The 144,179-nt window shown below is 41.9% G+C and overlaps 2 protein-coding genes across 5 annotated transcripts in view; both read left to right on the top strand.

The window, feature by feature from the left end:
• Positions 1 to 35,402: 35,402 nt before the first annotated feature.
• puf60a (poly-U binding splicing factor a) lies at positions 35,403 to 110,088 on the top strand. Of its 2 annotated transcripts, XM_041870741.2 has the most exons (12): positions 35,446 to 35,488; positions 38,728 to 38,799; positions 52,855 to 52,950; positions 61,452 to 61,541; positions 77,471 to 77,521; positions 77,827 to 77,988; positions 83,692 to 83,784; positions 83,873 to 84,086; positions 86,987 to 87,177; positions 88,603 to 88,717; positions 95,053 to 95,306; positions 108,847 to 110,088. In XM_041870741.2, exons 3-12 carry the CDS (start codon positions 52,870 to 52,872, stop codon positions 109,144 to 109,146), a joined length of 1,551 nt encoding a protein of 516 aa, XP_041726675.1. In that variant the 5' UTR covers positions 35,446 to 35,488; positions 38,728 to 38,799; positions 52,855 to 52,869; the 3' UTR covers positions 109,147 to 110,088. The 2 variants fall into 2 exon arrangements, with proteins under 2 accessions (XP_041726674.1, XP_041726675.1); XM_041870740.2 differs by lacking the exon at positions 38,728 to 38,799 and having other exon boundaries at positions 35,403 to 35,488.
• Positions 110,089 to 133,076: 22,988 nt separating this feature from the next.
• The window catches only part of klhl18 (kelch-like family member 18), a 57,741-nt gene continuing 46,638 nt past the window's right edge, over positions 133,077 to 144,179 (top strand). For all 3 annotated transcript variants that reach the window (XM_045226712.1, XM_045226711.1, XM_045226713.1), the window contains exons 1-3: positions 133,077 to 133,283; positions 134,848 to 134,978; positions 143,570 to 143,710. In XM_045226712.1, coding sequence (XP_045082647.1) covers positions 133,149 to 133,283; positions 134,848 to 134,978; positions 143,570 to 143,710 — 407 coding nt within the window. In that variant the 5' untranslated portion in view covers positions 133,077 to 133,148. The remainder of the gene's footprint in view (positions 133,284 to 134,847; positions 134,979 to 143,569; positions 143,711 to 144,179) is intronic.

Below are 144,179 nucleotides of genomic sequence, written 5' to 3'. Positions count from 1 at the left end.
GAAGAGAGAGAGAGCTTTCCCTGAATGAGGGATACCTGTTGCTAGTAAATTGTACTAATCTTGGATTACTTTTACGGGATAGAAGTAAGTTGAGGTATTATCAAATGTTGTCAGCAGGGTTAAAACACTTCTCTGGTCCCAGTCAGCTGTCAAAAGAGGAAGTTTCTATATATAAAGATCTACTTATAGAGAGCTACAGTAGGGCCCCAATTAAGGAAGTTCACAGATGGGGGAAGCAAGGCACAGTAAATAAGGAAGGAATATGGGTCAAAGACAGCTTACCAATTCTCCCGAAATTACTGTTTAGATATGCTGCAATATTGACACACGGGCAGGGCCATGTGTCAATGGGAGGGATGGATGGTAGAGCAGATTAGACAACACTTTGTTGCATATGGGATTACTAATTATATATATTTTTTAAATAATAATTTTGTTCAAGATGTGTTATCTGTGCTCAAAATAATCACCAGGGCAGACAAAGGGCACCTCAGGGTGAGTATCCTCCGGCTAAGTACCCCTTCCAGCAATTGGAAATTGATTTTATAGCGTTATCACGGAGTGAAGGGAAGAAATGTAGAGTAACCCCAGATAAAGATGGGTTATCCCCCTTTGAGAAAGTGTTTGGAAGACCTTACAGAATGCCACAGTTGGCAGGACCAGAACAGGCAGACATAGAACTAGAGAATACACTAGCAGAACACATGAGAAAATTGTTTGTTAACCATACCCGTATGTCTAAGAATTTGTGTCCTACAGGAGAATTAAAGGAGAAGGTGATTCATAGCATATAACCTGGAGACTGGGTGTGGATCCAATCGTTGAGGAAAAAGGATTGAAGCAGTCATGCTGGGAGGCACCATACCAAGTCCTATTGGTAACTGCCTTCGCTATAAGAATAGCTGAGAGAGCCACTTGGGTCCACGTTACCCACTGCAAAAAGGTAGGCCCACATACCAACACTGTTGAACACACAGAGTTAAAGAGAAGAACTGAATCCACTAGGGTTCGGGGGTAAACTCTGTTTACGAAGAAACCCTACCCCGACCTTTCATCACTGTGGGGTGTTTGTAGAGGTGTGGGTATGGGGAAGTACCAGGCAGGTGGGTCAGGGACAGGATTGGGATGTCGGTTTTGGGGATTTTGGGGGACTCTGAGCTGCATCATCATGTTAACCATATTATGGATTAATCCAGGTCAACCTAAACAGGGAAATGATGCACTGATTCGATCTCATAGAAATACTGAAACCAAGAAAGACTATTGGTGGAATGATTATTTTAATAGTTAAAGTCAGTTTAGGACAAGATGGGGGATTCAAGATACCATTCGACTTCTCCCATGAAGAGATAGGAGGTTTTGGGGGCTTTGGTAAGAAGGGGGCGTGTCAAGAAAGTTAGGTCCTAGAAGGTATGGTAAATACATTTGCACTGGGGAACGCTCATGTCCTTGGGCAAGGGTGTTTAAACATACCTGGGGAACATACTATGAGAATGGAGTGGACGCAGTACACCGATGGGGAATTAAACAAACCCATGATAAATGTAAAACGGAACTGGTGATAACGGTAAAGTCAATTATGCAAGATGACATAGCAAGGAACTATTGGGTGCCTGTGTTGATGAGTTCGGGGCAGATATATGTTTGAGGTTCATTTTTCAGGAAAGAAATGAATCTTCCACCCCCGAGACAGAACAGCAGGTAGATCTAATGTTATCACCAGAGGTACCAAAAAACGAGTCTAATACCCCTTGGAAGGCCCTCAGAAGGAATCCTAAATAGCACTAAACCACCAAGGGTAGAATATTTCCTCTTGCAGGAAATGAAACAAGGAGAAGTAGAAGGAATTTCAAATGAGAACTTCTGGGTAAGGTGGATGAACTACACAGCTAGGGCGTTGGGTCAAACTAATTGTTATGCCTGTTCAACAGGTAGGCCAACCCTTTTAACTGCACCTATGCCTCAGACCATGTTCTCTTGTGTGATAGATTTGGGATCAAACCAAACCCCACCTAATTGTTCTGATATTAAAATAACCACTCTTAAAAAGGATAATAATAAGGCACCCCAATTCACCATGAACCCCGGAGATTATCAATGTTATAGACACCAAAGTAATGCGAATCACAGATCAAATTGGAGAAGGGTTTACAACAACGTTTTTCTGGTGGGTTACAATTGATAAAAATGTTGACTGGATTAATTACATCTACAAAGGTTTGTTAATTAGACAAGGGATGCAGTGAAGAGAATCTCAGGCCAACTATCCGCCACCTCACTCATGACCTGCAGAATAGTTTGGTTCTCGAAATGATTTTAGCAGAGAAGGGCGGATTTGCAAGATGGTGGGAGGTCATTGTTGTATGTTTATCCCCAACAATACAGCCCCAGATGGTACAGTAACTAGAGCACTGGCAGGTCTCACTGCATTAAGTAAAGAATGGGCTGAAAACTGGGGGGTGAATACATCAATGACTGGTTGGTTTGATAACATGTTTGGTAAATGGAAAACTATTGTTGTAACTATTCTGGGTGCAGCTATAGCTTCTATGGGTATACTTGTTATTTGTGGATGTTGTCTTATTCCCTGTGTCCGAGGGTTGGTGAGCAAGGCGTTGGAGCATGCAGTATCATAGCAGATGGTGAGATACGGCCCAATCCTGGACTCCGACCAACCGAATGAAGAATATGACCCACCAGGCTTGGTGGAGGACGACGACGATTCAGATAGTTTGAGACTGGATGTTTTCCTAGAACTATAAATCTCTAGTTTAAAAGTTATTGTAATGATCTTTTGTGTATTAAAGTCTTGTTTTAAGTATGATGTACTAGTTAACCGATGTTGCAGGATGTGATGAAGCAAATGTTCTTCACTATAGGCTTAGACTGTTATTTCCAGATAGTGGGTAAACAGGTTAGGTACCATTGCTAAAGTGTAACGTTACGCTTTTAATCATGGGGTAACCCTGATGAACCTGTATTGAATGAGACAATTTTTTATGTTTTTATATGCAAATCAACTTATATGCTTCAATGTGTGTGATTCATTTCTATAACAACATATATTTTGTGAGTATGTATGTAATATTTAGTCAATGATAGAATAATTATTAATGACTAATTATTACACCCTGAAACTGTGTGAAATGTGTTAGAATGTGTGAGTGTAGGACCAGTAAAGACTAGGACATTGAGCTACTATTTAGCAATGTGAGTAAGGGTTAGACCAGACAACAAAGGACAAGGAGAACTGTCTACAGGCAACTGAGAAACCAAGATAACTGAGGAATTTAGGGAGGAGAGAAACTGTTAGGCTTGGAAGAGAGAGTGTGTGTGTGTGTACTGATAGTCAGGAGAGCAGTTTTAAAGTGGAAAACTACAGCCCGCCTACAGAGAGGAGGGATTTGTGTATGACGTGTGAGTATAAAAGATGGACTCTGAAATTGTGATGGCAGAATTCTCAATGAATAAACATCTTTGACTATGCAGACCGGGACTCTGACCGTTTCTTGATTTTAGGAGATGCACAGTGTGGACACTGAAATAGTTTGTTAAATAATTCACATAACATCCACTACCCTTTGACATCCCCCAGAGGTTGCTCACCAGCAAGACCTCCACGGGATAGACTGCCGTGATCAATGTTCATACAAAGGATGAGGCAAAGTTGGCATTTACAGCAGGATGCAGGACTGGAGAGGGCGGAGGTGGGTTGTTCAGGGCCAGACACAGCACTGGAGAGGGCAGAGATGGGTTGTGCTGGTGAAGATGCAGGGCTGGAGAGGGCGGAGCTAGGTAGTGCAGGAGAAGCCATTTTCACCAGTTTCCTCACATCTATGAGGAGCCCAGGCACATCTATTAAACATTGATTAGATTGAAAATAAGTGTAGTAGTGAAATAACATATTTCAGAGGTGTGCTACAGCAGATGTGAAAACCTTATAGTTTCTGTGAATATAAGATGTAACAGCCAACTTGGGTCAGCTCATTTACCGACACAGGCAAACATGCCTCATTTAACACCAGGGACAATTTTGTATCAGTAATAAAACCTAAATGAGTAAATCAACCTTACCTTTGGCTGCAAGGGGGCCAGGTTATCTATACTGAACAAAGTTACCTCACATGTAATGCTTGCTATTTCCTCATAGAAGATGATGTCATCCTTCTGAGGAGGATGAGCTGGCCAATCAGCGGTCTACTTTCGTGAATATTTTTTATTCACCATTCTGTTGTTGGGATACACCGCAACCTTTCAACACAGAAAAGCTGCTTTTTAACTTATTTAATTACAATTTTGGGGGGGAACTAAAACTATTTAACTCATAATATCATTAATTATAGGTCATATTTCATATCAATCTGGAAACACTGGACGGTTACTGAAAACATGGAATCCATACATGCAACAATTTCAAAGATTTTACTGAGTTACAGTTCATATAAGGATATCAGTCAATTGAAATAAATTCCTTAGGCCCGAATCTATTTATTTCACTTGACTGGGCAGGGGCGCAGCCATGGTTGGGCCTGGGAGGGCATAGGCCCACCCACTGTGGAGCCAGGCCCAGCCAGTCAGAATGAGTTTTTCCCCACAAAAAGGCTTTATTACATGCAGAAATACACTCCTCTGATGATCCCGCAGGTGAAGAAGCCAGATGTGGAGGTCCTGGGCTGGCGTGATTACATGTGGTCTGCGGTTGTGAGGCTGGTTGGACGTACTGTCAAATTCTCTAAAATGACATTGGAGGTGGCTTATGGTAGAGAAATGAAAATGTAATTATTTGGCAACAGCTCTGGGGGACATTCCTGCAGTCAGCATGCCAATTGCACGCTCCCTCAAAATGTTGTGGCATTGTGTTGTGTGACAACACTGCACATTTTAGAGTGGCCTTTTATTGTCCCCAGCACAAGGGGCACCTGTGTAATGATCATGCTGTTTAATCAGTTTGTTGATATGCCAAAAATATCAGGTGGATGGATTATCTTGGCAAAAGAGAAATGGTCAGTAACAGGGATGTAAACACATTTGTGGAAAACATTTGAGAGAAATAAGCTTTTTGTGTGTTGTACAATTTCTGGGATCTTTTATTTCAGCTCAAGAAACATGGGGCCAACACTTTACATGTTGCATTTATATTTTTGTTCAGTGTTTGTCAGTTGAGTCGTCTGACTCTTCTCCACATTTTTGGGGTGGAACAGATGCCCACTTGCTCTGCTAGGGATCCTGGGGTAGGACATCGTTGTCACTGGCGAGTTATTTAATCTTGCCTGTTGTGTGGAATCGGTTGTCTGAAACAAATACAAGGTAAAATAAGACATTTACCAGAGTTAGGGTCATTGGTTAGGCTTAAGAGAACCTCTTTCCCAGTCTAGCCTGGCATAACTTTACTGGTCCAATGCTCCAACCCGCTAGGACAACAGTTGCAAAAAATCTACAGACCAACACCCATGCAATGGAACTTCTATTTTTGTGCCTGACCAAATACAATGTGGGTATGGGTGTTGGTTCACATCATGCTATTACCTAACCTGTTACCATTTTAATGTTCTATACTTATTAACTTGGAAAAGTGAAATCTTCAACCTGACATTTTGCAGAGTGAACTTTTTTCTCCTGATGTTCCTGTGTGGACTTTTTTCTCCTGTCTCATTACTTTAGCCAACTATATTCTCATAAAAGCGACGATAAGTGAAGTCAGTGTGCACCAAGCTTTCTGGGTCAACGGAAATTTCCCTTGGGTGCTGACGTAGGGATCTTTTTTTACTTCCTCCACTAATGGTTAGAGTTAGGATTTGGGGAGGGGAGGCTGATCTCAACGGCATTTACCGTCGCGCTCTCATTGAAAACAATTACATCCGATTTGCCATCTACCGTCTACCTCGGACCATCTAAATGCATCATTAGCTATAGGGCTGGGGGAAAAGTGTAACACCAATCAGGCCCTGGAGCACTGGAGTTGCCCATCCCTGGTTTAGGGGAAGCTTTGCCCTGGAAACGGGTGTCACTGTTGTTCCACTCTGTGAACGACATAAAGACTACAAGAACAGTGTCATACATTATAACTTATAATGGCATGTCGGGTTTAAATAAAAATAATGCTTATCTGAAGCAGAAGATTTCTACTTACTGCTGACAAAAATGACGTTGCCAATATAATGGGGCCACCCTCCCACTTCTTAGAAAAATTAGCTGGCTAGCTAGCTAACATTAAATTGTGCAACATTGCTGGACCAGTCTTCATATCTTATCTTTCCACTTCATGTGAATTTCATGTGAAATCGTGGGAATACATTTTTATTGTTAACTTACTGTCACGCCCTGGCTCTGGGGACTCTTTAATGTTGAGCCAGGGTGTGTAGTGTCTATGTTGTATTTTCTATGTTGTTGATCTAGTTCGTGTATTTCTATGTTGGCCAGGGTGGTTCCCAATCAGAGGTAGCTGTAGCTTGTTGTCTCTGATTGGGGACCATACTTAGGCAGCCTCTTTAGCACTGTTTATGGTGGGATCTTGTTCCGGTAGGTTTGTGTTCAACCCAGGACTTCACGTATCGTTTGTTTTGTTGTTTTTGTTCGTGTGTGTACTAGAAATAAAGAATGTACGCATATTACGCTGCGCCTTGGTCCGCTGTTTACAACGATCGTGACACTTACCTATCTTCATCTCCTTGTACTTTCAACTTAATAATATAATAATAGCCATTTAGCAGACGCTTTTTTCCAAAGCGACTTATAGTCATGTGTGCATACATTTTTACGTATGGGTGGTCTCGGGGATCGAACCCACTACCCTGGCGTTACAAGCGCCATGCTCTACCAATTCAGCTACAGAGGACCTTTTCGTCATGGTGACTCTTTGACTGACTTTAGAAATTACAATTATTTGACCTAGCTAGCTATGTCTCTCTCCTACTTTTTGCTTTTCTTTGTGGTGACTCGTTGACTGCAGAATTTCAAATTTTTCTAGCTACATCAATACGGCACCCTTACATTTCTACATAAAGGAACCCGCGCAAAATATAGGCAAATATAGGCGAAGTTGGTTACAATCTAAAGCTAAGGGAGTGATTGTCGTTACGAATTAGACTATGCCGAAAAGAAAGTATTCCACTACCACAGAAGAACAACTGAGAGATGGAGTTCACAAAAATACTTGGACAAGATTGAAATTACGGTGACTGTTAAAGTTTGCTAACAACCTAATTTAGCTAGCTCATAACGTTTCCACGGCGCTAGCGCCAAAGTTCATATAGCTAGCTAGCTACCGTTAAGAAGTTATTCATTATCTTGTCATTTGGAGGTAATGTTAGTTTAAGTCAAGTTAATTCACTAGCGAGCTGGCTTGAGGATTTAGCTAGCTAGTAGATCATCTTAGCTAGCTACTGTCACCCAGTTAGCCCAGAACACTGAAAAGATCACAGATTGTGGCGTTCTCTGGGACGGACATGCTCACAATCCTAATCTGCCAAATGTATTTTTTCCATAGACAAACTTCCAGAACCTTGACAGACCTCGGATGTTGTAGAGAAAGAAACACAGACTTCACTGTGCCACAAAATGTGAGTACTCATCTTTTGATAGGACTGACACAGTTGTTAGTGCTTTGCAAAGTTGATATGATGTTCATAAATATATTTATATCGTTTTTATTATGTGTATTTTACACGTTGTCATTTACAGGACTTGCAAGAGATGCAAAATGAATCAGAGGAGCAGAGACAAGCAGCTGTCTTCCCAGTGGCTGAGGTGAGTGGGACCTACAGTATACAGAGCATTCGGATAGTATTCAGACCCCTTGACTTTTTCCACATTTCGTTACGTTACAGCCTTATTCTAAAATTGATTAAATCGTTTTTTCCCCCTCATCAATCTACACACAATACCCCTAATGACAAAGCAAAAACAGGTTTGTAGAAACGGAAATATCACATTTACATAACTATTCAGACCCTTTACTCAGTACTTTGTTGAAGCACCTTTGGCAGCGATTACAGCCTTGAGTCTTCTTGGGTATGACGCTACAAGCTTGGCACACCTGTATTTGTGGAGTTTGTCCCATTCTTCTCCGCAGATCCTCTCAAGCTCTATCAGGTTGAATGGGGAGCGTCGCTGCACAGCTATTTTCAGGTCTCTCCAGAGATGTTCGATCGGGTTCAAGTCCAGGCTCTGGCTGGGCCACTCAAGGACATTCAGAGACTTGTTCCGAAGCCACTCCTGCATTGTCTTGGCTGTGTGCTTAGGGTAGTTATCCTGTTGGAAGGTATACGTTCGCCCCAGTCTGAAGTCCTGAGTGCTCTGGAGCAGGTTTTCAACAAGAATTGCTCTGTACTTTGCTTCGTTCATCTTTGCCTCGATCCTGACTAGTCTCCCAGTCCCTGCCGCTGAAAAACATCCCCACAGCATGATGAACGTTCAGCATTACAGGCAATGGCTTGTTGAACTACAAATCTGTGTTTATTTATTGAGGGTAACAGACAGCCCTTTTCACATTTAGATTAGGTAATAATTAATTTGAACAACAAATTCCATATGCAAGCTTCATAAGTAAATTATAAATTTCAAGACATTTTGACATACCAAAAGACCAGTAGGCCCATGCCAGTAATTGTTGCTTGATGTCCCATTGCTGGTGATCTTTCAAAGTAAACTGTCATGTATGTACATGTACATATCTGGAGTTTCTGAGGGTGGTGCTATTATTAATTACTACATGTGATCATGTACTTGTACTTGCACTTGACCCATGACATCTGATAAACGTTGTTCTTCTACCCACATCCCTGCCTCAGTGTGCTAATATATTACATGGTGTCAGAAGTTAAACATTTATACAAAGGAAAGCTCAACATTACAAAACATGGAACAAATGAGACCACCAACTACTCTGAACTTAGAGGGAAATCTAGCCGAAAATTGGAGAGTTTGGATACAGAAATTCAACCTTTATATAATCGCCAGTGGCATCTCAGAGAAATCCGAAAAAGTGAAATGTGCAACATTCCTGCACGTAGCCGGAGAGTATGCAATCAAGGTATTCAATACTTTGGATCTTGACGATGATGTTGATGATGAATGTATTAAAATAGCTTTTCCGAACATACTGTGAGCCAACAAAAATCTGACGTACCTGAGGCATATCTTTTTTACGAGAGTGCAAGGACAAACCAAGTCAATTGATGCTTATGTGACTGATCTAAAAAAATTAAGCAAAAGACTGTGAGTTTCAACAACTTACCGAGTCACTGATACGGGATAGAATTGTGTGTGGAATCAAGTGAATCATGACCTAGTGCGAGGCAGATTACTCAGAGAACCAGATCTCCTGCTAGCTAGAGCAATAGACATTTGCCGTGCTAGTGAAGTGAGCCAGAGCCAGCTGAAAATGCTTCATGATGAACTTGAGGTTCACAAGGTGCGTAAGCAAAAGAAAACATAGAAATGGCAAAAAGACACAGACAGCGCCCAGCTAGTAAAAGACAGATCTCAGGGAGAATGCTCACGTTGTGGGTACAAACATGAACCAAAAAAGTGTCCAGCATACAGTCAGATATGTAAAGTGTGTCACAGAAAAAAACGTTACGCCAAAATGTGCTCCTCACGTACACGGACAGAAAACCGGAGGATTCACGGCATTGACAGGGAGATGACAGCAGGAAATGAGGACATGTTCATTGGGACAATTGAAGTGAAACAGAGTGAAGTACAGTGTGTAGCTCAGCTAGTGAATGTCAATGAGAAAAATACTGAGAACGAGCAGTGGACAGAAACACTTAAAATAAACAACCAGAAACGTACTGTTAAGCTGGATACTGTCGTGCAATCACACTTGTCTGTACGTGAGTAAAATAACTACTAAAGGTATATCTTTATGAAGGCACATTTATTGCTAACTTGATTTTTCTTCACATTACAAGTCACATGAGAGAGAGATGCTTTCGTCATGAACCCCGACATTCCCACACACCCTCAATAGCATATGGCCAATCAGGATGCAATATATCAAATAACACCACATCTCCCCTTTTCAGAGAACAAAGGGTAGACTGCCTTTGTCTCAACAGACCTCATAAGGGATTATTCTGCCCTTATGTCGGTAGGTCTGTCCCTGCCTAGTTCTTCTGGAACATTTCAACATAGTCATGAATTGTCACGCCCTGACTCAGAGGACGCTTATATGTTGAGTCAGGGTGTGTATATTCCTTGTTGTGATTTTCTATGTTGTATTTTCTATGTTTAGATCTAGTATGTCTAGATCTATGTTGGCCGGTGTGGTTCCCAATCAGAGGCAGCTGTCGCTCGTTGTCTCTGATTGGAGACCATACTTAGGCAGCCTATTGGCACTAGTGGGTTGTGGGAGCTTGTTCCGTGTTAGGTATGTTGTTTGTGTACCTTGGACGTCATGTTTTGTCGTTGTGTTTATAAGTCAAATAAACATGTATGCATATCATGCTGCGCCTTGGTCTGACCCATTCATGAACGAACGTGACATGAATGTAAAATATTTTCTGTAAACTTTAACCCAAAATGCATCTCTAATTTATTTTAACACAAATCTACCCCACATGTAAGTTAGAACTGTAACAACTTGACAGCTTTTGTTTTGTCTTTTTTTGTTTTTTTGTTCTTGTTACTCTGACTTATAAGTCCAGACTTTGAGGTTTAACTATTGCTCGCCCAGACCTTGTTCTGGGTGTAGCAGGTACATCAATGATGACCCTTGGTGTTGGTGGCTCTGGCAATGCGGTGTGTAGGAGTGGTGAAGACACTAGAATCTTCTCCTGCGTAGCGTTGTTGTTCTCAGGTCCATCCATAGGGATGAGGTGATGTCTGTTCCTGCTGACAGACCCGTGGGGAACTTCCACCATGTAGGATTGTGGTGCTGCTAGGGCTGTGGCGGTCACAACATTTCATCAAGCAAATAACTGTCGTTCTCACGGTAATTGACCGTTAATTAACATAAACACATTTAGCATCTCCTGGCCTCCACTCATAGCCTACAAGGTACTTATGCAGACCTTTGGAACATCTACATTTTATAAAGTCTAATAAATCCATGTGTTACGGATACAGGTATCCTGTGTCTTTTTGTGTTTTTCCTCTCCTTCTGCCCTAATCACAGGTGTCATGTATGTTCCTGATTGGTGGTCGTTGGGGTGTCTGCTGATTGCTAAGGTGGACCAATCAGTGAACATTCCTCTGCATTGCACCACCTGTTTCTGGTTTTTCAATCACACATCCCATTGTTTAAAAGCCGGTCAGTTGTGTTTGTTAGTAGAGACTATTTCCGTATGTGAGTATGGATACTGTGGTGTCCTGTGTTTTGTGTACTCATTCATTTGCTGGTTACTCTGTTTTGTAACTTTGTGTGTTTCTGGGAAAAGGGGAGTTTAAGCAAGTTGCCCTTGGGCGTACATTACCCGTAGGAAGAAAACTGTCTAAAAACACTAGTTAGACCTGAGCGGACCACCCACTGTAATTTTTGTATGCTTAGCGGTTCTTGAGGCAGGCAAGATCAGTTTAGGGGTGTTTTACACTATTGTTTCATTTCTTGGGTCCTGCTCAGCCCTTTTTCCCAAACCTTTACCGTGTGTTCAAAAATAAACCTTTTATGTTTGACGGTAGTTTATGGTTGTCGTGTAGTTTTTGTACTCACTGTTCCATGTCACGCTTATAATTTGCATGAATTATGTTACGGGTCTCATGTCCATCCACCCTAGACGTTTAAAGCCACGGGGTTCGTAACACCATGTAATATAGCCTACACCTTCACAATAAATCCATTATTTATTTTAGACAGGTCTAAAAGAAAATGTAGTTTATTTCAGAAGAACAGAATAGCATACTCTGAGTTGTCCTGATCTGGCTATGCCAAATGGCTGTGGGCTACACTAGTTCATTTAGCAGACAAGATTTGCTTAGAATTCCGTGGCATTATTTTAGAGTATGAAGAATACAATTGAACAAAGCTGAATAGAATAGAAAGGATATTTTCTCCAAACGATTTGAGGGAGTGTGCACATGCGGCTATTCTGTGTTGAGCGGTTCTCAAAGAAATAGGTACTCCTATATGCTTAATTTAGAGTTATTAATGTAACTTTAGTTGTTCTACAAACAATGGGCTATACAGTCTGTTTAGATTTTTAATACATTGTAAGGCTGCATGATGCAACTCTAATGAGTATTTGAAAAAAGTCGCTTGAAAGGCATGAGCTCTGCTTTGTTTTTTTGCGCAGGCTGTACACACTTCATCAGTCTGTCATTCACAATTTCACAAGCAGTTTGTTTGGCCGTAATGCACCCAAAATAAATCCATGCCTTTTGCGGCCAGTGGCCATTGTGCCCTTGGCCCGGAGTGCTGCGTTGTGCCCTTTTCCCTGAGTGCTGCATGCTCCGAAGCACCTCTCACTCACATGGCTCTCCATCACGTGATCGGGTCTTTCTCATAGGCTACAAGTGAAGGCAGACATCGGGGACGCAACTGTGCGCGTCCTTATCCAATTCCGAGATGCATATTGAAGATATTGGAAGAACTGTCCACATTTACTTTTCATCAGCCAACAAGATGAGTAGGCCTAACGAACAGCAAATGCACTAGCCTACACTACCAGTCAAAAGTTTGGGTTTTTCTTTATTAGTGCTATTTTTTACATTGTAAAATACAACAAAATTATGAAATAACACATATGGAATCATGTAGTAACCAAAACAGTGCCTTGATATAATAAATAAATAATAATGACAGCTTTGCACACTCTTGGCATTCTCTCAACCAACTTCATGAGGTAGTCACCTGGAATGCATTTCAATTAACAGGTGTGCCTTCTTAAAAGTTAATTTGTGGAATTTCTTAATGTGTTTGAGTCAATCAGTTGTGTTGTGACAAGGTAGTGGGGGTTTACAGAAGATAGCCTTATTCGGTAAAAGACCAAGTCCATATTGTGGCAAGAACAGCTCAAATAAGCAAAGAGAAAGGACAGTCCATTACTTTAAGATATGAAGGTCAGTCAATACGGAACATTTCAAGAACTTTGAACGTTTCTTAAAGTGCAGTCGCAAAAACCATCAAGCGCTATGATGAAACTGGCTCTCATGAGGACCACCACAGGAATGGAAGACGCAGAGTTACCTATGCTGCAGAGGATAAGTTCATTAGAGTTACCAGCCTCAGAAATTGCAGCCCAAATAAATGCTTCATGGAGTTCAAGTCACAGACGCATCTCAACATCAACTGTTCACAGGGGACTGTGTGAATCAGGCCTTCATGGTCGAATTGCTGCAAACAAACCACCCATAAAGGACACCAATAAGAAGAAGAGAACTGCTTTGGCCAAGAAACACGAGCAATGGACATTAGACCATTGGAAATGTGTCCTTTGGTCTGGAGTCCAAATTGAAGATGTTTGGTTCAAACCGCTGTGTCTTTGTGAGACGCGGTGTGGGTGAACGGATGATCTCCGCATGTGTGGTTCCCACCGTAAAGCATGGAGGTGGGGCTGCTTTGCTGGTGACACTGTCTGTGATTTATTTAGAATTCAAGGCACACTTAACCAGCATGGCTACCACAGCATTCTGGGACAGTTGTGGGATGCGAAAGATCCCAAAATAATACGACCACTAGCATCAAAAACCTTTTTTACGCAATGTGGCTGAAGCAACAGAGCAGAACATTTAGCTGAAAATGTTGATAAACTATTAGGCTATTTCTTCACATTATATGCGCAGCAATGCGCACACGGCAGTAAGCTATAAGCGTGAATGTTCCATTAGCAGGAAAATACCATTATCAGAAGTGACCGCAAATGCGATTATGCATGTAAGTTGAAGTCAGAAGTTTACATACACTTAGGTTGGAGTCATTAAAACTCGTTTTTCAACCACTCCACAAATCTCTTGTTAACAAACTATAGTTTTGGCAAGTCGGTTAGGACATCTACTTTGTGCATGACACAAGTAATTTTTCCAACAATTGTTTACAGACAGATTATTTCACTTATAATTCATTGTATCACAATTCCAGCGGGTCAGAAGTTTACGTACACTAAGTTGGCATACACTAAGTTGACTGTGCCTTTAAACAGCTTTGAACATTCCAGAAAATGATGTCATGGCTTTAGAAGCTTCTGATAGACTAATTGACATCATTTGAGTCAATTGGAGGTGTACCTGTGGATTAATTTCAAGGCCTACCTTCAAACTCAGTGCCTCTTTGCTTGACATCATGGGAAAATCAAAAGACCTCCACAAGTCTGGTTCATCCTTGAGAGCAATTTCCAAACGCCTGAAGGTACCACGTTCATCTGTACAAACAATAGTATGCAAGTATAAAACCATGGGACCACGCAGCCGTCATACCGCTCAGGAAGGAGACGCGTTCTGTCTCCTAGAGATGAACGTACTTTGGTGCGAAAAGTGCAAATCAATCCCAGAACAACAGCAAAGGACCTTTTAAAGAGGCTGGAGGAAACAGGTACAAAAGTATCTATATCCACAATAAAACGAGTCCTGTATCGACAACCTGAAAGGCCGCTCAGCAAGGAAGAAGCTACTGCTCCAAAATCTCCATAAAAATCCAGATTACGGTTTACAACTGCACATGGGGACAAAGATCGTACTTTTTGGAGAAATGTCCTCTGGTCTGATGAAACAAAAACAGAACTGTTTGGCCATAATGACCATCGTTATGTTTGGAGGAAAAAGGGGGTCGCTTGCAAGCCGAAAACACCATCCCAACCGTGAAGCATGGGGGTGGCAGCATCATGCTGTGGGGGTGCTTTGCTGCAGGAGGGACTGTTGCACTTCACAAAATAGATGGCATCATGAGGAAGGAAAATTATGTGGATATATTGAAGCAACATCTCAAGACATCAGTCAGGAAGTTAAAGCTTAGTCGCAAATGGGTCTTAGAAATGGACAATGACCCCAAGCATACTTCCAAAGTTGTGGTAAAATGGCTTAAGGACAACAAAGTCAAGGTATTGGAGTGGCCATCAGAAAGCCCTGACCTCAATCCTATAGAAAATGTGTGGGCAGAACTGAAAAGGCGTGTGCAAGCAAGGAGGCCTACAAACCTGACTCAGTTACACCAGCACTGTCAGGAGGAATGGCCAAAATTCACCCAACTTATTGTGGGAAGCTTGTGGAAGGCTACTCAAAATGTTTGACCCAAATTAAACAATTTAAAGGCAATGCTACCAAATACTAATTGAGTGTATGTAAACTTCTGACCCACTGGGAATGTAATGAAATAAATAAAAGCTGAAATAAATAATTCTCTCTACTATTATTCTGACATTTCACATTCTTAAATAAAAAATGGTGATCCTAACTGACCTAAGACAGGGAATTTTTACTAGGATTACATGTCAGGAATTGTGAAAAACTGAGTTTAAATGTATTTGGCTAAGGTGTATGTAAACTTCCGACTTCAACTGTAATGCTTTTATTTTTATGTTGAAAATGATCTTCCCCAAACTTGAAACTCACGCGCTGCTTATGTATGCCAGTTAAGCTCTACACCCCTTGTAAAGCGGATTAATGGGATTTATATGCCCACTTTAGTTGTGATACAAACCTTATCAAAGCATATAGGCCTATGGGCTAGGCCACATGAGGTGTGCAACTGTGATTCGAAAAGTCGCAAAAGAAAGGCAATGTTTCTTGCCTTACGCTGGGCATCATTACAAGTGATAATATATAATTCACAAGTGATAGGCTAATATTGTCACCTATCAGACTATTCTTTATTTAATCTTATCTTTACATATACTAAATCATTTATGTGTGAAATTAGTTTTGATTTAGAATGGACCATTATCATGCACCTGTCTCGAAACAGGGGCAGGGGGAAAAAATACATGTAATCTATTAACTTAAATAGCAAATTGAGGACGCCTTTCCCCTGGTTCATTTTCATGCCAGCCAGGCAGGCTATCCTCCTGTTGTAAAGATAAGTAATTTGCTTAATATTTGGAAAGTTGGACTTCCAGCAATGGCGAAGCTCTAACAAGACGCGTCTGCGTAGTGTCCTCGAACATTTGAAAATGTTTAAGACATTTTGACACGGTTTACCTGTTCGTTAATAGTGAGTTGGAAGCTAAAACATATTTTCTATCGCCGAAACAAAAGATGCCCAATCTTGCAAAGCGTCAGATGAGGCATGGAAAAGTGCCCCCCACTGACAGCCCTTCTTCGGCCTCAGTGGATGCTACCTCGGAAGAAGTACAAGCATGGTTCAGAATGGAGATGGACAAGGGTATAACAATAATCCAAGAGACACTTTCTGAACACCTCATCAAAATTGATGTGCTGGTCGATAAACTCCATGAAGACCAGAAAGTCACAAAGGGACAAGTGACAAAGTTACAAAAAGACCATGTTGACCACCAGCCTGCCATCCTGGACATCCGCGAGGATGTGGATCAAAAGTACAAGAAGTTGGAAGACGCCATCTCTAAACTCAAGGAGAAATTTGATTCTTACAAAAATGTCCAAAAGCGCTCGAATTTGAGATTTCAAGGTTTCCTTGAGGCCGTGGAGTGAAGAGACGCCATCTCCTTTCTACAGGAATGGATTCCCAAAATTCTTGATCTACCCCCTTCCGCGCACCCACTGGATATCGAGAGGGCCCATCGCACACTACGGAGGCTGCTGCCTGGCCAGGTTGCACCCAAGGCATTTGTCATTACATTTCTACGGTACCAGGACACTGTTCGCATCCTCTCTGCTGTCCAAGTAAGGGAGAGCTCAAGTACTCTGTGAAAACGGCTGAAACAAACATGAGGAAAGAACTCCCTGACTTGTTCACGCCTACTACATCATGAGGAACTGTCTTTTGAACTTGGATCCAGTGGATAGTGAACTGTTAGAACATGAGGATACAACGAAATGACTCATAGGATCGACTGGCTGGCACGGCTGGCTGGCTAGCGCGGTAATGACAGGCGCGGTAACGTTGCATCATAGCTACGTTTACAAGGGTGTGACTATAGCTACAGCCACACTATACCAGGTAGTTAAATTTTTTCTGTATACTTGTATTTTACGCATAGAGGTCCAGTCAGGTTTGGTTAAATAGTTATGTGGCTTTAGACTGGGTTTCAAGCCTAATTATGTTGTTTATATTACTTCAGGGAATTTGAGGTACTATTTAGTTTGATGGCTTGTTTATGTTTTCATTCATTCATCATAGCTTGATGTCTTTTTTCCTGTGCTGCTTGGGTGCGTTTGTGGTCATTGCTTTTGTTGCCGCGCGGCACAGGTTTCAGGGCGCCTTGGGGAATGCCGATTGGTTGACATTTGGGTGTGCGGGTAGACGCTGTTGGTGACCATGAACAATTTTTTTTTTTTTACATGCTCAAGTGGGGCTAAATAGTCCGGTCTTCATTGTTGCCAATGTTTGTCGCTTTGATTGAAAAAAAAATTCAAATGAGAATGGCCAAGAGGGATGGCCATTCTCATTAATAAGCATTGCCCCTTTCAGCCACAATCTCAGATTAAAGACAAAGGGGGTAGGTTTGTGATCATTCAAGGTTTCATTAACACTGAGCCATTACCATTGTGAATGTGTATGGGCCTAACCATGATGATCATACATTTTACCAAGACATCCTTTTGAAGTTAACGTGCCCCTCATCAGAGATAATAATGGCAGGGGATTTTAACTTGGTACTGGACCCTTCCAGTGATACATCTTCCTCTAACAGTATCAACCTCACACAGGCAGCTAAAATGTTAAAAGTAGAAATGAAAGATTTTGGACTTGTAGACATATGGACATTTCGCAACCAAAAGGTTAAAGAATACTAATTTATACTAATTTATACTAATACTACTAGGTGTAAGTATTTACCAAGATGTATATCAGATCATTCTGCCCTGCTGGCTTCATTTCCAGTCAGTAAAACACAACCACCCTTAAGAGGTAGAGGTTTGGCACATACTTAGTAAATAATCCCACATTTGTAACTTTTCTGAACACTCATATCGACATATTTTTTAGCACCAATAACAACTCTGCCTCCCCCCCTAATTTTATGGGAAGCTCTCCTTGCATATCTGAGGGGGTAAATCATTTTGTTTAGTTCAGGTGCTCGTGAGATGTACAAGGCTCAAATAGATTTGTTGGAGAAAGACATTTGAGATCTGGAAAATGAACATAGTATAACATTTGACGACTCAACTCTACAAAAATTAGACTAAACGCGATTGGATTATAACACCCTGACAACCCACAAGGCAGAAAAAGCACTTTGGAGAACAAAACATAACTACTATGAACATGGGGATAAAGCAGGAAAGTTGCTTGCTTGGCAGATAAGGAGAGAGGAAGCTAGTAGAGTTATTAGCTCTATTAAACTGCTCAGTAACACAGTTGTTCAGGGTCCTGAGGAAATTAATCTAGTCTTTAGGGAGGAGTATGAAACATTGTACAAGTCTGAAGGGGATGCCCCTGACACAATGCATGAGTTTTTGAACGAACTCAATTTACAAGCTTTAACTGATGAGGATAGAGAGTAGTTGGAGAAAGAGATTACATCTGAGGAAATTAGGGAATCCATTTTCAACATTGCTGGGGGAAAATCACCAGGGTTAGACGGATTCCCTATTGAATTCTATAGATCCTTTTTACCCAAACTAATTGAGCCTCTTTGCAATATGTTTAATTATGCCATAGAGACAGAAAAGCTCCCAGTGTCATGAATGTCTGTGGAATGCGGTAGGCCAGAGTCAAGCGCAGGACACAGAATGAAATGAAAATCTACTTTACTGAATAGTAAAGAAACAAGCAAAGCCTCCAACCCAGGGAGGAGCAACCCGCTCACAAACGACACTCGTAACAAGTAACAAACACGCACAACACACAGTGGGAGCGAACAGGTTAAATAGGGAAGGACATAATACCATAATGGGAAACAGGTGTGCAACACTAGACAACAAACAGATGAACATAGAAACATAAAACATAGATCGGCAGCAGCTAGTACCCCGGTGACGACGAACGCCGAAAGCCTGTACACCCCCCCAGCCTCGGGGACGGCCAGGGGGACGCGGTGCGGGGCGAGTCAGATGATTACGATGAAATTCTCTCAACAAGGAGGGATCGAGGATATCCCTCCTAGGAACCCAGCACCGCTCCTCCGGACCGTACCCCTCCCACTCCACGAGATACTGCAGGTCCCACATCCGACGCCTCAAATCCAGGATGGAACGGACCGAGTACGCCGGTGCCCCCTCGATGTCTAGTGGGGGCGGAGGAACCTCCCGTATCTCAGATTCCTGGAGTGGACCAGCTACTACCCACTAAGACAGTTCACTGTTCGACCGATACCAGGATGACGTGTGAGCCCAATAGATCAAACGATCGCGGACCTCCAGCGGTACGTACATACGACCCTCTGGACACTGGGGTGGAGTGGGTTTGTTTCTTCGAAAAGAAAGCACAGGGGCGGAGCTTGGGTGGCGTGCCCGAGCACTGAGAAAGTACAGCGCCTATCCCAGCCTTGGACGCATCCACCTCAACCGTGAAGGCCAAGGAGGGATCTGGATGAGCCAGCACTGGAGCCGAGGTAAACAGGTCCTTCAGGTGACCAAAAGCCCTGTCCGCCTCAGCTGACCACCGCAGACGCACCGGTCCCCCCTTCAACAACGAGGTAATGGGAGCCGCTACCTGAACAAAGCCCCGGATAAACCTCCGGTAGTAGTTGGCAAACCCCAATAATCGCTGCACCTCCTTCACCGTGGTTGGAGTCCAATTACGCACGACCGAAATGCGGTCACTCTCCATCCTCACCCCAGACGCGGACATGTGGTACCCTAGGAAGGAAATGGACTCCTGAAAGAACAGGCATTTCTCTGCCTTAGCATACAGGTCATGCTCCAACAGTCTTCCAAGCACTTTACGCACCAGGGACACATGCTCTACCCTTGTAGTGGAGTATATAAGGATGTCATCAATATACACCACTACCCCTTGTCCGTGCAGGTCCCTGAAAATCTCATCCACAAATGATTGCAAAACTGATGGAGCATTCATTAACCCGTATGGCATGACAAGATACTCATGATGCCCAGAGGTGGTACTAAAGGCCGTCTTCCACTCATCTCCCTCCCGGATACGCACTAGGTTGTACGCGCTCCTGAGATCCAATTTTGTGATGAAGTGTGCCCCGTGCAATGATTCCGACATACTAGCTATCAGGGGTAATGGATAGCTGTACTAGATGGTAATCTGATTTAAGCCACGGTAATCAATGCACAGGCGAAACCCACCATCTTTCTTCTTCACAAAAAATTAACTAGAGGAGACAGGTGAAGCCGAATGTATCCCTGTCTCAGAGATTCGGTGACATATGTCTCCATAGCCGCCCTCTCCTCCTGAGACAAAGCATACACGTGAATCCGGGGAAGTGCTGCTCCTACCTGGAGATTTATCGCGCAATCCCCCGGACGATCGGGTGGTAATCTAGTCGCCCTCTTTTTACTGAAGGCGATAGCCAAATCGGCATACTCGGCAGGAATGTGCATAGTGGAAACTTGGTTTGGACTTTCTACCGTAGTTGCCCCCAAGGAAACCCCTACACACCTCCCTGAACACTGACCGGACCATCCCTTGAGAGCCCTCTGTTGCCATGAAATCGTGGGGTCATGAATGGTTAACCAGGGAAGTCCCAACACCACAGGATACGCAGGAGAATCAATCAGATAGAGGCTAATCCTCTCCTCATGACCCCCCTGCGTCCTCATCAGAAGTGGGGTGGTGACCTCCCTGATTATACCTGACCCTAACGGGCGACTATCTGATGCATGCACAGGGAAAGGTTTATCAACAGACACAGTAGGGATCCCTAAACTACGAGCATACTGGCGATCAATAAAATTCCCAGCCGTGCCTGAATCTACTAGAGCCTTATGCTGGGAAAACTCTGGAAAAACAATATCAATACACAGATTAGCAACAGAGGACTCTGGGGGAGTCAGGTGCCTACTCACCTGAGACGGTCAACCAGTGCCCTGCCTGCTGCCTCGACCTCCTGAGGACCCCCCCGAGCACCGACCAGCAGTGTGTCCTCTGCGGCCACAGTTGGTGCAGGGGACGGTCCCTCTCCCCGTCTCCCTAACCACAGCACTTCCGAGCTCCATGGGGGTAGGCTCGGAGGTGCTGGGGGATGGAATGGACGGCCCCCGATCAGAACGTCCGCCGGCTGCCAACAGGTTATCCAACCTGATGGACATGTCCACCAGTTGGTCCAGGTTGAGATCGGTGTCCCTGCAGGCCAGCTCCCGACGGACGTCCTCCCTTAAGCTGCAACGATAATGGTAGATCAGGGCCCTCTCATTCCATCCCGTGCTGGCTGCTAAAGTTCTAAACTCCAGCGCAAACTCCTGCGCGCTCCTCATCTCCTGTCGTAGGTGGAACCAACGTTCACCCGCTGCTCTCCCCTCTGGTGGATGATCGAAATACCGCCTGGAAATGGCGTGTGAAATCCTCGTAGCGGACAGTTCTCGAGTCTATTCCTCCCCACTCAACGTTGGCCCATTCATGCACCTTCCCCGATGGACAGGAGATGAAAGCGGACACACTCTCGTATCCCGAGGGCACCGGGTGAATGGTGGCCAGGTAGAGCTCTACCTTGAGGAAAAATCCCTGGCACCTGGCAGGTGTACCGTCATATGACCCCGGGAGCGAGAGCCGAATCCCACTGGACCCAGGTGGCGGAGTGGTGACCAGTGTTATAGGTGGTTGATTGGTTGGAGATGGTGATGGGATACCACCTCTCTCCCATCGTTCCATCGTCTGGAACACTCGTTCCATGGTGACGCCGAGAGTCTGAATCATCATCTCTTGCCGTTGGACTCGTTCATCCATCGTCTCGGTAAATCCGGCTGTTCCTGCTGACTCCATAGTGGTGCGTGTTTCTGTCATGAATGTCTGTGGAATGTGGTAGGCCAGAGTCAAGCGCAGGACACAGAATGAAATGAAAATCTACTTTACTGAATAGTAAAGAAACAAGCAAAGCCTCCAACACAGGGAGGAGCAACCCGCTCACAAACGACACTCGTAACAAGTAACAAACACGCACAACACACAGTGGGAGCGAACAGGTTAAATAGGGAAGGACATAATACCATAATGGGAAACAGGTGAGCAACACTAGACAACAACCAGATGAACATAGAAACATAAAACATAGATCGGCAGCAGCTAGTACTCCGGTGACGACAAACGCCGAAGCCTGCTTGAGCCAGAAGTAAGGGCAGTCTCGGCAGAATCCGTGACAGTACTCCCCCCCTTGAACAAGCACTGATCACAGTTTTGTTCAAACCTGGGAAAGATCCTCTGCTTTGTGGGTCGTATAGACAAATATCTTTATTGAACACTTCATATAAGATTCTTGCAAAACTCATAGCTCTTAGACTAGATAAGGTTCTTCCTGACTTAATTTACAGTGATGGAAAAAAGTATTTGATCCCCTGCTGATTTTGTACGTTTGCCCACTGACAAAGACATGATCAGTCTATAATTTTAATGGTAGGTTTATTTGAACAGTGAGAGACAGAATAACAACAACAAAATCCAGAAAAACGCATGTCAAAATTGTTATAAATTGATTTGCATTTTAATGAGGGAAATAAGTATTTGACCCCTCTGCAAAACATGACTTAGTACTTGGTGGAAAAACCCTTGTTGGCAATCACAGAGGTCAGACGTTTCTTGTAGTTGGCCACCAGGTTTGCACACATCTCAGGAGGTATTTTGTCCCACTCCTCTTTGCAGATCTTCTCCAAGTCATTAAGGTTTCGAGGCTGACGTTTGGCAACTCGAACCATCAACTCCCTCCACAGATTTTCTATGGGATTAAGGTCTGGAGACTGGCTAGGCCACTCCAGGACCTTAATGTGCTCTTCTTGAGCCACTCCTTTGTTGACTTGGCCGTGTGTTTTGGATCATTGTCATGCTGGAATACCCATCCACGACCCATTTTCAATGCCCTGGCTGAGGGAAGGAGGTTCTCACCCAAGATTTGACGGTACATGGCCCCGTCCATCGTCCCTTTGATGCGGTGAAGTTGTCCTGTCCCCTTAGCAGAAAAACACCCCCAAAGCACAATGTTTCCACCTCCATGTTTGATGGTGGGGATGGTGTTCTTGGTGTCATAGGCAGCATTCCTCCTCCAAACACGGCGAGTTGAGTTGATACCAAAGAGCTCAATTTTGGTCTCATCTGACCACAACACTTTCACCCAGTTTTCCTCTGAATCATTCAGATGTTAATTGGCAAACTTCAGACGGGCATGTATATGTGCTTTCTTGAGCAGGGGGACCTTGTGGGCGCTGCAGGATTTCCGTCCTTCACGGCGTAGTGTGTTAGCAATTGTTTTCTTGGTGACTATGGTCACAGCTGCCTTGAGATCATTGACAAGATCCTCCCGTGTAGTTCTGGGCTGATTCCTCACCGTTCTCATGATCATTGCAACTCCACGAGGTGAGATCTTGCATGGAGCCCCAGGCAGAGGGAGACTGACAGTTCTTTTGTGTTTCTTCCATTTGCGAATAATCGCACCAACTGTTGTCACCTTCTCACCAAGCTGCTTGGCGATGGTCTTGTAGCCCATTCCAGCCTTGTGTAGGTCTACAATCTTGTCCCTGACATCCTTGGAGAGCTCTTTGGTCTTGGCCATGGTGGAGAGTTTGGAATCTGATTGATTGATTGCTTCTGTGGACAGGTGTCTTTTATACAAGTAACAAGATGAGATTAGGAGCACTCCCTTTAAGAGTGTGCTCCTAATCTCAGCTCATTACCTGTATAAAAGACACCTGGGAGCCAGAAATCTTTCTGATTGAGAGGGGGTCAAATAGTTATTTCCCTCATTAAAATGCAAATCAATTTATAACATTTTTTACATTCGTTTTTATTTTATTTTTTGTTGTTGTTATTCTGTCTCTTACTGTTCAAATAAACCTACCATTAAAATTATAGACTGATCATTTCTTTGTCAGTGGGCAAACGTAAAAAATCAGAAGGGGATCAAATACTTTTTTGTTGCATTACAACATGTAATTTAAATGGATTTTTATTTGGATTTCATGTAATGGACATAAATAAAATAGTCAAAATTGGTGAAGTGAAATAAAAAAAATTACTTGTTTCAAAAAATTATCAAAAATAAATAACGGAAAAGTGGTGCGTGCATATGTATTCACCGCCTTTGCTATGAAGCCCCTAAATAGATCTGGTGCAACTAATTACCTTCAGAAGTCACATAGTTAGTTAAATAAAGTCCACCTGTGTGCAATCTAAGTGTCACATGATCTGTCACATGATTTCAGTATACAGTGGGGAGAACAAGTATTTGATACACTGCCGATTTTGCAGGTTTTCCTACTTACAAAGCATGTAGAGGTCTGTAATTTTTATCATAGGTACACTTCAACTGTGAGAGACGGAATCTAAAACAAAAATCCAGAAAATCACATTGCATGATTTTTAAGTAATTAATTTGCATTTTATTGCATGACATAAGTATTTGATACATCAGAAAAGCAGAACTTAATATTTGGTACAGAAACCTTTGTTTGCAATTACAGAGATCATACGTTTCCTGACCAGGTTTGCACACACTGCAGCAGGGATTTTGGCCCACTCCTCCATACAGACCTTCTCCAGATCCTTCAGGTTTCGGGGCTGTCGCTGGGCAATACAGACTTTCAGCTCCCTCCAAAGATTTTCTATTGGGTTCAGGTCTGGAGACTGGCTAGGCCACTCCAGGACCTTGAGATGCTTCTTACGGAGCCACTCCTTAATTGCCCTGGCTGTGTGTTTCGGGTCGTTGTCATGCTGGAAGACCCAGCCACGACCCATCTTCAATGCTCTTACTCGCGATACATGGCCCCATCCATCCTCCCCTCAATACGGTGCAGTTGTCCTGTCCCCTTTGCAGAAAAGCATCCCCAAAGAATGATGTTTCCACCTCCATGTTTCACGGTTGGGATGGTGTTCTTGGGGTTGTACTCATCCTTCTTCTTCCTCCAAACACGGCGAGTGGAATTTAGACCAAAAAGCTCTATTTTAGTCTCATCAGACCACATGACCTTCTCCCATTCCTCCTCTGGATCATCCAGATGGTCATTGGCAAACTTCAGACGGGCCTGGACATGCGCTGGCTTGAGCAGGGGGACCTTGCGTGCGCTGCAGGATTTTAATCCATGACAGCGTAGTGTGTTACTAATGGTTTTCTTTGAGACTGTGGTCCCAGCTCTCTTCAGGTCATTGACCAGGTCCTGCCGTGTAGTTCTGGGCTGATCCCTCACCTTCCTCATGATCATTGATGCCCCACGAGGTGAGATCTTGCATGGAGCCCCAGACCTAGGGTGATTGACCGTCATCTTGAACTTCTTCCATTTTCTAATAATTGCGCCAACAGTTGTTGCCTTCTCACCAAGCTGCTTGCCTATTGTCCTGTAGCCCATCCCAGCCTTGTGCAGGTCTTCAATTTTATCCCTGATGTCCTTACACAGCTCTCTGGTCTTGGCCATTGTGGAGAGGCTGGAGTCTGTTTGATTGAGTGTGTGGACAGGTGTCTTTTATACAGGTAACGAGTTCAAACAGGTGCAGATAATAAAGGCAATGAGTGGAGAACAGGAGGGCTTCTTAAAGAAAAACGAACAGGTCCGTGAGAGCCGGAATTCTTACTGGTTGGTAGGTGATCAAATACTTATGTCATGCAATAAAATGCAAATAAATTACTTAAAAATCATACAATGTGATTTTCTGGATTTTTGTTTTAGATTCCGTCTCTCACAGTTGAAGTATACCTATGATAAAAATTACAGACCTCTACATGCTTTGTAAGTAGGAAAACCTGCAAAATCGGCAGTGTATCAAATACTTGTTCTCCCCACTGTATATACACATGTTTTGAAAGGCCCCAGAGTCTGCAACACCACTAAGCAAGGGGCACCACCAAGAAAGCGGCACCATGAAGACCAAGGAGCTCTCCAAACAGGTCAGGGACAAAGTTGTGGAGAAGTAAAGATCAGGGTTGGGTTATAAAAAAATATCAGAAACTTTGAACATCCCACAGAGCACCATTAAATCCATTATTAAGAAATTGAAAGAATGTGGCACCACAACAAACCTGCCAAGAGAGGGCCGCCCACCAAAACTCACGGACCAGGCAAGGAGGGCATTAATCAGAGAGGCAACAAAGAGACCAAAGATAACCCTGAAGGAGCTGCAAAGCTCTACAGCGAAGATTGGAGTATCTGTCCATAGGACCACTTAAGATGTACAATCCATAGAGCTGGGATTAACAGAAGAGTGGCCAGAAAATAAGCCATTGCTTAAAGTTGCACACGTTTGGTGTTCACCAAAAGCCATGTGGGAGACTCCCCAAACATATGGAAGAAAGTACTCTGGTCAGATGAGACAAAAATTGAGCTTTTTGGCCATCAAGGAAAACGCTATACAGTGGGGAAAAAAAGTATTTAGTCAGCCACCAATTGTGCAAGTTCTCCCACTTAAAAAGATGAGAGAGGCCTGTAATTTTCATCATAGGTACACGTCAACTATGACAGACAAAATGAGAAAAAAAATCCAGAAAATCACATCGTAGGATTTTTTATGAATTTATTTGCAAATTATGGTGGAAAATAAGTATTTGGTCAATAACAAAAGTTTCTCAATACTTTGTTATATACCCTTTGTTGGCAATGACACAGGTCAAAAATTTTCTGTAAGTCTTCACAAGGTTTTCACACACTGTTGCTGGTATTTTGGCCCATTCCTCCATGCAGATCTCCTCTAGAGCAGTGATGTTTTGGGGCTGTCGCTGGGCAACACGGACTTTCAACTCCCTCCAAAGATTTTCTATGGGGTTGAGATCTGGAGACTGGCTAGGCCACTCCAGGACCTTGAAATGCTTCTTACGAAGCCACTCCTTCGTTGCCGAGCGGTGTGTTTGGGATCATTGTCATGCTGAAAGACCCAGCCACGTTTCATCTTCAATGCCCTTGCTGATGGAAGGAGGTTTTCACTCAAAATCTCACGATACATGGCCCCATTCATTCTTTCCTTTACACGGATCAGTCGTCCTGGTCCCTTTGCAGAAAAACAGCCCCAAAGCATGATGTTTCCACCCCCATGCTTCACAGTAGGTATGGTGTTCTATGGATGCAACTCAGCATTCTTTGTCCTCCAAACACGACGAGTTGAGTTTTTACCAAAAAGTTCTATTTTGGTTTCATCTGACCATATGACATTCTCCCAATCCTCTTCTGGATCATCCAAATGACCTCTAGCAAACTTCAGATGGGCCTGGACATGTACTGGCTTAAGCAGAGGGACACGTCTCGCACTGCAGGATTTGAGTCCCTGGCGGCGTAGTGTGTTACTGATGGTAGGCTTTGTTACTTTGGTCCCAGCTCTCTGCAGGTCATTCACTAGGTCCCCCTGTGTGGTTCTGGGATTTTTGCTCACCGTTCTTGTGATCATTTTGACCCCACGGGGTGAGATCTTGCGTGGAGCCCCAGATCGAGGGAGATTATCAGTGGTCTTGTATGTCTTCCATTTCCTAATAATTGCTCCCACAGTTGATTTCTTCAAACCAAGCTGCTTACCTATTGCATATTCAGTCTTCCCAGCCTGGTGCAGGTCTACAATTTTGTTTCTGGTGTCCTTTGACAGCTCTTTGGTCTTGGCCATAGTGGAGTTTGGAGTGTGACTGTTTGAGGTTGTGGACAGGTGTCTTTTATACTGATAACAAGTTCAACCAGGTGCCATTAATACAGGTAACGAGTGGAGGACAGAGGAGCCTCTTAAAGAAGAAGTTACAGGTCTGTGGGAGCCAGAAATCTTGCTTGTTTGTAGGTGACCAAATACTTATTTTCCACCATAATTTGCAAATAAATTCATTAAAAATCCTACAATGTGATTTTCAGGATTTTTTTTTCTCAATTTGTCTGGAATAGTTGACACGTACCTATGATGAAAATTACAGGCCTCTCTCATCTTTTTAAGTGGGAGAACTTGCACAATTGGTGGCTGACTAAATACTTTTTTTCCCCACTGTATCTGGTGCAAAAACACCTCTCATCTCCCCGAGAACACCACCATGGCAGCATCATGCTGTGGGGATGTTTTTCATCTGCAGGGACTGGGAAACTGGTCAGAATTGAAGGAATGATGGATGGCGGTAAATACAGGGAAATTCTTGAGGGAAACCTGTTTCAGTCTTCCAGAGATTTGAGACTGGGACGGAGGTTCACCTTCCAGCAAGACAATGACCCTAAACATACTGCTAAAGCAACACTTGAGTGGTTTAAGGGGAAACATTTAAATGTCTTGGAATTGCCTAGTCAAAGCCCAGACCTCAATCCAATTGAGAATCTGTGGTATGACTTAAAGATTGCTGTACACCAGCGGAACCCATACAACTTGAAGGAGCTGGAGCAGTTTTGCCTTGAAGAATGTGCAAAAATACCAGTGGCTAGATGTGCCAAGCTTATAGATAGAGTGGGGAAAAAAGTATTTAGTCAGCCACCAATTGTGCAAGTTCTCCCACTTAAAAAGATGAGAGATGCCTGTAATTTCCATCATAGGTACACGTCAACTATGACAGACAAATTGAGAAAAATAATCCAGAAAATCACATTGTAGGATTTTTAATGAATTTATTTGCAAATTATGGTGGAAAATAAGTATTTGGTCACCTACAAACAAGCAAGATTTCTGGCTCTCACAGACCTGTAACTTCTTCTTTAAGAGGCTCCTCTGTCCTCCACTCGTTACCTGTATTAATGGCACCTGTTTGAACTTGTTATCAGTATAAAAGACACCTGTCCACAACCTCAAACAGTCACACTCCAAACTCCACTATGGTCAAGACCAAAGAGCTGTCAAAGGACACCAGAAACAAAATTGTAGACCTGCACCAGGCTGGGAAGACTGAATCTGCAATAGGTAAGCAGCTTGGTTTGAATAAATCAACTGTGGGAGCAATTATTAGGAAATGGAAGACATACAAGACCACTGATAATCTCCCTCGATCCGGGGCTCCACGCAAGATCTCACCCCGTGGGGTCAAAATGATCTCAAGAACGGTGAGCAAAAATCCCAGAACCACACGGGGGGACCTAGTGAATGACCTGCAGAGAGCTGGGACCAAAGTAACAAAGCCTACCATCAGTAACACACTACGCCGCCAGGGACTCAAATCCCTGTCGTGTTTGGAGGACAACGAATGCTGAGTTGCATCCAAAGAACACCATACCTACTGTGAAGCATGGGGGTGGAAACATCATGCTTTGGGGCTGTTTTTCTGCAAAGGGACCAGGACGACTGATCCGTGTAAAGGAAAGAATGAATGGGGCCATGTATCGTGAGATTTTGAGTGAAAACCTCCTTCCATCAGCAAGGTCATTGAAGATGAAACGTGGCTGGGTCTTTCAGCATGACAATGATCCCAAACACACCGCCCGGGCAACGAAGGAGTGGCTTCGTAAGAAGCATTTCAAGGTCCTGGAGTGGCCTAGCCAGTCTCCAGATCTCAACCCCATAGAAAATCTTTGGAGGGAGTTGAAAGTCTGTGTTGCCCAGCGACAGCCCCAAAACATTACTGCTCTGGAGGAGATCTGCATGGAGGAATGGGCCAAAATACCAGCAACAGTGTGTGAAAACCTTGTGAAGACTTACAGAAAACGTTTGACCTGTGTCATTGCCAACAAAGGGTATATTACAAAGTATTGAGAAACTTTTGTTATTGACCAAATATTTATTTTCCACCATAATTTGCAAATAAATTCATTAAAAATCCTACAATGTGATTTTCTGGAATTTCTTTTCTCATTTTGTCTGTCATAGTTGACGTGTACCTATGATGAAAATTACAGGCCTCTCTCATCTTTTTAAGTGGAAGAACTTGCACAATTGGTGGCTGACTAAATACTTTTTCCCCCCACTGTATGTGGGCAACCGCGGCATTGAAACGAGGCTGCAATGAAAACTAATGGGACTGTATCAACTGTGTTGGCATCAAAATCCGGGGTGTGAACTAAGTTTCGATTCAGCGTTGATTGACATGGTAAATGACCAATAGTATTGGAGAAAAGTTGAAAAAACTGACCCCGCTGACGCTGTACGTTAAAGTGGCACGCATTATTCAGTCATTCTGTGCCGTATAGCCTCTTTCCACCAGGTGTAGCGCTTCTCTCGAAGATTAAAAACAAGAAATGATCAATGGTGAGTGTAATGGGGAGTGTAAAGTTCATTACTTGTGAGTTCATCAATAGTTAATTCAATCAATTGTTAATTTTTCGCGTAATCACTGCGAGCCATCATAACTCTCAAAAACTGTGACACCCACAGATAAATTTAGCACTGCCCTAAAAACCCTACACAAATTCGACACAAACCTTCAAATAGGTATGTAATGATACATTACATAAACTCTTTATAGTGTTATTTACATTTTAGAGGTGATAAGTTGGACAAATCGGGTGAAAAAAGCCGGTTCACCACCCTAAATATCTCCCCCTTTCACTATGACGCAGTAACTTTCCCTTCCCCACCCGCCATTTTTAAAAATACCCTGCGGAGCTCCATTGATTTCTTCAATCATGCAGACGGTCAGCATGAAAGTCTCATCATTGATTTTGCCGGAAAGGGGAGAAATTGTGCTTTACCATGGTATTAATATTACAGTTGACCTGGAAGTATATCTCACTGGTCATCCCCAAAGCCAACACCTCCTTTGGCCGCCATTCCTTCCAGTTCTCTGCTGCCAATGACTGGAACGAACTGCAAAAATCTCTGAAGCTGGAGACTCTTATCTCCCTCACTAACTTTAAGCGTCAGTTGTCAGAGCAGCTTACCGATCACTGCACCTGTACACAGCCATTCTGAAATTAGCCCACCCAACTACCTCATCCCCATATTGTTATTTATTTTGCTAATTTGCACCCCAGTATCTCTATTTGCACATAATCTTTTGCACATCTATCATTCCAGTGTTAATACGAAATTGTAACTATTTTGCACTATGGCCTATTTATTGCCTTACCTCCATAACTTACTACATTCGCACACAATGTACATATTGTTGTTTTTATCGCACTGCTTTACTTTATCTTGGCCAGGTCGCTGTTGTAAATGAGAACTTGTTCTCAACTGGCTTACCTGGTTAACTAAAGGTGAAATAAAATAAAATAAATACAAATTACGTTTTGGGGGCGCTAAAATAAGGTCAAATGTACGGAACAGCGCGATGTACAAAAGTGCGTTAGCTATCGTTAGCCCCAAGTCGTTTAATTTTTTTATTCTGCTTTATGCTATTTGCCCCATGACTCCTGCATGCTTTGTTGACTATGAACTTACTCGTTTACCCGACCGTGGGACAGACAATGTTTGTTCCCACACTCGCGACCCTGACTCTCTATTAGTTACACAGACTGGCCTCCCATCCTATTCTAACCACCTCTCACTGGCTTTTTGTATTCATGTTACCTGATGAAATTGCTGTACAATATGATCTTGTTACCATCTGATGCATATTCAAATGTCATAAAAAATCAACACTGCAGAGCTCTCCCTGTCCTCTGCCGTGCCCTGATCGTATTACTGCTGATGATATCTGGAAATGTGCATGTACATCCTGGCCCATCCACTGTTGCTATCCCCAATTCTGACTTGTGCTCTGATTTCTGCTTCACTGATTTCTGCTCTTGTAAAAGCCTGGGTTTTCTGCATGTTAACACTAGAAGCTTATTAACTAATTGATCAATTGAAAGTGTGGGTTCACAGCTCCAATCCAGATGTTGGTCATTACTGAGACGTGTAATGACCACGTCTCAGTGGTTATAACCTTTCTGGTTATAACCTTTTTCGGCAAGACAGATCTTCCAAAGGTGGTGGAGTGGCAATTTTTACCAAGGAACTTCAGTGCTCGGTTGTCTCTACCAAGTCTGTCCCGAAACAATTTGATTTGCTGGTTTTAAGCATTAAGCTTTCAAATTTGTTGACTGTTGCTGGGTGTTGTCGTCCACCATCAGCACCGGCCTGAACCCTACCTGCCCTGAGCTCTCTCCTGGCCCCTTACACTAAGTCTGAATTTGTCCTGCTAGGTGACCTAAACTGGGACATGCTTAAACCAACTGACCAAGTCCTAAAGCAATGGGACTCCCTAAATCTTTCTCAGATTATTACCAATCCCACAAGGTATGACTCCAAACACCCAGAAAAGGTTACTCTCCTTGATGTTATCCTCACAAATAATCCTGATAGGTATCAGTCTGGTGTTCTGTAATGACCTTAGTGATCACTGTTTTACAGCCTGTATTCGTAATGGCTGCTCAGTTAAACAACCTGTCCTGATTTCTCATAGACGCTTGCTAAAAAACTTTAATGAGCAAGCCTTCTTTCATGACTTGGCCTCTGTAAATTGATATAGAATCAGCTTGATCCCCTCTGTTGCTGTATTGTTAACAAACACACCCCCATAGAGAAAACTCAGGCTATACGGAAGGCTAAAGTTAGTTACTTTAAGGAGCAGTTCTCTCTCTGTGGGTCTAGCCCCAAGAAGTTCTGGAAAACGGTGAAAGACCTGGAGAATAAACCTCCTCCTCACAGCTGCCCATGTCCCTTAATGTTGATGATGTGGTTGTTACTGACAAGGAGCGCATGGCTGAGCTCTTTAATCACCACTTCATTAAGTCAGGATTCCTATTTGACTCAGCCATGCCTCCTTACCCATCCAACATTTCCTCATCTCCCAGCCCTTCTAATGCCACTAGCCCGATGCTCCTCCCTCTTTTTCCCCTGCCCTGCTACAAAGTTTCTCCCTGCAGGCGGTCACGGAGTCCGAGGTGCTAAAGGAGCTCCTTAAACTTGACCCCAAAAAACCATCTGGGTCAGATGGTTTAGATCCTTTCTTCTTTAAGGTTGCAGCCCCTATCATCGCCGAGCCTGTCTCTGACCTTTTTAACCTTCTCTCCTCTCTGGGGAGGTTCCCATTGCTTGGAAGGCAGCCACAGTGTGTCCTTTATTTAAAGAGGGAGATCAAGCTGATCCTAACTGTTATAGGCCAATTTCTATTTTGCCCTGCTTATCAAAAGTGTTGGAAAAACTTGTCAATAATTAACTGACTGGCTTTCTTGATGTCTATAGTATTCTCTCTGGTATGCAATCTGGTTTCCGTTCAGGTTATGGATGTGTCACTGCAACCTTAAAAGGTCCTAAATGATGTAACCATTGCCCTTGATTCTAAGCAATGTTGTGCTGCTATTTTTGTTGACTTTGCCAAAGCTTTTGATACGGTAGACCATTCCATTCTTGTGGGCCAGCTAAGGAGTATTGGTGTCTCTGAGGGGTCTTTGGCCTGGTTTGCTAACTACCTCTTTCAAAGAGTGTAGTCTATAAAGTCAGAACATCTGCTGTCTCAGCCACTGCCTGTCACCAAGGGAGTACCCCAAGGCTCGATCCTAGGTGCCACGCTCTTCGCAATTTACATCAACAACATGGCTCAGGCGGTAGTAAGCCCTCTCATCCATTTATATGCAGATGATACAGTCTTATACTCAGCTGGCCCCTCCCCGGATTTTGTGTTAAACGCTCTACAACAAAGCTTTCTTAGTGTCCAACAAGCTTTCTCAGCTCTTAATTTTGTTCTGAACACCTCCAAAACAAAAGGTCATGTGGTTTGGTAAGAAGAATGCCCCTCTCCCCACCGGTGAGATTACTACCTCTGAGGGTTTAGAGCTTGAGGTTGTCACCTCATACAAGTACAGTGAGGGAAAAAAGTATTTGATCCCCTGCTGATTTTGTACGTTTGCCCACTGACAAAGACATGATCAGTCTATACTTTTAATGGTAGGTTTATTTGAACAGTGAGAGACAGAATAACAACAACAAAATCCAGAAAAACGCATGTCAAAATTGTTATAAATTGATTTGCATTTTAATGAGGGAAATAAGTATTTGACCCCTCTGCAAAACATGACTTAGTACTTGGTGGCAAAACCCTTGTTGGCAATCACAGAGGTCAGAAGTCATTAAGGTTTTGAGGCTGACGTTTGGCAACTCGAACCTTCAGCTCCCTCCACAGATTTTCTATGGGATTAAGGTCTGGAGACTGGATAGGCCACTCCAGGACCTTAATGTGCTTCTTCTTGAGCAACTCCTTTGTTGCCTTGGCCGTGTGTTTTGGGTCATTGTCATGCTGGAATACCCATCCACGACCCATTTTCAATGCCCTGGCTGAGGGAAGGAGGTTCTCACCTAAGATTTGACGGTACATGGCCCCGTCCATCGTCCCTTTGATGCGATGAAGTTGTCCTGTCCCCTTAGCAGAAAAACACCCCCAAAGCATAATGTTTCCACCTCCATGTTTGACGGTGGGGATGGTGTTCTTGGGGTCATAGACAGCATTCCTCCTCCTCCAAACACGGCGAGTTTAGTTGATGCCAAAGAGCTCCATTATGGTCTCATCTGACCCCAACACGTTCACCCAGTTCTCCTCTAAATCATTCAGATGTTCATTGGCAAACTTCACATGGGCATGTATTTGTGCTTTCTTGAGCAGGGGGACCTTGCGTGCGCTGCAGGATTTCAGTCCTTCACGGCGTAGTGTGTTACCAATTGTTTTCTAGGTGACTATGGTCCCAGCTGCCTTGAGATCATTGACAAGATCCTCCCGTGTAGTTCTGGGCTGATTCCTCACCGTTCTCATGATCATTGCAACTCCACGAGGTGAGATCTTGCATGGAGCCCCAGGCTGAGGGAGATTGACAGTTATTTTGTGTTTCTTCCATTTGCGAATAATCGTACCAACTGTTGTCACCTTCTCACCAAGCTGCTTGGCGATAGTCTTGTAGCCCATTCCAGCCTTGTGTAGGTCTACAATCTTGTCCCTGACATCATTGGAGAGCTCTTTGGTCTTGGCCATGGTGGAGAGTTTGGAATCTGATTGATTGATTGCTTCTGTGGACAGATGTCTTTTATACAGGTAACAAACTGAGATTAGGAGCACTCCCTTTAAGAGTGTTCTCCTAATCTCAGCTCGTTACCTGTATAAAAGACACCTGGGAGCCAGAAATCTTTCTGATTGAGAGGGGGTCAAATACTTATTTCCCTCATTAAAATGCAAATCAATGTAGAACATTTGTTATATTTCTTTTTTAATCCCAGCCCCCGTCCCTGCAGGAGGCCTTTTGCCTTTTGGTAGGCCGTCATTATAAATAGGAATTTGTTCTTAACTGACTTGCCTAGTTAAATAAATGTTTAAAAAAATAAAAATACGTTATTGTTTCGGATGGGAGAATGAGGACACCTTTACACATAGCTGATGCAACCGGTCCCTGATCCATCCAGTCCAATAGGTGGCGGTACTGAACCGTTGAAGTTGGTTGCCAGGATCCAATAAACATCATAGAAGAAGAAGTCCTCATTGGCGTCGCCCTGTGCTGAAAGGTGTGCTTCATGGCGGTGGCAGTTTCTGCGGTAAATAAATCGAATAGCATTGTTTTTCGATTATATTTTACACCAATGGTTAAAAGGGATTACTGACCATATTTTGCACAGCTCATCGTTGATTGCGTACAGTACAAGCTTGTCCTGCACTCATCCTGTTCCCTTATTCAGTCGGCTAACGTTAGCTTGCTAACTAGTTAGCTAGTTTGCTTACTAACCCAGCCTGACACAGCTCGTTATTTAGCATAGCCAGCACTAACACTACAAACCCAACCGCTAGTTAGGAACGTAAACAAGCTATCTAGTGAAATGTGAATTGAGTAACGTTATTTAGCTAGATCGCAAAGAGAGCGGGATTTATGTACCTAGCTAGCTATGAAGCGAACGTTCGCTAGGTACAGACCGACGACTTACATCTTTCGATAATAGTAGTTAATTAGATAGCTACTAGTATTAGCGTCACTCATGAAACTGATTAGGCGCTAACTAGCTAGCTATCCAAGTCTGCTGGATGTAGTTAACTACCTAACTAGTGAGCCAGTTAACGTTAGTCAGGTAGCCAAGCCCCGACGACAGCCTGTCATAGCTAGCTAGTAGTAGCTAGGGACGTCGTTCAGCCTGCTGCACAGACCCTATTGACGCTATAATCTGGAGCGCCTGGTTAAATTGTGTTTAGGAGCCTTTTTAAACTCTCCATGGTTAAAGTAGGAAGAAAGATGTATTGAATTACTTTGACATATGTAATTGTTATATTACGCTAATATCCCTATGGTGGACAGAAAGTGTTACTACATTACAGACTGACGTTTTCACCACACAAGAATGACAGGAAATACATTTTTACCTCCGATTGGTGATGTTAGTATTACAATTTATAGTCATCACGAACTCAAAATCAATTGCTTTAAACAGATAAATAACTTTGGTTTAGTACCAGTGTTTTTGTCATATGCGCCAGTCTGTCATTTTTAGATCACGGTGGCTAGAAAAAAGATCGGGCGCTCCGCCCATAAATCTCTGGCCTCACATGGATTTGAGGGTTAAACTATCATTCAAATGAAAGCCAACCCCGTTCGCTATTTAGAAACTGATGTAAGGTGGTGATTGGTTGAAATTATCCTGTGAAAACTGTTTCCTTTTCTGTATTGGCCATCTACCTAAATTATTTTCTCACAGAGATGTAAATTGATAAATGGCTATGACAGATTGTCATCTATTGACACATGTAGTATACCCAAGTTCATTGAGGTTTGTCTGTTAGAACATAGTTTACCAAACTTGGTCCTGGCGGCCCCTCCCCCACGATCGAGATTGGTAAACCCTGTGTTAGAAGAGCGCAAATGGTACATGTCACTGCGGTTGTTGTTCCATTGATTTCAATACAATATCGATGAGTGATTCATTTGCAAGCACTATTGATTATAGTAGAACAGGGCATAAAATAAAGTTTTTGGTCCACCAGCCACTCTGGCAGGTAGATTTTAAATCTACCAGCCACTCAGATTTTTTTACCAGCCAAAATATATATTTTTCCGGTTCAAATTACACCAACAAAACACAAAGAAATGGATGAGCTTGCGTTGTAATGTTTCTAAAACAATAAATGTATTACTAGTAAGAAGTAATGTGGTATATTGTTTAAGGGCGGGATGTTATGGACTCATCATGTTTGTGCCTGTGAGATTGAGTTTGACTGTGTTCTCTTCGCTAGCAGTTGAAACTCAAACATAGAACAATGACCTTGCTTATGAACGAAACAAGGTAAATAGCCAAGAAACACAAGGACAAAGTCTCACTTCAGTAGACTTTCGTTTGAAGTAAATCAGACCAACTTTTATGCCGGTGCGCAGCGCTTCTAAAAATGAAACTTTCACTCTGCGCTTCACATGCACACAGCCCCCAGCCAGGCAGTGTTGCAGCGTGAGGTGGAATAGGCTGTATCGGATTCGTAGTTCTTTGACTTTGTGCGATTTATTTACCAGCTATGAAACAAAATGGCAGAAATACTTAGAAAACAGCTACTGCAGCATTTATTTGACTACAAATGTGGTCATACTTTACTATTTTTATTCACAAATGTGAGTGAAATGGTGCCTTGAACACCCGCCAACGTGGCTGGTGAAATGGACATCTTACCCGCCAATGCCAACATCTACCCGCATTTGGCTGGTGGCAGGTGTTAATTTTAGGCCCTTCAGTAGAACAAGCTAATCAATCTCGCTTGGTAAATATGGTGTGTGCAGTTTAGAAGGTACTAATTTAGTGTGACACGTTTGTAGGGAGTAACATTTGTGTATTGGTCTTCAAAATATCACAACTTATTTCCGCATATTGATTATTATCTAAAACTGGTGTTTTGACACTTGGCCATGAAATCAAAAAACCATGACAACAGGAAGCAGCAACAGTATCATTTTCAGTGTATGTTTTAGGAATATAAATATAAGTGGTACTTTTAATTTTTCTACAGGATTCTACATTATTTGGTAAAAGCTACCGATTGAACTGCAAAACGTGCTATGATTGATTGATTTCAATGATATTAGTGAAATTGTGACAATATGTTTGTCCTAGCTACTCGTAGGGCAAACCCGTTTAGGTGATATATGGTATATCATCAAAAATCAATCGCAGCAAGTTTTTGGACTCATTCAGGTGTTTTTACCTGATTAAGTGCAATACCATTTGAAATTAATGTTGAAAGTTACATTTATATTCCTAAAACTTATGTTTAAAATTATGCATTTTGATAAATATCCCAACGTCAAATTCCTGGTTTAACGTGTCCAATCAATAACCAATATGCAGAAACCATTTGTGATATGTTGAATACATAAAATGTACTATCTACACATACATACGTAATAATAGTAATCATAGTACTTGTATTTTTTTCAAACAAGCACCTTATTAACTTCACACATACCAAAAACCCTGTTGATTTGACAAGTGGCAATAAATCACTATCAATTAGGGGGGAAATCAGGTTGTATGCGTAAAAAAAGAAATACAAAAAGAAATTTTTTACATCTCTGGTTAGAGGACAACCTGCAGAAGACCGTCAGCTACATTTTGGAGTGATGCATTTTAATTTTGGTGTTGCCAAAACGGAAAGAGAAATTCAACACTAATTTGTCAATCACACATATCGATATAATGTTTAAATCAATAGAACGAGAGGGGGGGAGTCAGGTTGCACATCCTGTTCAAAGTTACACTACTGAAAAACCACAGGGAATCTGGGAATAATATGTATATCATTGATTTAGGACCTGTAGAAGACCGCCAGCTACATTTTGGATTGTTGCATTTTGTTTCAAGGGGGTCACCAACGCGGAAAGGTAAACGCAACACAATTTTCTTAATCACTCATATTGATATCACGTTGGTGCTGCCAAAATGTTTTATTCATGAAGGCTACACTGTCCCGCAAAATCATCCCTTTGTCCTCTATTTGGGTATTTTAAATGTGGTCACCTTAGTTGTATGCGCTGTTTAAATGAACATTATACTAAGACAGCACGGAAACTTGGAATAATCAATATATGGTTGGTTAGATGAGGGTTTGTGTAAGGCTGCAATCTATATTTTGGAATGTCGGATGTTGATTTCGGGAAGCTGCCAATAAGGAAATGGGAACAAACCAGTTTTTCAGTTTTTGGACTTAAACGAATCGCGACCTGGCGTAGGATATCAACACTGACAAGGGTTGGCTGTTATTCGAGTGATAGTTTGACTCTCAAATCCGTGTATTGGTGTGCGGTCAGCGACTTTTATAGAGAGACCACCCTGAATTATCTGTGCCATTTTGAGAAAGAAAATGATTACTGCGTTCCCCAGCGTGTATGACAAAATCAACAGTACAAAACAAAAGATATTGATCTGTTTTAAGCGTTTGATCTTGTCATTGTGTTGACTATAAACTTATATACTAACATCACCGATCTGAGGTTAAAAGGATGTGTAATTCCCCCCAATTCGATGTGTTCAAAATGTCAGCATGTGTAATGTAGTAACACATACTGTCCACATCATGGAAAGTAGCGTAATATACAGTGCCTTCAGAAAGTATTCATACCCTTGATTTATTCTAAATTTTGTTGTTACAGCCAGAATTTAAAATGGAATACATTTTTTTCTCACTCATCTACGTGCAATACCCCATAATGACAAAGTGAAAACATGTTTTTAGAATTAAATACAGAAATATATAATTTACATAAGTATTAACACCCCTGAGTCAATACTTTCTAGAAGCACCTTTGGCAGCGATTACAGCTGTGAGTCTTTCTGGGTAAGTCTCTAAGCGTTTCCAAACCTGGATTGTGCAACATTTGCCCAATATTCAAGCTCTGTCAAATTGGTTGTTGATCATTGCTAGACAACCATTTTCAGGTCTTGCCATAGATTTTCATGTAGATTTAAGTCAAAACTGTAACTCCGCCACTCAGGAACATTAACTGTCTTCTTGGTAAGCAACTCCAGTGTAGATTTGGCCATGTGTTTTAGGTTATTGTCCTGCTGAATTTGAATTTATCTCCCAGTGTCTCGTAGAAAGCAGACTGAACAAGGTTTTTCTTTAGGATTTTGCCTGTGCTTAGCTCCATTCCGTTTCTTATTCATCCTGAAAAACTCCCCAGTCCTTAACGATTACAAGCATACTCAACACATGAGGCCGCCACCACTATGCTTGAAAATATTGATAGTGGTACTCAGGAATGTGTTGTATTGGATTTGCCCCAAACAAAACACTTTGTATTCAGGACAAAAAGTGAATTGCTTAGCAAAATTTTTTGCAGTATTACTTTAGTGCCTTGTTGCAAACAGGATGCATGTTTAGGAATATATTTATTATGTACAGGCTTCCTTTTCACTGTCAATTAGGTTAGTACTGTGGAGAAACTACGATGTTGTTGATTCATCCTCAGTTTTCTACCACAGCCATTAAACTCGCTAACTTTTAAAGTCACCATTGGCCTTCCTCTCCGGCAACTGAGTTAGGAAGGACACCTGTATCTTTGTAGTGACTGGATGTATTGATACATCATCCAAAGTGTAATGAATAACTTCACCATGCTCAAAGGGATATTCAATGTCTGCTTTTTTTTTTTTTTTACCCATCTACCAATAGGTGCCCTTTTTTGCAAGGCATTGGAAAACCTCCCTGGTCTTTGTGGTTGAATCTATATTTCTCACTAGTTTCACCATTTAGAGATTTAAAAAAATGCTCTTATGCACAATTTAACCGGGCGCTCTATAAATTGCTCTCATAGTGACTGTGCAGCAGCCCATTCATTCGACTTCCCTATAACTAGTTAACAAAAAAACTCAACGATTAACGCTAGCTAGCTAGAAGAAGGCATTGCCCACTTCAAAGCTAGCTAGCCAACGTTATAGTAAACATAATAGTAATTTCAGTTGCGCTTGTCTGATTGTCCATGGACCTAATCTGTCCCATCAAATCTTAGTTATATATAATAATTAAGGTCGCTAGCTACCTAGCGTAGTGCCCTTGTTAACTAACTAGGTGTAGATATTCTTAGCTAGCTAGCCAATAATCTTCCCTGTCGGTGTCACAACTTTTACTAGCTAGCCAACTTGTCTAGCTAGCTAACTAACTTAGCTTGAAATTGGACTTTCATTTTTTCCTTATTTAAAACTCTTGTCTTACAAGTACACTACCGTTCAAAAGTTTGGGGTCACTTAGACATTTCCTTGTTTTCGAAAGAAATTAAAACAAAATTGTACATTAAAATAACATCAAATTGATCATAAATACAGTGTAGACATTGTTAATGTTGTAAATGGCTATTGTAGCTGGAAACGGCTGATTTTTAATGGAATATCTACATAGGCGTACAGAGGCCCATTATCAGCAACCATCAGTCCTGTGTTCCAATGGCACATTGTGTTTGCTAATCCAAGTTGATCATTTTAATAGGCTAATTGATCATTACAAAACCCTTTTGCAATTATGTTAGCACAGCTGAAAACTGTTGTGCTGATTGAAGAAGCAATAAAACTGTCCTTCTTGAGACTAGTTGAGTATCTGGAGCATCAGCAATTGTGGGTTCGATTACAGGCTCAAAATGGCCAGAAAAAAATAACTTTCTTCTGAAACTCGTCAGTCTATTTTTCTGAGAAATTCCATGCGAGAAATTGCCAGGAAACTGAAGATCTCGTACAACGCTGTATTCTACTCCCTTCACAGAACAGCACAAACTGGCTTTAACCAGAATAGAAAGAGGAGTGGGAGGCCCTCGTGCACAACTGAGCAAGAGGACAAATACATTAGAGTTTCTAGTTTGAGAAACAGATGCCTCACAGGTTCTCAACTGGCAGCTTCATTAAATATTATCCGCAAAACACCAGTCTCAACGTCAACAGTGAAGAGGCGACTCCGGGATGCTGAAAAAGCCATATCTCAGACTGGCCAATAAAAAGAAAAGATTAAGATGGGCGGTCTGAGATATGGCTTTTTCTTTGCAACTCTGCCTAGAAGGTCAGCATCCCAGAGTCGCTTCTTCACTGTTGATGTTGAGACTGGTGTTTTGCCAGTTGAGGACCTGTGAGGCGTCTGTTCCACAAACTAGACACTCTAATGTATTTGTCCTCTTGCTCAGTTGTGCACCGGGGCCTCCCACTCCTCTTTCTATTCTGGTTAGAGCCAGTTTGCGCTGTTCTGTGAAGGGAGTAGTACACAGCTTTGTACGAGATCTTCAGTTTCTTGGCAATTTCTTGGTGGGACGGAGTTTTTGCCTTCCATGGTGACATCCAGGGTCGGAAATTAACTTTTTGTCCACCAGCCACTGTGGCAGGTAGACTAAAAAAATCTTTAAAAAATATTATTTGCTCCATAATTACACCAAAAATCACCATGCATGCTTTCAAATTTTTCTAAAATAAGAAATGTATTACTAGTGCTTACTTTAATTTGTGACCTGCGTCTTTTAACCAGTGTATGTTAAAATAAATAATTTAGATCCAATAATAAAAACAGATAAACAGTTCTACAACATCAAGAACATCAAGAATCGACAAAGTGCCTGCTCTGCCACAAAATGCTGAGTGATACGGCTTATTTATTATTATAGTTCAGGGCTCTACGCTGACATTTTTTACAAGGAGTACATGATGTGCTCCTTAGTAGAAATTTAGGACCACACAAATACAACTAGGAGAACAATGACTAAAAGTTCATGAATAAAAGTTTTTGGGAGTGATTAATGCTCAATCAAGCAAATCAAAAGGTGTGACAAAAATGTTCAGCTGGCCCTTTAATGGATGGGTTGTTATCATGGTAACTTGGGCGCTCATTTGTCTGTGATGAAAAAAATCTCTGCGATGGCTTCCTAGCAGCAGACAATTGCAGCAAACTCAAACTAACATTGAAAAACAACCTAGCATGTGAACAAAACAATATAACTGGCCAAGAAACACGAGGACAAAGTCACACATTAGTAACCTTTCTTGTCAGTTCGACCAATTCGACTAACCCTAACCCTGCGCCACCTTGTGGACGGGCAGCGCTACTATATATATTTTTTTTCTCCCCCCTTTTTCTTCTTTATTTGTTGTCATTTAAGGCTAGGCAACACAACCTAATAAGGTATTTTTTGCTGTAAATTGCAGGAAATGGCACTTACAGGTGTTAAAAAATGCTAAACTCTCTGAGCACTTTAAGTCTAAAACGTTGGTGGAGGGGGGGTGTTGCTAAGCTGACATATGGAATTGTTTTAAGGTGGTCATACTATGAATCAATTAGTTATTTGATTTTGAATTTTATTTGATAAAATGTTGATTTAGGCTTTTACTACTAAAACCCATAGAAACGCGTTGAATAACATTCATAAATGGCAAAAAGGACAGTAAAAAAAAATATATAATAAGAAACAAGGTTTTGAAGTGTCTGTCCTAAATCTTGGAGAAAAAAACTCAGGAAATATACTACATGACCAAAAGTATGTGGACACCAGCTCGTCGAACATCTCATTCCAATCCAAGTACTGGAATACCTTGAAAATCTAAAATTTTCTCAAGTTGGTACTTGAAAACTACTTGAATTAAAATGAGAGGAGAACAGAAAATGATCAAATATGAAAAATATTAGAAAAATGTATTGGTCTTGTGAATAAATGTTCATGCAGACTACAGAGTTTTATTTCCTCATGTGTTTGGCGCTCTGGTTGCCGGGCGAGCTCGCTCATTCCACCCACAATGCCACTCAGCCAGGCAGGTACAGAACTGTTTGATTAGGCGCCGCCAAATGGATAGCTAAAATGCAGAGCAAATCTAGATTAAATCCTGCCTGGCAGGATATTGATGTTTATGAATGGGTTTTGCCAGACCCAACCAGGGATGTAGTGAAGGGTAAATGCACTTAAATGCCGTTTGCGCACCTTTTTATTTGTGAAATTGCGTTGACTCACCGTTTTATTTTGTTAATGATCGTTTACCCACTTATTATTGCGTTCCCAGCGTTGATCAACGCTCAGAAGGCTTGTTGATCTGAGTTCTAATCGCGCCTACCTCTGCAAATGAGTGGAATCATGAATGATTCATGTATGCTTGTTATGTTCGCCTGTTCCCCCGGATTTGCCGTGTTAGCAGCGCATTCATTCACCAACGGGAAACTTCGTCCACGACATAGGCCTTGAGGTGAAACAAACTACCTCAGCTCAGACCTACAGTGTCAAGTAGCAGAGACGCCGCTGACAGTGGGAATTATTTTAACATCCCATGTCAACAGACATCCCCCAATCAAACCCTGACTCTCAGAGAATGAGTTGATATTTCAGTCAGATGTATAGCTAGCTAGGTAGCTCAAGGGCTCTGTGTATTAGCCAGGTAGCTAGCTATAACTAGCTGGCTAGAAGGATGATGACCTCAGCAGGAGTAGTTGACTGAAATTAAGCTAGCTATGATCAAAAGATGGCCTACTATAAGTTCTCATAACAAAATACAATTTATTTATAGAGAGTAGTGAGACAGACAGTGGTGAGTCAGGCTGCAATGAAGGAGGCAAAGGAGATACACAGAGAGAGGAAGCATTGAAGCAAGCAGGGAGAGAGGTTAGTAGTACAGTGGTTCCCAAACTGGGGTCCGGGACCCATGTGAGGTCCCCTGAAATGTTAAAAGGGTCCCCTGAGAGAGTCTTTAATCTTATCAAACACATTAATAACTTGTTTCTCTTCAAATGGGTATAGAATACAACAATTTAGTCAACTAAGGGTATTTTACACTGTCAGAATTCACTTCCATGTCATTGTGTTGGGACAGCCAGTGGGCTGAACAATTTTGTGAAATACAGTATAAAGACAATTTAAATATAAAGACAATTTAATATTATGTACACTGAACAAAAATATAAACGCAACATACAACAATTTCAAAGATTTTACTGAGTTACAGTTCATATAACGAAATCAGTCAACATCATCAGTCCTGACTTGCCACTCATGCTTGTAGTAAATAAGTAATGAAACACGTATTATTGAGGAGAACTTGTAAGGTAGTGATGAATAGTAAGTCAGTTAGTTTTTTTCATGAAGTTGTGGCGATATACTGCCATCTGTTGGTGGCTAGAAACAATTGCATAATAGGAACTATAACAAATTGATGGTCCTTGAAAATAAATATTAGTGCTTGAAAAGTCCTTGAATTTAACTTGCCACTGTCTTTACGAACCCTGTATGGAGTTGGTCACCCCCTTTGCTGCTATAACATCCTCCACTCTTCTGGGAAGGCTTTCCACAAGATGTTGGATCATTGCTGCAAGGATTTTCTTTCATTCAGCTACAAGATATTAGTGAGGTCAGGCACTGATGTTGGGCGATTAGGCCTGGCTCGCAGTCGGCGTTCCAATTCATCCCAAAGGTGTTCGATGGGGTTGAGGTCAGGGCTCTGTGCAGGCCAGTCAAGTACTTCCACACCGATCTCGACAAACCATTTCTGTATGGACCTCGCTTTGTGCACGGAGGCATTGTCATGCTGAAACTTCCCTAAACTGTTGCCACAAAGTTCGAAGCACAGAATAATCTAGAATGTCATTGTAGTCTGTAGCGTAAAGATTACCTTCACTGGAACTAAGGGGCCTAGCCCGAACTATGAACAACAGCCCCAGACCATTATATCTCCTCCACCAAACTTTACAGTTGCCACTATGGATTGGGGCAAGTAGCGTTCTCCTGGAATCCGCCAAAACCCAGATTAGTCCGTTGGACTGCCATATGGTGAAGCGTGATTCATCACTCCAGAGAACGTGTTTCCACTGCTCCAAAGTCCAGCCGACGCTTGGCATTGCGCATGGTGATCTTGGACTGCGGCTGCTCGGCCATCAAAACCCATTTCATGAAGCTCCTGACTAATAGTTATTGTGCTAACGCTGCTTCCAGAGGCAATTTGGAACTCGGTAGTGATTGTTGCAACCGAGGACAGACTATTTTTACGCGCTTCAGCACTCGGTGGTCCCGTTCTGTTTGCTTGTGTGGCCTACCACTTCGCGGCTGAGCCACTGTTGCTCCTAGACGTTTCCACTTCACAATAACAGCACTTACAGCTGACCGGAGCAGCTCTAGCATGGTAGAAATTATTAATTATTTGCAACGGATATAAAGAGCTCCGTACGTCATTGTCGTTTAGTTGGAAAAATTCCAGAGAAATGCAAGCGACAGCAGCGAACAGCCTGCTCTGCCCCTATCGAGTCTGCTGCTGTGCTTTTAGCTCAGTGCTCCCATCCTTTTTCGTTTGCTGTACCACCAAGTAAATTTTTGCTCTGCCCTGAGTCCCCCAGGATGTACTACATAATTTGCATTTTACCAGTAGGCCTATGGTCTCATGAGTCTTCTCAAGTACCCCCAGTGGATAGGCCAAGTACCCCCAGGGGTCATAGTACCCCTGGTTGGGAACCATTGTTTTAGTGGACCCAATATTAAGAAGTAACGATTGGTGCTTTGGAAACATGTTGAAGAATGGACTGACTGCTGGGAACATGTCTACAACTTCATCAGCAAGCTGTCAAACTATCCAGGGCTCTATTAACTTTTTTACAAGGACCACGTGTGCGCCTAAGTTGAAAAATGTAGGCGCACACAAAGAAATATAGGAGCACAATGAAAAATATTTGAGGTATTAAAGCTATAATCCCCAAAAATTATTGGCGCACTGGTGCTCCTAAATAAAACTTCCAGGTTGCACAGCTAAATATTTAGGCGCATATGCAAGTAAAATGGTCACAGACTGTGGAGCCCTGCTGTCGTAAATAAGTTACACGCTGTTTCAGTGCAGTGCCCAACCTACTTGGCTAGCTAGCTAACATTACGTCCCTGAAGGTCTGATTTCACTATTACTGAAACAGGATACAAGTGGGAAATATAAAGAGCCAGTCCATTAAAAAAAATGGAATCCCCTTACACTTCAGTGTTGTGATGCAAAATATATAGCGCATAGAATTAAAAAGGTATTGTCGGACATTATTCATTCAAATCAGACAGGTTTTTACATGGACGATACATTGGAGATAATATAAGGCAAGTACTCGAAACAATAGAACACTGAAAAATCTGGGAAACCAGGCCTGGTATTCATAGCAGACTTTGAAAAGGCATTTGATAAAGTACGACTGGGGTTTATATATAAATGCCTGGAGCATTTCAATTTTGGACAATCTCTTATAAAATGGGTTAAAATCATGTATAGTAACCCTAGGTGTAAAATAGTAAATGGCTATTTCTCAGAAAGTTTTAAACTGTCGAGGAGTGAAACAAGGTTGTCCACTATCGGCATATCTATTTATTATTGCCATCAAAATGTTAGCTATTAAAATCAGATCCAACAATAATATCAAGGGATTAGAAATCCAGGGCTTAAAAACAAAGGTGTCACTGTACGCTGATGATTCATGTTTTCTTTTAAATCCACAACTTGAATCCTCCACAGCCTCATAGAGGATCTAGATACATTTTATAACCTCTCTGGATTACAGCCAAATTATGAAAAATGTACTATATTACGTATTAGATCACTAAAAAATAAAACTTTTACATTACCATGTAGTTTACCAATAAAATGGTCTGATGTGGATATACTCGGAATACATATCCCAAATGAAATAAATGATCTCACTCAAATAAATGTTAATAGAAAGTTAGCAAAAATAGATAAGATCTTGCTACCATGGAAAGGTACATTTGTGGAAAAATCACCCTAATTTAACTCTTTAGTATTATCCCAGTTTACCTATTTGCTTATGGTCTTGCGAACAAGTTTTTTAAATTATATGAGAAAAAAAGATTCCATTTTATTTGTAACGGCAAGCCAGACAAAATAAAACAGACCTATTTATATAATGAATATGAATTCGGAGGACAGAAATGATTCAATATTAAAGCATTAGACCTATTGTCATGCTGGAGGGTCATGTCAGGATGAGCCTGCAGGAAGGGTACCAAATGAGGGAGGAGGATGTCTTCCCTGTAACACACAGCGTTTTGATTGCCTGCAATGACAACAAGCTCAGTCCGATGATGCTGTGACACACCGCCCCAGACCATGACGGACCATCCACCTCCAAGTCGATCCCGCTCCAGAGTACAGGCCTCAGTGTAACGCGCATTCCTTCGACGATAAACGCGAATCCGACCATCACCCCTGGTGAGACAAAACCGCGACTCGTCAGTGAAGAGCGCTTTTTGCCAGTCCTGTCTGGTCCAGCGACTGTGGGTTTGTGCCCATAGGCGACGTTGTTGCCGGTGATGTCTGGTGAGGACCTGCCTTACAACAGGCCTACAAGCCCTCAGTCCAGCCTCTCTTAGCCTATTGCGGACAGTCTGAACACTGATGGAGGGATTGTGCGTTCCTGGTGTAACTCGGGCAGTTGTTGTTGCCAACCTGTACCTGTCCCGCAGGTGTGATGTTCGGATGTACCGATCCTGTGCAGGTGTTGTTACGCGGGGTCTGCCACTGCGAGGATGATCAGCTGTCCGTCCTGTCTCTCTGTAGCGCTGTCTTAGGCGTCTCACAGTACGGACATTGCAATTTATTGCCCTGGCCACATCTGCAGTCCTCATGCCTCCTTGCAGCATGGCAAAGGCACTTTCACGTAGATGAGCAGGGACCCTGGGCATCTTTCTTTTGATATTTTTCAGAGTCAGTAGAAAGGCCTCTTTAGTGTCCTAAGTTTTCATAACTGTGACCTTAATTGCCTACCTTCTGTAAGCTGTTAGTGTCTTAACGACCGTTCCACAGGTGCATGTTCATTAATTGTTTATGGTTCATTGAACAAGCATGTGAAGTTATTTGTAATTTTACAAATTATCTTTTGAAAGACAGGGTCCTGAAAAAGGGATGTTTCTTTTTTTTGCTGAGTTTATATGTATGTATATGTATTTATATCTATCTACACACAATACCACATAATGACAAAGCAAAAACAGGTTTTTAGAAATGTTTGCAAATGTATATATTAAAACCCCCCATAAATATCACATTTACATAAGTATTCAGACCCTTTACTCAGTACTTTGTTGAAGCACCTTTGGCAGCGATTACAGCCTCGAGTCTTCTTGTGTATGACGCTACAAGCAAGCTTGGCACACCTGTATTTGGAGAGTTTCTCCCATTCTTCTCTGAAGATCCTCTTAAGCTCGATCAGGTTGGATAGGGAGCGTCGCTGCACATCTATTTTCAGGTGTCTCCAGAGATGTTCGATTGGGTTCAAGTCCGGGCTCTGTCTGGGTCACTCAAGGACATTCAGAGACTTGTCCTGAAGCCACTCCTGCGTTGTCTTGGCTGTATGCTTAGTCTGAGGTCCTGAGAGCTCTGGAGCAGGTTTTCATCAAGGATCTCTCTGTGCTTTGCTCTGTTCATCTTTCCCTCGATCCTGACTAGTCTCCCAGTCCCTGCCGCTGAAAAACATCCCCCCAGTATGATGCTGCCACCACCATGCTTCACCGTAGGGATGTGCCAGCTTTCCTCCAGACGTGGCGCTTGGCATTCATGCCAAAGAGTTCAATCTTGTTTCTCATGGTCTGAAAGTCTTTTGGTTCCTTTTGGCAAACTCCAAGCGGGCTGTCATGTGCCTTTTACTGAGTAGTGACTTCCTTCTGGTCACTCTACCATAAAGGCCTTCTTAGTGAAGTGCTGCAGAGTTGGTTTTCCTTCTGGAAGGTTCTCCCATCCCCACAGATGAACTCTGGAGCTCTGTCAGAGTGACCATCGAGATCTTGGTCAGCTCCATGACCAAGACCCTCCTCCCCCGATTGCGCAGTTTGGCCGGGCGGACAGATCTAGGAAGAGTCTTGATGGTTCCAAACTTCTTCCATTTAAGAATGGCCATGGTGTTCTTGGGGACCTTGAATGCTGCAGAAATGTTTTGGAACCCTTTCCCAGATATGTGCCTCGACACAATCCTGTCTCGGAGCACTACGGACAATTCATTCGACCTCATGTCTTGGTTTTTGCTCTGACATGCACTGTCAACTGTGGGACCTTGTATAGACAGGTGTGTGCCTTTCCAAATCATGTCCAATCAATTGAATTTGGTGGACTCCAATCAAGTTGTAGAAACATCTCAAGGATGAGCAATGGAAACAGGATGCACCTGAGCTCAATTTTGAGTCTCATAGCAAAGGGTCTGAATACTTATGTAAATAAGGTATTTCTATTTTTTATTTGTAATACATTTGCAAAAATGTCTTAATCTTCCTTGATGTTTCTACAACTTGATTTGAGTGCACCTGTGGTAAATTCAGTTGATTAAACATGATTTGGAAAGGCACACACCTGTCTATGTGTGGTCCCACAGTTGACAGTGCATGTTAAAGCAAAAACCAAGCCATGAGGTCGAAGGAATTGTCCGTAGACAATTCATTAGAAGGCATTGTGTGTAGATTGTTAATTTAAAAAAAAATCAATTTTAGAATAAGGCCGTAACGTAACAAAGTGTGGAAAAATCAAGGGGTCTGAATACTTTCCGAATGCACTGTACTTGCACATATTTTGTGCAGAAGTAGAGAGATGTTGTTTTGTTTTTACACCTTGCTCTGTCTATCAGATTATGCGTCTGTCTCTGCCCCAGTGCCTGTGTTTTATAGCAAGTGAGTCACTGTAGAATTAGGCACACTTACAGTGCCTTTTCCTATTTTGTTGCGTTACAACCTGTAATTTAAATAGATTTTTATACAATACAAAATAGTCAAAATTGGTGAAGTGAAATGAAAAAAATAACTTATTTCAAAGAATTCTAAAAAATTTATAACGGAAAAGTGGTGCGTGCATATGTATTCACCCCCTTTGCTATGAAGCCCCTAAATAGATCTGGTGCAACTATTTACCTTCAGAAGTCACATAATTATTTTAATAAAGTCCACCTGTGTGCAATCTAAGTGTCACATGATCTCAGTATATATAGACCTGTTCTGAAAGGCCTCAGAGTCTGCAACACCACTAGCAAGGGGGCACAACCAAGCAAGCGGCACTATGAAGACCAAGCAGCTCTCCAAACAGGTCAGGGTTGGGTTATAAAAAATTATCCAACATTTTGAACATCCCACGGAGCACCATTAAATCCATTATTAAAAAATGGAAAGAATATGGCACCACAACAAACCTGCCAAGAGAGGTCCGCCCACCAAAACTCACGGACCAGGCAAGGAGGGCATTAATCAAAGAGGCAACAAAGAGACCAAAGATAACCCTGAAGGAGCTGCAAAGCTCCACAGCGGAGATTGGAGTATCTGTCCATAGGACCACTTTAAGCCGTACACTCCACAGAGCTGGGCTTTACGGAAGAGTGGCCAGATAAAAGCCATTGCTTGAAGAAAAAAATAAGCAAACATGTTTGGTGTTCGCAAAAAGGCATGTGGGAGACTCCCCAAACATATGGATGAAGGTACTCTGGTCACATGAGACTAAAACTGAGATTCTTGGCCATCAAGGAAAACGCTATGGTCTGGTGCAAACCCAACACCTCTCATCACCCCGAGAACACCATCCCCACAGTGAAGCATGGTGATGGCAGCATCATGCTGTGGGGATGTTTTTCATCGGCATGGACTGGGAAACTGGTCAGAATTGAAGGAATGATGGATGGCGCTAGTACAGGGAAATTATTGAGGGAAACCTGTTTCAGTCTTCCAGAGATTTGAGACTGGGACGGAGGTTCACCTTCCAGCAGGACAATAACTGTAAGCATACCGCTAAAGCAACACTCAAGTGGTTTAAGGGGAAACATTTAAGTGTCTTGGAATGGCCTAGTCAAAGCCCAGACCTAAATCCAATTGCGAATAGTGGTATGACTTAAAGATTGCTGTACACCAGCGGAACCCATCCAACTTGAAGGTGCTGGAGCAGTTTTGCCTTGAAGAATGGGCAAAAATCCCAGTGGCTAGATGTGCCATGCTTATAGAGACATACCCCAAGAGACTTGCAGCTGTAATTGCTGCAGAAGGTGGCTCTACAAAGTATTGACTTTGGGGGGGTGAATAGTTATGCACTCTCAAGTTTTCTGTTTGTTTGTCTTATTTGTTGTTTGTTTCACAATAAAAAATATTTTGCATCTTCAAAGTGGTAGGCATGTTGTGTAAATCAAATGATACAATCCCCCTAGAACCCATTTAAATTCCAGGTTGTAAGGCAACAAAATAGGAAAATGCCAAAGGGGGTGAATACTTTCGTAAGCCACTGTATTGGGGAGATGGGACTTAGTCCCACACATAGGCTATTGAAAGAAGTGGCCACGCTTCTTCTTTTGGAAGACATTGTTCTATTTTGTTAACATCATGTTTTATTTAATCCTGTAATTGTAATACTACACTAAATGTCTTAACCAACAACAAGAGCAACATTTTAGTCTGAATTTTCTATAATCTAAATTGTCTATATTCTTGTATATTAAAGGTATATCAAAGATGTTACTTTTCCCTTGTCATTTTACCACCACAGTGTAATGATAAACACGGTTTATTTCAGAGCAAGCTCAAAATAGGCGCATCTTCTCAATTTGACCTGCATATTTGAGAAACGGCTACTTAAAGTAATTTTTTGGTTATACTATTGTCTCTCAAACCTAGGTAATGTAGGCTAAATGGTGCAATAGGCTTAATATTATTTCTGTTACAAAACCAGCACAGTATGAGATAGTGGATAGAATTAGAACATGTAAGTTAACTGCCTTCATTATTTTGAGCCTTCTACTTGGAGTCTCTGAATATATTTGAGATTGCTCTGAAATTGCAAGGGGTTGGGGGTGGTTAGACATAGTTAGGTCTATGTATTGGAAAGCTTGTTTGTACATGTTAATTCAACCATCTTGGTCTTGTCTTTTTTGAGTCACTGGCAGGGATTTGTAGTGGGTGTTTCCTCCCTCTCACCATAACCATACACTTGTGTGCCTGCAGGGAGGCGAGGCTCTGATGATGGAGAATGGACAGAGCTCCGCCTCAAAGCTCGGCCTGCCGCCTCTCACCCCTGAGCAGCAGGAGGCACTGCAGAAGGTAAGGCCCCCTAGAACGGTGACATTCCTCAGATTTTCACAAAAGTGATAGGCTATCAGTGTAGAAATGTGTAGTCACAGGCTTCAGTATTATTTTTAATTGGATTGGACAGAAATGGAAAAGAAAGATAGCGAGAGTGTGCTGAAATGACAGTGTGCCCTAGAAAAATGCAGGAAATTAGCTTTAAAATAGGTACAAGTCTGTAGTTTAACATGACAACATCTTTTGGATGGTAGACTATTTCATGATAACAATGATGGAAAAATTCAGTCTAACCTTGACTTTACATTATTTCCCTTACAAATATGTTAAATTACCCATCAATTATACATCTTATTTAGGACACCTCGGGCTATCACTACAAAAAGTCATGCTTAATGCATTTGTGCAGTTTTCAAGTGAATAGGTTAAGTGAATAGTTCAATTGATGGCGATCAGTGTCACACATTGTATGACATTACTTATCACTTCTGTTCAGAGCAAAGTAAAACAAAAAAAATATTTTACTCACTGACTTCTTAACGTCTTAGCCCAGCCTATCAATGTCATAGAGACAAACCAAAGATATCCACATCAGGGTTTCCGTTAGCAAAATCTGGTGCCGGACAACGTGACCGGCAAGATTTTAATTTACCGGTCATCCAAATGCATTAGCGCGTCCACCCACGATGCTCAAAATCACATTTAGATTATTGTAATTAATCTTATCAGAATAGAAATTAGCCTGTAAAGTTCTAATAAAATATAGTAGAACGATGTTCTTATACCAACATGACAGGTTTTATTGAAAAGCAAAACATTGCCCGTTACGTCTTCATCCCTGCTATGAATCATGAATGAATATCATCTAAAAAAAGAAATAAACTTTTAGCCTAGAAGAGCAAGTCGCCTACACAGTAATAAAACAATTTCAAAATATAATATTTGTATAATATAATTTGCGAACAACCTGTCCTATAGACTATTTGTATGAAATGTGTTATTAATAAATAACAAAACACAGCTGGTTTTCAAATACAACCTAGGCCCCTATAATGTAATTTAGCCTAGGCATGAACATTTTAATTAGGTCAATAAACAACAAAACATGGCTGTCTGAACACCAGCTTTTGTCAAATTGGGCTTTTCATAGTAGGTTAGGAGAATTAGGTTAAGGTTAGGAAAAGAGTTATGGTTAGCAAAAATGCAAAAAAATGCAACTTTTGTTGTTAGTTTGACAAAAGCTGGATCAAAGATTATGGACATACTGACAATATACATGTCTCTACGCCCTAACAATGGGAGTCATTGTCCACAAAGCGGCACAGCGGGCTGTCTAGCTCCCGCCTTTCCTTTCTTTGGATTGGTGGATACATCTCATTATTGAAATCCTTTTTTTAATATTCGGTGAGGGTTGTTGACTTCAACCGCCTGTATTCAATGGAGAGAGAGGCTATGCTATGCAATGAATATGCATAGCCATCACGAGACAACTCCGATATGAAGTGTTTTTTCTCTAAGTTGCCGGGATGTCATGTGTCCTACTTATATCAGTACACTCATAACAACTTAAGCATTACGAAACTTATATTAGATCAAATAAACCTCACATAGCAAATAAGCCATTCATTTTTTGTTGTTGACCAAATTCGACACTCATTGACCTCCATGCAAAAACTCCATGTTTGGTGGGCCTCTCGCTTCCTCTCTGGCTGGATCCCTTCTAGCCATGACCGGGCCAGCCGGCCCCACTCCCCATTTCCGTTGTGATTCAGCACCACAGTAGTGGAAAGAGGACACTCAAGGTGGCCACAAAATGAAGAAATTATAGAACTGATGTTGGACAATCAAATTCGATATGTAAATAAACAAAATTTGTTACGGCTGGTTCATTGAGAGAAAGCTTATTTTACAATGCTCCTGTGAAATGAGGCCCGCTTCATTAATTTATGAAAGCACTTGTTTCCAAAGCTCAAGTGATATCTAACTCTTTTTACAGTTCTACTGAATGATGTTAATAAATGTTATGTTTATTGTAATTTGAACTATCGTTGGGTCGTGACTCGTGTCATGTGTGATATAGGTGGCTTATTGAGAACTGTTTCCTACTATAGGCAGTTGGCTGCCTAGTGATTGCAACATTGTAACTCACCGATGTGAATAGTTGGCAACAATGTTTTGTTTCCAAGTGCACCTGAATAACAACTGATATGCACCAATTGCTCATGATACACATAATTACTCTAGTCTATCAATCCATTCCAAATCTTTATACTATACACTACCGGTCAAAAGTTTTAGAACACCTACTCATTCAAGGGTTTTTCTTTATTAGTACTATTTTGTACATTGTAGAATAATAGTTAAGGCATCAAAACTATGAAATAACACATATGGAATCATGTAGTAAACAAAAGTGTTAAACAAATCAAAGTATATTTTATATTTGAGACTCTTGAAATAGCCACTCTTTGCCTTGATGACAGCTTTGCACACTCGTGGCATTCTCTCAACCAGCTTCATGAGGTAGTCACCTGGAATGCATTTCAATTAACAGGTGTGCCTTCTTAAAAGTTAATTTGTGGAATTTCTTTCCTTCTTAATGTGTTTGAGCCAATCAGTTGTGTTGTGACAAGGTGGGGGGGGTATAGAGAAGATGGCCCTATTTGGTAAAAGACTGGAGGTGAGGGTTGTTGACTTCAATTGACAAGTCCATATTATGTTAAGAACAGCTCAAATAAGCAAAGAGAAACGACAGTCCGTTATTACTTTAAGACATGAAGGTCAATATGGAAAATATCAAGAAGTTTGAACGTTTCTTCAAGTGCAGTCGCAAAAACCATCAAGCGCTATGATGAAACTGGCTCTCATGAGGACCACCACAGGAATGGAAGACCCAGAGTTACCTCTGCTGCAGAGGATATGTTCATTAGAGTTACCAGCCTCAGAAATTGCTGCCCAAATAAATGCGTTACAGAGTTCAAGTGACAGACACATCTCAACATCAACTGTAAAGAGGAGACTGTGCGAATCAGGCCTTCATGGTCGAATTGCTGCAAAGAAACCACTACTAAAGGACACCAATAAGAAGAAGAGACTTGTTTGGGCCAAGAAACACGAGCAATGGACATTAGACCGGTGGAAAGTCGTCCTTTGGTCTGGAGTCCAAATTTGAGATTTTTGGTTCCAACCGCAGCGTCTTTCTGAGACGCGGTGTGGGTGAACGGATGACATCCACGTGTATTTCCCACCCTAAAGCATGGAGGAGGTGTTATGGTGTGGGGGTGCTTTGCTGGTGACACTGTCTGTGATTTAGTTAGAATTCAAGGCACACTTAACCAGCATGGCTACCACAGCATTCTGCAGCGATACGCCATCCCATCTGGTTTGGGCTTAGAGGGACTATCATTTCTTTTTAAACAGGACTATGACCTAACATACCTCCAGGCTGTGTAAGGGCTACTTTACCAAGAAGGAGAGTGATGGAGTACTGCATCAGATGACCTGGCCTCCACAATCCCCTGACATCAACCAAATTGAGATTGTTTGGGATGAGTCGGACAGCAGAGTGAAGGAAAAGCAGCCAACAAGTGCTCAGCATATGTGGGAACTCCTTCAAGACTGTTGGAAATCCATTCCAGGTAACTACCTCATGAAGCTGGTTGAGAGAATGCCAAGAGTGTGCAAAGCTGTCAAGGCAAAGGGTGGCTATTTGAAGAATCTCAAATATAAAATCTATTTTAATTTGTTAAATACTTTTTTGGTTACTAAATGATTTCATATGTTATTTCATTATTCTACAATGTAGAAAATAGTAAAAATAAAGAAACCCTTGAATGACTTTTGACAAGTAGTGTACATGGCGCATATGTTGATCTTGCCTGAGGCAGCAGCAGAACTTCTTGGACGGGGCCTCACAAACACAATTTATTTGCTTTAGTTTGTGGCAGACCTTGGCCTGCTCAAGGTGAGCCACTGCTGTTGGGAAGTCAAAACTGTCCAACTCCTTGGAGCAGCTTGCGATGCGCATCAGAGGATTTTATTATAGAAACACACCCAACGCTAATGTCCCAGCAGCTTGAGGATTTATTATAGAAACACACTGACAATAATGTCCAAGCAGCTTGAGGATTTATAAGGCTATGAAGTATATTTGCCTTTGAAGTCGGAGCCCATCTACTGGTATTTCCATCAATGAATAAAAAGCATTATTTTGCAATGGATGATTTTTTTCTCCCGGACGATTTGACAAGCAACAATTTTATTTATTGTGTTCATTTTTTTTGATTGGCCAAAAACCGGCATTTACTGGGTAACAGAACTCCTTATCCCCATGTGCATCAGAGTAGTGTCTTGTGTATTTTACGGTTCATTTTTAGCCTAAAGCGTCGCAGAGATATGCATCGTTATACATCGGTTTATAATAGGATTTGGTTACAATTTAGCTGACCAATGGCAACCTGTGGACCACCCTTGAGCCGGCCCTGCTTTGGTACCACAGGGAATGAAGAGACTGTCAAGAATTACATCCCAAATATAATGGTTCTGCTACTTACCTTACCCTTTACACTCGTGGGAATTGGCCTGTATGCATAGGGCTAAATTCAGCTGTTTCTTACAGAATAAATATGAAAAGCTTATGAATAACCATGGTAGCAATTGAATGGGAACAGTTTGGAGATTATGGGAAAATTATTAGACCAAGGACACAACAGTTCACCTGACACAAGACTGAATCCAAACATTACACTGTTGATTTTATGTGCATTTTAAGTTTACTGTACTTTTCGCTGCATTTGTTGATAATGAAATCTGAAAATACTCAGTAACATGATACGAATATTCCTGGAAAATGTGGGGTCGGTGCAACATAAGACAAAAAAAATACAAGGGTTTGAGTGAGCGGACTGATGTCTCCAAGTGGGCCACACAAGGGGTCTCTGACCTTTTCTAGCATGAGAGCTACTTTTAAAACATGTACCATGTCACGAGTTATTCATTATTTTCTAGCTTTCAAATAGGCACATTCTTCTCTTCTCCTCTCCCCTGCAATTCTTCCCCGGGTCATTAGTGTACAAGAGAAATAAGTGTACTATGTTTTCTGTCAATATACAGTGTCTTGCAAAAGTATTCAGCCCCCTTGGCGTTTTTCCTATTTTGTTGCATTACAACCTGTAATTTAAATTGATTTTTATTTGGATTTCATCTAATGGACATACATAAAATAGTCCAAATTGGTGAAGTGAAATAAATAAAATAACTTGTTTCAAAAAATTCTAAAAAATAAATAACGGAGAAGTGGTGCGTGCATATGTATTCACCCCCTTTGCTATGAAGCCCCTAAATAAGATCTGGTGCAACCAATTACCTTCAGAAATAACATAATTAGTTAAATAAAGTCCACCTGTGTGCAATCTAAGTGTCACATGATCTGTCACATGATCTCAGTATATATACACCTGTTCTGAAAGGCCCCAGAGTCTGCAACACCACTAAGCAAGGGACACAACCAAGCAAGCGGCACCATGAAGACCAAGCAGCTCTCCAAACAGGTCAGGGACAAAGTGGTGGAGAAGTACAGATCCGGGTTGGGTTATAAGAAAATATCCGAAACTTTGAACATCCCACAGAGCACCATTAAATCCATTATTTAAAAAAATGGAAAGAATATGGCACCACAACAAACCTGCCAAGAGAGGTCCGCCCACCAAAACTTACGGACCAGGCAAGGAGGGCATTAATCAGAGAGGCACAAAGAGACAAAAGATAACCCTGAAGGAGCTGCAAAGCTCCACAGCGGAGATTGGAGTATCTGTCCATAGGACCACTTTAAGCCGTACACTCCACAGAGCTGGGCTTTACGGAAGAGTGGCCAGAAAAAAGACATTGCTTAAAGAAAAAAATAAGCAAACACATTTGGTGTTCGCCAAAAGGCATGTGGGAGACTCCCCAAACATATGGAAGAAGGTACTCTGGTCAGATGACACTAAAATTGAGCTTTTTGGCCATCAAGGAAAACGCTATGTCTGGCGTAAACCCAACACCTCTCATCACACCGAGAACACCATCCCCATAGTGAAGCATGGTGGTGGCAGCGTCATGCTGTGGGGATGTTTTTCATCGGCAGGGACTGGGAAACTGGTCAGAATTGAAGGAATGATGGATGGCGTTAAATACAGGGAAATTCTTGAGGGAAACCTGTTTCAATCTTCCAGATATTTGAGACTGGGACAGCGGTTCATCTTCCAGCAGGACAATGACCCTAAGTATACTGCTAAAGCAACACTCGAGTGGTTTAAGGGGAAACATTTAAATGTCTTGGAATGGCCTAGTCAAAGTCCAGACCTCAATCCAATTGAGAATCTGTGGTATGACTTAAAGATTGTTGTACACCAGCGGAACCCATACAATTTGAAGGAGCTGGAGCAGTTTTGCCTTGAAGAATGGGCAAAAATCCCAGTGGCTAGATGTGCCAAACTTATAGGGACATACCCCAACAGACCTGCAGCTGTAATTGCTGCAGAAGGTGGCTCTACAAAGTATTGACTTTGGGTGGGGAGAATAGTAATGCACGCTCAAGTTTTCTGTTTTTTTTGTCTTATTTCTTGTTTGTTTCAAAGTAAAAAAAACATTTTGCATCTTCAATCAAATGGTACAACCCCCCCAAAAATCAATTTTAATTCCAGGTTGTAAGGCAATAAAATAGGAAAACTGACAAGGGGGGTGAATACTTTCGCAAGCCACTATACCTGTTAAAATAATGGTTAGTAAAAAACTAAGGGGCCCTATAAAATCTGTGATTTCTTCCCCCCAATTTTATATTTTCCAAAATTTGTTTTCTCAGTTTTATTTTTCCTTGTTTTAGATGTAGTTTTGAGAGAGAAAAAATAAATACAATTGTTCATAGAGAAACAACGAAATTGGATGTTCTGAATCAATGCCAATGGTTCAATCACATCAGAAGACAATTTTTTTGGGGGGGTCTGAAAAAAAACTAACAAATGATTTTTGAGCCAGGTAAGCCTATTTTGCAGTTAACATTTAATTGAGAAGGTTTTGTGGAAAGTATTTCTGTCAATCCACAAGACAGTTATCACATCAACTTGCTACACACAGAGTGATAGACAAACGCGCTCACCACACAGACAGACAGAGCCAATATTGCTGGAAATGAATTGCCAGATATTGTGTTAGGATTGGCTTTTTAAGCCAATAGTAGCTTACAAGGGGTGGGATAATGTCAATGTTGCGTTGATTAGATCGTAGCTGGGAGCTTGCAGTATCTGATATTCATGAGATTTGTTTGACAGTTTAGGATGTAACTCATGGAAAATTGTATACTTTCAGAATTGTTTGGCGAACTACTCATAGGTGGGCTGCTTGCTACTGGTAGCTCGTGATCGAGCTGTTGGAGAAACCCTGGGCCACACACTTCTCCAAAGTGTGGACAATTCCTAATCAATTCCAGTGCACTTTTATGACTCAAAGAAGAGTCTTCAACAAAAGGTGCTTTTTTGAGCTCTCCTAGCTGTGCTGTTGAGGAACTAGAGCAAGCACACTTGTAGTTGTTTGGTTTGGAACGCAACTCTGCTTGTCGCGCTGATGTTCAGAACGGCTGCCAGTCAAAACCCATACAGTGCTGTGAAGTGCAGAGCCAGAGCTCTGACATCATTTATAGCATGTTACTGTACAGCCACTACGTTCCAATTTAGCCGTTTATCAGTGCCTAAATCTGCCAATTTCGACCTGTATACGGGTATGAGTGTAAAGGGTTAACACAGGCACAATAATTAGTGTAGCCTATTATTATAAGACTCTAAAGTTGGATGTTTTGGTGCTGCTAGTGCAGTTCAGACTGCTGGTTGAGAAATTAGGTGGTGTTTTTTGTCTTAAAGTAACATTATACTGTGCTATTATATTTGGTTCTGTTATGTAGAATACTATCATTATGTGATCTTGCATACATTGATTCAGCTTTGATATAACTTGATTAAACGAGTGCCATTCTCTATTCATCACTGAAATTCGCCAGAGTAGCCTGTTCTCTGGGAACAAGTAGAGCAGAGACTGCGTATAGTAGAGAATCCCGCACATGCGCTAAGTTGAGTGTTTTTAGATATCGGGAAGAGTGTTCCGAAGCAGTTTCTCCATAACACCCAATGAGAGACAAACCTGGAGAGTTATATTTGTTACACCAATGTGGCAAACAAATTGATATTTGAATGTGATTCGATTGCTAAATGTAATTTTGACAGTATTTACCCTGCACTAACACCATATTCTACTGATCAGATTCTCAACAGGACCCTGATAAGCTGAGTGTGTTGAGCATGGCTGGGAAGATAGTATTGCACCCCAGCAGCTCTCCAGATGGCGAGTTGGCTGCATTTAATGTATACAGTAACAGTACAGTTTCTCTGAGGCATTTTCTCGTTGCGGTATAGACTATAAAGTATTCTGAAACTAAGTGTGCAGGCTTGTATCGGAGGTAACCTCTTCTCTTTCCCTTCATTTGCCTGTAGGCGAAGAAGTATGCCATGGAGCAGAGCATTAAGAGTGTGCTGGTCAAACAGACCCTGGCCCATCAACAACAGCAGCTCACCAACTTACAGGTAAGGAGAACCTCATTTGTGAGGTGACAGCCCTGTCCACCAAGCCTCCTTCCTCATACAGTGCTGAGAAAAGCACAGTCTGCACACAATTTGTTGACACATTTCACATATTTAAATGTTCTACACAACATACTACACACATCATGGGAAAAAATATATAGATTTGAAAAAGAAATACAGCCATACAGAGTTAATTTACTGTTTAAAAACCCCTAGAGTCGATGTCCCCACCCCTGCGGAAATCAAGTTAGCGTTACAAAAAAAGTCCCCATCAAAATCTGTCTGTTTAAGCTAGAGATGACATATTTTTGCATGGGCTGGGTTTCAATCCACTGCATCTGCCAATGACGACCTTCTGCATCTGCGCTGGAAGGTGGCCGAGCTACAGCGGTGTTTATCAGACTTTATTTATGTAACCCTTATTTTACCAGGTAAGTTGACTGAGAAATTTTAGCCAGGACACCGAGGTAAACACCCCTACGATAAGTGCCATGGGATCTTTAGTTACAACAGAGTCAGGACACCCGTTTAACGTCCCATCCAAAAGACGGCAATGTCCCCAATCACTGCCCTTGGGCATTGGGATATATTTTTTTAGACCAGAGGAAAGAGTGCCTCCTACTGGCCCTCCAACATCACTTTCAGCAGCATCTGGTCTCCCATCCAGGGACCAACCCTGCTTAGCTTCAGAGGCAATCCAGCAGTGTGATGCAGGGTGGTATGCTGCTGGACCATGAGACGAAAACGTCTGTAGCGCCCGAACGGCTTGGCCTAAAAACTAAATATGACCAGTCTATGGAAAGGTGAGACTCTCAAGAACACGTACATGTTGGAAGCCCACAAGCCTCACATGACTCGTCTGAAGGTAGCATGGTACCAGTGTAAAAAATGAATGGACGTAGTTTAGTACCCCCAAAAATTTGTTAAATATGGGTAAACATTTAAAAAAATTATTTCCTGATCTTTCTTAGCTTGGCACACCTGTATTTGGGGAGTTTCTCCCATTCTTCTCTGCAGATCCTCTCAAGCTCTTTCAGGTTGGATGGGGAGCGTCGCTGCACAGCTATTTTCAGGGTTCTCCAGAAATGTTTGATCGGGTTCAAGTCCGGGCTCTGGCTGGTCCACTCAAGCACATTCAGAGACTTGTCCTGAAGCCACTCTACTCCTGTTTTGGCTGTGTGCTTAGGGTTGTTGTCCTGTTGGAAGCTGAACCTTTGCCCCAGTCTGAGGTCCTGAGAACTCTGGACCAGGTTTTCATCAAGGATCTCTCTGTACTTTGCTCCATTCACCTTTCCCTTGATCCTGACTAGTCTCCCAGTCTCTGCCGCTGAAAAATATCCCCACAGCATGATGCTGCCACCACCATGCTTCACCGTAGGGATTGTGCCAGGTTTCCTCCAGACGTGACGCTTGGCATTCAGGCCAAAGAGTTCAATCTTTGTTTCATCAGACCAGAGATTCTTGTTTCTCATGGTCAGAGTCCTTTAGGCAAACTCCAAGCGGGCTGTCATGTGCCTTTTACTGAGGATTGGCTTTCATCTGGCCACTCTACCATAAAGGCCTGGTTGGTGGTGCAGAGATGGTTGTCCTTCTGGAAAGTTCTCCCATCTCCACAGAAGAACTCTGGAGCTCTGTCAGAGTGACCATCGGGTTCTTGGTCATCTGCCTGACCAAGGCCCTTCTCCCCCGATTGCTCAGTTTTTCGGGCGGCCAGCTCTAGGAAGATTCTTGGTGGTTCCAAACTTCTTCCATTTAAGAATGATGGAGGCCACTGTGTTCTTGGGGACCTTGAATGCTGCAGACATTTTTTGGTACCCTTCCCTCGACACAATCCTGTCTCAGAGCTCTACGGACAATTCCTTAGACCTCATGGCTTGGTTTTTGCTCTGACATGCACTGTCAACTGTGGGACCTGTATATAAACAGGTGTGTGCCAATCAATTGAATTTACCACAGGTGGACTCCAATCAAGTTGTAGAAACATCTCAAGGATGATTATTTTAAACAGGATGCGTTCAATTTCGAGTCTCATAGCAAAGGGTCTGAATCCTTATGTAATTATTTTCAAAAAACCTGTTTTCGCTTTGTCATTATGGGGTAATGTGTGTAGATTGATGAGGAAAAAATTGAATCAATTTTAGAATAAGGCTGTAACGTAACAACATTTTGAAAAAGTCAAGGGGTCTGAATACTTTCCGAATGCACTGTACATCATTGGTGAAAGCAAGCTTTGGTGATTAAATTTCACTTCCTTATTTACATTTACGTCATTTAGCAGACGCTCTAATCCAGAGCGATTTAAAGTTAGTGCATACATTTTTTAAATTATTTTTTATACTGGCCCCGTGGGAATCGAACCCAGCTGAACCTGAGCTACCTCCCTGCCGGCCATTCCCTCCCCTACCCTAGACGACGCTGGGCCAATTGTGCGCCGCCCCATTGGTCTCCCGGTTGCGGCCGGCTACGACAGAGCCTGGATTCGAACCAGGATCTCTAGTGGCACAGCTAGCACTGCGATGCATTGCCTTAGACCACTGCGCCACTCGGGAGTACGTTTATTTTACCAAGACAAATGTGATTTCTCATTCTGAATCGTTCATTGGGGTCTTTATCTAACGACATTAACATTATATCCAAAAAGTCGGATTTCGTAACCTAATACATTTGATTTGATTTGACAATTTAAAATGCATAAAGAAGCCACACCAGGAAACCAATACATGTATCAGAATTGTTGAGGATTATATACACAAAAAGTAAGACTTTTTTCCATTGTGGCTGCAGGGCAAAATAAATTACATGGGCACTCTCTGTGCCATACATTCAATCATACACAATGTCCACAAATTTATATATATGGGTCTTTCTATAACTAAAGGGACCAATATGTGACATCAAGGTCAACATTTCTAAATGGTTTGATGTATATTTAAATATGATTTTCTTGCAGCTTCACATGTGTAGGTACAGGAATAAAGATGGGCGCACACCAAGACCATAACTCCACCTAGCAACAACAACATCTACATGTCAGTCAAAATGTGACGTGTGTGTTTTACACGGTATACCCTATTTTAACTTACAGCATGTTCTCTGGCTTTATGACATTATTAGATCTCTTTATCACCACCACCATCAATACTCCAGATGGCAGTCATCCATCTGGTCACTGCCATCTGGTCTTTGGTACATCTGGCCTCTGGTACATCTGGTCGCTAGTACATCTGGTCGCTAGTACATCTGGTCGCTGGTACATCTGGTTTATAGTACATTTGGTCTCTGGTACATCTGGTCTCTGGTACATCTGGTCTCTGGTACATCTGGTCTCTGGGACATCTGGTACATCTGGTCTCTGGTACATCTGGTTGCTGGTCTCTGGTACATCTGGTCTCTGGGGCATTTGGTACATCTGGTACATTTGGTCTCTGGTACATCTGGTAAATCTGGTCTCTGGTACATGTGGCCGTTGGTACATCTGGTCTCGTACAACTGGTCTCTGGTACATCTGGCCTCTGGTACATCTGGTTGCTGGTACATCAGGTCTCAGGTACATGTTGTCGCTGGTAAATCTGGTCTTTGGTACATCTGGTCTCTGGTACATCTTCTCTTCGGACATCTGGTCGCTGGTACATCTCGTCGCTGGTACATGTGGTTGCTGGTACATACTGGCGATCTGGTCTCTGGTACATCTGGTCTCTGGCATCTCTTACATCTCTTACAAAGGTCTGGTATGGAAACAAAGAATCACATGAAGTTATTGAAATAAGTAATTTAATATCAAACATGATTGACATAATGTAAGCAATGTGTTACTTACCACGCAGACTATGAAGGTTCACTTCTCTCCATTGGCTCAACATAAAATCCATTCTCACAGACTACAATCCCATGGAGACAAGAATCCCAGAAGCAACTGAGGTTTCTTGTTGCCACTACCTTGATCGTTTTGATGCAATGCAACATCATGGTGCCAGGCACTTGCTTCAGACTACAGTGACTTGGTGCGGAGGTAATGGGTACAGGTATCTGGGGATGCTTCCGTTGTCAGATTGTCTCTGCTGTAGTTGTAGCTCTCCTTTGCGTTTTTGATCAGGGCTTACATTTCACATTTTAGTCATTTAGCAGACGCTCTTATCCAGAGCGACTTACAGTTAGTGAGTGCATACATTTTCATACTGCTGCCACTGCTGTGGCTGCATGGCTTTTGTTTACTGCACTTTCCCCATCACTGGCATCTTTACCATGTCTGGAGCCAGAATAGTTGTTGTACGGGGAAAGCAAAATCAGACACAGCATAGCTAACATCAAATATAAACTCAGCAAAAAAAGAAACGTACCTTTTTCAGGACCCTGATAATTCGTAAAATTCCAAATAACTTCACAGATCTTCATTGTAAAGGGTTTAAACACTGTTTCCCATGCTTGTTCAATGAACCATAAACAATTAATGAACATGCACCTGTGGAACAGTCCTTAAGACACTAACAGCTTACAGACGGTAGGCAATTAAGGTCACAGTTATAAAAACTTAGGACACTAAAGATGCGTTTCTACTGACTCTGAAAAACACCAAAAGAAAGATGCTCAGGGTCCCTGCTCATCTGCGTGAACGTGCCTTAGGCATGCTGCAAGGACTGCAGATGTGGCCAGGGCAATACATTGCAATGTCCATACTGTGAGACGCCTAAGACAGCGCTACAGGGAGACAGGACGGACAGCTGATCGTCCTCGCAGTGGCAGACCACGGTACATCCGAACATCACACCTGCGGGACAGGTACAGGATGGCAACAACAACTGCCCGAGTTACACCAGGAACGCACAATCCCTCCATCAGTGCTCAGACTGTCCGCAATAGGCTGAGCGAGGCTGGACTGAGGGCTTGTTGTAAGGCAGGTCCTCACCAGACATCACCGGCAACAATGTCGCCTATGGGCACAAACCCACCGGTCTGTGGAACTTGTTCAGTTTATCTCTGTTGTTGAATCTTGTTATGTTCATACAAATATTTACTAGGGCTGTCAAATGATTAAAATTTTTAATCAAATTAATCAGAATTTTCAGTGGATTAATCATGATTAATCACTATTTGCAATTACACCTGAATCCTAACCATTTTTTTTCTGAAATGCATACCAAAAGATAAATAACAGGACACAGATACATAATTTTCATATTATGTCTGTTTATTAACACATGATTTACTTGAGCCAAGACCTCTTTCCTTTTTTCTTTTCGTTTTCATAGAGCTCGTGGATTTTCTTCATAACTGTGGCTCTTGACGGTGGCTTATAGAATGAGTCTTGAGACGCCACTTGCAAAACATCAAGGAAACCTGAGTCTTCTACAATGCTAATGGGTCTACAATCCTTTGCAATCCATTTTGCTATTGTGTTGGTCAAATTATCTGAGGTTGATTTTGTTAATTGCCTGCAAACATTCAGCGTGGTCTGGCGCAAACCACTTGCTGAATCTGACGGCCCAGCAAACGCATGTTTGGCGTTGACATGGTACTTCAAGCTTGAACAGCTCCGGTGAAATTGAAACTCCTTCTTACAAATCTTGCAAATAACCTTGTACTTGTTAACTGTACCATCATCATTCTTTTTATATTTGAATCCGTCAATAGGCCCACTTTGCTCACCTTGCTCCATCTCGCCTCTAGCTCCCAACCACTTTCCTGACCTGAATAATTTGTCACACTGCGCATGTGTGAAATGCGTTAAAAAAATTGACGTAATTAACAGCAAACAACTAATTAACGTCGTTAACGCGCTATTTTTGACAGCCCTAATATTTACACATGTTAAGTTTGCTGAAAATAAACGCAGTTGACAGTGAGTTTAGTTCCTTTTGCTGTGTTCTGTGAGGTTGGCTTTCACTTTTGCAAGTTGGTTGTTCTGCCAGTCCTTGATAAACAAGTGTTCTGAAAAAGCTTGAGCCTCTTGTTTCAGTTCATCAATAAGCATCTTCATAGATCCACGCTTACAGACCAGAGATCACTTTTCTATGGTGTACTATTGTTTCCCATTTGTTACTTTTTGGCAGACAATCTCCCATCTTTTCCACTCTATATCAGTGTCCTATTTTTTACGAGGAGGCAATAAATGGATCTAGTCTATGGACACCACAATCCTTGCACTGCTATTTGATACACTTAGGATGGTGGAAATCATTTCCTGGAGTTTTCTCACACATAGTGACACTGCTGAATGCATACACACCTTTTATGGTTGGTGAATTTTTGCTCACCAGGTGGCCATTCACTGTCTGTAATTCAGTTTGATATTTTCACAGTATTCGCAGTTTTGCGCTTCTCTGTGGTTTAATGGTTCTTGGTCTTTATCTGTAAAACATAGCAGCTCCTATTGAGAGACCAGGGTTGGCTTTGAGAAATTCTTGGTGCAGCCGAGCAATGGAGCGGTCAAGAAAGCTGACTGCCTTCCCAGTCTTCTTGCTCAACAATATAAATATGATGGCCATGCATCGTTTTTGCTAAAAAGTCCTTGCTTTTTCATTAAGCTCATTTACTTCTATGGCTGCCAGCCAAATAACTTTGCACTTCTGTTGTCATCTGGTGAAAATTAAGTTATTTTCTGCACTAATGTATTTTATGTGAAGGAAAACTAGAGTTGCACATCCCTGATCACTCTATTGAAGTAAAAGAACACTGTTGACTTTCAATATAAAACGCGACCCCTGTCAATACACAGCTGAATTCACCTGCTCCCACTTTCTCCAGTTGTGCTATGTACAAACAAGCACTTGACTGGCTCATAATGTGACAGGTGAACTGAGGAACACAATCTGCTTTATCTCCCAACACATTGCACAAGTTGACTGCAGGTATTTACTGAAAGAATAGCTACAAATTATTAAAATGTATTGAAAAACTTCAAATAAATAATTTCAACGATATTGAAGGTATTGAAAAACCATCCCGTGGCTTTTTCCAAATACCTCGGTATACGGTATATACGGTATACCGCCCCAAGCCTATTAGTTACTGGGGGACTGTACCATACACAATTTTCTGGGCCAATACCAGCTTCAGCTAATTGACCTGTTTATCAACTGATAGCCACTGTAGTTGGCTGAGCTGAGAAGGGCCAACATGAGCCTGAGGGCCTTGCCATTTTATTCCGAGCTGTCTGTAGCTTGTTCTTGATACATTTAGGGGAGCTACTGTACCAGGTAGTGCACACACAGTCAAACTGAGGCTGCACTGACTCTGCTGCAAGTGTTTTCAAGGTCCCTTTATCTAGAAATGTGGCTTTTCTGGCCAGAAATGTCACTCTCTGGTTGACCCATGCTGTCCCCTGTCAGGAACCTGTCTAGTTCACAGCCAAAGTATTTAACACAGTTCTTGGCTGTAACTGCTGTGTCACCAACCGTGACTCTTAACGCCTGGTGTTCTACCTAGCCTAAGCATAGAGCCAAATAATATTGACTGTTTTCCCCAAATGAAGAGACCGCTTGTTGTCTGACGGCCAGTTACTGACTCGTTAGTTCTGCACTAAGCTGGCTCTCAACCATACTCTTGTCTTTCTGAGAGACCACTTTTGTGATTTTTGACACCTTCTTTTCTCTGGCCTTGATTTAGTCAGTCTAATTTTGGACATCCTACAAGGGTAAAAACTCAAATAACGTTTGAAAGGATTATGATAGAGACGTGAGGTTAAGACCATTGGTTTTGCTAGAGTATCTGCACAATAAACATATTATTTTTGATTGGACACCCTTATTATTTTTGATTGGACACCCTACTGTAACATTGATTCAATTACTTTTGGTAGTGGCAATTCAGGTCGGATTTTAGGATATTTTTACATCTTTACCCAAACTCTCCACCATGGCCAAGACCAAAGAGCTCTCCAAGGATGTCAGGGACAAGATTGTAGACCTACACAAGGCTGGAATGGGCTACAAGACCATCGCCAAGCAGCTTGGTGAGAAGGTGACAACAATTGGTGCGATTATTCGCAAATGGAAGAAACACAAAATAACTGTCAATCTCCCTCGGCCTGGGGCTCCATGCAAGATCTCACCTCGTGGAGTTGCAATGATCATGAGAACGGTGAGGAATCAGCCCAGAACTACACGGGAGGATCTTGTCAATGATCTCAAGGCAGCTGGGACCATAGTCACCAAGAAAACAATTGGTAACACACTACGCCGTGAAGGACTGAAATCCTGCAGCGCCCGCAAGGTCTCCCTGCTCAAGAAAGCACATATACAGGGCCATCTGAAGTTTGCCAATGAACATCTGAATGATTCAGAGGAGAACTGGGTGAAAGTGTTGTGGTCAGATGAGACCAAAATGGAGCTCTTTGGCATCAACTCAACTCGCCGTGTTTGGAGGAGGAGGAATGCTGCCTATGACCCCAAGAACACCATCCCCACTGTCAAACATGGAGGTGGAAACATTATGCTTTGGGGGTGTTTTTCTGCTAAGGGGACAGGACAACTTCACCGCATCAAAGGGAGGATGGACGGGGCCGAAGGTGAAGGTTTGAGTTGCCAAACGTCAGCCTCGAAACCTTAATGACTTGGAGAAGATCTGCAAAGAGGAGTGGGACAAAATCCCTCCTGAGATGTGTGCAAACCTGGTGGCCAACTACAAGAAACGTCTGACCTCTGTGATTGCCAACAAGGGTTTTGCCACCAAGTACTAAGTCATGTTTTGCAGAGGGGTCAAATACTTATTTCCCTCATTGAAATGTAAATCAATTCATAACATTTTTTACATGCGTTTTTCTGGATTTTTGTTGTTGTTATTCTGTCTCTCACTGTTCAAATAAACCTACCATTAAAATTATAGACTGATCATGTCTTTGTCAGTGGGCAAACGTACAAAATCAGCAGGCGATCAAATACTTTTTTTCCTCACTGTAGCTACTTTCAAAGCCGCGCTGATTGGTCAGAGTTCGGTTGTTCTCTGTAAGAAGTAAAGGCACGCAAGAGAAGGAAGAAAAAAACATTGTCATCCATAACTTGCATTTTCCCGAATTTGCATATGAAGTTCTATTAAAGTATGTAGCTTTTTGTGAGTGATTGCAGCCAGCCTGACTGACCAGATGGTTAGCATTGACATCATGGATAGTTGCATTGTTTTAGGAGGTAAGCAAGCTTACAAAATAGAGAAAGGGTCATTAGTTATACTCCCTTAAATTATTAAAACAAACAAAAGCCGGTTCTAACTAGTTCTCAGCCTACAGTACCAGTCAAAAGTTTGGACACTCATTCAAGTTTTTTTTATTTTATTTACTATTTTCTACATTAATTAATATAATAATAGTGAAGACATCAAAGCTATGAACATATGGAATCATGTAGTAACCAAAAAAGTGTTAAAGATTCTTCAAAGTAGCCACCCTTTGCCTTGATGATAGCTTTGCACACTCTTGGCATATATTTTACGTATTTTACGACAGAGGGCCAGAGATAATTGCAGATCCCTGTGATAATCTGAAGTACCCAAAAGGCCACTAGATATAATTTTATAAAATAAAATAAGAACTTAAACGTTACCAAAATTCTGGTATTAAACTTAGAAAGTTTCCAGTAATATACCCTCCCCATGCAACCCTAGGTACGATAGTTGAACTAAACTCATGAGGCATTCATAAGTTATACTCTTCTAGAATCAATACATTTAAATCAGGGGTGTCAAACGTCCGGCCCGCAAACGGGTTTAATCCGGCCCGCGAGATGATTTCTAAAAAATAATAATAAAAATAACAATTATTTTTTTTAATTTTGTTTTGTAAAGTATAAAAATGCGCTGACATTTTTCAATAAAATAAACTGCTGTTCCAATTGCGTCCACTGGATGGCGCAATAGCAATTGTGTTAAGCAAGCTAACTGTTTATACCGGGGCAGAGCAAGTAGGTCAAGCACGTGCAGCCAATGAGCTACTTTGTTTTGCCCGCGATATTTATTACGGCTTCTACTTTTAACATTATGTGCTTTGGCACCCTCATTGCCCCAATATGTCTCTGTCAAAAAAGAGAAAAGTGGACGCAGAGTGCAGTGTTCCAAGAAAAATGGTCATCCTATTTATTCACGGAATTGAATGGGAAAGCTGTATGTTTGGTGTGTTCAGAGCATGTTGCAGTGCTGAAAGAATATAACCTTTGTCGCCACTATGTGAGTCTTCATGCTGACAAATATGACAACTTTCAAGGACAGCGGAGATGAGAGAAGGTGAATGAACTGTTGGCGGGTCTGAAGAAACAGCAGTCTGTGTTTACTCACAGCCGAGACATCAGTGACGCTGCAGTGAAAGCTAGCTACCTCATTGTTAATGAAATCGCAGTGGCTTCAAAACCATTTAGTGAGGGTGAATTTGTAAAAACATGCATGATGAAGGCAGCGGAGATTGTGTGCCCTGAAAAGTGGCAGGCTTTTGCAAATATCAGCCTGACAAGAAACACAGTTGCAGACAGGATTTCCGATCTTTCAGTGGATTTGGACAGCCAGTTGAAGCAAAAAGTAAAGTCATTTATTGCGTTTTTGGTTGCATTTGATGAAAGCACGGACATTACAGATGTTGCACAACTGGCCATTTTCATCCGCGGAGTTGATGACACATTGACCGTCACCGAGGAGTTCGTGGAGTTGGTGCCGATGACAGATACAACGACAGCAGCTGATATTTTTACCGCACTCGTCGGCGCGCTGGACAGGGTCGGAGTGGACTGGTCCCGCGCTGTCAGCCTGGCTACAGATGGTGCGCCCTCAATGATCGGGAAAAAAGCAGGCGTTGTGACAAAGTTCAGAGAGAAAGTGCAATCTGCAAATGGAGGACGTGATTTTTGACTTTTCACTGTATTTTGCACCAGGAGGCTTTGTGTTGCAAGTCATTAAAGATGGATAACGTCATGAAGGTGGTCATCCAAACTGTTAATTTCATCCGATCCAGAAGCCTGAATCACCGTCAGTTTGACAGCCTTCTCAGAGAGAAAGACCACATCTATGGCCTGCCATACCACACTGAGGTAAGATGGTTAAGCCGAGGTGCTGTGCTGAGGCGTTTCTTTGATTCACGAGAAGAAATTGAACAGTTCATGGAAGAAAAGGGCAAACCAGTGTTAGAATTTCATTCCGCAGAATGGATGCAGGACCTTGCATTTATGGTGGATGTTACAGAGCACCTGAATAACTTGAACAAACAGCTGCAAGGGCGCAACAAAGTTGTCACGCAGTATTATGACAGCATACGTTCTTTCAAGTTGAAGCTGTCATTGTGGGAGACGCAACTTGCCGGTGGTGATGCAGCTCACTTCCCCTGTCTGAAAAATGTGTGCGCGACCCAACATGTGGCAGACATGAAGCGGTTCAAAGATAAAATAACGGGACTGTTACGGGAGTTTGAGCAACGCTTTCAGATTTATGTTTATATGTTTTTATGTTGATGTGCTATTGTTTTTAATTGATTTTATTTGTATATTTAACCTATTCTTGACTCTGTGTTTCTTGCACTTGTTTGGGGAACAGGATTTCATTATTTTTATCTACATTTCTGCCTGAGAAATGGCACCCTGATATAGTTCTGTGATCTGTGATATTCTTCTGTGAATCACTGAGGCATTGTGTGTTTGTGTGTTCTTTGTCCTCAGAACTTTCAAATAACTTGAGGTGTTTTATGATTAATAGTGATGTTGTGCTTTTGGACACTGTCCTCAGGCTCCAGCTTTATGTTTATATGTTTTTATGTTGATGTGCTATTGTTTTTAATTGATTTTATTTTATTTGTATATTTAACCTTTTCTTGACTCTGTGGTTCTTGCACTTGTTTGGGGAACAGGATTTCATTATTTTTATCTACATTTCTGCCTGAGAAATGACACCCTGATATAGTTCTGTGATCTGTGAAACAGTTCTGTTAATCACTGAGGCATTGTGTGTTTGTGTGTTCTTTTTCTTTAGAATTTTCAAATAAACTTGACGTGTTTTATGATTAATAGTGATGTTGTGCTTGTACTATTTTGGACACACTGTCCTCAGGCTCCAGCTTTATGTTGTATGTTGATCGTATTAAAACAAAGAAAACAATCTGAAGTTGTTGTTTTTAAGTTATATATACCATGATTTTTCCGGTCCGGCCCACTTGGGAATAGATTTTCCTCCATGTGGCCCCTGAGCTAAAATGAGTTTGACACCCCTGATTTAAATCATTCATTTGAATGTCAAAAAATGTATGCAGCAATCACAGATTGCCCCTTAAAAAAAAAAAGATACACAGTATCTCCGCCAACGAGGGGTGTGAACAGTTTCGGGTAGCGTGGTTTGCGAATTGGGTGTTTGTTAAAGGGGCAGTGCAGTTAAATCAAATCAAATCAAAATTTATTGGCCACATGCGCCGAATACAACAGGTGCAGACATTACAGTGAAACGCTTACTTACAGCCCTTAACCAACAGTGCATTTATTTAAAAAAAATAAAACAACAACAAAAAAAGTGTTGAGAAAAAAAAAAGAGCAAAATAACAGTAGGGAGGCTATATAAACAGGGGGGTACCGGTGCAGAGTCAATGTGCGGGGGCACCGGCTAGTTGAGGTAGTTGAAGTAATATGTACATGTGGGTAGAGTTAAAGTGACTGCATAAATAATTAACAGGAGCAGCAGCGTAAAAGGATGGGGTGGTGGGGCAGTGCAAATAGTCCGGGTAGCCATGATTAGCTGTTCAGGAGTCTTATGGCTTGGGGGTAGAAGCTGTTGAGAAGTCTTTTGGACCTAGACTTGGCACTCCGGTACTGCTTGCCGTGCGGTAGCAGAGAGAACAGTCTATGACTAGGGTGGCTGGAGTCTTTGACAATTTTGAGTGCCTTCCTCTGACACCGCCTGGTATAGAGGTCCTGGATGGCAGGAAGCTTGGCCCCAGTGATGTACTGGGCCGTACGCACTACCCTCTGTAGTGCTTTGCGGTCGGAGGCCAAGCAGTTGCCATACCAGGCGGTGATGCAACCAGTCAGGAGCAGCTGTAGAATTTTTTGAGGATCTGAGGACCCATGCCAATTATTTTCAGTCTCCTGAGGGGGAATAGGCTTTGTCGTCCCCTCTTCACGACTGTCTTGGTGTGTTTGGACCATGATAGTTTGTTGGTGATGTGGACACCAAGGAACTTGAAGCTCTCAACCTGTTCCACTACAGCCCCGTCGATGAGAATGGGTTCATGCTCAGTCCTCTTTTTTTTCCTGTAGTCCACAATCATCTCCTTTGTCTTGGTCACATTGAGGGAGAGGTTGTTATCCTGGCACCACACTGCCAGGTCTCTGACCTCCTCCCTATAGGCTGTCTCATCGTTGTCGGTGATCAGGCCTACCACTGTTGTGTCGTCAGCAAACTTAATGATGGTGTTGGAGTCGTGCCTGGCCATGCAGTCATGGGTGAACAGGGAGTACAGGAGGGGACTGAGCACGCACCCCTGAGGGGCCCCCGTGTTGAGGATCAGTGTGGCAGATGTGTTGTTACCTACCCTTACCACCTGGTGGCGACCCGTCAGGAAGTCCAGGATCCAGTTGCAGAGGGAGGTGTTTAGTCCCAGGATCCTTAGCTTAGTGATGAGCTTTGAGGGCACTATGGTGTTGAATGCTGAGCTGTAGTCGATGAATAGCATTCTCACGTAGGTGTTCCTCTTGTCCAGGTGGGAAAGGGCAGTGTGGAGTGCAATAGAGATTGCATCATCTGTGGATCTGTTGGGGCGGTATGCAAATTGGAGTGGGTCTAGGGTTTCTGGGATAATGCTGTTGATGTGAGCCATGACCAGCCTTTCAAAGCACTTCATGGCTACAGACGTCAGTGCTACGGGTCGGTAGTCATTTAGGCAGGTTATCTTAGAGTCCTTGGGCACAGGGACTATGGTGGTCTGCTTGAAACATGTTGGTATTACAGACTCAGTCAGGGACATGTTGAAAATGTCAGTGAAGACACTTGCCAGTTGGTCAGCACATGCTCAGAGTACACGACCTGGTAATCCGTCTGGCCCTGCGGCCTTGTAAATGCTTAAATGTCTTACTCACATCGGCTACGGAGAGCGTGATCACATAGTCATCCGGAACAGCTGGTGCTCTCATGCATGCTTCAGTGTTGCTTGCCTCGAAGCGAGCATAGAAGTGGTTTAGCTCGTCTGGAAGTCTTGTGTCACTGGGCACAAGATTTGGCAGGGCTTGAAAACTATTACAGACTACAAAGGGAAGCACAGCCGCGAGGCTGTGCTTCCCTTTGTAGTCTGTAATAGTTTTCAAGCCCTGCCACATTATTGATGAAGCCAGTGACTGATGTGGTGTACTCCTCAATGCTATCTGAAGAATCCCGGAACATGTTCCAGTCTGTGCTAGCAAAACAGTCCTGTAGCTTAGCATCTGCGTCATCTGACCACTTTTTTATTAACCGAGTCACTGGTGCTTCCTGCTTTAGTTTTTGCTTATAAGCAGGAATCAGGAGGATAGAGTTATGGTCAGATTTGCCAAATGGAGGGCGAGGGAGAGCTTTGTATGCGTCTCTGTGTGTGGAGTAAAGGTGGTCTAGAGTTTTTTTTTTCCTCTGGTTGCACATTTAACATGCTGGTAGAAATTAGGTAGAACGGATTTAAGTTTCCCTGCATTAAAGTCCCCGGCCACTAGGAGCGCTGCATCTGGATGAGCGTTTTCCTGTTGATTTATGGCCTTATACAGCTCATTCAGTGCAATCTTAATGCCAGCATTGGTTTGTGGTGGTAAATAGACAGCTATGAAAAATATAGATGAAAACTCTCTTGGTAAATAGTGTGGTCTACAGCTTATCATAAGATACTCTACCTCAGGCGAGCAAAACCTAGAGACTTCCTTAGTATTTGATTTTGTGCACCAGCTGTTGTTTACAAATATACACAGACCGCCACCCCTTGTCTTACCAGAGTAAGACGTGATTTCGTTGTTTTTTTTTCATGCTATTTCCACACTGTGAGGTCGAAATAACACTCTGAAATTGTGAAAATGATGGTAATGCCCTTTTTGAGTTGTTTGAAAAAAATGCCTGGAATTTCAGCATCTTCAGGTGGGATGGAACTTTTTGCCCACATCATGACGTCACAATATGATCTGATTATAATAGACCAATGACTGTTCATCTGGGTAAGATGGTGGGATAAAGGTGGCTCAGGGAAAAAAAAGTCATTTGTATTATTCTTTTTGAGGTATTTTCATTAAATAAGCACACACAGTGATTTATTATACATACAGTGATGATTTAAAAATACATTTACAAAGACTGCATGGGGGGCTTTAATACACCAATAATTTACTATATCCACCTGGACCTTTGCTACCCAGGAAATTTGCGTGACCGGACCTTCTCAAATAATACTTAAGTGCCCAAGGCCTATATAGTGGATTTTTTTGCTCTTGACTTGCGCATAGACAACTCCAAAATCCACGGAGGTTGTGAAATATAAACACAAGATGAGATGCACATGCCAATTGCACGCTCCCTCAAAACTTGACACATCTGTGGTATTGTGTTGTGTGACAAAACTGCACATTTTAGGGTGGCCTTTTATTGTCCCCACCACAAGGTATACCTGTGTAATGATCATGCTGTTTAATCAGCTTGTTGATATGCCACACCTGTCAGGTGGATGGATTTTTTGGCAAAGGAGAAATGCTCAATAACAGGGATGTAAACAAATTTGTGCCAAAAATTTGAGAGAAATAAGCTTTTTGTGCGTATTGAACGTTTCTGGGATCTTTTATTTCAGCTCATGATACATTGGACCAACACTTTACATGTTGCGTTTATATTTTTGTTCAGTATAGTATAAAACATGATTCATTTACTTTAAATGCTGCTTTTTGGAATGCTGTTTGATTGATGGGCCTTTGTCCTAAGGAGCGTGGCCTTTTTTGACAAGCCTCTTTTCTGAGTTAAATGTATACTTTTTCTCTTAGATGGCATCGTTGACAATGGGCTTTGGAGATCCCCTCTCACCTTTACAATCGGTAAGCTGTTATATTAGTAATTATTATTCAAACCCAATGTTATTTTTATCATAACATGTATATCTTTTTGTTAAACCCAAGTGTCAAAATAGAGAATCTTTGCATGATTGACATAGTGAACCATTTTCTCTCTGTATTTTCTTATTTTTGTATTCAATTACACAATCAATGGAATGTCAATAACTTAAGGAAGCAATTCCACCTATCTCCATTTATTGTGTGTGTTTAGTCAGTATTTGTGTTTGTAATGTACAGTGGAACAGCAAGTCAGTGCTATGTTCAAGCACAGTTTCCTCCTATTGTAGGTAGCGGCTCAGAGACAGCGAGCATTAGCCATCATGTGCCGAGTGTACGTGGGCTCCATTTACTACGAGCTGGGAGAGGACACTGTCCGGCAGGCCTTTGCCCCGTTCGGCCCCATCAAGAGCATCGACATGTCCTGGGACTCTGTTACTATGAAACACAAGGTGAGATTTCACAACTGAACATTAGAACATCCCAGACTTGTTTTCCTCAGCTGAACTCAGCTGTTGAATGAGTGATTCCTTTACTGTATGTTCTTTGTATCTACCCACAATGTTGTAAGGATTTTTATTATTATTGCATTTGTGTATCATTTCAACTATAGCCCGACCAATATCATTGTCTTCCGTCAGGTGGCGCCACTCCTGTGCAACGCTCGTCCCTCAACCGACCTGTCTTGTAGGTTGTGGAATAATAAATGTTATATTTTAAGCATCCGCCACAGAAAATAAAAACATAGTTCCTAATTTCTGGAATTACTGTGCTCTCGCTTGGATCTCTGACACAGGCAGAATTAGCTTAATTATTATACACACATTTTGACAGTGATTTAAAGATTTGCAATTGTGAGAAAACGTAAACAAAGCGGCTCTACCTCCTGCAGAAATGATCTGAAAGCATATCGTTCGCCACTGACTTGATCAGCAGATTGAACTTGTTGCTAGCTAGCTTACTGAAGTACTAGCTAAGCAAGCTTGCTGTGAAAAAGTATTTGCCCCTTTCAAATTTTCCCTACTTTTACATATTTTTTAAAAACTGAATTATCAGATCTTCAACCAAAACTTAATATTAGATAAAGGGAACCTGTGTGAACAAATAAAACAACAATTACATACTTATTTAATTTATATCATAAACAAAGGTATGCAACACCCAATGCCCCTGTGTGAAAAAGTAATTGCTCCATTACACTTAATAACTGGTTGTGCCATCTTTAGCTGCAATGACTCCAACCAAACGCTTCATGTAGTTGTTGATCAGTCTGTTATGTCTCTGTGGAGGAATTTTGTCCCATTCTTCCATGCTGAACTGCTTCAACTCAGCGACATTTGTGGGTTTTCAAGCATAAACTGCTCGTTTCAAGTCCTACCACAACATCTTAATTGGGATTAGGTCTGGACTTTGACTAGGTCATTCCAAAACTTCAAATGTGTTGCTTTTTAGCCATTTTCATGTAGACTTGATTGTGTGTTTTGGATCATTGTCTTGCTGCATGACCCAGCTGCGCTTCAGCTTCAGCTCACAGACGGATGGTCTGACATTCGCCTGTAGAATTCTCTGATACAGGGCAGAAATCATGGTTCCTTCTATTAAGGCAAGTCATCCAGGTCCTGAGGCAGCAAAGCATCCCCAAACCATCACACTACCACCACCATGCTTGACCTTTGGTATAAGGTACTTACTGTGGAATGCAGTGTTTGGTTTTCGCCAGGCATAATGGGACCCGTAGGGGGTTGAGACCTCTCACTGTTTTGATTAGAAAATCCAATCGTTGTAATTGAAGGGGGCACCGCTCGGGGGCTGTGCATGTGTAGTGCCCTATAAAATCTTTATATTTTTCTCAAATTCTGTTTTGTGTTTTCCCAAATTCCGTTTTCTCTGGTTTTAGTTTTCCTGGTTTGGGATTCCTTAAATTTTTTCAATTTTCTGACTCAAAATTACAATTGGATGAGTCCATGACAATGCATAAATCACATCAGAAGACCATAAAATAATAAAAATAATTTGTAATTGCCCTTTAATTGTGGATTTAGCGAGAGGAATGTTTGGCTAACGATGTTTCTGTACTGCACATGTGATGGCATAGTTTGCAAAACAAATGCCCACCCGATTGATACAAATAATCATGAAATCATTCTGCCCGGTAGGCCTACTTTGCAGTTAACATTTAATTGACATCTGGATTCCGTGATTCTGTCCGCGTTCTCCGCATGGCAGATTTAATAGCGCCCTACATGTGGGTTTTTGAGTGAGAAAGACACAGAGGGGAACTAACCAGTAAAAGCACTTCATTATCTACGCATCGTGCTGACTGCTGACAACAACAAAACAGCCTCCCAGACTCTGAAGCCAGGAGGACCAGGCTACCAAACGGATTGTTTTCAGAAATTCGCTCGTAACGTTGGATCAGACTGATCGCTGTAGCCAATCGCTACTTTGTAATGTTGGGTTGAATGCAAGAGCAGCAGCAGCTGTGTCACGTTCGTTGAAGGACAGGTCAGACCAAGGCGCAGCGTGAAATGCATACATGTTTATTAAAAAGATAAACACACAAACAACAACAACGTAACGTGAAGTCCTCAGGCTAAACACAAATACAAGCCTCTACACGGAACACAAACAAGATCCCACAACACAGGCAGGAAAACAGGCTGCCTAAGTAGGATCCCCAATCAGAGACAACGAGCGACAGCTGCCTCTGATTGGGAACCACACCCGGCCAAACATAGAAATACAAAACATAGATCTACACATAGAAATACCACAACATAGAACTCAACATGCACACCCTGACCAAACTAACTAGAGTTCTGTAGGTCAGGGCTTGACAAGCTGATGACACTTGTGGCAGAACAGCAACTTCTTCATGCAAATGATTTATATTGGAAGTACAACAGTAGTGCTATGTATATTCTTTAAAATTACTAAACGACATTCTATTTTTTTACATAATGTATAACCACAAATCTACACCTCATGCTACAACTACACTGTTTTTGTATTGTTGTAAAACGGATTCAACAGAAGCTCAGATTAGAAAATACAATATAATAAGGGAGTGGATGCTGACTGATATTATCAGCTGATATATCGGTAAAAGGCCAATATCCATATATTGGTTGGCCTCTAATTTGAACATATTAAAGGGCAATTCCACCACTTTTCAACCTCATATTCATCCTCTTCAGTACCAAACCAGTGTCTACACATGTGAAAACAGCATGTTTCTATAATCTGTGGTTGAAAAGATACGGTCCTAAAAAATTAATCTCTCTGACATCACAGTTCATTTTAACAGAATAGAAATTAGGCTGTAAAGTTGTAATAAAATAAAGTAGAATGAAGTTTTATACCAACAGGTTTTATTGGAAAGCAAAACATTGCCCGTTCCCTCTTCATCCCTGCTATAAATCATAAATGAATATCATAAAAATAGAAACATTTTGCCTAGAACAAGTCGCCTACACAGTAATAAAACACAACTTCAAAATATAATATTTGTATAATATAATTTGCGAACGACATGTCCTATAGACTATTTGTATGAACATTTTAGGCCTCTAATTTAATTTAGCCTAGTAATGAACATTTGAATTAGGCCTAATAAATAACAAAACATGGCTGTCTACGAACATCCAAGGCCGGCCGGCCCCACTCCCAATTCCCGCTGTGAATCAGCACCACAGTAGTGGAAAGAGGTCACTCTAGGCGGCCACAAAATGAAGAAACTATAAAACTGATGTTGGACAATCAAATTTGATATGTAAATAAGCTACATTTGCTGGTTCATTTAGAGAAAGCTTATTTAACAATGAATCTGTGAAACGAGGCCAGCACCATGCATTTCTGAAAACAAATGATATCTCACTCTTTTTACAGTTCTACTGAATGATGTTAATAAATATGTCTTTTGTAATTTGAACTATCGTGGGGTCGTGACTCATGTCATGTGTGATATAAGTGGCTTATTGAGAACTCTGTTTCCTGCTATAGGCAGTTTTCTGCCTAGTGATTGCAACATTGTAACTCTCCAATGTGAATAGTTGGCTACGATGTTTCATTTCCAAGTGCTACCGAATAACCTCAACTGATATGCATCAATTGTGCATGATACACATCATTACTCTAGTCTATCAATCCATTCCAAATCTTTATACTATACATGACAAATGGGCGGCATATGTTGATCTTGCCTAGGGCGGCAGCAAAACTGCTAGGACCGGGCCTGACGAACACAATCATTTGCCTCTAATTTACTTGCGTTTGTGGCCACCTTGGCCTGCTCAAAGTGAGCCGCTGTTGTTGGGAAGTCAAAACTGTCCAACTCCTTGGACCAGCTTGATGCACATCAGCCTCGTTACTTTGTCCTCAAGAAGGATGTGATCTTGAGGCTGTATGTACTGTTTTGGAGAAAGAATTTCACCGATTTTGCCCAGTCAGGGTACACTTAGCTGAAGTCGCTTATGTGAGGGCCTTGCGTCTTTTGTGTGAGAAACGCACACATCTGACACTAATGTCCAAGCAGCTTGAGGATTTATTAGGCTATGAAGTATATTTTTGAAGTCGGAGCACATCGACTGGTATTTCCATCAATGAATAAAAAGCATTATTGTGGGCAACACTTTACTTGACACCCAGTGTCATAACACGTTATGACACGGTCATAACATGTCGTAATATGTCATAACAGCTGACATAACTTGTCATAACCTGACATAATATTGTCCTAACACTGTCATGACCCATACATGTACACTTGTTGTGATATATATTGCGTTATTTTATGGCTGGTAATGACACCTACATAAGTGTCAAAACCAATTACAATGATAATTTAACATTGTCATTAAAAAATATATTTAACTAAAACATACAGTTGACACGTAGGCTATGTTGTAATGGAATGTTTTGCCTTGTGTGGTAGGTTTTGTGGGTTTTGACACTCTTATGTAAGTGTCATAACAGCCATAAAATAACGCAATATATGTCACAACAGGTCTAAATATGTCATGACAGTGTTATGATCAAATAACAGGTTATGACAAGTTATGCCAGCTGTTATCACATTTTGACAGTTATGACCGTGTCGTAACGTGTTATGACGCTGGGTGTCAAGTGTTACTATTGTTTTTTTGCAATGGATTATTATAATTTTTTTCGGACAATTTGGCTGGCAAAATTTTTATTTATCTGCTTTTCATTTTTTTTATTGGCCAAAAGCTGGCATTTACCATCTAACGGAAAACCTTGAGGGACGGTATTTTCTTGCTCCCCACGTCACCGCGAATGTCATAGTGTTTGAAAATCACTGTTTTTAAAATGTTTTAACTTTTGATGATGTCATTGGGTAGAACTTTTTAACTTTATAAATTTTTTAGACAAAACTTGAAATGCGCTGTTTTCAAATACACGGAGTGTACAAAACATTAGGAACATCTTCCAAATTTTGAGATACACCCCCTTTTGCCCTCAGCAGAGCCTCAATTTGTCGGGGTACTGCTTCCCACAGTTGTGTCAAGTTGGCTGGATGTCCTTTGAGTGATGATACACAAAGGAAACTGTTGAGCATGAAAAACCCAGCAGCGCCTGGCACCTACTACCATACCCCGTTCAAAGGCACTTAAAAATGGTGTCTTTCCCATTCACCCTCTGAGTGGCACACATACACAATCCATGTCTCAAGGCTTAAAAATCCTTCTTTAACCTCTCTTCCACTTCAACTACACTGATTGAAGTGGATTAAAACAAGTGACATCAATAAGGGATCATAGCTTTCACCTGGATTCACCTGGTCAGTCTCTCAATAGCAGGTGTTCATAATGTTTTGTCCACTCGGTGTACGTAGACACTGGTATTGTGCTGGAGATAATGAAAAATAGGTTGAAAAGCGGTGGAATTGCCCTTCAAGTTGTTGGTGCAATGTGTTATAGTCATCAATATTTGTGCAACTATCCTGCCCTGCAATATAATGGTAAGCAATCTCTAGTAATTACGAATAAGCTATTAACCATGAGTATTGATGGTAATTGCAGGTACCATACCATCTTAAAATAAAGGAATTAAAAAAACAAAACAGTCAACCCTAACAAATGTAATGTAATCCCCTTTGCAAAGCCTGACTTTTTTGTTGTTCCCCTGTCCCTCAGGGTTTTGCGTTTGTGGAGTATGAGGTGCCTGAGGCAGCCCAGCTATCCCTTGAGCAGATGAACTCTGTTATGCTGGGAGGGAGAAACATTAAGGTGAGCTCTGCTGTCCATTTTTAAAGAGTAACTGAGTTTTTTGCTCAATGCCATGATGACACTATTTTAACACAAATCACGCTTTAAGGTGGGACGACCGAGCAACATCGGACAGGCCCAGCCGATCATTGACCAGCTGGCAGAAGAGGCGCGTGCCTTCAATCGAATCTACGTGGCATCTGTGCACCCCGACCTCTCGGACGAGGACATCAAGAGTGTGTTTGAGGCGTTCGGCCGGATCAAGTCATGCACTCTGGCGAGAGACCCCACCACGGGGAAACACAAGAGCTACGGCTTTATTGGTGAGGAAGACTGCGACTTTAAATTGGTTGCAAACTAACCCCTTGAAATAAATAAAATAATGCCGTTAAATCAACCAAGATATGTTTTATTTTAGTATTGTTTCAGTGCATTTGGAAAGTATTCAGACCCCTTCACTTGTTCCACAGTTTGTTACGTTACAGCCATGTTCCTCATCAATCTACACACAATACCCCATAATTACTAAGCAAAAATAGATTTTTAGAAATATTTGTAAATGTATAAAAAAACAAAAACGGAAATATCACATTTACATAAGTATTCAGACCCTTTACTCAGTACTTTGTTGAAGCACCTTTGGCAGCGATTACAGCCTTGAGTCTTCTTGGGTATGATGCTACAAGCTTGGCACACCTGTATTTGGGGAGTTTCTCCCATTATTCTCTGTAGATCCTCTCAAGTTCTGTCAGGTTGGATGGGGAGCGTTTCTGCACAACTATTTTCAGGTTGCTCCAGAAATGTTAGATCGGGTTCTTGTCCGGGCTCTAACTGGGCCACTCGAGGACATTCAGAGACTTGTCCCGAAGCCACTCCTGCATTGTCTTGGCTGTGTGCTTAGGGTCGTTGTCCTGTTTCGTCCCAGTCTGAGATCCTGAGCACTCTGGAGCAGGTTTTCATCAAGGATCTCTCTGCACTTTGCTCAGTTCATCTTTCCCTTGGTCCTGACTAGTCTCCCAGTCCTTGCCGCTGAAAAACATCCCCACAGCATGATGCTGCCACCACCATGCTTCACCGTAGGGATGGTGCCAGGTTTCCTGCAGATGTGAAGCTTTGCATTCAGGTCAAAGAGTTGAATCTTGTTTCTCATGGTCGGAGAGTCCTTTAGGTGCCTTTTGGCAAACTGATTTGGCCTGATTGATGGAGTGCTGCAGAGATGGTTGTCCTTCTGGAAGTTTCTCCCATCTCCACAGAGGAACTCTAGAGCACTGTCAGAGTGACCATCGGGTTCTTCGTCACCTCCCTGACCAAGGCCTTTCTCCCCCGATTGCTCAGTTTGTCCGGCGGCCAGCTCTAGGAAGAGTCTTGGTTGTTCCTAACTTCTACCATTTACGAATGATGGAGGTTACTGTGTTTTGGGGGACCTTAAATGCTGCAGACAATTTTTGGTACCCTTCCCCAGATCTGTGCCTCGACACAATCCTGTCTTGGAGCTCTACGGACAATTCCTTCGACCTCATGGCTTGGTTTCTGCTCTGGCATGCACTGTCAACTGTGGGACCTTATATAGACAGGTGTGTGCCTTTCCAAATCATGTCCAATCAATTGACTATACCACAGGTGGACTCCAATGAAGTTGTAGAAACATCTCAAGGATGATCAATGGAAACAGAATGCACCTGAGCTCAATTTCGAGTCTCATAACAAAGGGTCTGAATACTTATGTAAATTGTAATATTGTAACATTATGGAGTATTGTGCGTAGATTGAGGATTTTTATTTATTTAATCCATTTTAGAATAAGGCAGTAATGTAACAATGTGGAAAAAGTCAAGGGGTCTAAATACTTTCCGAATGCACTGTAAATGGCAGCTAAAAGCTGAATTGCGTATACAACATTCTAGAAAACAAATATAAATCAATAAATGTGATACTGCTTTATTAAGACATTTAAGTTATGAAGGGATCAGGAAGTTGTTGAAATCTTTTGGATGGTTTTAGTGGAGGATGTATTGATGGTCTGGAGGAGGGAGCATCTCGATCACAGCCAAGGGGAATAGCTGGTCAGAGACGGGCAGGTCAGCAGTACACATAGCTGTCCCCAACATTCTCAGCTTCTCCGTGCATTGGGCTTTGTAGATAGGTAGCTACTCCTCCACTAATATTTGTGTAGCACCCACTTGAGTGATGCCACCAATGGCGCATAGGCCCACCCCTTATTTGATAAGTGAAAGTAGAAAATCTTCACAATTTCAAGTAATCTCCATTTAGGCAGTCCTCTCACTTCTGGCTTCTTCAGTGTTGTGGCATTCAAATCAAAACAGTCCCATTCAGCTAGCTAGATAAGCTACACCAACTGCCAACAGTTAGCATTAGCGCTGTATTCTACACAATATTAATAGATGTGGTAGTGTGAAATGGTAAAATGTGGGTTTTGGAAGTATTTTGACTTTGAACAGGTGCAAGACCTACAGTAGTGGATTCATTGACACAGTTAATGTTCTGTCTGGGCTGGGATGGCTATGGTGTGACCGACAGTAATACAATGTGTTGTGCATTTTGCAGAGTAGGCTACGGCACTCGTATGCATTACCACATTTTTTACTACAATTACGCCTTTGAATCACCTTTTCTCCTAGTATCCAGATATCCCTCCCTAAATTTAGGTTTTGTCCCCATGAGGGATTTTAGGCTTTTTATCTTTAAAGAACCCCCTAGTAGTGCAGGTGTCATGACTTTGGGTGATAATCAGGTAATAGCAATTATGTTATAATAATGTTCATGCCAATACGATATTCTGCATCTGTAAAACATGCCTCCCACATAAGGCAATCAGGTATTGAATCTAGGGCTGTGACGGTCATGGAATTCGCCGCATATTTTCTCCTATTTTCCACTCCTGACTGCATGTGCTGCTGCTGCAGTAAGGGGGGCATTGCCTAGGCAACCAAAGACTTGTTTGCTACAACACCTTGCTTGTTTCAGCAAGGCGCAACAAAGTTTCATCACGGTGTAGAGTCCATGTTACAGCAGAAACGGAGTCAACCGCACAAATTCCCAGCCGTCCCGTCTTCAGTCAGCTGTTCGTTCCACCCCGCCATTATTTATGTTTAATGACGTTTCTTTTATTTTCATGACGGTCTTCATCCGTAACCGTCGGTTACACAGTTATACGGTAATTGTTCCACCCCTAATTGAATCTCTTTTGTTTCCCACCCGTTAGAGTATGACAAGGCTCAGTCCTCCCAGGATGCAGTTTCCTCCATGAATCTCTTTGACCTAGGGGGTCAATACTTGCGTGTGGGCAAAGCGGTCACCCCCCCCATGCCCCTGCTCACTCCGACCACACCTGGCGGACTCCCCCCTGCTGCAGCTGTGGCGGCTGCAGCTGCCACAGCCAAAATCACTGCTCAGGTAAATACTGTCTGTGCCCTCATTTTAGTATACACTATTTTCCACTGTTGATGTCAGTTGAAAATTTAATTTAAATTAAAGCTCTTTGTGATATATTATTTGAATGATGTATTGTTTCCTAAAGCCAGACTCAGTAAGTCCCAAATAATATTAGCTATGTCATCTGTGTATAGGAAATATAAAACTGACGTGGTGACAGTTTTACCTTTTTGGAAACAAACCCAGGCAAGACATCATAACTAGGGCCATGCTTTTTAGGTACTTTTTGAGGCACTTTGCTTTTACTGGTATATTCAGCATTATCCACTAGTGTTGCTGCAGGTAGAAAATCCTAGGAAATGCTATTTAATTGACACAAGCAGTCTCCAAACAATCAATCAATGTCTGGTTGTGCGTGTGTGTGTTCGGTGGGGGGGATTGCCTATATCAGGGGAGGCGTAGCTCTGAATCTTAATTGCACAAAACCTATTATTTGGCAGGGAATACTATTTGTAGATCAATGACTCTGCTCCTCACTTAGCTCAAGCTGATAATCTCTAACGGAATAGTGGAATATTGACAAAGCAATGGACAGAAACGACAGTCTGTATTTATTGCTGTTGTAGGAAAGTGCCATAGTAGTTCCATCGTACGTTTCCAAATGATGAATCCATCCATACTATTTGACTTGGTTTGCTACAGCATGAGGAGTTCGGCAGTGACTCTGGCCCCACGTTGGAGCTCATTAGAATATCCAAGTGTATGCACATCTTATTGGCTGAGCTGGCAAATCAGCGTATAATATTATTATTATTTTTTATTTTTATTTTTACCGGTATGCGCCCAAACCAGGGGCACAGAGAAAAGCTGCTTTTTAATATCCTTAATTATAATTTTTTGGAAGGACATCAATTTCATATTGTAATTAATTTGAGGGCACATTTCATCTAAATCTGAAACACTGGACAGATACTTTAAGGTCGCTTCATTACCCCCTTCCTTTGGGAGAGGGTGTCCCCACGCTTCTTTATACCAAGTCCCTCACCTGTACACCCGTGTCCAGCAACTGTCAAGCCAACGTCTCTTGGCCTAACAGTTAAGGCGTTGGTTTGACAGTCACTGGACCAGGGTTCGTAGCCTAATGTAAATACAAGCAAGTCTGGCAGTGAGCCCAGATCCCGACACCTCACTTTTTTTATGTGCGTCACTCTCATCCACTTCAATATATTATATTTCAAATGTAAGTACACACGAATGCGCGCGTGACTGACGTGCTCCATATAAAATGCACTATTGTGCTGGAAGAAAACAAAAAGCAATGCACTCCTCGGTCTTCCAGGACAGAATGTCCAGAGTAAAAAAAAAAATGTGTTTCTCGTTTTCTGTCCTTGTAGTCACTGGCACAGTCCAGGTGGTGTTCCCTCATGTCTGGCTTTGTTCTTCCAGGAGACGGTCGGGTCATCGGTGCTGGGAGCGCTGGCTGGGCCCGCCCTCCTCTCTCAACAGTTGGGTGGCCTGCCCCAAGCCGTCATGGCAGCTCAGGCCCCGGGGATCATCACAGGTAAGCCAAGCACCCCCCCACACACACACACACACACATGTCTGTATAAAGAAAAGTGTACGCACATCCAACAAGCCTCCATGGTTGCAGGCTACCAACAATTACAATTGGAAAAATATGTATACTGTTTAAAAGCTCCTAAAAGTGTAATGGCAATGTTTCTACTACTAAGGACCTTGGCCATGCCTGCGCAGTTGGGAGGGGTTTGGAGTAGAGTCGTTAATAAAGTATATACAGTCAACACCATATGTATTTGGACAGTGAAGCAAAAAACATTTTTGTCTCTATACTCCAGCATTTTGGATTTGAGATCAAATGTTTGAGGCAACAGTACAGAATGTATTATTTATTTGTGGGTATTTCCATACTGTATCTGTTTTACCGTTTAGAAATGAAAGCACTTTATGTATCTACTAATGCTGAGTGATTCGCCGAAATATCAGTTTATTTATGTTTTTGAAATAACTTATTGACCGACATCAGTTCAATTATTTGAATTCCATTTAGTTCTTTTTTTTCTTTCTGTGAGCTCAACACACCGTTTCTCTAGAGAGAACTATAATCACAGAGTTTCTAAACCCAGAGGACCAACATCGCGATACTTCTGGGAATGCTTTGCGAAGTAGACACGACAGACAGGGTCAAAAATTCTTCCCTGGTTGTTAATTTTCTCGAAATCTATGTCTTAAGTAGTTGAACATGTTATTACGCCAACCTTGTGAAAGTGACAAACTGACACGTTTTCATTTTCGTCAAGAACAACTTTATATCGAAGGAGTGCCTTTGATTTGACGGCCTGTACATCCACAATTTGACAGGAGACGACCATTAAACCTGATGTGTTTCTGCGCATGAGCTTAGCTAGCCAACGTTGCCATGGCATCGCCTACAAGCGTGATCGGGGATTTCTATTGGAGAAGCAGTTTCTGCGGCATCTTCAATCTAATCAAGCATGAACTGTGGGACGTTGTAGAAAGGTGTTGTTTTCAACAGGCCAATCAATATTCATCATAGTTAAGTGCAGAAAACGTGGTAATTGACTACAATGACCAGAATCCAGCATACAGCTGCCTGTTCTCATTGGTTCTTGCCCGGGCTTGCTTGGGGGGCCAGCAGACAGACATGGAGAGGAAGAGCGATAGAGAACAGTTGTTTAGGTATCTCTAACCGAAAATACATCTAATTGATAGATAGTTGTCTGTTTTGCCATGTACAAATGTGTTATTCAATGCATTTCTATAAGCTATAGCAGTAAATGCCACATTCAATGTTTGATCACATTTGATTTTTTATATATGCCTCATTCAAAATCAAGTGGCTAAATGATCCATTTTATGACCATCTTAAAACAATTCCATATGTTAGCTTAGTAGATATTGTGATCTAAGGGCTTAGACCTACAGGGGTTAAAGTAAAGTAATGTGACTAAAGGATAGTTAATTAATAAGTGATAAGCAGTAATGGGCAGTCACTACCATTATAAGGGTTTTATTAATTAAATAATAGTCATCATCATACCAAAAACAAATAATGTAATATACACAACCAAAACATATGTAATGTGAATATGTAACAAATAATGTGAATAAATGATGGTTAGAGCCTAATAAGTGATAGTAATGGACAGTCATACATCAATTGTTTTATTTTGTGTTGTTGCAGCATTCAACCCACATAATGCATTTAAAAATATATATATGCAGTACCAGTCAAAAGTTTAGACAACTACTCATTCAAGGGTTTTTCTTTATTTCTTTTTTTACTATTTTCTACATTGTAGAATAATAGTGAAGACATCAAAACTATGAAATAACACATATGGAATCATGTAGTAACCAATAAAGTGTTAAACAAATCAAAATATATTTTATATTTGAGATTCTTCAAATAGCCACCCTTTGCCTTGATGACAGCTTTGCACACTCTTGGCATTCTCTCAACCAGCTTCATGAGGTAGTCACCTGGAATGCATTTCAATTAACAGGTGTGTCTTAAAAGTTAATTTGTGGAATTTATTTCCTTAATGCGTTTGAGCCAATCAGTTGTGTTGTGACAAGGTAGGGGGGGTATACAGAAGATAGCCCTATTTCTTCACTATTATTCTACAATGTAAACAATAGTAAAAATAAAGAAAAACCCTTGAATGAGTAGGTGTGTCCAAACTTTTGACTGGTAGTGTATATCAAAACTGAAATTAAAAACCAAGATTTTTTGTTTTTAACCGAACCGACCTTAAAAAAACACTAATCGCTCAGCACTAGTATCAAGTCTCCCTATTACACTCAATGACTACATCAAGCTTGTGACTCTACAAACTTGTTGGATGTATTTGCAGTTTGTTTTGGTTGTGTAAAATGCATAAAAATTGTACACCCAGCAACAGATGAATAAAGTGCATTAATTTCTAAATAGTAATGTATGTATGAAAACACCCTCAAATAAAAGTTGACATTCTGTACTGTCGTCCCATATGATACATTTGATCTCAAATCCAAAATGCTGGAGTATAGAGCCAAATGAAAGGTGAAAATGTGCAGAAATTGCTCCGCCATTTCCTTGTTGCAAAATTTCAGTTTGTGGCAAAACAAGCAGTCATTGTGTAGAGAATCATTGTACTGGCCATGAAGAAGTTTTGTGGGGATTCATTTGGTATTTAGCAAAAGATTAAGGGGATGTGGAAAGAGGAACTCTGACTTCCTGGTAACCTCACCGATTTGAAAGGACATCATGGTAGAGGTAAACGATCGTGAAAGTGGCTTCCTTTCCTCATCTGTTCTTCATCTGTACAAATCTTAAAGTGATAGTTCACTTCGAATACCTTATTGTCAATTTACCTATGATGGTGCCATTTTAAGAGACCGACCGATATGAGATTTTTGGGATAGGAAATACCCAGATTCCAATATATCTGGGAGGCATTTTTCTAATTGTGCAGATGAAGTAATGGAGATGAGGAAAATGTGTTACTAAAGTTTGTTGAGATGCAGCCCAGGTATAGCTTGTTGGAATCTGATCGCTGCTGTAAACAGCCTGATTCTGTTTTACTGCTGTTATCACTCTTGCCTTCCTTCAACAGATGTGTGTTTGGAATATGCCAGAAAATGGCTGCTCCAAATAGAAGCAGTGGCTGGGTTTAAGTCAAAAACCCTGGGGCCAAACATAGTGCTTTGAATAAGCCTGTATGTCCTCTGATTTGGTTAAAGGTGATTCAATCACTGCCAATTTAGTTTTTGATAATGTCCTCATTACAGACATAGGCTCAAACAGTTTCAATGAGGACGAATGCCAGGCTGATACGTGCAGTGAAATAGAATGATGAACGCAGCGATCAGGCTTGTTCCACCAGGTTAGCTTTTGTGGACTGAGGAAATGGGAAGATGGAAGATTGGACTGTAAGAAATTGAGTTTAAGAGCAGGTGCTGGTCATGGCAGCTTTCACACTCAGCCTTTTGGTTGGCCTTGAATCAGAAAGAAAATAAGTGTTACTTTTGCACCACCATTGAACAATGTGCCTCCCATTGGCTGGCAAGGGAACTGTGTGCATTTATTAGCATGCCTTTCACTGCATGGGCTATCCAGAGTGAGACAGTGAGGTGGTGTGTATGAAAAGAGGCCAGATGCCCAGGTAAGTGCAGAATTGGACAGTTGTAGGGTCATTGGGAATGAAATGGACAAATGCAAGTACTGGCAACAGACAAGCTGATGCGTCATATATTTTAAGATTTATGTTAGTTATGTTATGATTTAGCAGCCATTTCCCAAAACAACTCGGTAAACACGCAAGTTTAAGTCAAATAGAGGGGCTGTTCAGTGGGACATATTTGGGACCAAATTACAATGAGAAGTAACATGCAGTAACATGTGTTTTGCCTATATTAACAACTACAGGTTGTTGACATTTTATTTATTAGGGTTTTAACCGTTCTCCCAAAATGATTATCAATTGGCATTCCCTTTGTTTTGAGTTCAGTAAGCAGAGAGAAACACTTCTGTATAGAGCAGGGGTGTCAAACATACGGCCCTCGCGCCAGATATTATAGAAAAATCTAATTTAAGTGGGGGAACAAACTCAATATACTTTAAAATTACTAAAACCAAATCGAAACTGTGTAGAAATAATGGACCTATACAGTTTCTTGACTGTCCAGCTCGCTAGAAGTGTCAGGGAGCATAGAAAATTCCAAAAATGATGGATAGAGGACTATTTTCTTGTCAATTATGTTGGCAAGGAAGTATAACCAATTTTCAGTGCAGCCCTCCGGACCTCGTTGAAGAACGAATGCGGCCCCCGGGGCAAAATTAGTTAGACACCCCTGGTGTAGCGTGACAGGGAGTCCTGAAAATAACACTTAGTGATGCCATCTGTTAACATCCTATAATGTTATATGGCGGAACCAAAACGAGATGAGGAAGGAAACCGGTGCATATAGATATTTTTTTTTGTCTGAAGTGGAATTGCCTCTGTACTTTTTTCAGGCTGCTGTTGTCTCCTGCAGTGTATTAGTTGTACATAGCCTGTCGGAGGACCACTCCACTAATAGATTCTCTTTTATTGTCTCTTCTCTCCTTGTCTCTCTCTTTTTTCTCTCTCCTTTCTTCCCCTCCCTCTCTTGACTCCACAATCGCACCGACAGTGGCCACTTAATCCCTCCCCTTTGCTGCACACTGACCAACCAAGTGTGAAGAGGACTGTTTCTAGCCCCTCCCCTCATAAACATAGCCCCTCATTCCTATTGGCCAGTGAGTCTCAGATCCTGTGTGTTTTGTGGAGTTGACTTTTGGTATGCATCAACATGACCATTAAGAAGCTACAACCAGGGTGGTTAGAGGGTGGGGGTGGGTTCATTTGAATACATTCATTTTTCTATTGTAAGGAGTGTTTAGTTTGCATCCCATGCCCCTCCTCCCCTTCCCCTTAAAGGGGCAATCTGCAGTTGCTACATCCATTTTTGGATTGTGAAATAATTATGTACCCATTGATTCTTGAAGAATATACAGTGCCTTAAGAAAAGAAGGTATTCACACCTATTGACTTTTGCCACATTTTGTTGTGTTAAAGCCTGAATACAATTTTTATTAAATTGAGATTTTTGGTCAATGCCCTACACACAATACCCCATACTGTCAAAGTGGAATTATGTTATAATCTTATTATTTTTATTTTTTAAGATTAAAAATGAAAAGCTGAGATGTCAAGAGTCAATAAGTATTCAACCCCTTTGTTATGGCAAGCCTAAATAAGTTCAGGAGTAAACATTTGCTTACGTCAGGTCTTGCCATAGATTTTCAAGTAGATTATTTTGGAATGAATAATGGGCAAATGTTGCACAATCCAGGTGTGGAAAGCTCTTAGAGACTTACCAAGAAAGACTCACAGCTGTAACCGCTGCCAAAGGTGCTTCTACAAAGTATTGACTCAGGGCTGTGAATACTTATGTAAGTTAGATATTTATGTATTTCATTTTCAATAAATTAGCAAAAAATCTTTGTCATTGTGGGGTATTGTGTGTAAATCTATTTAATCAATTTTGAATTCAGGCTGTAACACAACAAAATGTGGAATAAGTCAAGGGGTATGAATACTTTCTGAAGGCGCTGTAATTTATAAATGCCTCATGAGCTTAGTTCAACTGATGTACTCTATCAGGACCCAAAATATATACGCTTGTTTTACTCCAATGTTTGTAATCAAAGTAAATGCAAACAAACAATATAGCCTAAAAACAAGGCTAAAACTATAGTTGTGACATCATGGATGGTCAGTCTTTGCATCCATAGCTGTGCTTATGAATTTGAGAGTGGTTATATTTCTCCAGCCCCCTCCCTCAGCGTTTTACCGAATCAGGGTGGGGAGGATGCTTGTTTATTGATTCAACTGCTGGTTGCCGCTTTAACACTTACTTGACAAAGATTAATAGGCTAGAAAATCCATATTTACCTGGAATTAGATGGTAGAAGGGGATTGGAAAGCTTTGCTATAGAGCTTCTTTGCCATCTAACTTTTGCCAACCCCAAACATCACGTGGAAATGTTCCTTATGCAACAGAACCAATGTTGTCAGCCCAGTCTCAGCCTGCTAGTGGACACAACACTCCAATGACCATGATTGCTAGCTCCAGTTCGATAGAACCCTTTTACTTGACAGGGAGCTGTCGTGTCACATTAAAACATTGCTAGACAGGAGCCAACCCAGCCAGTTATCTTGGGAAACCCCCCCTGAGGGGATTTTCCCCCCATTGCCACTGGCTTGGGGCTTGGGGAGGCTCCTCTGTTGGCTGTCCAACCTTGGGGGGGTTTGAACTTTTTGTGCTGCCTCCTTCCGTTCTCTTTTGCAGGGGTAACCCCAGTGCGGCCCGCTTTGCCCGTGTTACCTCAGGTGGGCCTGGTCAACCCAGTGCTGGCCTCACCACCGGTGCTGGTCACCTCTCTAGTGGCAGCTCAGGAGGCCAAGAAGAAGGAAGTGGAGGAGGAGGAGGAGGCCTTGCAGGATGGGACGGGCCAGGAGCCGCTGAGTGAGCAGGAGAACATGAGCATCTCCGGGAGCAGCGCCAGACACATGGTCATGCAGAAGTTGCTCCGCAAACAAGAGGTGGGTTGAAATAGTCCTGTTTTTTTTTCTTATTGAAAGCTGGCAGTGCTCCAGACTTACCTTTTCCCCTGGTGGCACTAGCCCATATTTGTGACCGACCGGCTCGATTCGGTCTTATGTTTTTTACATTAGATAAAAGTAGAGACTCTGAGCTAGAAAATGGTATGTCATACACTACAGTTGAGGAACAATGGGAAAGTAATTCTGCTTTGAATGTTGTAACCTCACTTTTGAGAAAATGGCCCTTGAATGTTTTGGTAAACTTACTGGAGAGCTCTTCCTTGTTTACACCCATTCAGCATCGTTCACACCCTCTTAAGCCTAAGCCCCACCCATCTTTTTAAGGATTCACATGTGAGGCCATGTACTAAACAACCAAAGATTTCAAGACTAAAGGCTGGTTTATACTATGGGTGTGTTCGTAAATTCAATCTGGAGTGCCAGAGTGCGCTCTGGGCGTTCGTAAACTCAGAGCATTGTCAGATTGTCCGTTTTGTAAATTCAGAGCGTTTCACTCTCGGAGTGTTCAGAGCACGCTCTGGCCGAGGAGTAGGGTTGATCCAAGCGTTCTGACCTAACAACAGCAGGCAAGCACCCAAGCTTGCTAGCTACTTCCAGATACAAATGAGAGAACAGCTCACTCTGACCATTTTACTCGCCCTAGCAGAGCTGGTTAGGCTGTTTTTATGCTATCCAGAACTGTGCTGCTGGCAACAATTTAATTACGTTTTTTTTGCAGACGTTTACTGACTCCGGCCATATTCAACGGGTGTTGAGCGTTCATAAATTTGTCAGTTATTCTGCGCTACATTTATCGACAGTTGTCGCAGTGACATCATGGACATTCTATTGAAATGGTTACTTGCATAGTGGAGTCTTTTGTTTAGACATGTACATTAGCTAGCAAACTAAACGATTAACCATAATCCCAACTCATAACGTTACTACCCTGCATTAATCTACAGGTAGCTAACCAACCAGGTTCAATGTTAGCTAGCTAGCTAATGTTAGGCTATAACTAGCGATGCAAATCGCTCTGAGATACAAGTAATATTACTACACAGATCATACACATAATGTTAGCTAGCGAGCCAGCCAGCTAACGTTAGCTAGATAGCTAACAGTATGCTTTAACTTGAAATGAAAACAACTTTCTGACAAAATTAGAAATGTGTATTATCTGAAAATGTAGCTAGCTAGACTATCTTACCCGTATACATGGATGGACGCTTCTCCCTCTCTGTCACGGATGTCACAGGTGTTTTATAAAATAGCCTTCTGTGTGTTCTCTTTTCGACTCCCTCTGCATATTTGCAATCAAACGCCAGTATTTTCTCCATCTCCTTAGCTATCATACTCTAATTCCACTGGGCATTCCACTGATTTCAAAACTCTGTCCTCCAGAAAGTGGACAGCAACACTTTTGCAGTTCTACTACGTGATATCTTTCAAAAAAGCCACGTAAGAAAGGATTACCTACACATACTGACCAGCTCATGTTATAGACAGAAGCGTGCTACATGGCAGACCAATCCGAATTCAACTCTCGGCATGTCCAGCCCAGCCATTATCTCAGCCAATCATGGCTAGCGGGAAGGGTCCTGTATTTTTCCGTGGCTAAACCAACTACGCTTGTAATTTAACCATTTTATTCATATTTACAGATTGCATACAAGTTTGTTATCAAGGCACATGAAAGTTCACATGTTCCAGAAGGCATTTCTGCAAAAAAAAGCATTTTGATTAATAAAAATAAGTTTTTGTTCAAATGGCTCTCCTGTGAAGTAGTGACGCGCGACATACGCCTAATTTCCTGAAACGAGTCTCATTTGGTCACACATTTTTGTTGTTGTTAAATAGATACAAATTGTAATTCTATTATGAAGACATCTTTATGTGCACTAATATCACATTAGCTAATTATACTGAACAAAAATATAAACGCAACATGCAACAATGTCATTGATTTTACTGAGTTACAGTTCATATGAGGAAATCAGTCAATTGAAATAAAACGCCATCGATAAAATGCAATTGTGTTCGTTGTCCGTACCAAATGCCTGCCCATACCATAACCCCATCGCCACCATGGGGCACTCTGTTCACAACATTGACATTAGCAAACCGCTCGCCCAAACCGCTTGGAGGTGGCTTATGGTAGAGAAATGAACATTCAATTCTCTGGCAACAGCTCTGATGGACATTCCTGCAGTCAACAGGCCAATTGCACGCTCCCTCAAAACTTTACATATCTGTGGCATTGTGTTGTGTGACAAAACTGCACATTTTAGAGTGGCCTATTATTGTCCCCACCACAAGGTGTAATGATCATGACGTTTAATCATATTCTTGATTTTCCACACCTGTCAGGTGGATGGATTATCTTGGCAAAGGAGAAATGCTCACTAATATTTGTAATTGTATTTATTTAACCTTTATTTAACCAGTCAATTCAAGAGCGTCCTGGCCAAGATAGGCAGCACCAAGTCATTACACAATTACAGACAGACAACATGAAAAACTACAAGTAATCTAGTAAAAACCATAGAAATCACAGGAGTATAACAAAATCATAAAAAAGTAAATTAAAAACATTGACAGGTCAAGGAATCAGCCTCAAAATCCTTCATCAATGATTTAAAAACACCAATCGGGACAAGTTCTTCCAGTTTGAAACTATTTTGTAAGACGTTCCAAGCCGATGGCTCAGAGTACATAAAAGCCCTTTTTACCAAATTAAATTCGGACATTTTGAACATTTAGCAGGATAAAGTCCTGCAAACAAAGAATTAAAAATGGCCAAATAAAAATGTTGTAAACTCAAAATAGCTTTGTAAATAAAAGTATAGGCCAGCCAACCCTGGTATATAAAGTGCAGTGGTGAGTAAGGGTTTTGCAATTTAAAATACATCTCAATGCTCCATGGTAAAGGGTGTCAATTGATGTCAAACATTCATATATAAAATATCACCATAGTCTAGTAAAGGCATAAATGTAGCTGATACTAGCCTCCTTCTGGCTTCAAAAGAAAAACAGGCCTTATTCCTAAAATAAAATCCCAACTTCAGCTTCAATTTTTTTGTAAGTTGTTGAATATGCAATTTAAAAAAGGCTGTCATCAATTAAAATTCCAAGTTATTTATGAGGTTACAGCCTCAATCTCATTGCCCTGACATGTAGTAATAGGTGAAAGGTTCAGAGGTCTGTTTCTTGCTTTAGAAAACACCATTAGTTTAGTTTTGTCAGAATTGAGGATAAGCTTCAATTAACACAAGGTATGATGAACAGTATAAAAAGCAGTTTGCAAGTTCTGGAAAGCTTTTGTGAGAGACGAGGCACAACAATAAATAGCAGTATCATCAGCATAAAAGTTGCGCATTTTGCACATTTTTGTCTAAATTATTTATATAAATAGTGAATAAGAGGGGACCAAGTACAGAGCCCTGGGGCACACATCAACATTTACATTTACGTCATTTAGCAGACACTCTTATCCAGAGCAACTTACAGACAGACAATTTAACAGACATGAGCCCATCAAATTGAGTGCACTGAGTTCTATCAGACAGATAGTTAGCAAATCATGCAACTGCATGCTCCGAAAGACCTACGTCTGTATCAAAAGCCTTAGAGAGATCAATAAAAAGTGAGACAAAGTGCTGTTTTTTTGTCAAGGGCTTCAGTGATATCATTTAAAACCTTCATGGCTGCTGTAATTGTGCTATGCTTCATCCTGAAGCCCGATTGGTACATTGATAAAATAGTTGGTATAAAAAACGATTTACTACTAACAAGGGTTTCAAGTATTTTCGCCAGGGGTGACAGCTTTGAGATTGTAATTATTTACAATTGTTGGATCTCCCCCTTTTAAGAGTAGTAGGACACATGCTGATTTCCAGATCCTTGGAATTTCAGTACATTCCAGGGTTAGATTGAACAGATATGTAAGTGGTTCAGCTATGAAATCAGCTGCCAGTTTTAAAAAGCAGGGATCAAGAAGATCAGGACCTGCCTGCAGGCTTTCTCTGATCTAAGGATTTCATGTCTTTATGTACATCCTGCACTGAGAATGGCAAAAACTACAAGTTTGACCAGCTCTCACCGGTTCGTCCACACAGGGTTGTACAGATACAGAGGATACTGAATCAAATAGCCTACCAGATGATACAAAGTGCTCATTGAAACAATTCAGCATTTCAGTTTTGTTATATACAGCAACAGTCATTCAATACACATGACGGTAATTCATTAACATTACTGTTACCAGACATAGATTTAATAGCCTTCCAAAACTTTCTAGGATCATTCAGGTTATCAGTGGTAACAGACATAAAATATTCAGACTTGGCCTTCCTGAGAAGAGAAGAACACTTGTTTCGTAACTGCCTAAAAAGAAGCAAATCAGCATCAGAACATGATTTCCTTGCCTTAGCCCAGGCTAGATTACGTTGGTGAATAATACAAGACAGCTCAGAAGAAAATCATGGATTATTCCGCCCTTTAACTCTGAACCTGCGGAATGGGGCATGTTTGTTTACTATTTGGAAAAATATGTAATGAAAGAATTTCCAGGCAGTTTCCGCAGCAGGAATAAGCTCAATCTTGCTCCAGTCAAAATAAAACAAATCATGAAAGAAAGCCTGCTCATTAAAACTCTTAAAATTGTTCTTACGAATAAAGTGTGGGTTTGTCTTAGGAACCTTAGTATTTCTAACAGCAACAACAGCGCAACGGTCACTTTAACCATTACAGAAAACACCAACCGCAGAATATTTATGTGGGACATTTGTCAATATCAAATTAATCAGGGTAGATTTCTCTGGACATTTGACATTTGGGCGGGTGGGTGAGCTAATCAACTGGGTAAGATTCATAGAATTACAATACATTTTAAAATCATCAGACACCGGCTTTAACCAACACCAGTTGAGATCACCAATCAAGATAATTTCACTGTCAAGAAATTTAGACATAAGGTGCATCAGAGAAGACAATGCATCATGAGAGCAGAGGGGGGTCTGTAACAGCCAATCACAGTTATAGAGAGACCCTTTGAAACCTCAAGATTCAAAGCAAGAAATTCCAACCGTTTACAAATAGTTTCAGACTTTGCCACACTTACAAGGAATTTAGTCTTTCCATACAGTGGCAAGAAATTGTATGTGAACCCTTTGGAATTACCTGGATTTCTGCATAAATTGGTCATAAAATTTGATCTGATCTTCATCTAAGTCACAACAATAGACACACACAGTGTGCTTAAACTAATAACACACAAATTATTGTATTTTTCTTGTCTATATTGAAAACATCATTTAAACATTCAGTGTAGGTTGGAAAAAATATGTGAACCCCTAGGCTAATGACTTCTCCAAAAGCTAATTGGAATCAGCTAACCTGGAGTCCAATCAATAAGACAAGATTGGAGATGTTGGTTAGAGCTGCCCTGCCCTATAAAAAACACTCAAAAAATTTGAGTTTGCTATTCACAAGAAGCATTGCCTGATGTGAACCATGCCTTGAACAAAAGAGATCTCAGAAGACCTAAGATTAAGAATAGTTGACTTGCATGAAGCTGAAAAGGGTTACAAATGTATCTCTAAAAGCCTTGATGTTCATCAGTCCACAGTAACACAAATTGTATATAAATGGAGAAAGGTCAGCACTGTTGCTACTCTCCCTAGGAGTGGCCGTCCTGCAAAGATGACTGCAAGAGCACAGTGCAGAATGCTCAATGAGGTTAAGAAGAATCCAGCTAAAGACTTACAGAAATCTGTGGAACGTGCTAACAACTCTGTTGACGAGTCTACGATACGTAAAACACTAAACAAGAATGGTGTTCGTGGGAGGACACCATGGAAGATGCCACTGCTGTCCAGTTCGCAAAAGAGCACCTGGATGTTCCACAGCGCTACTGGCAGAATATTCTGTGGACAGATGAAACTAAAGTTGAGTTGTTTGGAAGGAACACACAATACTGTGTTGAGAAAAAAAGGCACAGCACACCAACATCAAAACCTCATCTAATCTGAAAAGTATGGTGGAGGGAGCATCATGATTTGGGGCTGCTTTGCTGCCTCACGGCCTGGACAGCTTGCTATCATCAACGGAAAAATGAATTCCCAAGTTTATCAAGACATTTTGCAGGAGAATGTAAGGCTATCTGTCCGCCAATTGAAGCTCAACAGAAGTTGGGTGATGCAACGACCCAAACACAGAAGTAAATCAACAACAGGATGGCTTCAACAAAAGAATATACGCCTTCTGGAGTGGCCCAGTCAGAGTCATGTCCTCAACCCGATTGAGATGCTGTGGCATGACCTCGAGAGCGGTTCACACCAGACATCCCATGAATATTGCTGAACTGAAACAGTTTTGTAAAGAGGAATGGTCCAAAATTCCTCCTGACCGTTACTACAGAAAACGTTTGGTTGAGGTTATTGCTGCCAAAGCAGGGTCAACCAGTTATTAAATCCAAGGGTTCACATACTTTTCCCACCCTGCACTATGAATGGTTACACCGTGTGTTCAATAAAGACATGAAAACGTATACTTGTTTGTGTGTTATTAGTTTAAGCAGACTGTGTGTGTCTATTGTTGTGACTTAGATGAAGATCAGATCAAATGTTATGACCAATTTATGCAGAAATCCAGGTAATTCCAAAGGGTTCACATACTTTTCCTTGCCACTGTATATAGCCACACCCCCACCTTTCTAAACTTGATCAGTGCGATACATATTGTAACCATTTATACAAAAATCCTTATCAAGAACAGACTTGCTGAGCCAGGTTTCAGGATACACAATTGCATCAGTTGATTTAGCCCAAATTCTAACTCCATCAATTTTAGACAACAGGCTGTGCACATTTAAATGAAAAATACCAAGACCAGATCTATATTTAAAATCAGAGGGGGTTTGGAGACATTGCATATCAGGGCCAGGGTTAGGTTGCGCTTTACCTGATTTCAACAAAAGAAGAATAACTAGGCACCTCTGTTTAATAACCTTGCACGGCTTCTCTTTTTTAAGAGAGCTACTGCAAGCAAATTCTACAAGTGAGTTTCCAGACAATACAAAAGTCATTTAAATCCATTAGACTTTGGTAGTAAGTTCGTACTGTTCACATCATGACACAAATGCATTGGCCACTTGGACCGAGTGGAAAAAGAGTGAGTTCCCGCAGACACAATGTTTAATGGAGGGGAGAGCACATTGTCAGATGTACAGTCGTGGTCAAAAGTTTTGAGAATGACACAAATACTAATTTTCACAAAGTCTGCTGCCTCAGTTTTGATGATGGCAATTTGCATATACTCCAGAATGTCATGAAGAGTGATCAGATGAATTGCAATTAATTGCAAAGTCCCTCTTTGCCATGAAAATGAACTTAATCCCCAAAAAAACATTTCCACTGCATTTCAGCCCTGCCACAAAAGGGCCAGCTGCCATCATGTCAGTGATTCTCTCGTTAACACAGGTGAGAGTGTTGACGAGGACAAGGCTGGAGATCACTCTGTCATGCTGATTTGAGTTAGAATAACAGAATGGAAGCTTTAAAAGGATGGTGGTGCTTGAAATCATTGTTCTTCCTCTGTTAACCATGGTTACCTGCAATGAAACATGTGCCGTCATCATTGCTTTGCACAAAGAGGGCTTCACAGGTAAGGATACAGTGGGGAAAAAAAGTATTTAGTCAGCCACCAATTGTGCAAGTTCTCCCACTTAAAAAGATGAGAGAGGCCTGTAATTTTCATCATAGGTACACGTCAACTATGACAGACACATTGAGAAAAAAAAATCCTGAAAATCACATTGTAGGATTTTTTATGAATTTATTTGCAAATTATGGTGGAAAATAAGTATTTGGTCACCTACAAACAAGCAAGATTTCTGGCTCTCACAGACCTGTAACTTCTTCTTTAAGAGGCTCCTCTGTCCGCCACTCGTTACCTGTATTAATGGCACCTGTTTGAACTTGTTATCAGTATAAAAGACACCTGTCCACAACCTCAAACAGTCACACTCCAAACTCCACTATGGCCAAGACCAAAGAGCTGTCAAAGGACACCAGAAACAAAATTGTAGACCTGCACCAGGCTGGGAAGACTGAATCTGCAATAGGTAATCAGCTTGGTTTGAAGAAATCAACTGTGGGAGCAATTATTAGGAAATGGAAGACATACAAGACCACTGATAATCTCCCTCGATCTGGGGCTCCACGCAAGATCTCACCCCGTGGGGTCAAAATGATCACAAGAACGGTGAGCAAAAATCCCAGAACCACACGGGGGGACCTAGTGAATGACCTGCAGAGAGCTGGGACCAAAGTAACAAAGCCTACCATCAGTAACACACTACGCCGCCAGGGACTCAAATCCTGCAGTGCCAGAGGTGTCCCCCTGCTTAAGCCAGTACATGTCCAGGCCCGTCTAAAGTTTGCTAGAGTGCATTTGGATGATCCAGAAGAGGATTGGGAGAATGTCATATGGTCAGATGAAACCAAATTAGAACTTTTTGGTAAAAACTCAACTCGTCGTGTTTGGAGGACAAAGAATGCTGAGTTGCATCCAAAGAACACCATACCTACTGTGAAGCATGGGGGTGGAAACATCATGCTTTGGGGCTGTTTTTCTGCAAAGGGACCAGGACGACTGATCCGTGTAAAGGAAAGAATGAATGGGGCCATGTATCGTGAGATTTTGAGTGAAAACCTCCTTCCATCAGCAAGGGTATTGAAGATGAAACGTGGCAGGGTCTTTCAGCATGACAATGATCCCAAACACACCGCCCGGGCAACGAAGGAGTGGCTTCGTAAGAAGCATTTCAAGGTCCTGGAGTGGCCTAGCCAGTCTCCAGATCTCAACCCCATAGAAAATCTTTGGAGGGAGTTGAAAGTCAGTTTTGCCCAGCGACAGCCCCAAAACATCACTGCTCTAGAGGAGATCTGCATGGAGGAATGGGCCAAAATACCAACAACAGTGTGTGAAAACCTTGTGAAGACTTACAGAAAACGTTTTACCTGTGTCGTTGCCAACAAAGGGTATATAACAAAGTATTGAGAAACTTTTGTTATTGACCAAATACTTATTTTCCACCATAATTTGCAAATACATTCATTAAAAATCCTACAATGTGATTTTCTGGATTTTTTTTCCTCATTTTGTCTGTCATAGTTGACGTGTACCTATGATGACAATTACAGGCCTCTCTCATCTTTTTAAGTGGGAGAACTTGCACAATTGGTGGCTGACTAAATACTTTTCCCCCCCACTGTATTGCTGCTAGTAAGATTGCACCTAAATCAACCATTTATCGGATCATCAAGAACTTCAAGGAGAGAGGTTCAATTGTTGTGAAGAAGGCATCAGGGCACCCAAGAAAGTCCAGCAAGCGCCAGGACCAGTGCAGAGCTTGCTCAGGAATGGCAGCAGGCAGGTGTGAGTGCATCTGCAAGCACAGTGACGCGAATACTTTTGGAGGATGGCCTGGTGTCAAGAAGGGCAGCAAAGAAGCCACTTCTCTCCAGGAAAAACATCAGGGACAGACTGATATTCTGCAAAAGGTACAGGGATTGGACTGCTGAGGACTGGGGTAAAGTAATTTTCTCTGAATCCCCTTTCCGATTGTTTGGGGCATCCAGAAAACACCTTGTCCGGAGAAGACAAGGTGAGCGCTACCATCAGTCCTGTGTCATGCCAACAGTAAAGCATCCTGAGACCATTCATGTGTGGGGTTGCATCTCAGCCAAGGGAGTGGGCTCACTCACAATTTTGCCTAAGAACACAGCCATGAATAAAGAATGGTACCCACACATCCTCTGAGAGCAACTTCTCCCAACCATCCAAGAACAGTTTGGTGACGAACAATGCCTTTTACAGCATGATGGAGCACCTTGCCATAAGGCAAAACTGATAACTAAGTGGCTCGGGGAACAAAACATCTAAATGGCCAGGAATCTCCCCAGACCTTAATCCCATTGAGAACTTTTCGTTGTTCCTCGAGGTGGGTGGACAAACAAAAACCCACAAATTCGGACAAACTCCAAGCATTGATTATGCAAGAATGTGCTGCCATCAGTCAGGATGAGGTCCAGAAGTTAATTAACAGCATGCCAGGGCGGATTGCAGAGGTCTTGAAAAAGAAGGGTCAACACTGCAAATATTGACTCTTTCCATAAACGTAATGTAATTGTCAATAAAAGCCTTTGACACTTATGGAATGCTTGTAATTATACTTCAGTATACCATAGTAACATCTGACAAAAATATCTCATAACACTGAAGCAGCAAACTTTGTGAAGACCAATACTTGTGTCATTATCAAAACGTTTGACCACGACTGTACTCACCCAGCGACAATGTTCGTTTTCTCAAGAGTTCAGTACAGTCAGTGCGCAAAGCAATACCACGAATATGGTCATTTTCTCTGGTGACCTGCGATCTATACACCAGCAAAACGAAATAGTTTGCACTACACAACAAGGAAAGTGTAGATTTGCTCCACCATAAATTAATAGGTTAAAAACTACTAGTCACAAACGACTTGACATGCTGCCATCTTGGATTCCATCTTGTATCTGCAGATGTAAACAACTTTTTGGGCCAAAAATATAGAGAGAATTTTTTTGTGCGTGTTGGGACCAACACTTTATATGTTGCATTTATATATTTGATTAGTATAGTTTAAAGGTGCAATATGCAGAAATGGCTCCATTTCCTGATTGCTAAAATTCTAATAGTTTGCCTAATTTCAGTTTGAGAGAAAACAAGTGTAGAGAATCATTGTACCATCTAAACCGCTGTGAAATATATTTTCAATAACCCCAAATATTGTATTTTCAGCTGTTTGAAGCTGGTATACAAAATCGAAAGTAAAAGACGCCAAAACTAAACTTAAGAATGGGAAGCATAGAAATACCGCACATAGAAGAGATATACTGCTTCTTAAGACTTGATTTATAGAATTACATATCTATAACTCACAACGTTACATATTGCAGCTTTAAGGCTAATTCACCACCTGAGGAACTCAAAATACATTAGCTAGATTGTTAAATCTACAGTGCTTTCTGGAAGTATTCAGACCCCTTGACTTTTTCCACATTTTGTTAGGTTACAGCCTTATTCTAAAATTGATTAAATTGTTTTTTTCCCCTCATCAATCTGCACACAATACCCCATAATAACAAAGCAAAAACTGGTTTTTAGAAATCTCAGCAAATTTATTTATGAAATGACGCTACAAGCTTGGCACATCTGTATTTGGGGAGTTCTCCCATTCTTCTCTGCAGATCCTCTCAAGCTCTGTCAGGTTGGATGGGTAGCGTCTCTGCACAGCTAATGGCAGGTCTCTCCAGAGATGTTCAAGTCCAGGCTCTGGCTGGGCCACTCAAGGACGTTCAGAGACTTGTCCTGAAGCCACTCCTGCATTGACTTAGCTGTGTGCTTAGGGTTGTTGTCCTGTTGGAAGGCGAACCTTCGCCCCCAGTCTGAGGTCCTGAGCGCGCTAGAGCAGGTTTTCATCAAGGATCTCTCTACTTTGCTCCGTTCATCTTTCCCTCGATCCTGACTAGTCTCCCAGTCCCTGCCGCTGAAAACCATCCTCACAGCATGATGCTGACACCACCATGCTTCACCGTAGGGATGGTGCCAGGTTTCCTCCAGACATGACGCTCTGGCCAAAGAGTTCAATCTTGGTTTCATCAGATCAATCTTGTTTCTCATGGTCTAAGAGTCTTTAGGTGCCTTTTGGCAAACTCCAAGCGGGCTGTCTTGTGCCTTTTACTGAGGAGTTGCTTCCATCTGGCCACTCTACCATAAAGACCTGATTGGTGGAGTGCTGCAGAGATGGTTGTCCTTCTGGAAGGTTCTCCCATCTCCATAGAGGAACTCTAGAGCACTGTCAGAGTGACCATCGGGTTCTTGGTCACCTCCCTGACCAAGGCCCTTCTCCCCTGATTGCTCAGTTTGGCTGGGCGGCCAGCTCTAAGAAGAGTCTTGGTTGTTCCAAACTTCTTCCATTTAAGAACGATGGAGGCAACTGCAGAAGTGTTTTGGTACCCTTGCCCAGATCTGTGCCTCGACACAATCCTGTCTCGGAGCTCTACGGACAATTCCTTCGACCCCATGGCTTGGTTTTTGCTGTGACATGCACTGTCAACTGTGGGACCTTATATGGACAGGTGTGTGCCTTTCCAAATCATGTCCAATCAATTGAATTTACCACAGGTGGACTCCAATCAAGTTATAGAAACAGCTCAAGGATGATCAATGGAAAGAGGATGCACCTGAGGTAAACCGTTTCGAGTCTCATAGCAAAGGGTCTGAATACTTATCTAAATAAGGTATTTCAGTTTTTTATTTTGAGTACATTTGCAAAAATTTATAAAACCCAGTTTTCCCTTTGTCATTATGGTTTATTGTGTGTAGTTTGATTAATCAATTTTAAAATAAGGCTGTAATGTAAGAAAATGTGGAAAAAGACTTTCCGAATGCACTGTATGTAAAAATACTTTGTTTACTTGCTGTTTGAGGTGAAGAAAAAATGTCATTGTGGCCTCCCAAGTGGCGCAGCGGTCTAAGGCACTGCAGCCGCAACTGGGAGACCCATAAGGCGACGCACAGTTGGCCCAGCGTTGTCCGGGTTAGGGGAGGGTTTGGCTGACCAGGATGTCCTTGTCCCATCGCGCTCTAGCGACTCCTGTGGTGGGCCAGGTGCATGCACGCTGACACGGTCGCCAGTTGTACGGTGTTTCCTCCGACACATTGGTGCGGCTGGCTTCCGGGTTAAGCGAGCAGTGTGTCAAGAAGCAGTGTGGCTTGGCAGGGTCGTGTTTAGGAGGATGCATGGCTCCCGACAATGAGAACGGTAAAAGACTGTAATAATAACATATTGAATGCCTTAACAGAAATTACCATAACCAAACAAATATTGTAGATTAGAAATTATGGGAATTAACGGCAAATATACTACTGGGAATACTGGTGTGCCATCCCGGCGGCCTCCGCAAATGGATTAGTTCACTGAGACAGGCGTGAATCAGACAGGTGTCTCGTGTGCCATATAAAATATATATATATATGCGACTGCTCGACAAAAAAAAAAATCTTGGTCGACCAAAAGCCCTATTGGCCAATCGTCAGCCCTACATGAGGATAATAGACTTTAGTATTTGACCAAATCATGGTTTTAGCCGGCCAAAGTTTTGACAAGTAGAATGTGCAGCTCGCACCATTGTGTCCAATTAAAACTTGAACTCGCACAGCCAAGTAAAAGTGCTGCAAAATGTGACTAAATGGTCACAGTCTGGAGCCCTGGTTGGGGTTGTAAGTACGCAGTTGAGCCACAAAGGCAATAGTAACACTGCTGCTAAAGTTGCATTCACTAAAACGTTTCCACAACATAATAGTCACAACGTGTGGGCAACTAACTGTACCGTCAGTGTTTTCTCTGATCAAGAAAGTCACTGGTAGCACACATATTTGTGTTTTAATAATACATTGCACAATAATAATACTTTTTCTACTATGTGCCCAGTCGACGGTGATGGTGCTGCGGAACATGGTAGGCCCAGAGGACATCGACGATGACCTGGAGGGTGAGGTGACTGAGGAGTGCGGCAAGTTTGGCGCGGTCAACCGTGTCATCATCTACCAGGAAAAGCAGGGCGAGGAGGATGATGCAGAGGTAATTGTCAAGATCTTTGTGGAGTTCTCCATGGCGGCGGAGATGAACAAGGCCATCCAGGCACTCAATAATCGCTGGTTTGGAGGTCGCAAGGTCATTGCCGAGGTATATGACCAGGAGCGCTTTGACAACAGCGACCTATCTGCATAAGACGTTCTGACCTTTCTGAAAGCTCTCTACTACTACCACCACAACCTCTGGTGTCTCTCTCTCCCTCACACACACATACACACACTTACATACACAAAGCTGCCACGCACCACTGTAGGCGATGCTGGCCTCTTTTTAACCTGTAATTTTTTTTTATCAATGTTGATATTAATATTATTAATACTCCTGTTTGGGGGGACAGACAAAGCAAGGAGACGCTCATGGATTTTTGTTTAATTATTATTGTGGCCTACTGTGAAGGGCTGGGTATTTGTTTTTGTATTGTTTTCAGTTTCATTCTCATCCTTTCCCTGATTTTAGTTTTATTTCGGTTACACCTTTTTTGATTAAGTCAATTCTACAAAGGATCTCTTGTTATATAGCTCTTGGTATCAATTGCCCAAAACAATAAATTCCTCATGAATAAAGTGGTTTGATATTTTGATTATTGATATTAATCCAGAAAGAAACTACAGGGAGCAGGGGCCAATTAGACCAGTTGGGTCCAAAAAAAAGTTGGTCTTAAATGCTAGGTCGGGCGTAGCTGTGTCCGACTTTGTGATCAGAATCTAGACCTGTTGCACCAACCCAAAATAAGACTAGTCGTAGCTAAGTCCAGCGTAAGCAATTTGTGTTCATGAGATTTTATACTTTGTAATGATGGTTGCTAGTCAGCGCCCATTACTAAGCTGTTGCCATCCTTGTGGTAGTTCTAAACTTTGATGTCACTTTGTACATCACTTCGCAAAGCTCACCACTATGCATGCACGTTTTCTTAACCAAAATTTGATGGATCCATAAAGAATTACTGTGGGAATAAATATCACTGAATGACGAAAATATTGCAGTAAGAGGCTAATGCAATTGAAGGCATGTATCAAATTGTTGCTTACTGAAATGTACAGTCATCCATTCGTTATAATAAATGTAGCTAAACCAATAGCCGTGTGTGGTCAACAAGATAATAATTTCAGCACCGATTTGATTGGGAAAGCGCGATCGCACTGCTCTGAGACACAACCATGGGGATTTGTCTCAATAAATCAATCAATGTCAGATTTTAGTTTTCACTGCATCTCCATTTGGTTACAATAAGGCTGGGAAATGTTAGCTAAATTGAGGTGAGTGCGGCTCATGATCATTATCTACACTGAACAGAAATATAAACGCAGCATACAACAATTTCAAAGATTTTACTGAGTTACAGTTCATATAAGGAAATCAGTCAATTTAAATAAATTCATTAGGCCCTAATTTATGGATTTCACATCACTGGGAATACAGATCTGCATATGTTAGTAAAAAAAAAAGTAGGGCTGGGATCAGAAAACCAGTCATTAATCAGTGTGACCACCATTTGCCTCATGCAGATGCAGCACGACATCTCCTTCACATAGAGTTGATCAGGCTGTTGATTGTGGCCTGTGAAATGTTGTCCCACCCCTCTTAATATAAATAATAATAATATGATATGCCATTTAGCAGACGCTTTTATCCAAAGCGACTTACAGTCATGCGTGCATAATTTTTTTTTTGTGTATGGGTGGTCCCGGGGATCGAACCCACTACCTTGGCGTTACAAGCGCCGTGCTCTACCAGCTGAGCTACAGAGGACCACAGCCTTTGAAGAGTATACCTCTTCAAAGGCTGTGCGATGTTGCTGGATATTGGCAAGAACTGGAACATGCTGTCGTACACGTTGATCCAGAGCATCCCAAACATTCTCAATGGGTGACATGTCTTGAGTATGCAGGCCATGGAAGAACTGGGACATTTTCAGCTTCCAGGAATTGTGTACAGATCCTTGCGACATGGGGCTGTGTATTATCATGCTGAAACATGAGGTGATGACGGTGGATGAATGACACGACAATGGACCTCAGGATCTTGTCACGGTGTCTCTGTGCATTCAAATTGCCATCGGTGGAATGCAGTTGTGTTCGTTGTCCGTAGCTTATGCCTGCCCATACCGCCACCATTGGGCGTTGACATCAGCAAAACGCTCGCCCACACGACGCCATACGTCTGCAATCTGCTCGGTACAGTTGAAACTGGGATTCATCCGTGAAGAGCACACTTCTCCAGCGTGCCAGTGGCCATCAAAGGTGAGCATTTGCCCACTGAAGTCGGTTACAATACCAAACTGCAGTCAGGTCAAGACCCTTGGGAGGATGACGTGCACGCGGATGAGCTTCCCTGAGACGGTTTCTGACAGTTTATGCAGAAATTCTTTGGTTGTTCAAACCCACAGTTTCATCAGCTGTCCGGGTGGCTGGTCTCAGATGATCCCGCAGGTGAAGAAGCCGGATGTGGAGGTCATAGACTGTTGTGGTGACAAGTGGTCTGCAGTTGTGAGGCCGATTGGACATACTGCTAAATGCTCTAAAACGAAGTTGGAGGCGGCTTATGGTAGAGGAACAGCTCTGGTGGACATTCCTGCAGTCAGCATGCCAATTGCACGCCCCCTCAAAACTTGACATCTGTGGTATTGTGTTGTGTGACAAAACTGCACATTTTAGAGCTGTTTAATCAGCTTCTTGATATGCCACAGATATCAGGTGGATGGATTATCTTGGCAAAGGATAAATGCTCACTAACAGGGATGTAAACAAATTTGTGCACAAAATTTGAGAGAAATCATATTTTTGTGAGTATGGAACATTTCTGCTTACTCTTGGCCACTTTCGACATTCTCTGTTTTTGTTATTTTCATGAGTTTGAGGTGTCATTATTAAAATAGTTAACTGTCATCACCATCAATCATCTGCATTATAGTTAAGACAATTGTTCTGCAACCAGTAAAATGCTACTTGACACAAACACATCGTCACATTTTACTCCGTCACAATGTTTTCCCATGCTGTCAACAGAAAATTACAAATTGATAGACACGTAGATAGATATATAGATCGAGAGATAGATCGATAGATATAGACAGACAGATAGATAGAAATAGATAGCTAACTAGATATAGCTAACGTTGTCACCGCCAGAACACAGAGCCTTCTTGCTAGTGAAGCAGACAGGACAAATAAACCAAAATGCCCAGGGGTTGCTGTGTTCCATTCTGCAGTAACACCAGAAGAATACACCAAACCCAGGTAGCACATTTGGTTCCTTGGAAGCGTACACTTTTGGTTTCCCATTGGTTCTGGGAACGAAGCCATACGTTTCCTGACCAGTAAAACTGACGTTTTGTAAAACGTTCTGAGAACGGATGTGAAAATGTTGTTTATTTTTAGGTTGCAGGGATGTTCTGAGAACGTTTTACTCTGGTTGCTTGAAAGTTTTCCTTGGAGGTTTCATTAAAGGGTAACTCTCCACCCCAATTTCAGTCTTTGCCCAACCTATTAAAAAAAAATATATATATGCATTCAGGTGAGAAGATGTGGGTGGGGGGAACTGCTCATTAAATATTCATTTTGGGGGTGGGTAAACGTAGTTGTAGCTGATCCCAACACTTCCTCACTAAAGCGTACTTACCAGAAGTCCACCGGCACGCCCTGATAATAAAATTGTGCGTCACTAGAATGTACAGCTCTGGACAGTTAGCTCACAGTGATAAGGTGCCAAATTCCTGACATATTTAGCCACTTGTGGTTTAAGTTGAAATCCTATAGCGCACATTTTTTGTTGTAGAAATGGACTCGCATTGTTTTGCAGTATTGTGTTGGGAAGAAAAGTGCAATCATCACCTTGAAAATTAAGATTAGGGGCTCAATACAATCCAACCCGCATTGCAGTATTTACACAGTAGCTCTTTTTCTGATGATCTAATTAACTCACAGATTGGTATTTTATTTAGATTGATGTTTAACCCTTATTTTACGAGGTAAGTTGACTGAGAACACATTCTCATTTACAGCAACAACCAGGGGAATAGTTACAGGGGAGAGGAGGGGGATGAATGAGCCAATCGGTAGGTCTTGGGTATTGTATAAAAACCTACATCTACTACCAGGGTGACCACTCTCACAGGTATGCTTTCACTTTTCAGAATTGGGTGTGGGCACGGGATGAATATTGTAAATAAAGGATTTGAAGAAAAAAATACATCCCCCACCATGTGGGATTAGAATTCACAACCATTGAACTACGAGACAACTGTTTTAGCAGACTAAGCCACCATGCATTCATAGTGATTGAGAATAAATTCTTGACATGACCACCTTTGTCATCTATTTCTTGTTACATTGGATGTAGCTACGAATATTAACGTACCCTCATAGCCAACAAGGTTTTTTTTCTTTGTAAAACCACATAGATATGTATGAAACGTTGAATTTGGTCTTATGAGGAAATGTCCCTTACTGCCTTTTGAATTTTGTGTATCGTCAGCAGTCTAGTCAAGAAAGCAACCGCCATGTCTTTGTGAGATGCAGAGTAGGTGAAAGGATGATCTCCGCATGTGTGGTTCCCACCGTAAAGCATGGAGGAGGAGGTAGGTGTGATGGTGTGGGGGTTCTTTGCTGCTGACACTGTCTGTGATTTATTTAGAATTCAAGGCACATTAACCAGCATGGCTACCACAGCATTCTGCAACAATACGCCATCCCATCTGGTTTGGGCTTAGTGGGACTATCATTTGTTTTCCAACAGGACAATGACCCAACAGGCTGTGTAAAGGCTATTTGACCAAGAAGGAGAGTGATGGAGTGCTGCATCAGATGACCTGGCCTCCACAATCATCCGTCCTCAACCCAATTGAGATGGTTTGGGATGAATTGGACCGCAGAGTGAAGGAAAAGCGGCCAACAAGTGCTCAGTATATGTGGGAACTCCTTCAAGGCTGTTGGAAAAGCATTCCAGGTGAAGCTGGTTGAGAGAATGCCAAGTGTGTGCAAAGCTATCATCAAGGCAAAGGGTGGCTATTTGAAGAATCTCAAACATTAAAATATATTTTGATTTGTTTAACATTTTTGGTTACTACATGATTCCATATGTGTTATTTCATAGTTTTGATGTCTTCTCTATTATTCTACAATGTAGACATTTAAAAAAAATAAAAACCCTTGAATGAGTAGGTGTGTCCAAACTTTTGACTGGTACTGTATGTCACAACAGGTCTAACTATATGCACAATGAAAGTGTTATGACCATATTATGACAGGTTATGACCGTGTCATAATGTTTTATGACACTGGGTGTCAAGTAAAGTGTTACTGTTAAATGAAATAAGTTTTGTCCTAATCTTCATTGTTCTAATGACATGCTAGAATAATGTAGGACTAGAATAGATGCAGATAGCTTTCACTTCTCTCCACAAAGATTGAATGGTTATAGGTCTAAATAAATAACTGCTATAGCCTACCACCATCACGCATTAGCTCTGCTTTCAAACTACCTGTGAGTTCTATTGGCTGCAGTAGGCTAATTAACATTCAGCAAACGAGCTTGCGTCCCTCTTCGAATAGTCTGTTGGTATAAGAAATGCTAAAAACAATGGCCAGCAAGCTATTCTAGTCTAGTTTTTCCTGCATGGGACTCCAAGAGCTAAGGAGCGTTTTTTAAGGAGAGAGGCCAGCGGAACACAGGTGCGTGTGTATTGCGGAAGAGACAGAGGCAAAAAGTTAGGTTATTATGCATAACCCATCATTCATTAGCTACATATAAGGCTAATACTACATTGAATGTATTACCTGAAAGATGTAGGCTAGGACATCTGTGTGTGTGTATATATATATATACAGTGAGGGGAAAAGAGTATTTGATCCCCTGCTGATTTTGTACGTTTGCCCACTGACAAAGACATGATCAGTCTATAATTTTAATGGTAGGTTTATTTGAACAGTGAGAGACAGAATAACAACAATAAAATCCAGAAAAATGCATGTCAAGAATGTTAGAAATTGATTTGCATTTTAATGAGGGAAATAAGTATTTGACCCCTCTACAAAACATGACTTAGTACTTGGTGGCAAAACCCTTGTTGGCAATCACAGAGGTCAGACGTTTCTTGTAGTTGGCATCCAGGTTTGCACACATCTCAGGAGGGATTTTGTCCCACTCCTCTTTGCAGATCTTCTCCAAGTCATTAAGGTTTCGAGGCTGACGTTTGGCAACTCGAAACTTCAGCTCCCTTCACAGATTTTCTATGGGATTAAGGTCTGGAGACTGGCTAGGCCACTCCAGGACCTCAATGTGCTTCTTCTTGAGCCACTCCTTTGTTGCCTTGGCCGTGTGTTTTGGGTCATTGTCATGCTGGAATACCCATCCACGACCCATTTTCATTGCCCTGGCTGAGGGAAGGAGGTTCTCACCCAAGATTTAACGGTACATGGCCCCATCCATCGTCCCTTTGATGCGGTGAAGTTGTCCTGTCCCCTTAGCAGAAAAACACCCCCAAAGCATAATGTTTCCACCTCCATGTTTGACGGTGGGGATGGTGTTCTTGGGGTCATAGGCAGCATTCCTCCTCCTCCAAACACGGCGAGTTGAGTTGATGCCAAAGAGCTCGATTTTGGTCTCATCTGACCACAACACTTTCACCCAGTTCTCCTCTGAATCATTCAGATGTTCATTGGCAAACTTCAGATGGGCATGTATATGTGCTTTCTTGAGCAGGGGGACCTTGCGGGCGCTGCAGGATTTCAGTCCTTCACGGCGTAGTGTGTTACCAATTGTTTTCTTGGTGACTATGGTCCCAGCTGCCTTGAGATCATTGACAAGATCCTCCTGTGTAGTTCTGGGCTGATTCCTCACCGTTTTCATGATCATTGCAACTCCACGAGGTGAGATCTTGCATGGAGCCCCATGCCGAGGGAGATTGACAGTTCTTTTGTGTTTCTTCCATTTGCGAATAATCGCACCAACTGTTGTCACCTTCTCACCAAGCTGCTTGGCGATGGTCTTGTAGCCCATTCCAGCCTTGTGTAGGTCTACAATCTTGTCCCTGACATCCTTGGAGAGCTCTTTGGTCTTGGCCATGGTGGAGAGTTTGGAATCTGATTGATTGATTGCTTCTGTGGACAGATGTCTTTTATACAGGTAACAAACTGAGATTAGGAGCACTCCCTTTAAGAGTGTGCTCCTAATCTCAGCTCGTTACCTGTATAAAAGACACCTGGGAGCCAGAAATCTTTCAAATTGAGAGGGGGTCAAATACTTATTTCCCTCATTAAAATGAAAATCAATTTATAACATTTTTGACATGGGTTTTTCTGGATTTTTTTGTTGTTATTCTGTCTCTCACTGTTCAAATAAACCTACCATTAAAATTATAGACTGATCATGTCTTTGTCAATGGGAAAACGTACAAAATCAGCAGGGGATCAAAAACTTTTTTCCTCACTGTATATACAGTGGGGGAAAAAAAAGTATTTAGTCAGCCACCAATTGTGCAAGTTCTCCCACTTAAAAAGATGAGAGAGGCCTGTAATTTTCATCATAGGTACACGTCAACTATGACAGACAAAATGAGAAAAAAAAATCCAGAAAATCACATTGTAGGATTTTTAATGAATTTATTTGCAAATTATGGTGGAAAATAAGTATTTGGTCAATAACAAAAGTTTCTCAATACTTTGTTATATACCCTTTGTTGGCAATGACACAGGTCAAACGTTTTCTGTAAGTCTTCACAAGGTTTTCACACACTGTTGCTGGTATTTTGGCCCATTCCTCCATGCAGATCTCCTCTAGAGCAGTGATGTTTTGGGGCTGTCGCTGGTTAACACAGACTTTCAACTCCCTCCAAAGATTTTCTATGGGGTTGAGATCTGGAGACTGGCTAGGCCACTCCAGGACCTTGAAATGCTTCTTACGAAGCCACTCCTTCGTTGCCCGGGCGGTGTGTTTGGGATCATTGTCATGCTGAAAGACCCAGCCACGTTTCATCTTCAATGCCCTTGCTGATGGAAGGAGGTTTTCACTCAAAATCTCACGATACATGGCCCCATTCATTCTTTCCTTTACACGGATCAATCGTCCTGGTCCCTTTGCAGAAAAACAGCCCCAAAGCATGATGTTTCCACCCCCATGCTTCACAGTAGGTATGGTGTTCTTTGGATGCAACTCAGCATTCTTTGTTCTTTGTCCTCCAAACACGACGAGTTGAGTTTTTACCAAAAAGTTATATTTTGGTTTCATCTGATCATATGACATTCTCCCAATCCGCTTCTGGATCAACACATGCACTCTAGCAAACTTCAGACGGGCCTGGACATGTACTGGCTTAAGCAGGGGGACACGTCTGGCACTGCAGGATTTGAGTCCCTGGCGGCGTAGTGTGTTACTGATGGTAGGCTTTGTTACTTTGGTCCCAGCTCTCTGCAGGTCATTCACTAGGTCCCCCCGTGTGGTTCTGGGATTTTTGCTCACTGTTCTTGTGATCATTTTGAACCCACGGGGTGAGATCTTGCGTGGAGCCCCAGATCGAGGGAGATTATCAGTGGTCTTGTATGTCTTCCATTTCCTAATAATTGCTCCCACAGTTGATTTCTTCAAACCAAGCTGATTACCTATTGCAGATTCAGTCTTCCCAGCCTGGTGCAGGTCTACAATTTTGTTTCTGGTGTCCTTTGACAGCTCTTTGGTCTTGGCCATAGTGGAGTTTGGAGTGTGACTGTTTGAGGTTGTGGACAGGTGTATTTTAAACTGATAACAAGTTCAAACAGGTGCCATTAATACAGGTAACGAGTGGAGGACAGAGGAGCCTCTTAAAGAAGAAGTTACAGGTCTGTGAGAGCCAGAAATCTTGCTTGTTTGTAGGTGACCAAATACTTATTTTCCACCATAATTTGCAAATAAATTCATTAAAAATCCTACAATGTGACTTTCTGGATTTTTTTTCTCAATTTGTCTGTCATAGTTGACGTGTACCTATGATGAAAATTACAGGCCTCATCTTTTTAAGTGGGAGAACTTGCACAATTGGTGGCTGACTAAATGCTTTTTCCCCCCACTGTATATATATATCAATCTTGAACAGGATTATCTCTTTTGGATGCAATTTGAATGGAATTGATGGAGGGAAAGAAAGCCTGCTCGCACATGCTCTGATTTAAAGCAACGATAATTGAGTGATGGGCTGTTTTAAAACTCTGCAATTAAGACAAATGTCCTTACAATAAAAAAAAATTGGTGACCCCGGAAGCCAGATGGAGATGTGTAAATTAGACGAGCATTCGGTCCTTATATTACTATTACTGTAGCATAGTTTATGCTGCAGCAAATGTAGGCCTACCTGTCAAAAGAAAAAAACGTACCGTGGTGAGAAGTCTACATGCATTGTGAACTGCACTCCATACTGAGATGGGCTGTCTGTCCCCACCATCAGCGTTGATGATTGAAGCCATATTTAGACATTGCATATAATTTAACGCTTCCAATTCACGCCATGCTGTTGATATAAATAATTTATTAGAATTTACTGGTTTATCCCGGGAAAAGAGAGTGGTAAATCTTGGTAACCGGGTTCCCGCCAATCAACCCTAGGTGGTACCACCCAGCACATCTGAGATGAAGTAGAGGCACCTTCTACATCACAAAAAGAGCTAGATTTACTACTAATAGACCAAAATATATCACTTTTGCGACGAAATGTCAAAATGAAGACCAGAGTTGACACGTTTCATTATAACTAAGCCTAAAACATCTGATTTTTCTATGATTCTTTTGTTTTTCTTCATCAAAATTACTCTTTAAAAATTATAGGTCATTTTTATGTTTTTAATTAACTTTCAATGAATGTTTCAATAACACTGCTAGCTTATTTTTTGCTAACTTTTTTTGAACTCCAAACCCAGATATGACACATGGTAATTCATTTAATGCAAACACATTTTTCTTTTTATGATTCGGCAGCAATGAGATATGAATCTATAATCTTCTGTTCTCAATCCATGGAATTAGTCCACTGCACCACCAGGATGGAGCTAGCATGCCATGTTTTTTACGCATTCAAAGCTGTTCATTTTAGTCTATTTAAACGGACCCCATTTAAAAGAAAACAAGCAGTCATTAAGATCAGGTGTGGCCAATTAGTGGGTGCAGCCAAAACACCTGAACACACTTAAATAAGATAGAGCAGTGGTATTCAAACTATTTCAGCAGGGACCCTGTTTTTTTCACCAGAATTTCTGGGGATCACATTTATTTTGCAATAATTCCTCGCGACCCCACCCCAAATCTAATGACACAACCTTAAAAGTTAGATTTACATCAACAAATAACCTTCAATTCCTTTAATTTTCTCTATCTCTTATCAAAATGGGGGAAAAAAACTGTGAAAAAATGTACTCAATAAAATTGTATTTTTTTAATGATCTTTCTCAAAGAAAATGGTATATTGTCCCATACAATAATCTGTACTCTTAATATTTTGTTTCTTTTTCTGGCGACCCAATTGCAGTTCCCCCGCGACCCCAACTTTGAGTACCACTGAAATGGAGGATAGAGAGTTTTGTTGATGCTGAGAACGGAATGTATTTTTAAATAACATTCTCTGAACTTTACAAACGTTTTTGTGTGGTTTTTATTGAAGTTTTTCTTAACGTCCTCTGAACAATTTGAGAACATTACTTTAAATAGAACCACGAGGAAACCTGTAGGGAACATTATGCTGAAGTACTGAAATTCCCACAGAAGAACATTGTTTCTTAGCGTTCTTGGAACAATTTGAGAACATGACTTTAAATAGAACTATCATGGAACTTCAAGGACACGTTATGCTGAAGTACTAAAATACCAAGAAAATAACATTTTGAAGTTCCTTAAATGTGCTGAGAATGTTCCAAAGCCAAGCAACTATCCTGCACCATTCCCAGAAAGTTGTGGAAGGTTGTATAGCCATAGGACAAATAGCCATAGGACAACCACACTTTCATCAAGCTCTAAGAAACATGGTTCTCAGAACTTCTCATGTGCTAGCTGGGAGGTCTTTGTTTTTAGGTATGTATTGCCTTTCTAAGCAGAGAGGAAGATGGCATGGCTACAGGCCATACAGCATAAGGACAAAGAAGGAAAGCTGTGGACTCTCACAGTGCAAAACACTTAAACAAAATCTAATTAATTTACCAGGGATTAACAAGGAATCTTTATTTTTCTTTTCAAAAAGATAGGGTCAAGATTATTGACACCCCTGTTTTAAATACCTTTCAATACCTCACCTTGCGAGGATAATGGCACTGAGAACACATTGGGAGGGGTCTTAGACCATTCCTCCATACAGAACATTTCCACATCCTTGATATCCTTCATCTGCACTTATGGACGGCCCCATTCAATTCAAACCACATGTTTCAATGGGATTCAAATCCGGAGTCTGAGATGGCCATTGCAAAATGTTGATTTTGTGGTCAATTAACCATTTATTTGTGGATTTTGATGTGTGCTTGGGGTTGTTGTTTTGCTGGAAGACCCACTTGCGGCCAAGTTTCATCCTCCTGGCAGAGGCAACCAGGTTTTTCGCAAAGATGTCCTGGTACTTGATAATTTTCATGATGCTCCAGATCAGCGCCCACGAAGCTGAAGATGTAGGCTGGGCCTACCACAAAATGGCAGCGGCGTACAGAAGATGAAGGCGGCCCGGAAGTAGAGTTTTTAAAAATGTTTTATCCATCTACCAATAGATGCCCTTTGCAAGGAATTGGAAAACCTCCCTGATCTTTGTGGTTGAATCTGTTTGAAATTCACTGCTCAACCGATTGGACCTTACAGATAATTGTATGTGTGGGGTACAGAGATGAGGTAGTCATTCGAAAATCATTTTTAACACTATTATTGCACACAGAGTGAGTCCATGCAACTTATGATGTGAGTTAAGTACATTTTCACCCCTTAACTTATTTAGGCTTCCAATAATGAAGGGGTTGAGTACTTACTGAATCAAGACATTTCAGCTTTTATTTTGTATTTTTATTTCGAAAATCATAATTCCACTTTGACATTATGGGATATTGTGTGTAGGCCACTGACACACATTCTCAATTTAATCAATTTGAAATTCAGGCTGTAACACAACAAAATGTGGAATAGTCAAGGAGTGTGAATACTTTCTGAAGGCACAGTATATTCTATGTAAGGTTATAATTGCAATCTAAATGAGTAGGGCTGTTACGGTGACCGTATTACCACCACACCGTGGTCTGATGGTCATTAGTAGCCTACAAAACGTGCTAGTCGCTAATGGCCTGATACTCAGTGCTCTATTGTCCCCTTAATCACTCTGAAATCGAATGCAATCGAAAATCAAATCAAACACTTCATGAGAGCCCTGGCTTTGAGTGAGCGGAATAGGAACACCTGTTGTGCAGCAAGAGCCAGCTCCTCATAGCTGGTTGATGCGTGAGAAAACAGAGTTTTGATAGCCTTTATTAAAAAGAGGAGGATCCCATCAGCTTTCTGTAGGCTAGGCCTACTATATTTATTTCTCAATTTTCCTAATATTAAGCACATTGCTTCGCTTTACAATCGGAGCCTACCTGGCTAGCATGAAAATGAACCGCGGGAAAAACGTCCTCCATTCGCTATTCAAGTGCATACGGATGACTTCTTTTTTTACCCTGCCCGTTCCGACTGGTGCACGATAGTGGGCCATTCTAAATCAAAGCTAATTAAACAGAGAATAGTCTGATGGGTGATAATATTGTCACTTGTGAATGCTGCCCAGCGTGTGCAGTCTAAGGCAAGAAACAGCACATTCAAATCATAGTCGCGCACCTCATGTAGCCTAGCCCATAGGCCTATATGTTTTGATAAGGTTTGTATCACAACTAAAGTGGCCAAATAACTCCAAACGTAGCCTATAGGTATAGGACCCCTGGAACACGGTTGGAGAGCATATAGCCTACAGAGCCTAGTGAAACGTGTTCTTATAAGCCCAGCCATTGCTCAATCAGGTGTGAAAACAGAGTATTGACTGGCCACTATTTAAAAGAGGTTCCCAGCTTTCTCGTGCTGCTATATTTATTGCTTAATTCTTAAAATTAAGCACATTCATCTGCTTTACAAACGGTGTAGCCTACTTGGCATATTAAAAACTTAACCGCACGTAACCTCCATTCGCTATTCGACTGCAGGCTACAGATTAAGTTTTTTTTGTGGGCCATTCTAAATAAAAAAGTACTCAATATTATTAGGCTATATGTTAAGACCAGATTAAATTGAGAATAGTCTGACCGGTGATAATATTATCAAGTGCTTGTCAAATTTTGAATGAGAGACTGATGAAGTCTGTGCAGCCTGCGCAAGAAACAGAGCAGAGCTCATGCCTTTCATGTGACTTTTTTCAAATAATCATTTGTCACATCATGCAGCCTTAGAATAGCCTAATGTTTGTATCACAACTAAAGTTGCATAAATAACTCTAAATGAATAATACCTGTTTCTTTGTTAATCGCGCAACACAATAATGTGTGCACTCCCTCGGAAATCATTGGGTGAAAATATCCTTTCTATTTTATTCAGCTACAGTATGTTACAATTGTATTCTTCATACTATAAAATAATGCCATAGAATTCTAAGCAAATCTTGTCTGTTAAATGAACTAGTGTAGCCCATAGCCATATATGGCATAGCCAGATCAGGGCCTAACATAAGTAGAACTCAGAGTATGCTATTCTGTTCTTCTGAAATAGGCTACATTTTCTTCATATCATGTTTCTTTAGACCTAAAATAAATAATGTATTGTGATGGTGTAGGCTATATTAAATGGATTTATTCGACTTTTGAAAATGTAGATGTTCCAAAGGTCCACATTAGTGGCTTTTGGGCTATGCGTGGAAGCCGGAGATACTAAACGTGTTTATGTTAACCTCTACGGGATCGGTGTCCCTATACCGGGACGGTTGCTGCTCAATATGCGATATGTGACTAACTTTCCGGGACATAGACATGTCTTATATGGACAGAAAGCTTTAATTCTTGATAATCTAATTGCAGTGTTTAATTTACAATAGCTATTACAGCAACAAAAATGACATGCTATTGTTTGAGGATAGTGCACAACAACAAAACACTTTTGTCATGGCAACTGGTTTGATACATTCACCTCTGAAGGTAAATAATGTACTTACATTCAGTAATCTTGCTCTGATTTGTCATCCTGAGGGTCCCAGAGATAAGATGTATCATAGTTTTGCTTTTGTTTTTATATTCAAATGTAGGAACTAGGTTATACAGTTTGACCCCCTGCCGTCTCTGGCGTATGTACTTGAAAATGTATAAATGTACCTATTCGGAAAATTTGGGAAAACTCCTGGCAGACTTGATACAGAATATTGTGTTGTGATGTAATTCTTTACTGGATCAGTCTGAAACTTTGCACACACAATGCTGCCATCTTGTGGACCAAATCTAAATGACACCTAGATTCCTACATCACTGTCTGGCCTTTCTCTTGCATTTCAAAGATGATGCAACAACAAAAAATCATAGAAAACATGTTTTTTTTGTTTGTATTTTCTTTTACCAGATCTAATGTTACATTATCCTACATTCATTTCACATTTCCACAAACTTCAAAGGTAGTCCCGTGTAGCTCAGTTGGTAAAGCATGGCGTTTGCAACGCCAGGGTTGTGGGTTCTTTTCCCATGGGGGGCCAGTATGAAAATGTATGCACTCACTAACTGTAAGTCACTCTGGATAAGAGCGTCTGCTAAAATGACAAAAAATAAATAAAAATGATACCAAGAATATACATATCCCTGCTTCAGGTCCTGAGCTACAGGCAGTTAGATTTGGGTATGTCATTTTAGGTGAAAATTGAAAAAAAATTGTACGATCCTTAAGAGGTTAATTAACGGTCAATTACAGTGAGACTGGCAGTTACTTGCATGACAATCACCAGCTGACAAAATTTCATGACCGCTACAGCCCTAGACAAGAGTACAATAGTCCTAAAACAAAGGTTCTGGTGTAATCATGAAAATAAACAAGTGTTGTATCTACAGTGGGGAAAAAAAGTATTTAGTCAGCCACCAATTGTGCAAGTTCTCCCACTTAAAAAGATGAGAGAGGCCTGTAATTTTCATCATAGGTACACATCAACTATGACAGACAAATTGAGGGAAAAAAATCCAGAAAATCACATTGTAGGATTTTTAATGAATTTATTTGCAAATTATGGTGGAAAATAAGTATTTGGTCACCTACAAACAAGCAAGATTTCTGGCTCTCACAGACCTATAACTTCTTCTTTAAGAGGCTCCTCTGTCCTCCACTCATTACCTGTATTAATGGCACATGTTTGAACTTGTTATCAGTATAAAAACACCTGTCCACAACCTCAAACAGCCACACTCCAAACTCCACTATGGCCAAGACCAAAGAGCTGTCAAAGGACACCAGAAACAAAATTGTAGACCTGCACCAGGCTGGGAAGACTGAATCTGCAATAGGTAAGCAGCTTGGTTTGAAGAAATCAACTGTGGGAGCAAATATTAGGAAATGGAAGACATACAAGACCACTGATAATCTCCCTCGATCTGGGGCTCCACGCAAGATCTCACCCCGTGGGGTCAAAATGATCACAAGAACGGTGAGCAAAAATCCCAGAACCACACGGGGGGACCTAGTGAATGACCTGCAGAGAGCTGGGACCAAAGTAACAAAGCCTACCATCAGTAACACACTACGTCGCCAGGGACTCAAATCCTGCAGTGCCAGACGTGTCCCCCTGCTTAAGCCAGTACATGTCCAGGCCCGTCTGAAGTTTGCTAGAGTGCATTTGGATGATCCAGAAGAGGATTGGGAGAATGTCATATGGTCAGATGAAACCAAAATAGAACTTTTTGGTAAAAACTCAACTCGTCGTGTTTGGAGGACAAAGAATGCTGAGTTGCATCCAAAGAACACCATACCTACTGTGAAGCATGGGGATGGAAACATCATGCTTTGGGCTGTTTTTCTGCAAAGGGACCAGGACGACTGATCCGTGTAAAGGAAATAATGAATGGGGCCATGTATCGTGAGATTTTGAGTGAAAACCTCCTTCCATCAGCAAGGGCATTGAAGATGAAACGTGGCTGGGTCTTTCAGCATGACAATGATCCCAAACACACCGCCCGGGCAACGAAGGAGTGGCTTCGTAAGAAGCATTTCAATGTCCTGGAGTGGCCTAGCCAGTCTCCAGATCTCAACCCCATAGAAAATCTTTGGAGGGAGTTGAAAGTCCGTGTTGCCCAGCGACAGCCCCAAAACATCACTGCTCTAGAGGAGATCTGCATGGAGGAATGGGCCAAAATACCAGCAACAGTGTGTGAAAACCTTGTGAAGACTTAATGAAAACGTTTGACCTGTGTCATTGTCAACAAAGGGTATATAACAAAGTATTGAGAAACTTTTGTTATTGACCAAATACTTATTTCCACCATAATTTGCAAATAAATTCATAAAAAATCCTACAATGTGATTTTCTGGAGAAAAAAAATCTCATTTTGTCTGTCATAGTAGCACTTTTTAAGTGGGAGAACTTGCACAATTGGTGGCTGACTAAATACTTATTTTCCCCACTGTACATAAGTTATTTTTTCTTTCAGTGAGCATTAACATCTCAAGTTTTCTAAAATAAAGTAGAAAGATCACTATTCATGAAGTCAAAATACATCTTATACGTGCCATAGACATATATAATATAATGTCATTGGGATTTTCAAGGTGAATAAAAGAGAAGAGCAGTCACAGATAAAGCCAATCAAAATTCATCTGGTTTAATATATTGTCAGAGACTCCAACACAGATTACAAGGAAGTAGAACATCAACACAAAGGTCTGTTTTAAGAAGTAGAAGGATCATCGGTAGTCATTTACAACAGATAATTATAGCCGAACAGGAGTTAAAGAACATAATTCTTTAACCGGGGCGGGGCCTTCGCCAGGGTTGCAATCTGAGCCCTGCACTCTTCAATATTTACATCAACAAATTGGCCACTATTCTAAAAAAATCCTCAGCCCCTGGTGTTATTCTCCACAATTCAGAGGTTAAATGCCTGCTCTTCGCAGATGACCTATGCCTGCTGTCACCCAAAGCACATGGCCTACAGCAGAGCCTGGACCTTCTAGAGCAGTTCGGCCAGACCTGGGCCCTGACAGTAAACCCCCAAAATACTAAAATAATGATTTTTTTTTTAGAAGATCCAGATCTCAGGGAATTAGACAAGTTCTCAATTGGTACAAAATACAGTGGGGAGAACAAGTATTTGATACACTGCCGATTTTGCAGGTTTTCCTACTTACAAAGCATGTAGAGGTCTGTAATTTTTATCATAGGTACACTTCAACTGTGAAAAACAGAATAAATAAAAAAAATATCCTGAAAATCACATTATGATTTTTAAGTAATTAATTTGCATTTTATTGCATGACATAAGTATTTGATCACCTACCAACCAGTAAGAATTCCGTCTCTCACAGACCTGTTAGTTTTTCTTTAAGAAGCCCTCCTGTTCTCCACTCATTACCTGTATTAACTGCACCTGTTTGAACTCTCAATCAAACAGACTCCAACCTCTCCACAATGGCCAAGACCAGAGAGATGTGTAAGGACATCAGGGATAAAATTGTAGACCTGCACAAGGCTGGGATGGGCTACAGGACAATAGGCAAGCAGCTTGGTGAGAAGGCAACAACTGTTGGCGCAATTACTAGAAAATTGAAGAAGTTCAAGATGACGGTCAATCACCCTCAGTCTAGGGCTCCATGCAAGATCTCACCTCGTGGTGCATCAATGATCATGAGGAAGGTGAGGGATCAGCCCAGAACTACACGGCAGGACCTGGTCAATGACCTGAAGAGAGCTGGGACCACAGTCTCAAAGAAAACCATTAGTAACACACTACGCCGTCATGGATTAAAATCCTGCAGCGCACGCAAGGTCCCCCTGCTCAAGCCAGTGCATGTCCAGGCCCATCTGAAGTTTGCCAATGACCATCTGGATGATCCAGAGGAGGAATGGGAGAAGGTAATGTGGTCTGATGAGAAAAAAAATAGAGCTTTTTGGTCTAAACTCCACTCGCCGTGTTTGGAGGAAGAAGAAGGATGAGTACAACCCCAAGAACACCATCCCAACCGTGAAGCATGGAGATGGAAACATCATTCTTTGGGGATGCTTTTCTGCAAAGGGGACAGGACGACTGCACCGTATTGAGGGGAGGATGGATGGGGCCATGTATCACAAGATCTTGGCCAACAACCTCCTTCCCTCAGTAAGAGCATTGAAGATGGGAACACACAGCCAGCACAACTAAGGAGTTGCTCCGTAAGAAGCATCTCAAGGTCCTGGAGTGGCCTAGCCCGTCTACAGACCTGAACCCAATACAGAATCTTTGGAGGGAGCTGAAAGTCTGTATTGCCCAGCGACAGCCCTGAAACCTGAAGGATCTGGAGAAGGTCTGTATGGAGGAGTGGGCCAAAATCCCTGCTGCAGTGTGTGCAAACCTGGCCAAGACCTACAGGAAACGTATGATCTCTGTAATTGCAAACAAAGGTTTCTGTACCAAATATTAAGTTCTGCTTTTCTGATGTATCAAATACTTATGTCATGCAATAAAATGTAAATTAATTACTTAAAAATCATACAATGTGATTTTCTGGATTTCTGTTTTAGATTCCGTCTCTCACAGTTGAAGTGTACCTATGATCAAAATTACTGACCTCTACATGCTTTGTAAGTAGGAAAACCTGCAAAATTGGCAGTGTATCAAATACTTGTTCTCCCCACTGTACATGGTTTAGGAGCACAATGACCCAAGATAGAATGCATCACCTGGCTGTCATGACAATTGAAAATATATCAACTCAGCAAAAAAAGAAAGGTCCTCACTGTCAACTGCGTTTATTTTCAGCAAACCTAACGTGTAAATATTTGTATGAACATAACAAGATTAAACAACTGAGACATAAACTGAACAAGTTCCACAGACATTGAATAATGTGTCCCTGAACAAAGGGGGGGGGGCAAAATCAAAATTAACAGTCAGTATCTGGTGTGGCCACCAGCTGCATTAAGTAGTGCAGTGCATCTCCTCCTCATGGACTGCACCAGATTTGCCAGTTCTTGCTGTGAGATGTTACCCCACTCTTCCACCAAGGCACCTGCAAGTTCCCAGACATTTCTGGGGGGAATGGCCCTAGCCCTCACCCACCGATTCAACAGGTCCCAGGCGTGCTCAATGGGATTGAGATCCGGGCTCTTCGCTGGCCATGGCATTCCTGTCTTGCAGGAAATCACGCACAGAATGAGCAGTATGGCTGGTGGCATTATCATGCTGGAGGGTCATGTCAGGATGAGCCTGCAGGAAGGGTACCACATGAGGGAGGAGGATGTCTTCCCTGTAACGCACAGCGTTGAGATTGCCTGCAATGAGAACAAGCTCAGTCCGATGATGCTGTGACACACCGACCCAGACCATGACGGACCCTCCACCTCCAAATCAATCCCGCTCCGGAGTACAGACCTCGGTGTAATGCTCATTCCTTCGACGATAAATGCAAATCCGACCATCACACCTGGTGAGACAAAACCGCGACTCGTCAGTGAAGAGCACTTTTTGCCAGTCCTGTCTGGTCCAGCGATGATGGGTTTGTGCCCATAGGCGACGTTGTTGCCGGTGATGTCTGGTGAGGACCTGCCTTACAACAGGCCTACAAGCCCCTCTGTCCAGCCTCGCTCAGCCTATTGTGGAAAGTCTGAGCACAATCATCTCCGTTGTCTGTTGAGGGAGAATTTGTTATCCTGGCATCACACGGCCAGGTCTCTGACCTCCTCTCTATAGGCTCTTTCATCGTTGTCGGTGATCAGGCCTACCATTTTGTGTCGTCGGCAAACTTAATGATGGTGCTGGAGTTGTGCCTAGCCATGCAGTCATGAGTGAACAGGGAGTACAGGAGGGGACTGAGCACGCACCCCTGAGGGGCCCCCGTGTTGAGGATCAGCGTAGCAGATATGTTGTTACACCTGGGGGCGGCCCGTCAGGAAGTCCAGGATCCAGTTGCAGAGGGAGGTGTTTAGTCCCAGGGTCTTTAACTTAGTGATGAGCTTTGAGGGCACTATGGTGTTGAACGCTGAGCTGTAGTCAATGAATAGCATTCTCACGTAGGTGTTCCTCTTGTCCAGGTGGGAAAGGACAGTGTGGAGTGCAATAGAAATTGGATAATCTGTGGATCTGTTGGGGCTGTATGCAAATTGGAGTGGGTGTTTCTGGGATAATGGTGTTGATGTGAGCCATGACCAGCCTTTCAAAGCACTTCGTGGCTACAGACGTGAGTGCTACGGGTCGGTAGTCATTTAGGCAGGTTATCTTAGTGTTCTTGGGCACAGGGACTATGGTGGTCTACTTGAAACATGTTGGTATTACAGACTCAGTCAGGGACATGTTGAAAATGTCAGTGAAGACACTTGCCAGTTGGTCAGCGCATGCTCAGAGTACACGTCCTGGTAATCCGTCTGGCCCTGCGGCCTTGTGAATGTTGACCAGCTTAAAAGTCTTACTCATATCGGCTCCGGAGAGCGTGATCACATAGTCATCCGGAATGGCTGATGCTCTCATGCATGCTTCAGTGTTGCTTGCCTCGAAGCGAGCATAGAAGTGATTTAGCTCATCTGGTAGGCTTGTGTCACTGGGCAGCTCGCGGCTGTGCTTCCCTTTGTAGTCTGTATTAGTTTGCAATCCCTGTCACATCCGACGAGTGTCGGAGCCGGTGTAGTACGATTCAATCTTAGTCCTGTATTGACTGACTCTTTGCCTGTTTGATGGTTTGTCGGAGGGCATAGCGGGATGTCTTATAAGCGTCCGGGTTAGAGTCCCGCTCCTTGAAAGCGGCAGCTCTACCCTTTAGCTCAGTGCGGATGTTGCCTGTAATCCATGGCTTCTGGTTGGGGTATGTACGTACGGTCACTGTGGGGACGACGTCATCGATGCACTTATCGATGAAGCCAGTGTCGTGACGTGACTTACTTTAATGTATGACTGTTATTTATCGAATCACCTAACTACACTGCTCAAAAAAATTAAAGGAACACTTAAACAACACAATGTAACTCCAAGTCAATCACACTTCTGTGAAATCAAACTGTCCACTTAGGAAGCAACACTGATTGACAATACATGTCACATGCTGTTGTGCAAATGGAATAGACAACAGGTGGAAATTATAGGCAATTAGCAAGACACCCCCAATAAAGGACTGGTTTTGCAGGTGGTGAGCACAGACTACTTCTCAATTCCTATGCTTCCTGGCTGATGTTTTGGTCACTTTTGAATGCTGGCGGTGCTTTCACTCTAGTGGTAGCATGAGACTGAGTCTACAACCCACACAAGTGGCTCAGGTAGTGCAGCTCATCCAGGATGGCACATCAATGCGAGCTGTGGCAAGAAGGTTTGCTGTGTCTGTCAGCATAGTGTCCAGAGCATGGAGGCGCTACCAGGAGACAGGCCAGTACATCAGGAGACGTGGAGGAGGCCGTAGGAGGGCAACAACCCAGCAGCAGGACTGCTACCTCCGCCTTTGTGCAAGGAGGAGCAGGAGGAGCACTGCCAGAGCCCTGCAAAATGACCTCCAGCAGGCCACAAATGTGCATGTGTCTGCTCAAACGGTCAGAAACAGACTCCATGAGGGTGGTATGAGGGCCCGACGTCCACAGGTGGGGGTTGTGCTTACAGCCCAACACCGTGCAGGACGTTGGCATTTGCCAGAGAACACCAAAACTGGCAAATTCGCCACTGGCGCCCTGTGCTCTTCACAGATGAAAGCAGGTTCACACTGAGCACATGTGACAGACATGACAGAGTCTGGAGACGCCATGGAGAACGTTCTGCTGCCTGCAACATCCTCCAGCATGACCGGTTTGGCGGTGGGTCAGTCATGGTGTGGGGTGGCATTTCTTTGGGGGGCCGCACAGCCCTCCATGTGCTCGCCAGAGGTAGCCTGACTGCCATTAGGTACCGAGATGAGATCCTCAGACCCCTTGTGAGACCATATGCTGGTGCGGTTGGCCCTGGGTTCCTCCTAATGCAAGACAATGCTAGACCTCATGTGGCTGGAGTGTGTCTGCAGTTCCTGCAAGAGGAAGTCATTGATGCTATGGACTGGCCCGCCCGTTCCCCAGACCTGAATCCAATTGAGCACATCTGGGACATCATGTCTCGCTCCATCCACCAACGCCACGTTGCACCACTGACTGTCCAGGAGTTGGCGGATGCTTTAGTCCAGGTCTGGGAGGAGATCCCTCAGGAGACCATCCGCCACCTCATCAGGAGCATGCCCAGGCGTTGTAGGGAGGTCATACAGGCACGTGGAGGCCACACACACTACTGAACTTGTTTTAAGGACATTACATCAAAGTTGGATCAGCCTGTAGTGTGGTTTTCCACTTTAATTTTGAGGGTGACTACAAATCCAGACCTCCATGGGTTGATAAATTTGATTTCCATTGATCATTTTTGTGTGATTTTGTTGTCAGCACATTTAACTATGTAAAGAAAAAAGTATTTAATAAGATTATTTCATTCATTCAGATCTGGGATGTGTTATTTTAGTGTTCCCTTTATTTTTTTAGCAGTGTATGTTTAATTGTCACTCTAATAAATTAATCATGTAACAATTAACTCATTAGGAATTTGGGGCACCACGGAAGAAGTTGTTTAACGAGATACCATCTCCCGAATTAAACTCTTAGAAGATATATATGTTATATCGACAACAGTCACTTATTAAATAATAACCCCTCAACGTCAACAAAACAAAGGAGATGATCGTGGACTTCAGGAAACAGCAGAGGGTGCACCCCCCTATCCACATTGATGGGACCGCAGTGGAGAAGGTGGAAAGCTTCAAGTTCCTTGGCATACACATCACTGAAATGGTCCACCCATGCAGACAGTGTGGTGAAGAAGGCCTCTTCAACCACAGGAGGCTGAAGAAATTTGGCTTGGCACCTAAAACCCTCACAAACTTTTACAGATGCACAATTGGGAGCATCCTGTCGGGCAGTATCACCGCCTGGTACGGCAACTGCACCGCCCGCAACCGCAGGGCTCTCCAGAGGGTGGTGCGGTCTGCCGAATGCATTACCGGGGGCAAACTACACACCCTCCAGGACACCTACAGCACCTGATGTCACAGGAAGGCCAAAAAGATCATCAAAGACATCAACCACCCGAGCCACTGCCTGTTCACCCCGCTATCATCCAGAAGGCGAGGTCATCAAAGCTGGGACCGAGAGACTGAAAAACAGCTTCTATCTCAAGGCCATCAGACTTTTAAATAGCCATCACTAGCACATTAGAGGCTGCTGCTGCCTATTGAAATCGCTGGCCACTTTAAGAAATGGAACACTAGTCACTTTAATAATGTTTACAAATCTTGCATTACTCATCTCATATGTATATACTGTATGCTATAATATTCTACTGTATCTTAGTCTATGCTGCTCTGTCATTGCTCATCCATATATGTAAATATTCTTAATTCCATTCCTTACTTAGATTTTTGCGTATTGGGTATATGTGAAATTGCTAGATATTACTTGTTAGATATTACTGCACTGTCGGAGCTAGAAGCACAAGCATTTCGCTACACCTGCAATAACATCCGCTAAACACGTGTATGTGACAAATAACATTTGATTTGATTATGCAGATCAAGGCAGCCCCCGCACCTCTGATTCAGAGGGGTTGGGTTAAATGCAGAAGACACATTTCAGTTGAATGCATTCAGTTGTACAACTGACTAGGTATCCCTATTTGTCAACATTGTATATTTTTCATTCTTGGTCCCCCCCCCCAAAAAAAGTTAACATATTTCTAATAAGTTTGTTGGCACAATAAAAGTGGCCATTGATTAAAATGCAATATGTTTTGAATTAGTTATCCACACTGCAATGTTTTGAAATACAGGCTTTTACTTTGAAGGTTTCCTTATTACCATACATTTTGACGTCATAATTTGTGCTGCTGGCAGAATACTAGTGGTTTGGATAATTAAAAAAATACTACGGTGTCTCGTGTCGGTCATTTCCCTATTGTTAGGCGTTTTCAAAATTCGTAATTTCCTTTTTCTCAATGACGATGGGTGATATGATATATGAAGAACTGGAGGATTTAATGCATTTTTCAGTCCACGATTTACCAGGTCGTGGATATGCTGTTATGGAGGAGATCAGAAGACAAGGAAAACTCTGCGATGTCACCCTGAAGGTAGGTGTGACGTTAGCCTAGTAGCTAGCCAAGCGCACTACAGTAGTTTGAGAAAACAGCTAGCCGGCTAACTAGCTAACGTTATCTTGCTAGCAGTAGAATTGAGGCAAGCTAGCTAGGTAACTAACGTTAGCTAGCTAGCTGCAGAGCCTTCTATTTGCAACTAGAAGGCTCTAGCCTAGGTTATTGGCTAAGCAGCATAGCTAGCTCCTGTACCTACTGACTGTAATGCATTAAATGAATGTAGAAGTCGCGGTTATCGTGCCAAATATGTAGTTATCTAACACATTTAGCCCTTCCCTTTCAATTGTCATGGTAGTTTTATCCACGATTTGGCTGCCCAACTTGCTAGCAGACTCACCCTATGTCCGGAAGAACCAACAAAAGCTTTAGCCAGAGGGAGTTTTAGTTCGTTAGCTAGCTAGCACCAACTGAAGTCTACTCTAACGTTAACGTTACAGCCAATGCTGAGATTTAAAAAATTTTTTTGCTGTGATGGTGAAGCACCACACTATGGTCAGGAGTACGTTTACTAAAACGTAAAGGTTATCTTTAGTACTAACATCATCTTGACTGTTTTTGGGAAACTCATCCCTGGTGTCTAGCTAGCTATAGCTATGGCCTCTCAAGAAAGGTTTAGCCAACTGCTTACTAACGTATACAATACATAGCCTGAAGCTGAATTAGAAGAATATAACGTAGCTTGCGTTGTAGTAACTAGTCCAGTATGCCTTGCTTTCAGACAAATATGGACTACTGACCATTGTTATCTCAGATTGTAGTATTCTCGAATCAAATTAACATGACTAGCCAGCCATCGCCCATATCTTCACAAACCTCGCGCTGACTGTCTGTCAATTGTCCTCAAATCTCTGGCTTTAATACCTGCAGCATCAACTTAAAGTTCACATTACATGTGGTTTATGTGGTCAGTAGGACCTTTGTCAGGGAAACAGCAGAGGTTCATTTGCTCTTCTGTCCCTCCCCCGGGATGCACCTGCCCTATTAATAAGCACCATCATTATGATAAGCTGCAGCGTACAGTCCTGTAGCCTACATATCTAGTGGGCCATATTCTGTAATGCATGACCTCCAGCGAGCCTTCACTCTGGCTTAACATAGACTATTAGGTTAGTTGACCTTTAGTGCACTTTCTCTTTCACATGACCTGCACTGCATGTCCTACATGAAGGCGACTTCATGCCTTGACCTTATAGATATTGGTTAGGCCTAACTGTCAGTGCACCCACCTCATGCAAGATGTCTCTTTTGATTGTATAGTTTTTAATAAAAATAAACACACGTGAGTAGCCTAATGAATACAATAGGCTATAGTCTTAAGTTAGTGTCTCCAAGGGGAAAGCAATGGTCACATGGTAAAATTAAGTTCTGATTATTACAATTCTGTCAAATGAAAGTACTTGAGGTGCGCTTGATTTAGCTTGGAGTATGCACTTTTGATGCTATTCCATTTGTTCCATTCTACTGTATGGAACATGTATTTGACAGGCTATGTATTTGACCCATGTCTGGACTAAATCACTTGCTTGTATCGTCCTTGCAGGTTGGAGACCACAAGTTCAGCGCTCATAGGATTGTTCTGGCCGCCTCCATCCCTTACTTCCATGCCATGTTTACGAATGACATGGTAGAGTGCAAGCAAGATGAGATTGTAATGCAAGGGATGGACCCTAGGTAAGGCCCCTATAGCCTACTCACTAAGCAGCACTGAGTGAGATTAATCTAGGGGAATATCTATTATATTTATACTGAACAAAAATATAAACGCAACATGTAAAGTTCAGCTTATTTCATGAGCTGAAATAAAAGATCCCAGACATTTTCCATACGCACCCAAAAATTATTTATCTAAAATTTTGTGCACAAATTTGTTTACATCCCTGTTATTGAGTATTTCTCATTTGCCAAGACAATTCATCCACCTGACAAGTGTGGCATATCAAGAAGCTGATTAAACAGCATGATCATTACATAGGTGCACCTTGTGCTGGGGACAATAAAAGGCCACTTTAAAATGTGCAGTTTTGTCACACAACACAATGCCACAGATGTTTCAAGTTTTGAGGGAGCGCGAAATTGGCATGCTGACTGCTGAAATGTCCACCAGAGCTGTTGCCAGAGAATTTAATGTTAATTTCTCTACCATAAGTCGCCTCCAACATCGTTTTAGAGAATTTAGCAGTACGTCCAACTGGCCTCACAACCACAGACCACTTGTAACCACGCCAGCCCAGGACCTTCACATCCGGCTTCTTCACCTGCGGGATCGTCTGAGACCAGCCACCCAGACAGCTGATGAAACTGTGGGTTTGCACAACTAAAGAATTTCTGCACAAACTGAATCCGTCTCAGGGAAGCTTATCTGCATGCTCGTCGTCCTCACCAGGGTCTTGACCTGACTGCAGTTTGGTATTGTAACCGACTTCAGTGGGCAATGCTCACCTTTGATGGCCACTGGCACGCTGGAGAAGTGTGCTCTTCACAGATGAATCCCGGTTTCAACTGTACTGGGCAGATGGCAGTCGTGTGGGCGAGCGGTTTGCTGATGTCAACGTTGTGAACAGTGTGCACAATGGTGGCGGTGGGGTTATGGTATGGGCAGGCATAAGCTACGGACAACGAACACAATTGTATTTTATCAATGGCAATTTGAATGCACAGAGATATTGTGACGAGATCCTGAGGCCCATTGTCATGCCATTCATCAGCCGCCATCACCTCGTGTTTCAGCATGATAATGCACGGCCCCATGTTGCAAGGATCTGTACACAATTCCTGGAAGCTGAGAATGTCCCAGTTCTTCCATGGCCTGCATACACACCAGACATGTCACCCATTGAGCATGTTTGGGATGCTCTGGATCGATATGTACGACAGCGTGTTCCAGTTTCCGCCAATATCCAGCAACTTCGCACAGGAGTGGGACAACATTCCACAGGCCACAATAAACAGCCTGATCAACTCTATGCGAAAGAGATGTTTTGCGCTGCATGAGGCAAATAGTTGTCACACCAGATACTGACTGGTTTTCTGATCCACGCCCATACTTTTTTTTTAAAGGTATGTGACCAACATATGCATATCTGTATTCCTATTCATGTGAAATCCATAGATTAGAGCCACATTTATTTATTTAAATTGACTGATTTCCTTATGAACTGTAACTCAGTAAAACCTTTGACATTGTTGCATGTTGTATTTATATTTTTATTAATTGTATATATATCTTGTTGAAATTAATGATTTTGTATGTTTTTGGGGGATTTAATTATGTTAAAATGACTCATTAAACGATTAATTTGTGTTAAAAGAACAGAGCAATTAAATTGAAGTAAAGGTCACTTATTTCAATTTATTTATGTAAAAGCAACTCAATTAATTAAAATTGCCCTGACAGTAATTTGCAATATTGCTCTGTGACTGGAGGATTGTGGGAACCTTAATATGAAAAATGTACATTGCATGAACTTGAATAAAATATGTTGGTCAAGAAGATTGAGTTTAATTAAACATACACTATATATACACAAGTATGTGGACACCCCTTCAAATTAGTGGATTCGGCTATTTCAGCCACACCTGTTGCTGACAGGTGTATAAAATTGAGCACACCGCCATGCAATCTCCAAAGACAAACATTGGCAGTAGAATGGCATTACTGAAGAGCTCAGTGACTTTTAACGTGGCACCGTCATAGGATGCCACCTTTCCAACAAGTCAGTTCATCAAATTTCTGCCCTTCTAGAGCTGCCCCGGTCAACTGTAAGTGCTGTTATTGTGAAGTGGAAACATCTAGGAGCAACAACGGCTCAGGCAGGCAAGTGTTATACCACACAAGCTCACAGAATGGGACCGCAGAGTGCAGAAGGGCGTAGTGTGTAAAAATCGTCTGTCCTCGGTTGCAACACTCACAAAACTGTTCGTCGGAAGCTAAATTAAATGGGTCTCTATGGCCGAGCAGCCGTACACAAGCCTAAGATCACCACGTGCAACGCCAAGGGTCGGCTGGAGTGGTGTAAAGCGCGGCGCCATTGGACTCTGGAACAGTAGAAACGCGTTCTATGGAGTGATGAATCACGGTTCACCATATGGCAGTCCGACGGACGAATCTGGGTTTGGTGGATGCCAGGAGAACACTACCTGCCCCAATGCATAGTGCCAACTGTAAAGTTTGGTGGAGGAGGAATAAATAAAGGGCAAGGCCCCATAAGTCCATATCTTAACGCTACAGCATACGATGTAATTCTAGACGAGTCTGTGCTTCCAACTCTGTGGCAACAGTTTGGGGAAGGCCCTTTCCTGTTTCTTTCTTTATTTAATCCTTATTTTTATGTAAGTTGACTGAGAACACATTGTCATTTACAGCAACGACCTGGGGAATAGTTAGAATGGTGAGGAGGGGGGATGAATGAGCCAATTAGAAGCTGGGGGTGTTTAGGTGGCCATGATGGTATGAGGACCAGATTGGGAATTTAGCAAGGACCCCCTACTCTTACGATAACACACGTTTAACATCCCATCCGAAAGACGGCGCCCTACACAGGGCAATGTCCCCAATCACTGCCCTTGGGCATTGGGATATTATTTTTTTTGACCAGAGGAAAGAGTGCCTCCTACTGGCCCTCCAACATCACTTTCAGCAGCATCTGGTCTCCCATCCAGGGACCGACTAGGACCAACCCTGCTTAGCTTCAGAGGCAAGCCAACAGTGGGATGCAGGGTGGTATGCTGCTGGATTCAGCATGACAATGCCCCTGTGCACAAAGCGAGGTCCATACAGAAATGGTTTGTCGAGATCGGTGTGGAAGAACTTGACTGGCCTGCACAGAGCCCTGACCTCAACCCCATTGAACACCTTTGGGATGAATTGGTACGCCGACTGCGAGCCAGGCCTAATCGCCCGACATCAGTGCCCAAAATCACTAATGCTCTTGTGGCTGAATGGAAGCAAGTCCCCGCAGTAATGTTCCAATATCTAGTGGAAAGCCTTCCCAGAAGGGTGGAGGCTGTTATAGCAGGAAAGAGGGAAACAACTCTATATTAATGCCCATGATTTTGGAATGAGATGTTTGAAGAGCAGGTGTCCACATACTTTTGGTCATGTAGTGTAATAACATATTTTAAATTGATCCTTGTGTGTGATTGGCTGGACCAGAAACAACCCCTCACCCTAGCCAATATTAATCAGTGTTATAGCACATTAAAATCAGTTACAACGTTATCACTTTCCTTTTGAAAATAAATGGTTGAAGTCGTGCACACAGGATGTTTCAAGTCATATAAGTGTGTTATTCTGACAATTCACAACATGTTCAACAAAGTAGTCTAAATACTTTTTCTGTAAAATGGTCCTGTTTTAAAGATGCACTATGCAGAAATCGCTCCGCCATTTCCTGGTTGCTAAAATTTTAATAGTTCATCTAATTTCAGTTTGTGACAAAACAAGCAAGTATAGTGTAGAGAATCATTGTACCATCTAAACCGCTGTGAATTATTGTATTTTCAGCTGTTTGAATCTGGTGTACAAAACCAAAAGTAAAAGACACAAAAACTAAACTGAAGAACTGGAAGCATAGAAATAGCACACATAACAGATCTACAACTTTTAAAACTTGCTTTCAATGAGAATGACAGATCTATAACTTACATTTCTATGTGAATTTGGTCAGGTCGCCCAAAAAGTTACATATTGCAGCTTTAAGTTGATTCCCTCCTCGAAGCACCTGCAACCCAGTGATTATGCATGCATACTTGTATGAAACAAGAAATCCAATCATTAAGTCTCTGGATTCCTCTCTTCTTTGGGTGGGAACCGCCTATAAAACCCAATAAAATGTGTTGTTGCTTGACCACGAGACACTTGTGTTCAGTCTGCATGGTCAATGCAGCACATGCAACAGTGTTGATGACAATGTTGTTGTTTCCACTTTTGCTTCTAAATATAAACCTACAAGTGTTCTATAATTACACTATTAGTTTGTTTCTTACATCTGCAAACAGCTAGTTTGTCTTTTCTTAACAAGTTTTAGCTAAATTGCGTTAGCCGCTAACACTAATCGCTAGTTAGCTGGCTAGCTAGCTAATAAATGAACTGAGTCAGAGCAAATGTAGCTAGCTGTACAGCCTGATACCAGTGCTGGTGTAGGCCTAAATCAGCATGTTGTTTGTGCAACAGTATCTTCTAAATCAGAGAGGAAAAGGCGAAGCATGAATATGTTGGCTACATTAAGAAACATTTTAATGTAGCCAAACATTATAGGGTCCCCTAGGAAACACTGAGCAACATTTTTGGGTACCTACCCTGTCACAATAACTCATTCCTGGAATTGTAATTTGTCATGTCAAACAAAACTGTATTCAAGGTGCCCACTATTATTTATATTCTATTCTAACTATATAATTAGAATAAAGATATTTCCATGATTCCAACAGTTCACCCAAGTGCAACATTTGTTTAAAAATAAGGCCTCGATTTTTGTGGGCCCATATTGTGTAGCCCTACGTAGCAGTGTGGAAATTATCGCAAATGAGTGCAGGAAATGTAGAAATTGATGAAAATGTTTAATTGAACAGTATTAAACAATCAGAATGGAGAAAGACCCATTGAAATCACTTATGTATGTGTTGCCACCCTAGGATCACGCACTACTCATAAAGCAAATTTTTTACTTTTTTATTATTCAAAAACATAATATTGTCAAATACCGCCATACCATAAATTTTTTTGAAAATACTGTGATGATTTTTGGGCCATATCGCCCAGCCCTACGATTCGCTTCATTGTTTCACGCAAGTACACAATTGCAATCATTGGACTAGCTTCCAGCTAGCTTACAGGTGCGTCGAAGAGGGAATTAACTTTTTATAGAAAATGTATTTACTTTATTTAACATTTTTGAACATGGTGTGCATTGTTAGGCAATGATCTCAGCAGTGCAGCTGTAAATTGGTGTTAGATTATGAACTAAGGAGGGGCAATATCAACGATGTAATTAATTAGAATTTGTTACAGTGTTGATTGGTATTGATTAGTACCCCTTATCGCTTGAGTAGACCTAGATCTGAAAGGATTGGATAGGTATTAAAGGTATCGGTAGCACTTTACTTGACACCCAGTGACATACAGTCATAACAACATCATATGTCATAACTGACAACTTGTCATAACCTGTCATAATATGGTCATAACACTATCATGACATATATTTAGACCTGTTGTGACATACAGTGCATTCGGAAAGTATTCAGACCCTTTACTCAGTACATTGTTGAAACACCTTTGGCAGCGTTTACAGCCTTGAGTCTTCTTGGGAATGACGCTACAAGCTTGGCACACCTGTATTTGGGGAGTTCTCCCATTCTTCTCTGCAGATCCTCTCAAGCTCTGTCAGGTTGGATGGGGAGTGTCGCTGCACAACTATTTTCATGTCTCTCCAGAAATGTTTGATCGGGTCCAAGTCTGGGCTCTGGCTGGGCCACTCAAGGACATTCAGGGACTTGTCCCCGAAGCCACTCCTGCGTTGTCTTGGCTGTGTGCTTAGGGTCGTTGTCCTGTTAGACTGGGGCGAAGGTTCACCTTCCAAGGTCCTGGGCGCTCTGGAGCAGTTTTTCATCGAGGATCTCTCTGTACTTTGCTCCGTTCATCTTTCCTTCGATCCTGACTAGTCTCCCAGTCCCTGCCGCTGAAAAACATCCCCACAGCATGATGCTGCCACCATCACCATTGCCACCATCACCATGCTTCACCGTAGGGATGGTGCCAGGTTTCCTCCAGACGTGACGCTTGGCATTCAGGCCAAAGAGTTCATTCTTGGTTTCATCAGACCAGAGAATCTTGTTTCTCATGGTCAGAGTCCTTTACGTGCCTCTTGGCAAACTCCAAGCGGGCTGTCATGTGCCTTTTACTGAGGAGTGGCTTCCATCTGGCCACTCTACCATAAAGGCCTGACTGGTGGAGTGCTGCAGAGATGGTTGTCCTTCTAGAAGGTTCTCCCATCTCCACAGAGGAACTCTAGAGCTCTGTCAGAGTGACCATCAGGTTCTTGGGCACCTCCCTGACCAAGGCCCTTCTTCCCCGATTGCTCAGTTTGGCCGGGTGGCCAGCTCTAGGAAGACTCTTGGTGGTTCCAAACCTCTTCCATTTAAGAATGATGTAGGCCACTGGGTTCTTGGGGGACCTTCAATGCTGCAGAAATGTTTTGGTACCCTTCCCCAGATCTGTGCCTCGACACAATCCTGTCTCGGAGCGCTACAGACAATTCCTTCGACTTCATGGCTTGGTTTTTGCTCTGACATGCACTGTGAACTGTGGAACCTTATATAGACAGGTGTGTGTGCATTTCCAAATCATGTCCAATCAATTTAATTTACCACAGGTGGACTCCAATCAAGTTGTAGAAATATCTCAAGGATGAGCAATGGAAACAGGGTGCACCTAAGCTCAATTTCGATTCTCATAGCAAAGGGTCTGAATACTTGTAAGATATTTCTGTTATTTGTAATAATTTTGCCAAAAATGTCTACACCTGTTTTCACATTATGGGGTATTGTGTGTAGATTGATGAGGAAACATTTTTTATTTAATCAATTTTAGAATAAGACTGTAAGGTACAAAATGTGGAAAAAGTCAATGGGCCTGAATTCCTACCGAATGCACTGGGCTCCCGAGTGGCGCAGCGGTCTAAGGCACTGCATGTCAGTGCTTGAGGCGTCACTACAGACCCCCTGGTTCGATTCCAGGCTGTATCACAACCGGCCGTGATTGGGAGTCCCATAGGGTGGCGCACAATTGTCCCAGCATCGTCCAGGTTTGGCCGGTGTAGGCCGTCATTTTAAATAAGAATTGCCTAGTTAAATAAAGGTAAAATAAAAATTAATTAATATTGCGTTATTTTATGGCTGGTTATGACACCTACATTGGTGTCAAAACCCACAAAACCTACCACACAAGGCTAAACATTCCATTACACCATAGTCTACGTGTCAACAGTTTTATATATCATTGTAATTGTGCACACGTTGATGTCAGACATGCACCTACCCCAATGCTCTGTTGCTGATGACTGTGATGAATGCAGGAGCAGATATCAGGAGCAGCACCAGACACTGTCATGACCCATATATTTACACCTGTTGTGAATTATGTTGCGTTATACAATGCGTAGGTCTAATCCTGAATGCTTATTGGTTAAAACCTCATTCCAGCCGGTGTCTTTTCCACAAGTTACCACCGGCTAAATCTATGACGTTAAAATGCCTATTTACTCTGTTCCATCTGACTGCGCAATCCGCTGTCTCATCAGCCCTGCTAGGCAATTTATAAACTTGATCTCCACTATAAAAAGCATCTAGACATTATCTCACATTTATTTTAGAATAATATTTAGTTTTCAACAGCAGAGATTTGTATAAACCTTGCTGTTTGTCTCGCCGACATTTGCAACATTGTTTCAATATTCAAATTCGATCTCCAGCTGTTCCATAGTAATGAACTTGTTGGGCTGAGACAGATGTGCAGGAAGCTTTTCTCAGCCAGTCGAATTCACAAATCAGCATAATTTTTATGGATATATACAAAGAACTATCAATAGGAAACAGGTAAAATGAAACAAAGTGCAGACAGTTTGCAATCTTTCCAGCTTCAGTTTGAAGTGATTGTGTTTGCGGTGTTGTTGGCTAGCTCTCGAACAACAGTGTCCTGACGAGAGAGCACATTTTCTATACCAGGTAAAATCGCGCATCATTAGGTCATTGTTATGGATGTATCCAAATAAATGTCACTACATAAGTGTCAAAACCCACATTTATTCAAAATATTTTTTTCCCAGACAATAAATGTCATTTTGTTTGACAGTTTCTTAAATATATATATATATATTTTCTGTAATGAATTCTTTAGTCATGTTTTTTTCCATCATATTTTAAATAACGTGTAGAACATACACTTTATGACACTGTCATGAAGCACTATGACCATCCTGTGTCACTTTACTTGGACTAAGAAAATACACTTTGACACTGTCACAAAGCATTATGACATCATAATCATATAAGCCAGATAGGCCTATCACGTACATGCCCTTATGTTAGTCATCAGTCAAGAAGAGGGTGTCTTGTCCTGCTCCTGAAATCTGCTCCTGCATTCATCCCATTCATCAGCAACAGAGCACTGGGGTAGGGTGTAGGAGCTTAGGGTTGTTTCTGGACTGGGCCACAGTGCTGCCCCCTTACTTTAGGTGTCACTTCTTTCTTTTTCCCCTTGGCAGTGCACTTGAAGCTTTGATTAATTTTGCGTATAATGGCCATGTGGCCATCGACCAGCAGAACGTCCAGTCCCTGCTGATTGGAGCCAGCTTTTTGCAGCTGCAGAATGTCAAGGATGCCTGCTGCTCCTTCCTCCAGGAAAGGTGTGTTCCCACACATGCATTATACACACACACACACAAATGTAATTGGTCCTTGAAAAATGGAAATGCATGTGCCATGTGTTTGCTGATTTTATATTGATTCAACTTTTTCCTCCCTCGCTTCATGTTTGGGCTGCTCAAACCACTGAAGCATTTAAAGCAGGCCTTAAAACTCACCTCTACCAGCTGGCCTACCCTTCCTCTTATATTTGATTGTTGCGTTTTTATATACACAGTGCTATGAAAAAGTATTTGCCCCCTTTCTAATTTTCTCTACTTTTGCATATTTGTGATACTGAATGTTATCAGATCTTCAACCAAAACCTAATATTAGGTAAAGGGAACATAAGTGAACAAATAACACAACAATTACATATTTATTTAATAAACAAAGTTATGCAACACCCAATTCCCCTGTGTGAAAAAGTAATTGCCCCCTTACACTCAATAACTGGTTGTGCCACCTTTA

The sequence above is a fragment of the Coregonus clupeaformis genome, chromosome 18 (assembly GCF_020615455.1).
Source record: "Coregonus clupeaformis isolate EN_2021a chromosome 18, ASM2061545v1, whole genome shotgun sequence".
NCBI lineage: Eukaryota > Metazoa > Chordata > Actinopteri > Salmoniformes > Salmonidae > Coregonus > Coregonus clupeaformis.
The sequence above is the reverse complement of the archived record's forward strand: the minus strand, read 5'-3'. Positions and strand labels throughout refer to the sequence as shown.

Bases quoted from the DNA above. Each gene is read 5' to 3' on its own strand.
- puf60a (XM_041870740.2), top strand. From the start codon at position 35,468: ATGGCGGTGGCAGTTTCTGCG. The intron at 35,489-52,854 runs GTAAATAAATCG...GTGTGCCTGCAG, and splicing joins TGGCGGTGGCAGTTTCTGCG to GGAGGCGAGGCTCTGATGAT. The intron at 77,522-77,826 runs GTAAGCTGTTAT...CTCCTATTGTAG, and splicing joins CCCTCTCACCTTTACAATCG to GTAGCGGCTCAGAGACAGCG.